General features: G+C 43.6%; 2 protein-coding genes and 2 non-coding genes across 6 annotated transcripts; all 4 read left to right on the plus strand.

Moving 5' to 3' along the window:
• Positions 1-8,049: 8,049 nt before the first annotated feature.
• On the plus strand, positions 8,050-8,161 carry LOC119937346. Its single transcript, XR_005454022.1, has one exon. It is a non-coding gene; the product is annotated as a U6 spliceosomal RNA (small nuclear RNA).
• An 8,225-nt stretch (positions 8,162-16,386) lies between these two features.
• XPOT (exportin for tRNA) lies at positions 16,387-62,052 on the plus strand. Of its 2 annotated transcripts, none has more exons than XM_038756385.1 (25): positions 16,387-16,452; positions 27,585-27,718; positions 31,276-31,358; positions 32,745-32,801; positions 34,755-34,824; positions 36,743-36,961; positions 39,618-39,802; positions 40,547-40,715; positions 41,667-41,903; positions 42,774-42,812; positions 42,980-43,042; positions 43,629-43,753; positions 45,178-45,322; positions 45,516-45,635; positions 46,744-46,838; positions 49,331-49,400; positions 50,870-51,108; positions 52,197-52,482; positions 54,735-54,924; positions 56,148-56,264; positions 56,335-56,471; positions 57,230-57,277; positions 58,920-58,991; positions 60,026-60,082; positions 61,408-62,052. In XM_038756385.1, exons 2-25 carry the CDS (start codon positions 27,659-27,661, stop codon positions 61,432-61,434), a joined length of 2,910 nt encoding a protein of 969 aa, XP_038612313.1. In that variant the 5' UTR covers positions 16,387-16,452; positions 27,585-27,658; the 3' UTR covers positions 61,435-62,052. The 2 variants fall into 2 exon arrangements, with proteins under 2 accessions (XP_038612313.1, XP_038612314.1); XM_038756386.1 differs by having other exon boundaries at positions 56,356-56,471.
• Positions 62,053-66,430: 4,378 nt separating this feature from the next.
• Positions 66,431-95,672, plus strand: TBK1 (TANK binding kinase 1). Of its 2 annotated transcripts, none has more exons than XM_038756581.1 (21): positions 66,431-66,506; positions 70,991-71,108; positions 73,894-74,034; positions 74,398-74,527; positions 75,459-75,640; positions 76,044-76,204; positions 77,503-77,613; positions 81,041-81,220; positions 81,959-82,155; positions 83,345-83,403; positions 84,138-84,229; positions 85,352-85,453; positions 86,405-86,483; positions 88,145-88,266; positions 88,381-88,457; positions 89,858-89,897; positions 91,812-91,913; positions 92,013-92,109; positions 92,839-92,945; positions 93,154-93,225; positions 94,112-95,672. In XM_038756581.1, exons 2-21 carry the CDS (start codon positions 71,022-71,024, stop codon positions 94,161-94,163), a joined length of 2,190 nt encoding a protein of 729 aa, XP_038612509.1. In that variant the 5' UTR covers positions 66,431-66,506; positions 70,991-71,021; the 3' UTR covers positions 94,164-95,672. The 2 variants fall into 2 exon arrangements, with proteins under 2 accessions (XP_038612509.1, XP_038612510.1); XM_038756582.1 differs by having other exon boundaries at positions 66,491-66,506; positions 70,970-71,108.
• Positions 95,673-102,069: 6,397 nt separating this feature from the next.
• On the plus strand, positions 102,070-102,207 carry LOC119937441. The gene has a single exon (XR_005454110.1). It is a non-coding gene; the product is annotated as a small nucleolar RNA SNORA7 (small nucleolar RNA).
• The last annotated feature ends 30,083 nt before the right edge of the window (positions 102,208-132,290 follow it).

The following is a 132,290-nucleotide window of genomic DNA, read 5'->3' on the forward strand; positions in this document are numbered from 1 at the left end:
TCCAGGCCTCTCCCCACATCTCTGTTCCAGGCCTCTACCCACATCTTCAGGCCTCTCCCCACATCTTTGTTCCAGGCCTCTACCCCAGGTATCTGTCCCAAGTCTCTCCTCCAGTCCTCTCCCCACATGTCTGCCCCAGACCTCTGCCCCAAGTCTCTGCTCCAGGCCTCTCCCCACATGTCTGCCCCAGACCTCTGCCCCAAGTCTCTGCTCCAGGCCTCTCCCCACATGTCTGCCCCAGACCTCTGCCCCAAGTCTCTGCTCCAGGCCTCTCCCCACATGTCTGCCCCAGACCACTGGCCCAAGTCTCTGCTCCAGGCCTCTCCCCACATGTCTGCCCCAGACCTCTGTCCCAAGTCTCTGCTCCAGGCCTCTCCCCACATGTCTGCCCCAGACCTCTGTCCCAAATCTCTGCTCCAGGCCTCTCCCCACATGTCTGCCCCAGACCACTGGCCCATGTCTCTGCTTCAGGCCTCTCCCCACATGTCTGCCCCAGACCACTGGCCCATGTCTCTGCTTCAGGCCTCTCCCCACATGTCTGCCCCAAACCACTGGCCCATGTCTCTGCTCCAGGCATCTCCCCACATGTCTGCCCCAGACCTCTGTCCCAAGTCTCTGCTCCAGGCCTCTCCCCACATGTCTGCTCCAGTCTATGCCCCAAGTCTGTGCTCCAGGCCTCTCCTAACATGTCTGCCCCAGGCCTCTGCCCCAAGTCTCTGCTCCAGGCCTCTGGCCCAAGTCTCTGCTCCAGGCCCACGTCATCCCCCGGGCCTGGAATGCCCCCAATCCCCCTGCCCATCCGCCAAGCTAGCTCTCTTCCTCCCTTCAAGGCCCTACTGAGAGCTCACCTCCTCCAGGAGGCCTTTCCAGACTGAGCCCCTTCCTCCCTCCCCCCCATCTTACCTCCTTCCCTTCCCCACAGCACCTGTATATATGTATCTCTGTTTGTACATATTTATTACTCTATTTATTTATTTATTTATTTTACTTGTACATATCTATCCTATTTATTTTATTTTATTAGTATGTTTGGTTTTGTTCTCCGTCTCCCCCTTTTAGACTGTGAGCCCACTGTTGGGTAGGGACTGTCTCTATACGTTGCCAACTTGTACTTCCCAAGCGCTTAGTCCAGTGTTCTGCACACAGGAAGCGCTCAATAAATACGATTGATTGATTGATTGATTGGCCCAGACCTCTGGCCCAAGTCTCTGCTTGGCCACACTCAAAGATGAGCAGGAAACACGACCGTCCCTGGACTGAGGTCGCCCCCTCGTGGCCACTTTCCATCATAACACCCGCGGGGCCACCATCCTCAGGCCTGGGCTAATCATCATCATCATCATAACAATAATAACAATAATACTATTTATTAAGCGCTTACTATGTGCCAAGCACTGTTCTAAGCGCTGGGGTAGTAGATACAGGGGTAGATAGAGAAGAAGCGTGGCTCAGTGGAAAGAGCCCAGGCTTTGGAGTCAGAGGTCATGGGTTCGAATCCCGGCTCCACCACGTCTGCTGTGTGATCTTGGGCAAGTCCCTTAACTTCTCTGAGCCTCAGTTACCTCATCTGTAAAACGGGGATTATGACTGTGAGCCCCCCGTGGGACAACCTGATCACCTTGTATCCCCCCCAGCGCTTAGAACAGTGCTTGGCACATAGTAAGCGCTTAACAAATGCCATTATTATTGTTGCCAACAGCGTGGCTCAGTGGAAAAGAGCCCGGGCTTTGGAGTCAGAGGTCGTGGGTTCAAATCCCGGCTCCGCCAATTGTCAGCTGTGTGACTTCGGGCAAGTCACTTCACTTCTCTGGGCCTCAGTTCCCTCATCTGTCAAATGGGGATTAAGACTGTGAGCCCCGCGTGGGACAACCTGATCACCTTGTAACCTCCCCAGCGTTTAGAACAGTGCTTTGCACATAGTAAGAGCTTAATAAATGCCATCATTATTATTCTTTTAGACTGTGAGCTCACCGTTGGGTAGGGACTGTCTCTGTATGTTACCAATTTGTACTTCCCAAGCGCTTAGTACAGTGCTCTGCACATAGCGCTCAATAAATACGATTGATGATGATGATGATGAAAGAGCCCGGGCTTTGGAGTCAGAGGTCACGGGTTCAAATCCCAGCTGCGCAGTTGTCAGCTGTGTGACTTTGGGCAAGTCACTTCATTCATTCATTCAATCGTATTTACTGAGCGCTTACTGTGTGCAGAGCACTGGACTAAGCGCTTGGGAAGTACAATCAATCAATCGTATTTATTGAGCGCTTACTGTGTGCACAGCACTGCACTAAGCACTTGGGAAGTACAAGTTGGCAACATATAGACATGGTCCCTACCCAACAGCAGGCTCACAGTCTAGAAGGGGGAGACAGACAACAAAACAAAACATGTGGACAGGTGTCAAGTCATCAGAACAAACAGAATGAAAGCTACAGGCACATCATTAACAAAATAAATAGAATAGTAAATATGTACCAGTAAAATAGAATAATCAATCCTCCCCCTCCCCATCCCCCCAGCCTCACCTCCTTCCCCTCCCCACAGCACCTGTATATATGCTTGTATGTATTTATTACTCTATTTATTTGACTTGTACATATTTATTCTAATATGCTTGTACGTATTTATTACTCTATTTATTTAACTTGTACATATTTATTCTAAAATGCTTGTACGTATTTATTACCCTATTTATTTGACTTCTACATATTTATTCTAATATGCTTGTACGTATTTATTACTCTATTTATTTGACTTGTACATATTTATTCTAAAATGCTTGCACGTATTTATTACTCTATTTATTTGACCTGTACATATTTATTCTAATATGCTTGTACGTAGTTATTACTCTATTTATTTGACTTGTACATATTTATTCTAATATGCTTGTACGTATTTATTACTCTATTTGACTTGTACATATTTATTCTAATATGCTTGTACGTATTTATTACTCTATTTATTTGACTTGTACATATTTCTTCTAATATGCTTGTACGTATTTATTACTCTATTTGACTTGTACATATTTCTTCTAATATGCTTGTACGTATTTATTACTCTATTTATTTGACTTGTACATATTTATTCTAATATGCTTGTACGTATTTATTACTCTATTTGACTTGTACATATTTATTCTAATATGCTTGTACGTATTTATTACTCTATTTATTTGACGTACATATTTATTCTAATATGCTTGTACATATTTATTACTCTATTTGACTTGTACATATTTCTTCTATTTATTTTGTTAATATGTTTGGTTTTGTTGTCTGTCTCCCCCTTCCAGACTGTGAGCCCACTGTTGGGTAGGGACCGTCTCTATGTGTTGCCGACTTGGACTTCCCAAGCGCTTAGTACAGTGCTCTGCACGCAGTAAGCGCTCAATAAATACGATTGAGTGAATGAATGAATAAATGCTATTATTATTATTATTATTATTATTATTATTATTATTATTATTATTATTATTAGGCGGTCATAGCAGCGCGGAGCCACACGGGGGCAGCACTACCCCGCGCCCAGGCTCCTCTACTGCCCTCTTGCGGCCACAGGCGGCAGCGGTTGAACAATTCAAACTGGGCCTCGCATCTTTTCTTTAAAAAAAACAAAGGTTTTAGTTAATTGCTTCTATAATAATAACGGTACTTATTAATCGCTTACTATGTGCCAAGCCCTGTTTTAAGCGCTGAACACTGTTCTAAGCCGCTGGGCCAGTCACTGTTTTAAGCGCTGGGATAGATACAAAGTAATCAGGTTTATTTTATTTTGTTAGTCTGGTTTTGTCTCCCCCTTTTAGACTGTGAGCCCACTGTTGGGTAGGGACCGTCTCTAGATGTTGCCAATTTGTACTTCCCAAGCGCTTAGTACGGTGCTCTGCACACAGTAAGCGCTCAATAAATACGATTGATGATGATGATGATGACCCTATCCCCCTTGGGGCTCACAGTCCTAATCCCCATTTTATTCATTCAATAATAATAATAATAATGGCATTTATTAAGCGCTCACTATGTGCAAAGCACTGTTCTAAGCGCTGGGGAGGTTACAAGGTGATAAGGTTGTCCCACGGGGGGCTCACAGTCTTCTTCCCCATTTTACAGATGAGGGAACTGAGGCACAGAGAGGTTAAGTGACTTGCCCAAAGTCACACAGCTGACAGTTGGCGGAGCCGGGATTTGAACCCATGACCTCTGACTCCAAAGCCCTGGCTCTTTCCACGGAGCCACGCTGCTTCTCTATCAATCGTATTTATTGAGAGCTTACTATTCATTCATTCATTCAATCGTATTTATTGAGAGCGCTTATTGTGTGCAGAGCACTATACTAAGCGCTTGGGAGTACAAGTCGGCAACATATAGAGACAATCCCTACACAACAGCAGGCTCACAGTCTAGAAGGGGGAGACAGACGACAAAACACATATTAACAAAATAAAATAAATAGAATAGTAAATATGTACAAGTAAAATAGAGTGATAAATCTGAAACATATTCATTCAATCGTATTTATTGAGCGCTTACTGTGTGCAGAGCACTGGACTAAGCGCTTGGGAAGTCCAAGTTGGCAACATCTAGAGACGGTCCCTACCCAACAACGGGCTCATAGTCTAAAAGGGGGAGACAGACAACAAAACAAAACATACTAACAAAATAAAATAAATAGAATAGTAAATATGTACAAGTAAAATAGAGTAATAAATCTGAAACATATTCATTCATTCATTTAATCATATTTATTGAGCACTTACAGTGTGCAGAGCACTGTACTAAGCGCTTGGAAAGTACAAGTTGGCAACATGTAGAGAGGGTCCCTACCCAACAGTGGGCTCACAGTCTAGAAGGGGGAGACAGAGAACAAAACCAAACATATTAACAAAATAAAATAAATAGAATAGATATGTACAAGTAAAATAAATAAATAAATAAATAGAGTAATAAATACGTACAAGTCGGCAACATATAGAGATGGTCCCTACCCAACAGTGGGCTCACAGTCTAGAAAGGGGAGACAGACAACAAAACCAAACATATTAACAAAATAAAATAAATAGAATAGATATGTAAAAGTAAAATAAATAAATAGAGTAATAAATATGTACAAGTCGGTAACATATAGAGATGGTCCCTACCCATCAGTGGGCTCAGAGTCTAGAAGGGGGAGACAGAGAACAAAACTAAACATATTAACAAAATAAAATAAACAGAATAGATATGTACAAGTAAAATAAATAAATAGAGTAGTAAATATGTACAGGTCGGAAACATATAGAGACGGTCCCTACCCATCAGTGGGCTCACAGTCTAGAATGGGGAGACAGACGACAAAACAACACATATTAACAAAATAAAATAAATAGAATAGTAATTATGTGCAAGTAAAATAGAGTGATAAATCTGAAACATATTCATTCTTTCATTCATTCAATCGTATTTATTGAGCGCTTACTGTGTGCAGAGCACTGGACTAAGCGCTTGGGAAGTACAAGTTGGCAACATATAGAGACAGTCCCTACCCAACAGTGGGCTCACAGTCTAAAAGGGGGAGACAGAGAACAAAACCAAACATACTAACTAAATAAAATAGAATAGTAGAATATGTACAAGTAAAATAGAGTGATAAATCTGAAACATATTCATTCATTCATTCAATCGTATTTATTGAGCGCTTACTGTGTGCAGAGCACTGTACTAAGCGCTTGGGAAGTGCAAGTTGGCAACATCTAGAGATGGTCCCTACCCAACAACGGGCTCACAGAAGGGGGAGACAGATAACAAAACAACACATATTAACAAAATAAAATTAATAGAATAGTAAATATGTACAAGTAAAATAGTGATGAATCTGAAACATATTCATTCATTCATTCAATCGTATTTATTGAGCGCTTACTGTGTGCAGAGCACTGGACTAAGCGCTTGGGAAGTACAAGTTGGCAACATATAGAGACGGTCCCTACCCAACAGTGGGCTCACAGTCTAGAAGGGGGAGACAGACAACAAATCAACTATGTGCAGAGCACTGGACTAGCCTGTGAGCCCGCTGTTGGGTAGGGACTGTCTCTATATGCTGCCAACTTGGACTTCCCAAGCGCTTAGTCCAGTGCTCTGCACACAGTAAGCGCTCAATAAATACGATTGAATGAATGGATGAGGCGACTGAGGCTCAGAGAAGTGAAATGATTGGCCCAAGGTCACATAGCTTAGGCCGTGACTCTTTTTCCACAATGTCCTGCTGCTTCCCTTATGAGGAGAAGCAGTGTGGCTCAGTGGAAAGAGCCCGGGCTTGGGAGTCAGAGGACGTGGGTTCTAATCCCGGCTCTGCCACTTGTCTGCTGTGTGACCTTCGGCAAGCCACTTCAGTTCTCTGTGCCTTAGTTTTAGACTGTGAGCCCACTGTTGGGTAGGGACTGTCTCTATATGTTGCCAACTTGTACTTCCCAAGCGCTTAGTACAGTGCTCTGCACACAATAAGCGCTCAATAAACACGATTGATTGATTGATTAGTTACCTCATCTGTAAAATGGGGATTAAGACTGTGAGCCCCACGTGGGACAACCTGATTACCTTGTAACTACCCCAATGCTTGGAACAGTGCTTGGCACATAGTAAGCGCTTAAAAATACCATTATTATTATTGTTAAGAAAAACTCAGGCAGGTACTAGGGTTCTACAATAGGTAGGTGAGGTGTGCGACATTTTGAGAATCAATCAATCAATCGTATTTATTGAGCGCTTACTGTGTGCAGAGCACTGTACTAAGCGCTTGGGAAGTACAAGTCGGCAACACATAGAGACAATCATCATCATCATCAATTATATTTATTGAGCGCTTACTATGTGCAGAGCACTGTACTAAGCGCTTGGGAAGTCCAAATTGGCAACATATAGAGACAGTCCCTACCCAACAGTGGGCTCACAGTCTAAAAGGGGGAGACAGAGAACAAAACCAAACATACTAACAAAATAAAATAAATAGAATAGATAGGTACAAGTAAAATTAGTAAATAGAGTAATAAATATGTACAAACATATATACATGTATACAGGTGCTGTGGGGAAGGAGGTAAGATGGGGGGATGGAGAGGGGGATGAGGGGGAGAGGAAGGAAGGGGCTGGTGGTCAGAGCGGTCCCTACCCAACAGCGGGCTCACAGTCTAGAAGGGGGAGACAGAGAACAAAACCAAACATACTGACAAAATAAAATAAATAGGATAGATATGTATAAGATAAATAAATAGAGTAATAAATATGTACAAACATATGTGACGTATGTGAGAATGTGCGACATGGCCTACCAGGCTGAAATCTTCACAAATAGCAAAATCCCTGCAATGTGTGAAGAAAGTGGACCCGAAATGTCTCTGCTTCTAAGCATATTATACACAGCGATGTCACTGTGGGAAGGTGAGAAAGTGAGCAGCAGTAGAAAGATCACAAACACGGGAGTCAGAGGACCTGGGTTCTAATCACGGTGCCACCATTAAGCTGCTGTGTGATTTAAGGCAGGTCTCTCAACTTCACTGGGCCTCAGTCTCCTTAACCGCAAAATGGGGATTCAAAACCTGTTCTCCCTCCTATTTAGACTGTGAGACCCGTGAGGGACTTGGCTATCTTGTATGTATTCCACCGCTTAGTACAGTGGCTCATAGTAAGCACTTTAAAAACGCTGCAATTATTATTATTGCCCCTGCGCAAATTCATGAAGCGTTCCATATTTTTCCCAGACTGAGCCCCTTCCTTCCTCTCCCCCTCGTCCCCCCTCCATCCCCCCATCTTACCTCCTTCCCTTCCCCACAGCACCTGTATATATGTATCTATGTTTGTACATATTTATTACTCTATTTATTTATTTATTTTACTTGTACGTATCTATTCTATTTATTTTATTTTGTTAGTATGTTTGGTTTTGTCTCCCCCTTTTAGACTGTGAGCCCACTGTTGGGTAGGGACTGTCTCTAGATGTTGCCAATTTGTACTTTCCAAGCGCTTAGTACAGTGGCCCATAGTAAGCACTTTAAAAACGCCGCAATTATTATTATTGCATCCCCTTCTCGGCAGCACATATACTAAAATTTGGAATGATACAGAGAAGATTAGCATAGCCCCTGCGCAAGGATGACACGCAAATTCATGAAGCGTTCCATATTTTTCCCAAACTGAGCCCCTTCCTTCCTCTCCCCCTCGTCCCCCTCTCCATCCCCCCATCTTACCTCCTTCCCTTCCCCACAGCACCTGTATATATGTATATATGTTTGTACATATTTATTACTCTATTTATTTTACTTGTACATATCTATTCTATTTATTTTCTTTTGTTAGTATGGTTTTGTCTCCCCCTTTTAGACTGTGAGCCCACTGTTGGGTAGGGACTGTCTCTATGTGTTGCCAATTTGTACTTCCCAAGCGCTTAGTACAGCGCTCTGCACACAGTAAGCGCTCAATAAATACGATTGATGACGATGATGACACTGCAACAAAAACACAGAGCAACAAAATACACTCAGCTCCTTGCGGTTAGGAGAGCTTAATACAGTGCTCTGCAAACAGTAAGCACTCGATAAATACCACTGATTGACTGATTACAGTAAGCGCTCAATAAAATACGATTGATGATGATGATGATTATCCCTGCATCTCCCTCTCTAGACAAGACGTAATTCTCCAAGTCTCGGCAATTCTGCAGTAAGGAGAAAAAAGTAATTTTCACTGTGGATCACTGTTTAGGGCATTCGCAGTATCGTGGCTCAGTGGTAACAGCACAGGCTTTGGAGTCAGAGGTCGTGGGTTCAAATCCCGGCACCGCCAATTGTCAGCTGTGTGACTCTGGGCAAGTCGCCTAACTTCTCTGTGCCTCAGTTACCTCACCTGTAAACTGGGGATTAAGACTGTGAGCCTCCCGTGGGACAACCTGATCACCTTGTAATTCCCCAGTGCTTAGAGCAGTGCTTTGCACATAGTAAGCGCTTAATAAATGCCATCATTATTATCAGTACCTTTGAAACGGAAATCTTTACAGATAGCCAAATGTGTTCCTCTCTTTGGGTGAAGAAAGTGCTCTGTGGGGACGAAACCGAAAGTCCTCGATTACAGGAGAAATGGTACAAAAATGTCACACATCAGTGCACCAGCAAAACCACAATATTGCATACTTTCTAAGCTATGATGCTAGACAAGCTGGAATGCTCAGAGTAATTTACATGTAATAGTATTTACATTTTTTAATGGTATTTGTTGAACGCTATGTAGACACAAGCTAACCAGGTTGGACACAATCCATGCCCCATCCGTGTCCCATATGGGGCTCCCAGTCTTCATCCCCATTTTACAGATGAGGTCGCTGAGGCACAGAGAAGTGACTTACCCAAGGTCAAACAGCAGATAAATGGCAGAGCCGGAATTAGAACCCAGGTCCTTCTGACTCCACCCGTGCTTTATTCACTAGGCCACACTGTTTGCCCAATTATTCATCAATCGTATTTATTGAGCGCTTACTATGTGCAGAGCACTGTACTAAGCGCTTAATTAAGCCAATTATTACTAAGCCAATTATTGAGCACTTATTGTGTGCAGAGCATTGTACTCAACACTAGGAAAGAATACACACCTGGGAATTAGACAATTAGCCCCTTGCAGGACTCCTTATAAGCGCTGGAAAGGGGATGAAGCACTTCTTCGTCCCCATTTTACAGATGAGGTCACTGAGGCACAGAGAAGTGACTTACCCAAGGTCAAACAGCAGATAAATGGCAGAGCCGGGATTAGAACCCAGGTCCTTCTGACTCCGCCCGTGCTTCATCCACTAGGCCACATTGCTTGCCCAATTATTGAGCACTTATTGTGTGCAGAGCATTGTACTGAACACTAGGAAAGAATACACACCTGGGAATTAGACAATTAGCCCCTTGCAGGACTCCTTATAAGCGCTGGAAAGGGGATGAAGCACTTCTTCATCCCCATTTTACAGATGAGGTCACTGAGGCACAGAGAAGTGACTTACCCAAGGTCAAACAGCAGATAAATGGCAGAGCCGGGATTAGAACCCAGGCCCTTCTGACTCCGCCCATGCTTTATCATCATCATCATCATCATCAATCGTATTTATTGAGCGCTTACTATATGTAGAGCACTGTACTAAGCGCTTGGGAAGTACAAATTTATCCACTAGGCCACACTGTTTGACCAATTATTGAGCACCTACCGTGTGCACAGCATTATACTCAACACTAGGAAAGAATACACACCTGGGAATTAGACAATTAGCCCCTTGCAGGACTCCTTTTAAGCGCTGGAAAACTACGGTAGACAAAGATTTTGTAGGTGAAACACTGAGTCAAGGTTTAGAGTATTTACAATATTGCTTAATCAATCAATCAATCGTATTTATTGAGCGCTTACTGTGTGCAGAGCACTGTACTAAGCGCTTGGGAAGTACAAGTTGGCAACATATAGAGACAGTCCCTACCCAACAGTGGGCTCACTGTCTAAAAGGGGGAGACAGAGAACAGAACCAAGCATACTAACAAAATAAAATAGAATAGATATGTACAAGTAAAATAAAGTAATCATCAATCGTATTTATTGAGCGCTTACTGTGTGCAGACCACTGTACTAAGTGCTTGGGAAGTACAAATTGGCAACATATAGAGACAGTCCCTACCCAACAGTGGGCTCACAGTCTAAAAGGGGGAGACAGAGGACAGAACCAAACATACTAACAAAATAAAATAAATAGAATAGATATGTACGAGTAAAATAAATAAATAAAGTAATCATCGATCGTATTTATTGAGCGCTTACTGTGTGCAGAGCACTGTACTAAGCGCTCGGGAAGTACAAGTTGGCAACATATAGAGACAGTCCCTACCCAACAGTGGGCTCACAGTCTCAAAGGGGGAGACAGAGAACAGAACCAAACATACTAACAAAATAAAATAAATAGAATAGATATGTACAAGTAAAATAAATAAATAAATAGAGTAATAAATATGTACAAACATATATACATATACACAAGTGCTGTGGGGAACGGAAGGAGGTAAAATAAGATTATTCCTCTTATCCCGCCCGGATTACTGCTTCAGCCTCCTTGCCGACCTCCCCGTCTTCCGTCTCTCCCCGCTCCAGTCCACACCTCACTCTGCTGCCCGGATCATTTTTCTACAAAAACGTTCATCATCCTCATCAATCGTATTTATGGAGCGCTTACTGGGTGCAGAGCACTGTACCAAGCGCTTGGGAAGTCCAAATTGGCAGCATCTAGAGACAGTCCCTGCCCGACAGTGGGCTCACAGTCTAAAAGGGGGAGAGAAAACCAAACATACTCACAAAATAAAATAAATAGAATAGATATGTACAAGTAAAATAAATAAATAAATTCAGGACTTGTTACCCCCCTCCTCAAGGACCCCCCAGTGACAGCCCAACCACCTCCACATCAAACAAAAACTCCTCACCATTGGCTTTAAAGTTGTCCATCACCTTGCCCCCTCCTTACTATTCTCCTTCTACTCAACCCGTATACTTCGCTCCTCTGATGCTAACCTCCTTACTGTTCCTCGATCTCATCTCTCTTGTCGTCGCCCCCCGGCCCACGTCCTCCCCCGGGCCTGGAATGCCCCCAATGCCTCTGCCCATCCGCCAAGCTAGCTCTCTTCCTCCCTTCAAAGCCCTAACTGAGAGCTCACCTCCTCCAGGAGGCCTTCCCAGACTGAGCCCCCTCCTTCCTCTCCCCGTCCTCCCCCTCACCTTACCTCCTTCCCCTCCCCACAGCACCTGTATATATGCATATATGTTTGTTCGTATTTATTACTCTATTCATTTATTTATTTTACTTGTACATATCAATTCTATTTATTTTATTTTGTTACTCTATTTATTTTATTTGTACATATTTATTCTATTTATTTTATTTTGTTATTTTATTTTATTTTATTTTCACATATTTATTCTATTTATTTTATTTTGTTAATATGTTCCCAAGCTTCCCAAGCGCTTAGTACAGTGCTCTGCACACAGTAAGTGCTCAATAAATATGATTGATTGATTACTCTATTAATTTATTTTATTTGTACATATTTATTCTATTTATTTTATTTTGTTAATATATTCGGTTTTGTTGTCTGTCTCCCCTTTCCAGACTGTGAGCCCACTGTTGGGTAGGGACTGTCTCTATATGTTGCCAACTTGTACTTCCCAAGCGCTTAGTATAGTGCTCTGCACACTGTAAGCGCTCCATAAATATGGTTGATTGATTGATTATTTATTTATTTATTTTATTTGTGCATATTTATTTTATTTTGTTAATATGCTTTCTTTTGTTCTCTGTCTCCCCCTTCTAGACCGGGAGCCCACTGTTGAGTAGGGACCGTCTCTATATGTTGCCAACTTGTACTTCCCAAGCACTTAGTATAGTGCTCTGCACACTGTAAGCGCTCCATAAATATGATTGATTGATGGATTATTTATTTATTTTATTTGTGCATATTTATTTTATTTTGTTAATATGTTTTCTTTTGTTCTCTGTCTCCCCCTTCTAGACCGTGAGGCCGCTGTTGGGTAGGGACCGTCTCTATATGTTGCCAACTTGTACTTCCCAAGCGCTTAGTACAGTGCTCTGCACACAGTAAGCGCTCAATAAATATGATTGATTGATTGATTACTCTATTAATTTATTTATTTTATTTGTACATATTTATTCTATTTATTTTATTTTGTTAATATGTTTGGTTTTGTTCTCTGTCTTCCCCCTTCGAGACTGTGAGCCCACTGTTGGGTAAGGACAGTCTCTATATGTTGCCAACTTGTACTTCCCAAGCGCTTAGTACAGTGCTCTGCAAACAGTAAGCGCTCAATAAATTGATTGATTGATTACTCTATTTATTTTATTTGTACATATTTATTCTATTTATTTTATTTTGTTAATATGTTTGGTTTTGTTCTCTGCCTTCCCCCTTCTAGACCGTGAGCCCGCTGTTGGGTAGGGACCCTCTCTAGATGTTGCCAACTTGTACTTCCCAAGCGCTTAGTACAATGCTCTGCACACAGTAAGCGCTCAATAAATATGATTGATTGATTACTCTATTTATTTATTTTATTTGTACGTATTTATTCTATTTATTTTATTTTGTTTAATATGTTTGGTTTGTGTTGTCTGTCTCCCCCTTCTAGACCGTGAGCCCACTGTTGGGTAGGGACCGTCTCTAGATGTTTCCAACTTGTACTTCCCAAGCGCTTAGTACAGTGCTCTGCACACTGTAAGTGCTCAATAAATATGATCGATTGATTGATTATTTATTTATTTATTTTATTTGTGCATATTTATTTTATTGTGTTAATATGTTTTCTTTTGTTCTCTGTCTCCCCCTTCTAGACTGTGAGCCCGCTGTTGGGTAGGGAACATCTCTATATGTTGCCAACTTGTACTTCCCAAGCACTTAGTACAGTGCTCTGCACACAGTAACCGCTCAATAAATATGATTGGTTGATTGATTGATTACTCTATTTATTTATTTTATTTGTACATATCTATTCTATTTATTTTATTTTGTTAATACGTTTGGTTTTGTTCTCTGCCTTCCCCCTTCTAGACTGTGAGCCCATTGTTGGGTAAGGACCATCTCTATATGTTGCCGACTTGTACTTCCCAAGCGCTTAGTACACTGCTCTGCACACAGTAAGCGCTCAATAAATATGATTGATTGATTGATTACTCTATTTATTTTATTTGTACATATTTATTCTATTTATTTTATTTCATTAATATGTTTGGTTTTGTTGTCTGTCTCCCCCTTCTAGACTGTGAGCCCACTGTTGGGTAAGGACAGTCTCTATATGTTGCCAACTTGTACTTCCCAAGCGCTTAGTACAGTGCTCTGCACACTGTAAGCGCTCAATAAATATGATTGATTGATTGATTGATTACTCTATTTATTTATTTTATTTGTACATATTTATTCTGTTTATTTTATTTTGTTAATATGTTTGGTTTTGTTCTCTGTCTCCCCCTTCTAGACCGTGAGCCCGCTGTTGGGTAGGGACCGTCTCTAGATGTTGCCAACTTGGACTTCCCAAGCGCTTAGTCCAGTGCTCTGCACACAGTGAGCGCTCAATAAATACAATTGATTGAATGAATGAATGAATGAATGAATGAATGAACTAGAGCTCTGCTGCCACCTCCTGGCTATTGTGGTATTGCACCACCGCTGGCCAAAAAAAAATCAGTCATAATAATAATAATAATGATGGCATTTATTAAGCGCTTACTATGTGCAAAGCACTGTTATAAGCGCTGGGGAGGTTACAAGGTGATCAGGTTGTCCCATGGGGGGCTCACAGTCTTCATTCCTATTTTACAGATGAGGTAACTGAGGCACAGAGAAGTTAAGTGACTTGCCAGAAGTCACACAGCTGACAAGTGATAATAATAATAATAATGGCATTTATTAAGCGCTTACTATGTGCAAAGCACTGTTCTAAGCGCTGGGAAGGTTACAAGGTGATCAGGTTGTCCCACGGGGGGACTCACAGTCTTCATCCCCATTTTACAGATCAGGGAACTGAGGCCCAGAGAATTGAAGTGACTTGCCCGAAGACACACAGCTGACAAATAATAATAATAATGATGGAATTTATTAAGCGCTTACTATATGCAAAGCACTGTTCTAAGCGCTGGGGAGGTTACAAGGTGATCAGGTTGTCCCACGGGGGGGCTCACGGTCTTCATCCCCATTTTCCAGATGAGGGAACTGAGGCCCAGAGAAGTGAAGTGACTTGCCCAAAGTCACACAGCTGACAAGTGGCAGAGCAGGGATTTGAACCCACGACCTCTGACTCCAAAGCCCAAGCTCTTTCCACTGAACCACGCACATGGCTTAATAAATGCCATTATTATTATTATTATTATTATTATAAGATAGTCCCAGCACTTAGAACAGTGCTTTACACATAGTAAGCGCTCCATAAATGCCATTATTATTATTATTATTATTATTATTAGTATAAGACAGTTCCAGCGCTTAGAACAGTGCTTTGCAGATAGTAAGCGCTTAATAAATGCCATTATCATTATTATTATTATTATAAGACAGTCCCAGCGCTTAGAACAGTGCTTTGCACATAGAAAGCGCTTAATAAATGCCATCATTATTATTATTAGTATAAAAGGCAGTCCCAGCGCTTAGAACAGTGCTTTGTACATAGTACGCGCTTAACAAATGCCATCATTATTATTACTATAAGACAGTCCCATTGCTTAGAACAGTGCTTTGCACATAGTAAGCGCTTAATAAATGCCATTATTATTATTATTATCAGTCCCAGAGCTTAGAACAGTGCTTTGCACATAGTAAGCGCTTAATAAATGCCATTATTGTTATTATAATTATTATTATTATTACAGTCCCGGCGCTTAGAACAGTGCTTTGCACATAGGAAGCGCTTAATAAATGCCCTCATTATTATTATAAGGCAGTCCCAGCGCTTAGAACAGTGCTTTGTACATAGTAAGCACTTAATAAATGCCCTCATTATTATTATTATAATAAGACAGTCCCAGTGCTTAGAACAGTGCTTTGCACACAGTAAGCGTTTAATAAATGCCATTATTATTATTATTATTATTATTATTATCAGTCCCAGCGCTTAGAACAGTGCTTTGCACATAGTAAGCGCTTAATAAATGCCATTATCATTATTATCATTATTAGGCAGTGTCAGCGCTTAGAACAGTGCTTTGCACATAGTAAGCGCTTAATAAATGCGTTCATTTTCATTATTATAGTTATAAGACAGTCCCAGCGCTTAGGACAGTGCTTTGCACATAGTAAGCGCTTAATGAATGTCATTATTATTACTACTATTATTATTATTATTACTATTATTATTATAAGACAGTCCATATAGACACCCAGCAAACCCATATGCCTACTGTATCTATCTACCCCGGCGCTTAGAACAGGGTTGGCACATATCAGGAGCTTAACAAATGCCATTATTATTATAATCATTAATAAGATCATTGTTATGATTACATACCCTAAAAATGAGGCGTCCTTGACTACAAATCCCAGAAGGCCACGCGGCGCGCACAGGGCCGGGCGTCCCGGCATGCACCTCGTGGGGGGGGGCGGTGCCTCGTCTCACGTGGAGGGAGGCGTGTGCGCGCGTGCGCACTGACGTTCTGAAGCGACGGCCGCCGGGAGTTGTAGGCGGCGGGCGGTGTCGCCGGGTTGCGAGCGCGTGCTCGAGCGGCGCTTCCGCTTCCGGGGTGGGAGGTGACCCCCTCCCCGGCAGCCACGCTGGACCCGCTGCGCGCGCATGCGCGCGCCCCCCTCCTTCGCCGCCCGCGCATGCGCGCGTCCCTCCTCCCCTCCCAACGCACGCTCACCGGCGCGCGCATGCGCGGGCGCCGCCACCGCCGCCGCCGGATGGACTGAACGGGAAGGTAAGCGCGGGTGGCTACTTATTGAGCGCCCACTGTGTGCGGAGCACTGTGCTGAGCGCCTCGGGGACACCAACCGTCCCCATCCGCCTTCCCCTCGACACACACACACACACACACACACACACACTGTGTCCCATCCCCCGCCCTCCGACCCCTGTTAGCAATTATTGATTGGTACTTATTGAGCGCCCACTAGGTACAGAGCAGTGTACTGAGCGCCTGGAGGAGCCCAGCAGTCCCCATCCGCCTCCCCCCCGACACACACACAGTCACAAACACACTGTGCCCCATCCCCCGCCCCCCGCCCACGTTTAACAATTATTGATTGGTACTTATTGAGCGCCCACTAGGTGCGGAGCAGTGTGCTGAGCGCCTGGGGGAGCCCAGCGGTCTCCATCCGCCTTCCCCTCGACACACACACACACACACACACACTGTGTCCCATCCCCCGCCCTCCGACCCCTGTTAGCAATTATTGATTGGTACTTATTGAGCGCCCACTAGGTACAGAGCAGTGTACTGAGCGCCTGGGGGAGCCCAGCAGTCCCCATCCGCCTCCCCCCCGACACACACACACACACACACACACTGTGCCCCATCCCCCGCCCCCCACCCACGTTTAGCAATTATTGAGTGGTACTTATTGAGCGCCCACTAGGTGCAGAGCACTGTGCTAAGCGCCTGGGGGAGCCCAACGGTTCCCATCCTCCTTCCCCTCGACACACACTCACACACACACACACACACACACACACACACACACACACACACACACACTGTGCCCCGCCCCCCGACCACATTTAGCAATTGAGTGGTACTTATTGAGCGCCCACTAGGTGCAGAGCAGTGTGCTGAGCGCCTCGGGGAGCCCAACGGTCCCCATCCGCCTTCCCCTCGACACACACACACACACACACACACACACACACTGTGCCCCATCCCCCGCCCCCCCACCCACGTTTAGCAGTTATTGAGTGGTACTTATTGAGCGCCCACTAGGTGCGGTGCACTGTGCTAAGCGCCCGGGGGAGCCCAACAGTCCCCATCCGCCTTCCCCTCGACACACACACACACACACACACACACTCACTCACACACACACTGTGCCCCGCCCCCCGACCACGATTAGCAATTATTGATTGGTACTTATTGAGCGCCCACTAGGTACAGAGCACTGTGCTAAGCGCCTGGGGGAGCCCAACAGTCCCCATCCGCCTTCCCCTCAACGCGCGCGCACACACACACACACACACACACACTCACACTCACTCACAAACACACTGTGGCCCCCCCACGACCGCGTTTAGCAACTATTGATTGGTACTTACTGAGCGCCCACTAGGTGCAGAGCACTGTGCTAAGCGCCTGGGGGAGCCCAACGGTCCCCATCCGCCTCCCCCCCCCCCCCCCCGACACATCCACACTCACAAACGCACTGTGCCCGCCCCCCCACCACGTTTAGCAATTATTGAGTGGTACTTACTGAGCGCCCACTAGGTGCGGTCGGTGCACTGTGTTAAGCGCCTGGGGGAGCCCAACGGTCCCCATACGCCTTCCCCTCGACACACACACACACACACACACACACACACACACACACACACACACACACTCTCTCACACACTCACAAACACACTGTGCCCCGCCCCCGACCTGGTTTAGCAATTATTGAGTGGTACTTATTGAGCGCCCACTAGGTGCGGAGCGGTGTGCTGAGCGCCTGGGGGAGCCCAACGGTCCCTATCCGCCTTCCCCTCGACACACACACACTCACAAACACACTGTGCCCCATCCCCCGACCACGTTTAGCAATTATTGAGTGGTACTTATTGAGCGCCCACTAGGTGCGGTGCACTGTGCTAAGCTCCTGGGGGAGCCCAACGGTCCCCATCCGTCTTCCCCTCGACACACACACACCCTCACAAACACACTGTGCCCTGCCCCCCGACCACGTTTAGCAATTATTGATTGGTATTTATTGAGCGCTCACTAGGTGCAGAGCACTGTGCTAAGCGCCCAACAGTCCTCATCTGCCGCCGGCCCCCCAGAAACACACACACACACACACACACTCTGCCCCATCCCCAGCCCCCCGTTATAAGTCATTGGTATTTACTGAGCGCTCACTATGTGCAGGGCACTGTGCTGAGCACTTTGGAGAGCCCAAAAGTCCCCTCCCTCCCCCCCCCCCCCGCAACACACACACTCCCACACACATTGTGCCCCATCCCCTGCCCTCCGACCCTGGTTATCATCAATCGTATTTATTGAGCGCTTACTATGTACAGAGCACTGTACTAAGCGCTTGGGAAGTACAAATTGGCAACATATAGAGACAGTCCCCTGGTTATCAATCATTGGTACTTACTGAGCGCTCACTATGTGCAGGGCACTGTGCTAAGCGCCTGGGAGAGCCCAACAGCCCTCATCCACCCCCCCAACACACACACACACACACACACACACACACACACACACACTCTCTTTTCCAACCCCAGTTATCAATCATTGGTAATTGTCGAGCGTTTACTATGTGCAGGGCACTGTGCTAAGCGCCTGGGAGAGCCCAACAGTTCCCATGCTCCCTCCCCTGACACACAAACACACACACACACACACACACACACACACACTTTTCCCCATCCCCAGCCCCCCAACCCCACTTAGCCAGCACTGACTGGTATGTATTGAGCGCTTACTATGTGCAGAGCACTGTGCTAAGCGCCTGGGAGAGTCCAATAGTCCCCATCCGCCCCCCCCACACACACAACACACTCACACTCCATCCCTCGAGCGCCGACCCCAGTTAGCAATTATTGGTAGTTATTGAGCGCTTACTATGTGCAGAGCACTGTACTAAGCGCTTGGGAGAGTCCATCCGCCCCAGGCAGGGACCCGGAGGCCTTGGGCAGTCACCACCGCGTGATGGGGAGGGTGAGGGCAGGCCCACATTCTTTAGATATATAAATATATGTGTGTGTGTGTGTGTGTATATAAATATATATATATATACATATTATTTATTTTACTTGTACACGTTTATTCTATTTATTTTATTTTGTTAGTATGTTTTGTTTTGCTGTCTGTCTCCCCCTTCTAGACTGTGAGCCCACTGTCGGGTAGGGACCATCTCTAGATGTTGCCAACTTGGACTTCCCAAGCGCTTAGTACAGTGCTCCGCACACAGTGAGCGCTCAATGAGTGCAACTGAAGGAATGAGTGAATGTTGCAAACTTGTACTTCGCAAGCGCTTACTACAGTGCTCTGCACACAGTAAGTGCTTAGTAAATAGGATTGAATGGATGAATGAATGAATAACTTTCTCCCCCTTCTAGGCTCTTCCCCCCCTTCTAGACTGTGAGCCCGTTGTTGGGTAGGGACCGTCTCTATTTGTTGCCAACTTGGACTTCCCAAGCGCTTAGTACAGTGCTCTGCACACAGTAAGCGCTCAATAAATACAATTGAGTGAATGAATGAATAATGATGGTATTTGTTAAGCATTTACTATGTGCCAAGCACTGTTCTAAGCTCTAAGGTAAGTACAGCACTGTCTCTATACGTTGCCAACTTGTACTTCCCAAGCGCTTAGTACAGTGCTGTGCACACAATAAGCGCTCAATAAATACGATTGAATGAATGTTGCTAACTTGTACTTCCCAAGCGCTTAGTACAGTGCTCTGCTCACGGTAAGTGCTCAATAAATACGATTGAATGAATGAACGAATGAAGAACTTTCTCCCCCTTCTAGACTGTGAGCCCATTGTTGGGTAGGGACTGTCTCTATTTGTTGCCAACTTGGACTTCCCAAGCGCTTAGTACAGTGCTCTGCACACAGTAAGCGCTCAATAAATACAATTGAGTGAATGAATGAATAATGATGGTATTTGTTAAGCATTTACTGTGTGCCAAGCACTGTTCTAAGCTCTAAGGTAAGTACAGCACTGTCTCTATATGTTGCCAACTTGTACTTCCCAAGCGCTTAGTACAGTGCTGTGCACACAATAAGCGCTCAATAAATACGATTGAATGAATGTTGCTAACTTGTACTTCCCAAGCGCTTAGTACAGTGCTCTGCTCACAGTAAGTGCTCAATAAATACGATTGAATGAATGAACGAATGAAGAACTTTCTCCCCCTTCTAGACTGTGAGCCCATTGTTGGGTAGGGACTGTCTCTATTTGTTGCCAACTTGGACTTCCCAAGCGCTTAGTACAGTGCTCTGCACACAGTAAGCGCTCAATAAATACAATTGAGTGAATGAATGAATAATAATGGTATTTGTTAAGCATTTACTGTGTGCCAAGCACTGTTCTAAGCTCTAAGGTAAGTACAGCACTGTCTCTATATGTTGCCAACTTGTACTTCCCAAGCGCTTAGTACAGTGCTGTGCACACAATAAGCGCTCAATAAATACGATTGAATGAATGTTGCTAACTTGTACTTCCCAAGCGCTTAGTACAGTGCTCTGCTCACAGTAAGTGCTCAATAAATACAATTGAATGAATGAACGAATGAAGAACTTTCTCCCCCTTCTAGACTGTGAGCCCGTTGTTGGGTAGGGACCGTCTCTAGATGTTGCCAACTTGGACTCCCCAAGCGCTTAGCACAGTGCTCTGCACACAGTAAGCGCTCAATAAATATGATTGGATGAATGAATGAAATACAGGGTAATCAGGTTGTCCCACGTGGGGCTCGCAGTCTTAATCCCCGTTTTCCAGATGAGGGAACTGAGGCCCCGAGAAGTTACGTGGCTTGCCCAAAGTCACCCAGCTGACAAGTGGCGGCGGCGGGATTAGAACCCACGACCTCTGACTCCCGAGCCCGGGCTCCTTCCGCCAAGCCACGCCGTTTCTCAGATCGGACACACTTTGCAGTCTAAGCAGGAGGGAGAACGGGTATTGAACCCCCATATTGCAGATGAGGAAACTGAGGCCCAGAGAAGTGATGTATCTCCCTCCCTTCAAAGAGACTTTTCGACTGTGAGCCCACTGTTGGGTAGGGACTGTCTCTATATGTTGCCAACTTGTACTTCCCAAGCGCTTAGTAAAGTGCACACAGTAAGCGCTCAATAAATACGATTGATTGATTGATTCAAAGCTCTACTGAGAGCTCACCTCCTCCAGGAGGCCTTCCCAGACTGAGCCCCCTCCTTCCTCTCCCCCTCCCCCCGCCTTACCTCCTTCCCCTCCCCACAGCACCTGTATATATGTTTGTACGTATTTATTACTCTATTTGTACATATTTAGTCTATTTATTTTATTTTGTTAGTATGTTTGGTTTTGTTCTCCATCTCCCCCTTTTAGACTGTGAGCCCACTGTTGGGTAGGGACCGTCTCTAGACGTTGCCAACTTGGACTTCCCAAGCGCTTAGTCCAGTGCTCTGCACACAGTAAGCGCTCCATAAATACGATTGATCGATTGATTGGACTTTCCAAGCGCTTAGTCCAGTGCTCTGCACACAGTAAGCGCTCCATAAATACGATTGATCGATTGATTGGACTTCCCAAGCGCTTAGTCCAGTGCTCTGCACACAGTAAGTGCTCCATAAATACGATTGATCGATTGATTGGACTTCCCAAGCGCTTAGTCCAGTGCTCTGCACACAGTAAGCGCTCAATAAATGCGATTGAATGAATGAATGATTCCCAGGCCTGTGCTTTTTCCATGAGGCCTTGCTGCTTTTCATCCCAGGATAGTTCACACTCCCTTCCAACATAACCTGCTTGCCCATTCCAGACGTGTTCATTCTTGGCAAACGCGGATGAAATCCATTTCTTCATTACTTCCCAAGCGCTTAGTCCAGTGCTCTGCACACAGTAAGCGCTCCATAAATACGATTGATCGATTGATTGGACTTCCCAAGCGCTTAGGACAGTGCTCTGCACACAGTAAGCGCTCCATAAATACGATTGATCGATTGATTGGACTTCCCAAGCGCTTAGGACAGTGCTCTGCACACAGTAAGCGCTCCATAAATGCGATTGATCGATTGATTGGACTTCCCAAGCGCTTAGGACAGTGCTCTGCACACAGTAAGCGCTCCATAAATGCGATTGATCGATTGATTGGACTTCCCAAGCGCTTAGTCCAGTGCTCTGCACACAGTAAGCGCTCAATAAATGCGATTGAATGAATGAATGATTCCCAGGCCTGTGCTTTTTCCATGAGGCCTTGCTGCTTTTCATCCCAGGATAGTTCACACTCCCTTCCAACATAACCTGCTTGCTCATTCCAGACGTGTTCATTCTTGGCAAACGCGGATGAAATCCATTTCTTCATTACTTCCCAAGCGCTTAGTCCAGTGCTCTGCACACAGTAAGCGCTCCATAAATACGATTGATCGATTGATTGGACTTCCCAAGCGCTTAGGACAGTGCTCTGCACACAGTAAGCGCTCCATAAATACGATTGATCGATTGATTGGACTTCCCAAGCGCTTAGTCCAGTGCTCTGCACACAGTAAGCGCTCCATAAATGCGATTGATCGATTGATTGGACTTCCCAAGCGCTTAGGACAGTGCTCTGCACACAGTAAGCGCTCAATAAATGCGATTGAATGAATGAATGATTCCCAGGCCCGTGCTTTTTCCATTAGGCCTTGCTGCTTTTCATCCCAGGATAGTTCACACTCCCTTCCAACATAACCTGCTTGCCCATTCCAGACGTGTTCATTCTTGGCAAACGCAGATGAAATCCATTTCTTCATTACTTCCCAAGCGCTTAGTCCAGTGCTCTGCACACAGTAAGCGCTCCATAAATACGATTGATCGATTGATTGGACTTCCCAAGCGCTTAGGACAGTGCTCTGCACACAGTAAGCGCTCCATAAATACGATTGATCGATTGATTGGACTTCCCAAGCGCTTAGTCCGGTGCTCTGCACACAGTAAGCGCTCCATAAATACGATTGATCGATTGATTGTACTTCCCAAGCGCTTAGTCCAGTGCTCTGCACACAGTAAGCGCTCACTAAATACGATTGAATGAATGAATGATTCCCAGGCCCGTGCTTTTTCCATGAGGCCTTGCTGCTTTTCATCCCAGGATAGTTCACACTCCCTTCCAACATAACCTGCTTGCCCATTCCAGACGCGTTCATTCTTGGCAAACGCAGATGAAATCCATTTCTTCATTACTTCCCAAGCGCTTAGTCCAGTGCTCTGCACACAGTAAGCGCTCAATAAATACGATTGATTGATTGATTTCTCTATTTCTTCCTCTCTTTGTCTGTTTCTCTGCCCCCTCTCTGTTTCTCTCTCCATTTCTCCCTCTCTTTCCCTGTCTCTCTGCCCCCTCTCTGTTTCTCTCTCTCCATTTCTATTTATTTTATTTTGTAATACGTTTGGTTTTGTTCTCTGTCTCCCCCTTCTAGACTGGGAGCCCACTGTTGGGTAGGGACCGTCTCTATACGTTTGCAACTTGTCCTTCCCAAGCGCTTAGTACAGTGCTCTGCACACAGTAAGCGCTCAATAAATACGATTGATTGGTGTCTAGTACCACCTTCTGCCCTTCTCCCGTTCTGGCGTGGTTGGCAACCCCTGAGACATATACCTATAACCAGAAAAACAAGAACAGTACTTGGGAAACCAGTAATTAGTTCTTAGTGAGAAACACGCATTTAATTAGACTGGCACCCAGAAATGAGAGCAGAAACACTTGCGACAGAATAACCACAGAGGGATCAAAAGAATTTTAATTCCTGTTACAGAGAGGGTGAGTTGGCTCTTCCTCTTTTAATTTTAATTTTTTTTGGAGGGGGTAATTGGGTTCCCAACCACAGAACTACCCTGTTCTTAATTGACCGACAAGAGTTGCCCTGAAATGAGCTTTCCTTGCGCAATTATGTCAAAATCATTTTACGCCTTTGAATTTAGTAATCATTCATTTATTCAATCGTATTTATCGAGCACTTACTGTGCGCAGAGCACTGTACTAAGCGCTTGGGAAGTCCAAGTTGGCAACATATAGGGACGGTCCCTACCCAAATGGGGGCTCGTACATCGATATCTTTATGTGCTGATGTTTTCCGTCTTTAACAGGCCGATTTGGGTCATTTGTACCCCGTGTTTTTATTCAAGCTCAAATAGAAGATGCAAGCATAGCGTAGTCCATTCAGAAATGACGGAAACAAAAGGTTGTACATATTTATTACTCTATTTATTTTATTTGTACATATTTATTCTATTTATTTTATTTTGTTAATATGTTTTGTTTTGTTGTCCGTCTTCCCCTTGTAGACTGTGAGCCCACTGTTGGGTAGGGACCGTCTCTAGATGTTGCCAACCTGTACTTCCCAAGCGCTTAGTACAGTGCTCTGCACACAGTAAGTGCTCAATAAATACAATTGAATGAATGAAAAGGAAATTAATTCAAAGTACACAGTAGTAGTAAGATAGTAGTATTCTATTTTATTTTGTTAATATGTTTGGTTTTGTTGTCCGTCTCCCCCTTCTAGACTGTGAGCCCGCTGTTGGGTAGGGACCATCTCTATATGTTGCCAACCTGTACTTCCCAAGCGCTTAGTACAGTGCTCTGCACACAGTAAGCGCTCAATAAATACAATTGAATGAATGAATGAATGAAAAGGAAATTAATCCAAAGTACGCAGTAGTAGTAAGATAGTAGTATTCTATTTATTTTATTTTGTTAATATGTTTGGTTTTGTTGTCCGTCTCCCCCTTCTAGACTGTGAGCCCGCTGTTGGGTAGGGACCGTCTCTAGATGTTGCCAACTTGTACTTCCCAAGCGCTTAGTACAGTGCTCTGCACACAGTAAGCGCTCAATAAATACAATTGATTGATTAGTAAGAGAAGCAGCGCGGCCTAGTGGAAAGAGTTCGGGCCTGGGAGATGGAGGACCTGGGTTCTAATCCTGACGCTGGTGTTTGCTTGCCGTGTGACCCGTGGCAAGTCACTTCACTTCTCTGTGCCTCAGCTTCCTCAACTGTAAAATGGGGGTTCAGTACCTGTTCTCCTTCCTACTTAAGACTGTGAGCCCCCACGTGGGACAAGGGACTGCGTCTGACCTAATTGAATTGTACCTACCCCAATCAATCAGTCGTATTTATTGAGCGCTTACTGAGTGCAGAGGACTGTACTAAGCGCTTGGGAAGTACAAGTTGGCAACATCTAGAGACAGTCCCTACCCAACAGTGGGCTCACAGTCTAGGAGGGGGAGACAGAGAACAAAACCAAACATATTAACAAAATAAAATAAATAGAATAGATATGTACAAGTAAAATAAATAAATAAATAGAGACAGAGAACAAAACCAAACATGTTAACAAAATAAAATAAATAGAATAGATATGTACAAGTAAAATAAATAAATAAATAGAGACAGAGAACAAAACCAAACATGTTAACAAAATAAAATAAATAGAATAGATATGTACAAGTAAAATAAATAAATAAATAGAGACAGAGAACAAAACCAAACATGTTAACAAAATAAAATAAGTAGAATAGATATGTACAAGTAAAATAAATAAAGAGACAGAGAACAAAACCAAACATGTTAACAAAATAAAATAAATAGAATAGATATGTACAAGCTAAATAAATAAATAGAGTAATAAATATGTACAAACATATGTACAGGTACTTATATATACCCCAGCACTTAGAACAGTGTTTGACACATTAAGTGCTTAGTACAGTGCTCTGCACACAGTAAGCGCTCAATAAATACGATTGAATGAATGAACATAGTAAGCGCTTAACAAGTACCATCAAACGAACATGGTTCTGGGAATCAGGAGACCTGGGTTCCAGCTGTAATAATAATAATAATAATAATAATAATAATAATAATAATAATGGTATTTGTTACCATCATTTGTTACCATCTTACTATGTGCAAAGTACTGTTCTAAGCGCTGGGGAGTTTACAAGGTGATCAGGTTGTCCCATGAGGGGCTCACAGTTTTAATCCCCGTTTTCCAGATGAGGTAACTGAGGCCCAGAGAAGTGAAGTGACTTGCCCAAGGTCACGCAGCTGACAGTCGGCGGAGCTGGGATTTGAACCCGTGACCTCTGACTCCAAAGCCCGGGCTCTTTCCCTTGAGCCACGCTGCTTCCCAACCACTCTCCTGTGGTGTGACCTCGGGCAAGTTCTCTGGGCCTCAGTTTCCTCCTCCGGAAACTGGGGATTAAAAACCTGTGTGGAAAAGGGACTGTGTCCGACCTGATTTTCTCTCACTTAGCCGAGCGCTTGGCACATAGGAAGCACTTAAATAGTAGGAGTAGGGTTTACTGAGCACTTACTCCGTGCAAAGTGTCGTCCGAAGCGCTGGGGAAGAATATAGCGCTGAGCGTCAGGGACGTTGGCCATCAATCTAAGGTGATTAGTATATGCCGAAGTGCTAGAATCAATCAATCAATCAATCGTATTTATTGGGCGCTTACTATGTGCAGAGCACTGTACTAAGCGCTTGGGAAGTACAAATTGGCAACACATAGAGACAGTCCCTACCCAACAGTGGGCTCACAGTGCTAGAATGGCTGACTGGAGGTGTGGGCGAATTGGGAGAGGTTTCCTGAAAAAAGTGGCTTTATATAATCAATCAATCGTATTTATTGAGCGCTTACTGTGTGCAGAGCACTGTACTAAGCGCTTTATATAGGTAAGAAGAGACAGCTGGAAGGGAGAGTCTTACACCCAATGGTTTGAGGTTTTGGAGGCGGGGAGTAGCGTAGCCCAGAGGAAGATAATAATAATAATAACGATGGTATTTGTTAAGCGCTTACTATGTGCAAAGCACTGTTCTAAGCGCTGGGGAGATTACAAGGTGATTGATCCAGAGTGTAGTGTGTAGGTGGGATGGACTCCAGCAGCCTGACTTGGCGGATAGAGCGTGGGCTTGGGACTTAAGACGACCTGGGTTCAAATTCAGGCAGGGCAGGATTTTGCGTGTCAAATCTCAGGGCCTTCCCACCCTCTGGGGAAAAAATGGAAAAATGTTTAGAAGACCATTTCTGGTCTCGTCGCTTGCCAAGAACTCTTTTTAAGGCTAATTGGGTAAAAATCGTTCACTGTGGCAATAAGCTCAACCCATTTTTATGTTTTGGAAAATAGTCGGTTGCAATCAGTACTGTTCTTCTTTTAATTCTGACTTTTTTTGTGTGTGCAGATGTTTGTGGCTTCTATTGGAGGAGTAGCGGGCAAGTTCATTAAAATTAAGGACCTCGGAGTATAGCAGCAGGCATGGATGAACAGGCCCTTTTAGGGTTAAATCCAAATGCCGATGCTGACTTCAGACAAAGGGTGAGTGAAATTTGCTTAACTACTCTGAACGATTATTTTCCAGGTTTCTGCATCATTTCAGATGCAGAAACCTGTATATATCATTTACATGTATATACGTTTGTTACTCTATTTATACTATCATTTACCTGTATATATGTATATATGTTTGTTACTCTATATATTTATTACTCTATTTATTTGTTTTATTTGTACATATTTATTCTATTTATTTTATTCGGTTAATATGTTTTGTTTTGTTGTCTGGCTCCCCCTTCTAGACTGTGAGCCCGCTGTTCATTCATTCATTCATTCAATCATATTTATTGAGCGCTTACTGTGTGCAGAGCACTCTACTAAGTGCTTGGAAAGTACAAGTTGGCAACATATTCATTCATTCATTCAATCACATTTATTGAGCGCTTACTGTGTGCAGAGCACTGTATTGAGCGCTTGGGAAGTACAAGTTGGCAACATACAGAGACGGTCCCTACCCAACAGTGGGCTCACAGTCTAGAAGGGGGAGACAGACAACAAAGCATATTAACAAAATAAAATAAATGGAATAAATATGTACAAATAAAATAAATAAATAAATGGAGTAATAAATATGTACAAACATATATACATATATACAGGTGCTGTGGGGAGGGGAAGGAGGTAAGGCCGGGGGGGATGGGGAGGGGATAGGGACCGTCTCTATATGTTGCCAACTTGTACTTCCCAAGTGCTTAGTACAGTGCTCTGCACACAGTAAGCACTCAATAAATACGGTTGAATGAATGAATTCCGCTTGCAGAGCCTCGTTTCAGTTTAATCTTCAGGTTAAGTTTAGACTGTGACTCTTAGACTGTGAGCCCACTGTTGGGTAGGGACAGTCTCTATTTGTTGCCGACTTGTACTTCCCAAGCGCTTAGTACAGTGCTCTGCACACAGTAAGCGCTCAATAAATACGATTGATTGATTAAGTTAAGAACAAAGCTCACATCCAGTTCAGCATCTAACGTACGCGTGGAAAATGACCCATTTCTGCTTTCAGGATCCCGACAGGGGTTGTCCGACTTATTTCGACTTAACTGAATAACTGTCACGAACTGGCGCACGCGGTTCTTCCGTAACGAGAGCGTCTTCACTGTGCGATTGGGGCAGAAGGTCTTGGGTAGGGGCGGCCATCCTATAGCTTGAGCTTCTCTATGCGGGGCTGAACCAGAAAAGAACTGTGTATGTATGTGTGTATGAGAAAGAGAGACATTTTTTTAATGGCATTTAGTAAGCGCTTACTATGTGCAAAGCACTGTTCTAACTGCTGGGGAAGTTACAAGGTGATCAGGTTGTCCCACGGGGGGCTCACAGTCCTAATCCCCGTTTTACAGATGAGGGAACTGAGGCACAGAGAAGTGACTTGCCCAAAGTCACAGCTGACAATTGGTGGAGCCAGGATTTGAACCTGTGACCTCTGACTCCAAAGCCCGGGCTCTTTCCACTGAGCCACGCTGCTTCTCTGCCAATCACTAGGCTTCTCGTTTCTGTAAAATGAAATGGAATGAGGTTCTGTTGTCTTCTCGATTAATTTAAGGTCACTGGTAAACCCGGTATGCTTTTTATGATGAGGTTGCTTTCAGATTAACCAAAATTAGCACCGTGGGCTGATGGAAGAGTCGTGACAGTTACAACGAGCAAGTGCAGGCTTCAGTTAATCAGTGGTCCTTATCATTCATTTCATTCATTCAACCGTATTTATTGAGCGCTTACTGTGTGCAGAGCACCATACTAAGCGCTTGAGAAGTCCAAGTTGGCAACATATAGAGACGGCCCCTACCCAACAGCGGGCTCACAGTCTAGAAGGGGGAGACGGACAACAAGACAAAACATATTAACAAAATAAAATAAATAGAATAAATATGTACAAATAAAATAAATAATTAGAGTAATAAATACATACAAACGTATATCATCATCATCATCATCAATCGTATTTATTGAGCGCTTACTGTGTGCAGAGCACTGTACTAAGCGCTTGGGAAGTACAAGTTGGCAACATATACAGTCCCTCCCCAACAGTGGGCTCACAGTCTAAAAGGGGGAGACAGAGAACAAAACCAAACGTACTAACAAAATAAAATAAATAGAATAGATATGTACAAGTAAAATAAATAAATAAGTAGAGTAATAAATATGTACAAGCATATATACAGGATATACAGGTAGTGTGCAGAGCACTACTAAGCGCTTGGGAGAATACGTTTTAACAGTCCGTAGACATATTCTCTACCCACGATGGTAATTAGAAGGCTTTCAAGAACTGTGAACTTTCTGAAGTGTGAGGTAGAAGGAGGTACTGTGCTGTGCACACAGAAAGCACAACTGATCGATTGATGGAGACGCTTAGTACAGTGGTCTGCACATAGTAAGCGCTCAATAAATACGATTGATGATGATGATGGAGACACGCTCAATATGCCATTGCACACGCTTCCACTGCCCATTTTGGAGGGAACGTGACAGAATTGGGGAACGGTCTTCTGGCAGGGACTGTGTCTGTTGTTGTATTGTCCTCTCCCAAGAGCTCAGTACTGTGTTCTGCACACAGTAAGCGCTCAATAAATACGAATGACAGAGGTACCGGCTGCTTGCCAAGCCGTGCACTGTGAGCATTAAAATGGGAGTTTTTAGTAAAGCAAGAACCCAGCTCCCACTTTATAGAAGAACGGAGGGGTGTCTTTCTCGCTTCCTCCTCTGTCTCCAAAACCCCCTCTCCCATTTCTCACCAGCTAGAGACGAGGCTACCGCACTCAATAAAGCGCTCAATAAATGCGATTGAATGAATGAATACGTTGCCAACTTGTACTTCCCATTCCTAGACCCTGGGCGTTGGGTAGTTAGCAGAAAAATTAAGGCAAACCTCACGCTAGAAATAACTCAAGGGTTCTTTCCTGCTGCTTGAGGTGTTTAGTCTATCTTTTACCAATCTATTATTTCAAAGAACCATAGTTTTGCTTTGGATGAGATTTCCTGCCTTCTGGCATGGGGTTGGTCAAGGTAGCTTTGACCAAAGTCACCATAACTTTCTGTGGTTTTGTGTACAAAGCAATACATATCAATTGTGCACATCGAGGGGTTGTTTTGACACTTAATTAAATGACCTCAGTCTTGTCCTCTCTAGGAACAACAATGCAGACTGCATATTAAAGGATAAAGTCACTCTCCTATATAACATCCCAAACCCTAACCCAGCAAGAAAATTAATCAGATAATGTTTTCAATATCCTATGCCCTGAATGTTTTTTATATTCCACTTTCACCTGTACTGCCACTTCGGGAAGCACTCAGAATATTTTTGGCATGGAAATAGGTAATTCTGAACTTCTTCATGACCTCATTGTTTGAATTTTTAATTTTGAAGAAGATGCTCTGAAGGGAGGGCAGATAGGGTTAGGGTGTAATGAAAACTGAATCGCGGTTGTCTGCCACTGGATAGCGTGATTTCAAATATTGCCTCTTAGGTTTTTGGCTTGGAAACAGTGAATGTTCACCTTTTTCTTTTTTCTTTCATTTTTCTCTTTTTCGGCGTGTTGCAGGCACTGGCCTATTTTGAACAGTTAAAGATTTCCCCGGATGCCTGGCAGTTGTGCGCAGAAGCTCTGGCCCAAAGGACATATAGGTAATTACAATACATTATTTTGCCTAACTCTCATAGACCTTTAATTTAATTTCACTTTAATTATTTTATGGTATTTGTTAAGTGCTTATTATGTGCCAGTTACTGTACTAAGTGCTAGGGCAGGTTTCGAGCTAATCAAGTTGGACACGGTCCCTGAATGAAAGCTTTCAATCTAGAGGGGGATGCATGTAAAGTAATTCATAAAGAGGAAGAAGTGCTTAAAGAGTAGAGTATGTAAAATGATATAAACAGAAGTGCAGTGGGAAGTAATTAGAACAAAAGTGCTGAGGTGATAATAGGGAGGATCTGAATCAGGGAGGAGAAAAGCCTATTGGGGAGAAGCCTCTTGGACTGGGTGAGATTTCAAAAGGGTTTGAAGAGAGGGGCGTCTGGTGGATTCCATGAAAAGGAATTCCAGACTAGAGGAAGGATGTTGAGCCAGTAATTGGAAAACAATCCACAGAGCCAGAGGGAAGTAGAGACTGGAGCCTAAGCTGAAGGCAGGGAAATGAATAAGGAGGGTGATAGAGTAGAGAGAAGGGATGGATCCAGGAAAAAACAATTATAGCGGGGGGAAAAACAACATGATTGAGCAACAGACTGGGTGGAATTGTTGCAAGAGAGCAAGGAATCAAGGAAAATACCTACGTTGCCAGTTTGGAAGATGTGGGAGACATTTGTATAGAGGTGCTGTTTCAACTTGTGAGTTCCTGAACTCTCTCACACAGTGAAGTGTAAAACAGGAAGGATTGAGGGTCCAGAATAAAGGATGTCCACAGGCTCATCCACGGTGGTATTTGTAGTATTTTTGATAACCAACTGTGCAGAAACATGGAAAGAGGAAAAGTGAGCCAACTGTGACCTAGGGGAAGGGGCCTGGGCGTCAGACAGGACCTGGCTTCTAACCCTGGCTCCACCATTTGTCTGCTCTGTGATCTTGGGCAAGTCACTTCACTTCTCTGTGCCACAGTTACCACATCTGTAGATAGAATGAAGACTGTGAGCCCTATGAGGGCCAGGGACTGTGTCCAACCTAATTAGCTTGTATCTACCCTAATGCTCAGTACCGTGCCTGGCACATAATTGCTTAACAAATATCTTTTTAAAAAAAAAGGCAAACCAAAATGGAGCCATCAGGGAAGGTGGAGAACCACAAGTGTTTCTTTAAATCCAAAGGCAAAGTTTCTCGAAGAGGATGGTAACCAAGCAGCAGAGGGGTCAAGGCGGAATTGAACAGAAGAATGAACATTAGATTTCATCTGAAAGAGATCACTGAAACATTTGTTTTACATGGAGTGGTAGTTTGCATTTATTAGCCCGGTGGATAACAAAAACTTGCTATATTGTTAGTCTGAATCTTCACTTTGTGTCCCTTGTCTTTTCCAGCGATGATCACATCAAGTTCTTCTGCTTTCAAGTCTTGGAACATCAAATTAAATTCAAGTGAGAAGTGGATTCTTTTCGTGACTGCCAAGGAGTTGAATGAGAATGCCAGCCTCATAAGCTGTTGCCACTTGGGTCAATCAGTCTAATCAGAGATGGACAAGTAGCTCATTTAGCAGAACTGAAAATTAGGGTGGAGAGCACTCTGATGCCTCATCTTGCTTCTGTCATTGGCTTGTTAAGTGTCCGATGACCCTTTGAGGGGCTTCCATAACTTTGTCATTAAGCAGTTATGTCATATCACACAGCGTGAATCTGGGGAATGACTTAAAGTGATGTTCAAACAGTCTGACAACTACTCTAGAAATAGATTGTCTCAATACTATTTTAAAAGGAAGCTTTGGCAGGGATTGTTTCTTTGTTGTATCCACCCCAGGGCTTTGTTAAGTGCTTAACAAATACCCTAATTGTCATTGTCGTCACTCATATTTACTAAGGGCTTACTGTGTGCAGAGCAGTGTACTAAGCGCTTGGGAAAGTACAATACATCTGGGACACTACAATGCTGAGCAATACCGCAGCAGTCTGCGTTTTAGTCCTTTCATCATGTCTTGAAGCCCTGACCCGTGACTGCACGTTTGGGTGGGCGCTGTTAGGGTTTTAGAGTGGTTAAATCCAAACATTTGGGGGCATTGAAGAGACTCCCCAGCTAGAAAGGGAAGTCTGACAAGGAAGCGAGTTTCCTAGAGTTCAAGTTGAACTGTGGTTGTAATAATGTTAATTACGGTATTCATTAAGCACTTACTGGGTGCCAGGCACTGTATTAAGCGCTGGGGTGGATACAAGCAAATCGGGTTGGACACGGTACCTGTCCCACATGGGGCTCACAGTCTCGAGCCCCATTTTACAGACGAGGTAACCGAGGCCCATAGAAGCGGAGTGACTTGCCCAAGGTCACAGAGCAGACAAGTGGCAGAGCTGGAATTAGAACCCTCGACCTTCTGACTCCCAAGCCCGGGCCCTGCTCATTACACCATGCTGCTTGTAGCATGTAGCGTGCCCACAGTGGAAAGGTCTAAGCCGAAGCATCAAAGTCGATTCACCTGTGCCGGGCGGCCGCGACACGGGAAAGAGTCAAAGGCGGATGATCAAGTGATCTAAATGGGGACTCAAGTTTTTACTGCGCGGAAGAAGACAATGGTAAACCAATTCCATATCTTTACCAAGAAAACTCTATGGATGCACATACCAAAATGACAAAAGTTAAATCTTTTTAAAAGATACTTTGAAACTAGAAATAAACACAAATGAGCTTCCAAACAAATTTGTTTGACCACTGCCAACTGAACATTTTTGTTGGCGTTGGAAAGGAGATTATGGTTTTTGGAACGGGAGACCCATAGCAATCGCAGATCCATAGAGTTAATGATGTAGAGCGAGGGGGAGTGAAGTTGGCAGGTGTAAGTTTGTGGAAAGGTGGTTTTAATCAATCAGTCGTATTTATTGAGTGCTTACTGTGTGCAGAGCACTGTACTAAGCACTTGACCTCAAAAAGGAAGCTTTTGAGGCAAGCAGCATGGCCTGGTGGAATGAGTTTGGGTCTGAGCGTCAGAAGACCTGGATTCTAATCCCCAGCTCTCCCACTTGTCTGCTTTGTGATCTTGGGCAAGTTATTTCATTTCCCTAGGCCTCAGTTTCCTAGGATTAAGTTTCCTGGGGATTAAGACTGAACCCCATGTGGGACATGGACTGCGTCCAACCTGATTAGCTTGTATCTACCCCAGCGCATAGTATAGTGCCTGGCACATGCTAAGTATGTAACCATTACCATTTAAGAAAAAACTCATTTCCAAAAGAGAGTGAAGTTGTTCAGTCAGTGGTGTTGAGCGCTTACCATGTGCAGAACACTATACTAAGCACATGGGAAAGCACAATAAAATAGTTTGTAGGCACGATCCGGGATGCCTTGATTGACTATAATGTTGTAATTCAATAATTTATTTACTTTTTCAGATATTCAGAACTTACAGCAGGACAGCAGCAGCTTATTAGAGAAACTCTCATAACGTGGCTTCAAGCTCAGGTAAAGTCCCACCGAAGAGCTTAATTTTCATTCATGGGTTTTGAAATTCGACATTCAGTAACATTAAAAGCATTAAATATTCGAGCTCCTATTTGGGTGTTAACCCCCGTTTTTTTTTCCTCACCAAAAGTCTCCTGGATATAAAAGAAAACGTTTAAACATAATCTAGTATTACAATATTTCAGTTTCTCACTTTGACTAGTGCAGTGTTAGAAAAAAATTGAGATTAAAATCAATTTGTCTTAGTGATTGATATGTGAGAGACAGTCAGCTTATTTGTTGGGAAAATTCCTGTTGATTAAAAGTTTCTGTTTCGATTGCTGTAGTATTTCAAACTGTCCATAGCTGTTCTTTCTGTCCTCACTAAAGGAGCTATTCCATTATCACTATCTCATTATCAAAGAGGAACACCTGCATCATCATCAGTGGCACTTGTTGAACTTTTTCTATGTGCAGAGCACTGTACTAAGCGCTTGGGAGAGTACAGTACAGCAGAGTTGGCAGACAAGTTCCCTGCCCAAAACCAGCTTACCTCCAAAGGTGTTTGTACGCTTGTGTGTTTTAAAGCTTTGGAGAGTGAAAAGACCAAAGGATTTTATAGTCCTCTCGAGGCTGTTTGCTTCTTGCAGTGTCTGGTGTTGTTTAAGTGCCTACTATGTGCAGAGTACTGTACTAAGCGCTGGTAGAAAATACACAGGTTGGAATTTGACACCGTCCTTGTCCCTAGAGTGTGCAGAGTACTGTACTTTGTCCACGTCCACCTAGGTTAAGCCTGTTGAATTTCAAGTTTTGAACTCCTTTTTTGATTTAATTTCCAATCTTTCACCTAGACATGTGTTCTAGTGTTCTTCAGGGAGCAGAATTCAATTTCAGCATTCGGCTTGCTTCAGCAGTGAAAATATTTTGTGTGAGGCGTTCGTAAATGAGAAATGAGGTTTTAAAACATTAGTCCCCCATAGTGTATAGGATGTAAAACTATAGATTTCTTTTTACCAGGAGGCTTCTGACTGAAACTGTAAAGAAATTTTGAAACTCAAACTAATTTAGTGAAAATACCTCACAAGAAACCTTGCATATGGGACTGAGGCAAAGGGTGAAAGCCGTAGCTTCCCCCAAAAGAAGTGCTGGCCGTCCATTTGAGGTTGGAGCTCAGATGTACATGATTTTTCTGCCCTTCCTCACGTTATCATTGTTAATATTAGTGTATTTAAGTGCTCATTGTGTTTCGAGCACCTTTCTAATCGCTGGGATAGATACAAGTTAATCAGGGTGGACACCGTCCCTGTCCCGCATAATAGTAATACTAGTAATAATATAATTGCAGTGTTTGTTAAGCACCTGCTATGTGCCAGGCCTTGTACTAAGCACTGGGGTAGATCCAAGCAATTTGGATTGGACACAGTCCCTGTCCCACATGGGGCTCACAGTCTGAATCCCCATTTTAAAGAGGAGGGAATTGAGGCACAGAGAAGTGACTTGCCCAAGATTACACAGCAAAGTGCAGAGCTGGGATTGGGACCAACGGCCTTCCGACTCCAAGGCCCGTGCTCTATCCTACTAAGCTAAGCTGCTTTGGCTCACAGTATAAGAGGAAGAGCAGGTATTTAAGCATTTTAAAGTTGGGGAAACTGAGGCACAGAGAAGTCGAGTGACTTCCCCAAGATCACACAGCTAGCAATCGGAAGAAGTGGGATTAGAACCCAGGACCTGTGACTGTCAGGCCCGTGCTCTTTCCACAAGGCCATCTGGAGCAGTGTTTTGGAAGGATGCTTTTGGTGTGTTTTCCATTTTATCTGCTTCCTTGATAACAGTGAAAAAGAAGCTAGACAAAGCACTTGTGATATTTCATTTTCGCCCCTTGATGGTGCAGTCGCGATTGTGTCCAGTTGGTATTTCATTTCTCTGTTCCCCCCCGCAGATGCTGAATGCCCAACCGGAGAAAACCTTCATCCGTAACAAAGCAGCCCAAGTGTTCTCTTTGCTGTTCGTTACCGAGTACCTCACTAAATGGCCCAAGTATTTTTTTGATATTCTGTCAGTAGTGGACCTAAACCCACGAGGAGTGGACCTTTATCTGCGCATTCTCATGGCCATTGATGCAGAGTTGGTGGCCCGGGATGTGGTTCATACCTCAGAGGCAAGTAACTTTTCTTGTAATCCTTAAAGCATTTGATGTTCTATTTATTTTATTTTGTTAGTATGTTTGGTTTTGTTCTTTGTCTCCCCCTTTTAGACTGTGAGCCCACTGTTGGGCAGGGACTGTCTCTGTATGTTGCCAATTTGTACTTCCCAAGCGCTTAGTACAGTGCTCTGCACACAGTAAGCGCTCAATAAATACGATTGATGATGATGACGATGATGACGATGTTGAACTGCAGTCCATCTGACATTGCTTTGCCACTTGTGTTGTAGACTACAATATGCTTTCCATAATACCGATTTAAAAGCAGCCAGGTTTTATTCAGTATTTTGCATCTCTTTTTTTTCCCTCCTGGGAAAACTTTGTGTGTATTTAATAATAATGATGGCGGTATTTGTTATGCGGTTACTGTGTGCCAGGCACTGTTCTAAGCGCTGGGGTAGATACACGGTAATCAGGTTGTCCCACGTGGGGCTCACAATTCTTAATCCCCATTTTAAAGATGAGGTAACTGAGGCCCAGGGAGGTAAAGTGACTTGCCTAAAGTCAGACAGCTGACAAGTGTCTGCCGTGACCTCTGACTCCCAAGCCCGGGCTCTTTCCACTGGGTCACACTGCTACTGCTTCTATTTACACACTCCCCCATGGCCCACCCCCAGAGGCTGTCAGAAATCAGAGGCAGGCTTGGGGAGTACAATATAATGCAGTTGTTAGATAGGATCTCTGCCCTCAAGGAACTTAGTCTAGAGGGAAGGCAAGGGGCCAGGAAACCGTTGGGAAAGGAAGAACGGGACAGCCACCATTTTATTTGAGCTCTCCTGCCCCCTCCTTCCTCCCTCCGTGACTCAGCCTGGCTTTCCGACTGCAGTGTGGGAAGGTATTTTAAGCGCGTTTACATGTTTCAATTTTTCACACAAGTACTTGAAAACGTTACCCAGCAGAAAAGGATATTTAAGTGGATAGATTGCCTACTTTGGATAGAGTGCCCATTTTCAATCGATCTGCCTGAACTCCTTGGGCTTGTGCAGAAAAACCAGGGGACCAGTGTTTAGATATTTCCGGTGACTATGATAAGCACCCCACTTTCCAGGAGCAGGAGAGTTGAAGAGGGCTTTGTCTCCTCGCTTTGCTTCATTCCATGTTCTGCTTTCTGAACTGTCGTTCCCTTTGCCCTGCAGCTTGTTCTCATCCTTTCTAGAACTCCTCAAATTGGGTCAGACCATCTGCCCCCAATTTAAGTATCCAGGAGTGGGTCTGTATATGTATATATGTTTGTACATATTTATTACTCTATTTATTCCACTTGTACATATCTATTCTATTTATTTTATTTTGTTAGTATGTTTGGTTTTGTTCTCTGTCTCCCCCTTTTAGACTGTGAGCCCACTGTTGGGTAGGGACTGTCTCTATATGTTGCCAATTTGTACTTCCCAAGCGTTTAGTACAGTGCTCTGCACATAGTAAACGCTCAGTAAATACGATTGATGATGATGATGTACATATTTATTACTCTATTTTATTTGTACATGTTTATTCTATTTATTTTATTTTGTTAATATGTTTTGTTTTGTTCTCAGTCTCCCCCTTCTAGACTGTGAGCCCACTGTTGGGTCTCTATATGTTGCCAACTTGTACTTCCCAAACGCTTAGTACAGTTATCTGCACACAGTAAGCGCTCAATAAATACGATTGAATGAATGAATGAATCACTGACTAATCTTTAACCTAAGGACATGAGGCTGTATGGTTTGTTCGTGTAGCTTTCTTGAAGTCTTTTATTACATAGAGAAAATGGCAATTACAACCCAGAAAGAGGGCTGAAAGTTATAACAATATGCAAGATAAGTCTTGAGGCACAAATTTATTAGCCATAAAAAGGCACCGACTTTTAAGGTGCCCTTAAATCAGTTCTTTCTTATTGCTTCCATTCCGAAATCTCTTTTGGAAAAATAATAGAGGGGCCTGTTTTAATAGGAAATTGAATTCCTTTCTGTGGAGAAAGGAAAGAGGAAATGCAAAGAATTGCAGGACATGGGGCTTGGGGCTGATAAGTAGGAAAGATAGCACTGTGAATTCTGTTAACTATTAGCCTTCAGTTACAGAAAGCATATTGTTAGGGATCCAGAGAAATCTGACAGTGAAGAGTGTATCATGGCCCAGTTGATAGAGGCCAGGCCTGGGATTCAGAAGGAGCCGGGTTTTAATCCCAGACCCCCCCACTCATCTGTTTTGTGACCATGGGCAAGTCACTTCTCTTCTCAGTGCCTCAGTAAAATAGGCATTAAGACCATGAATCCTAAGCAGGACATGGACTGTGTCCAATCCCATTACTTTGCATCTACCTCAGTGCTTAGTACAGTGCCTGGCATATAGTAAGCACCTAACAAATGCTGCTATTATTATTGTGACAATCTATAAATTCAGAGATTGTGAGTTCCTTGAGGGACAGATCCCTGGTTTAATTCCCACTAGTATACACTTTCCCTGCTTAGTACCTTGCTCTGCACGCAGTAAGAACTTAGTAAATGCTATTACTGTTACTAAACTCAAATGGCAATATGACAACATATCGGTAGATGACTACTGTTTTGGAGTTCGACCCTCTTCCCTTAAATGAGCTTTGGTGTTCGTTTCTCTTCGTTTTTTCTTCTAGGAGGCCCGTAGGAACACCTTAATAAAAGACACCATGCGGGAGCAGTGCATTCCAAATCTAGTGGAATCATGGTACCAAATCTTGCAAAATTATCAGTATACTAATTCGGAGGTGACGTGCCAGTGCCTTGAAGTAGTTGGGGCTTACGTCTCTTGGATAGACTTGACCCTGATAGCCAACGATAGGTAAGTTCGTCCCCTTTTTCCTGAGCCAACTTTTAGCTGGGGCCGCTAGCACATAAAGCCCCTCTGCGTCTCGTCATCACTGCCGGGAACTCAAACACAGGGTTGGGGGGTACTGTGGTCTCAACAGTGACCAGTGACGGTGACAGTTGTCCTGGCCTAGGAGTTGTCATCATCATCACCGTGGTATTTATTGAACGCTTACAAGGTGCAGAGCACTGGACTAAATGCTTGAGAGAATACGGTACCACAGAATTAGCAGACACGTCCCTGCCCACAGCACGCTGACAGGAATGGCATGTCATACGTTTTTATCAGTGAAAAGATGGGAAAAATAATTTGGAGAAACTACCATCAGTCAACCAGTGGCATTTATTGAGTGCTTATGGGGTTCAGAGCACTGTATTAAGCGCTTAGGAGAGTACAGTACAACAGCATTAGCAGACACGTCCCCTGCCCATAACGAGTTTACAGCCTAGAAAGGAGACAGACATTATTAGTATGAATAAATAATTGATAGTGTATAATTTAAAGATATGTACCTAAGTGTTAGGGGCGGGGTGATTATCGATTGTCTAAAGGTCACAGATCCACGTGCATAGATGATGCAGAAGGGAGAGCGAGCCAGGGAAAGGTGGGCTTAATCGGGGAAGGCCTCTCGGAGGAGATGTGACTTAATGCGGAGTCTTTTAGGCTTTGCCATTGAAAACCCGGGTAAGCTTCCTAATATCCCTTTTACCCCTGCAGGTTTATAAATATGCTGCTAGGTCACATGTCGATAGAAGTGCTCCGGGAGGAAGCATGTGACTGCCTGTTCGAAATTGTAAATAAGGGGATGGACCCGATCGATAAAACAAAACTAGTGGAATCACTATGTCGAGTTTTACAGTCTGCGGGGCTCTTCAGCATTGACCAGGTTAGTAAGGTCCTGCCTCTGCTTTTAAGTTGGATAGACATATCCAAATTCATCATGACGTTTTTCATTTGCGACATTTCAGGTCACAGTTGAGCTTATTTTCAAGAACCTCTTGACAGACTCTGCAACAGGGGAAATAACTTTTAGATAGTCTGTTCGTGAACGCGTACATCTAACGCCTTAAATAGTCAAAGTAAAAGCACCAGAGGGGTAATCCTTTGGCCTAATCAGAAAGTTTTGTTGTATTTGGCACTTGGCTCACTAATTTGCAGCGTGGTGAAAAGTGTGATCTGAGAACAGTCATAAATTCCTTGAAGGTTAATTTTTCCCACACTGGCCACTAAATAAGTGATAAGCCTCTTTTAATTATACTGGAACACCAGATGTGTGGAAATGAGTTTTTAGAGGAACATAGTGTGGTTCTAACAAGACTGTCCAGGTTGTTTTTGTTCAAAATCGGGACACTTTTCTAGGTTTTCCCTTCCTTCTCCACGACAGGGAGGAGAACTGGGGGTTGGAAGAAGAAGAGGCATGTCCCGGCATCCTACTTGGGACATTTTTACCCCAAGTAGCCGAATGCTGTGGGTGCTGAGCTGACTGCTCTGACCATGCTCCATTCTGAGTGGGGGCAGTTCAAGTATCCAAAATGAGCAGGGTGGGGTGAGTTTGGGGCCAAGGAAGCCTGCAAGGTTAGTAGGGACAGTTCCGATTCCTGAACATTGGTGTATTTCCCGAAACAGCCAACAAAAAGTTTGCTAATTATGCTGGAAAATAAGTGGACGTAAATGTGTCCACAATTTCCTGAAGAGTCCTCACACCTCTTTAGATTGGGCGGTGCCTCTCAGCCTCCAGGATCTTCTCCAAATTAAATTGATGATGATGGCCACCAGGATTTTCCACTTATATTTTTTTTCCCTCCTTTTCAATCAACGATCCTGTAAATTTCTATAGGAGGAGGACGTAGACTTTCTAGCCAGATTTTCTAAGCTGGTAAACGGAATGGGGCAGTCGCTGATAGTCAGCTGGACAAAATTAGTGAAGAATGGAGATATGAAAAATGCACAGGAGACTTTACAAGCCATTGAAGCAAAAGTGGCTCTGATGCTACAACTTCTGATCCATGAAGATGATGACATTTCTTCGAATATTATCGGATTTTGTTACGACTATCTTCACATCTTGAAACAGGTAGACTTCTTATTCGTTATGTAGTAATTTTGCGTGTGCCGTATTCACATTTGTCTGAAAAAACTAAACCATTCCGTGGTATTTGAGTCCTTACTTTTTGCAGAGGACCGTACTAAGGGTTCGGGAGAGTTCAGTACAACAGAGTTGGTAGTTTAGGTTTCCTGCCTACAGCGAGCTTACTAATCATCATCATCAATCGTATTTACTGAGTGCTTACTATGTGCGGAGCACTGTACTAAGCGCTTGGGAAGTACAAATTGGCAACATATAGAGACAGTCCCTACCCAACAGTGGGCTCACAGTCTACTAATGCACATTTTCTATTCCCAATTGAGATTGTTGGTTGTGCAATGGCTGATGGGGCAGCAACAACCTTTAGCGACACCCTCGATATTTCAGCAACCCTTTTTAGAGATATGCCACTCACCCCACGTGGGCCGGGACTAAAAAAAAAAGGGGGGTCGTCTTAAAATTTGACCTCCTCTCCAGACTGAAACCTTGCTCACTAAAAGATCCGGGCCTGGGACAACCTTTATTTTGCCTCCTATCTGTCTTTCCATAGCACAGATTCCAAGTTCCGTGTTTTGGCGTAAATACGATCGAATGAATGAATGAATTTAACTCTTTGACATTGCTTCCCTCGCAGTTTTTTTAAATAATTTAACAAAATTGGGGCATTAAGAAACGGGAACTTTTATAGTTAAATTCTGTAGAGCCGACAGCGTAGCATTCAGGCACTTATAATGTTGAACTGAATTTCCTGTTTCCTGTGAAATTTCTACTTTGTACAAACAGGGAGTGATGTTTTGATGGGCAAATTGTGATTTTAGAAAACCTACTGATTTACTAACAGTCCAATTCTCATTTCAGCTTGCTGTGCTCTCTGATCAACAAAAAGCTAATGTCGAGGTAAGAAATCATTGCTTTCGGGTCTGAAGTGTTGTCTCTCTTTTGTCTGTCATTTTTCTAAACCCGTGATGAAACTTTGGCTATGTAAATCTTTGACATAATTCAAGTTGATTTGATCCAAGTGGACACCGTGCTGAAAGAAATGTCATTCCTTAACTTTGTTACAGGCGATCATGTTGGCAGTGATGAAAAAACTGACCTATGATGAGGAATATAACTTTGACAATGAGGTACAGTGTTTTGGTTTCTATGGAAGTGGTGATCCCATTTTTAGAAATCTCTCCTGAAAACACTGTTCCAACTGAATGTTTGCTAGCAGGAAGATTGCTGAGTCCTGTTCAAGTTTGAATGCTACTTCATGTTTTTGAAACTCCACATGCTATATTAAACTGCAAGGTTAAAGTGAGTAAATATGGTAGCAATTTGACTTAGCTCATTGGTGATGCATTTTAATGCCTCCTAAATTACAGAAGTGGCTCAGGAGGCTTATCAGATAGAGGGGGTGAGGATTGACCTATGAAGAGCAGAATTTACACATTAACTGTCTAGAATTCTTCTCTCTTGAGAATAATGATAACAAACACCAATGTTAGCCTGTTTGAATTGTATTTACAGTAGAAAAGGAAACGACCTTTTCTGTTGGGAAAAACAGCAGCTCCCTTTGTAGGGGGAACCAGTGGAGAAAAGGAAGTCTAATGAGAAAAATCAGGAGACTCATTTAGTTTTTCTTTTAAATACAACAGTGCTTAAAGTGTTTGCAGTTGTTTTGGTGTTTTGGAAATACTTCTAAACGTAGGTTTGATCAATGTGTTGCAGGGTGAAGATGAAGCAATGTTTGTGGAATATAGAAAACAGTTGAAATTATTGTTGGACAGGCTTGCTCAAGTCTCCCCCGAGTTATTGTTGGCTTCTGTCCGCAGAGTTTTTAGCACTACATTACAGTAAGTCGTGGATTTTTGTTCTGCTCTGAGAAAGATTGCATCCTTCATGTTTCTGTCTGCTGAACCTAGGAGTGTTAAAGTGGTCTTGGTGTGGTGTGTTTTTCCTCTCAAAGGCCTTGTATAGTTATCATCAATGGTATTATTTGAGCACTTACTATGTGCAGAGCACTGTACTAAGCAGTTGGGAGAGTACAATGCAACAGAGTTGGCAAGACATGCACTAGGAAGAGTTATCTCCACCTAGCTGGAATAGTTTTAGAAATAGTGTTTTTAAGCAGTTGCCTCGCCAATACGCTAAACACAACACATCAGTGTAATTCTGTTATTGATGATTGACTAAGTGTGCAGTTGTGGGGAACTGTGGTTAAAAAAACCCCCAAAAAACAGGGATTCCAGAGCCATTCCCTCATTTAAACATTGTTCCTGTAAGAAAAATGACTCTGAATTTTGTGTTCTAACTTCACAGAGTTTTCAGGAACCAATTGTGGCATCAGTCTAAGGATTTCCTTGTACTGAGTTAAAAATTAAGCATGTTAAATTTTCACTCTGAGTATCTGAAAAATGCTCATGTACTTGGAAAGAATTGATGAAGCCTTATAAATAAGTTGAAAATTTTTGCCAGTCTATTTTCCATGGATATATCTTGGCATTAATGGAAGGAAGTTATGTCCCTTAATATTCTGTAGACTCCTCAAGAAAAGGGACTGTGTCTTCCACATAGTAGGCACTTAGTAAATACTGATCAATCAATCAGTCAATCGCACAGTATTGAGCGCTTACTGTGTGCAGAGCACTGTCCTAAGCACTTGGGAAGTACAAGTTGGCAACACATAGAGACGGTCCCTACCCAACAGTGGGCTCACAGTCTAGAATGATGATGATGATGGTGATGAAATCATCAAACATGTATCATCATCATCATCAATCATATTTATTGAGCTCTTACTATGTGCAGAGCACTGTACTAAGCACTTGGGAAGTACAAATTGGCAACATATAGAGACAGTCCCTACCCAACAGTGGGCTCACTTGGAGTATTTTCTATCAGCGTATTCAGCTTTCAGGATTGCTTTTAATAAAAAAAAAAACTATCAACCTTTCAACCCAGGTTATTTCATAGAAATACGCAGTATCAATATGCAGTTTTTTAATAGTATGTGTTAAGCATTATGTGTGAGGTGCTATACTGAGCTCTGGGGTAGGTACACGATAATCAGGTTGAACCCCTACACGTCCCAAGTGGGGCTCGCAGTCTTAATGCCCATTCTACAGATGAAGTAACTGAGGTACAGAGAAGTGAAGTGACTTGCCCAAGACCACAGAGCAGACAAGTGGCCCATGGTCTTTCCTTTCAGCCACACTGCTTCTCATTTGCGGTCAATGACTATATGAGACTCTGTTAACAGTGCTTATATTTTTGGCAGGAATTGGCAGGCTACAAGGTTTATGGAAGTAGAAGTAGCAATAAGATTGCTCTATATGTTGGCAGAAGCTCTTCCCGTTTCCCATGGTGCTCACTTCTCAGGTGATGTTTCAAAAGCTAGTGCTTTGCAGGATATGATGCGAACGGTAAGTATACTATAAATAACCTAAATTTTTTTTTTATTATTATCCTCTAGACTAATGGAGGCCTTTTGATTGTAAATGGCACGAAACGTATTTGTCGGTTTGGTTTTAGTTATGAAAATATCAGTGTCAATTATAACATCTTAAAACGGTAAATACGTGTTTGCCCTCTTAATTCTTTTCCTCTGTTCTGCAGTTGGTAACATCTGGCGTTAGTGCCTATCAGCACACATCGGTGACACTGGAGTTCTTTGAAACCGTGGTCCGATATGAAAAATTCTTTGCCGTTGAACCTCAGCACATTCCATGTGTTCTAGTAAGTATGATCACTCATATGTAATTTCCCAAAGCTTATCTATCCCAATTAAACTAATGGGTAAGGTGCCTGGAGAAATCGCTTCTAATCTGTGCTTTCAGAAGCAGCGTGGCTCAGTGGAAAGAGCAGAGGCTTGGGAGTCAGAGGTCATGGGTTCTAATCCCGGCTCCGTCACTTGTCAGCTGTGTGACTTTGGGCAGGTCACTTAACTTCTCTGTGCCTCAGTTCCCTCATCTGTAAAATGGGGATTGACTGTGAGCCCCACATGGGACAACCTTGATTACAGTGTATCCCTCCCAGTGCTTAGAATAGTGCTTGGCACATAGTAAGCACTTAACAAATACCAACATTATTATTATTATTATTACAAGGTCCAAATGACACACAGGTCTGTGAAGCATTCCACATTTTCATTTTTCATCTGCCCAAGTCACATACCCCCTTCTCTCATCTCAGGGCTTTTGCACCACTTCTCTACTGGTACTCACCTTTATATAGATGTTTTACTTACTAAACCATGTGAGCGCTTCTTCCACCTAAATGTAAATTGCTTGAGGCCTGTCTCCCCACCTAGATTATAAGCTCCCTGTGGACAGAAACCGTGTCTCCTTCATCTGTTATATGTCCCAAGAACTCAGTACATGTCCTGCATAGAGTAGGTCCTCAGTAAGTACTATGAACTGAACCGAGGGCAAGGTGCGGGTGACCCGCAATGGAAAGTACAATGCAGTTGTCCTGTGATAGCCGCCCCCTCTCCCGCTGAGCGATCTGGGCCCTCATCTCAGGCCCTGGAGGACCCCAGCCTCCTGGGACGAGCAGGGGATGGACAAAAGAGACCTCTTGGGGTGGGGGGAAAGGTACCCCAAGGTGATGGTGCAGGATTTTGGAGTGGGGGCACCCGGACCTGGTGCCAGAAACAGTTTAAAATCTGGCGCAGGTGGCCGGTGGGACCGACTGACAAACAGTTCTCGAGTGCCGGGGCCCAGCCCGGCTTGGTTTACCATCCCTGGCAGGACTGCCAGAGTTTCACTAGAACCGTTTTCTATCTATTTGATTGAAAATACGTTTGGGTTTTTTCCCAGTTGGTGAACTTTCATTTTTCTCCTAGATGGCATTCTTGGATCACAGGGGTCTGCGCCATTCTACTCCAAAAGTACGAAGCCGGACAGCTTACCTTTTTTCTAGATTTGTCAAGTCACTCAAGTAAGTCTGCCTTGTTTATAGCTCTGTTTCAGTGGCCCCTGGGGGAACTAGCTAAATTCAAGTCACTTAACTTCTCTGGGCCTCAGTTCCCTCATCTGTAAAATGGGGGTTGACTGTGAGCCCCCTGTGGGACAACCTGATCACCTTGTAACCACCCAGCGCTTAGAACGGTGCTTTGCACATAGTTAGCGCTTAATAAATGCCATTATTATTATTATCTATAATAATTATGGTACTTGTTAAGTGCTAATTATGTGCCAGACACTGGGATAGTTACAAATTAATCTGGTTGGACACAGTCCCTGTCCCGCATGGGGCTCACAGGCTAAGTGGGAGGATTTAGCCCTCACTTTACAGATGGGATAACTGAGGCAAGAGAATTTAGATGACTGCCCAAAGTTACACTGTAGATATGTGGCAGAGCCAGGATTAGAACCCAGGTTTTCTGACTCCCAAGCCTGTGCTCTTTCTTCTAGGCCACATTGCTTCTGGGTTTTCAGTTTGTTCTTCCTTCCCGTTAGATTGGGGAGCCTCCTGTGGGATGGGGTCCAACCTATCTTGGATCTATCCTAACAGTTAGTAAAAATGCTCAGCTTGTAAGTGCTTAATAAGTACCACAATTATTATTAACATTGAAAGTTAACCTTTGAGAAAGGACAGGTTGAATTCTCTTTTGAAAAAATCTTAGATTTGGTCCCATTTTCCAACAAAGATCCTTTGGGATTGACTTCATTTTTGTAAACTGCCTTTAAGTGCTTAATAAGTACCACAATTATTATGAACATTGAAAGTTAACCTTTGAGAAAGGACAGGTTGAATTCTCCTCTGAAAAATCTTAGATTTGGTCCCATTTTCCAACAAAGATCCTTTGGGGTTGACTTCATTTTTGTAAGCTGCCTTTTTCGTAATATAACAGCGATATTAAGAACTTTCTTTGTACTAAAGACCAAGGAAGATAGACAATTATCAACCCAGACTCACTGTTCCACACAGGGCTCACAATCTAAGAGGAAGGGAGGGCCCATACCTTATTCCCGTTTTACAGATAAGGAAACAGACCAAGAGAGGTTTCTTGCACCAAGGTCATCCGAAAGCCAGCAGCAGAGCTGGGACAGGAATCTAATTTCCAATCTGTTGCTCTCTTCACTAATAATAATAATAATTGTGGTGTTTGTTTAAGCGCTTACTATGTGCCAGGCACTGTACTAAGTGCTGGGGTAGGTAAAAGATCATTGGCTTGGACCAGATGTTTTTCTTTCTACGTCTGAACGGTTCTTCCCTGCCTGTCAACCAGTACTGCTTCATAGAACAGTCCAAATCCTTGAACTTTTCTCCTTGCCTTTCACGTCCATGCTCAGTAACCAAGTTATTAGCAGGACTCCTTTCATCCTAGAAAAAAATTTTCTCCCCACAGTGTCCCATATGGCAGGATAATAATAATACTTAGGGTATTTGCTAAGCACTTACTATAGGCTAAGCGCTGTTCTAAGTGTTGGGCTAAGTACAGGATAAGTGGGTTGGTTACAGTCCCTGTCCCTTATGGGGCTCACAGTCAAGGTGGGAAGGAGTACAATTTAATCCTCATTTGCAAAATGAAGCATAGAGATGTTAAGTGACTTGCCCAAGGTCACACAGCGGACGGGTGGCAGAGCCAGGATTAGAACCCGGGTCCTTTGACTCCTAGGCTCTTGCTGTTTCCACCAGGCTATGCTGCGCACCTTGACTCTGTGGGGCCATTATTCATTCAATAGTATTTATTGAGCACTTACTGTGTGCAGAGCACTGTACTAAGCTCTTGGAAAATACAGTTCAGATATCCCAGGTGTCCCTGCCAACCCACCATATTCCATTTAATTGAGTGAAGTGCCCCGCTATTGGTATGTAGCTTTAGTTACAGGCTGTATTACAACATGGAGTAATGCATTTTTTCCTGATGGACTCATAGAGCTGGGAAAATCCTGGAAAGATCACCTGGTCTAGGGCTTCCCAGCTGTACTCTTTAGGGATCGTTCCTTATGCTACTTCTGTTCATCCCCAATCAATCTGTGCTGAGCCGTGTGAGCTTAGACGGCGTTTGAAAAATCCTTTTGAGGAGAAGTTCAGTCAAGACTTGTGAACCACTGACTGCCTAAGATGACAATTTGATGTGACAAAAATGTGGGGTCACTGAATCTTATTAAAATTTAAAGCTTAAGTAAGAACAGGGTTTCCTGAATCCGGATTCATACATTAAACCTTTAACCTTCCAACCCTCTTTCCAAGCATTTGAGGAATTTTCTTCTTTTCCTTTTCACCCTACCCACCTATCAGCACTTATGGGCATATCTTTAGATTGCATGTTATAAATTATTTATTCATATTAATGTCTGTCTCCCCTTCTAGACTGAAAGCTCGTTATGGGCAGGGGTAGTGTTTACTAATTGTTGTACTCTCCCAGGCACTTAGTACAGTGCTCTAAGCGCTCAGTAAATATGATTGATTTTTTTCTGCAGTAAACAAATGAATGCATTCATTGAAGACATTCTGAACAGAATACAAGACCTTCTAGAGCTTTCTCCACCTGTGAGTATCCCAAATTGTAGCCACTAGAGTCAATCTAGGTTTTAATGACACTTTTAGGGTTCAAGGCTCAGACAATCAGCATGGCATCCTATAATTTTTATCTCCAGTAAACTCCCGGGAGCCGGGAGTGGGAAAAACACTTTGGTAACCCTCAAAATCCCCACCCGTATTTCTCAAGTTAAGATCCAGCTGTTCAGAATAATTCCTGCATAAAACCAAAGCTTTATGGGCATTGGTGAATGACTGTACCATTCATTTAAAGGTGGATTAGCATTTTGTTCTATTAAAGAGTAAATGTTGGCTTCCAGACTGTGTTTCCTCCTATCAGCATCCAGGGCTGAGGGAGACTGGGAGAGATTTCATTCTGGGGAGCTAAAATTATCCCTGTCCCCTTGCTTCTATTTCTCCCCAAATCCTTCAGTTCTGCTGATCCCCCCCACACACACACACTTTTTCTATGGTTAGCACATACTATGTGCCAGACACTGTACAAAGGGAAGCAGTATGGCCAAATACTTTTTTTTTTTTAAGTGCTGGAGTAGATAGAAGTAAGATAGGTTGGATACAGACCCTATCCCACATGGAGCTCACGGACTAGGTTGGAGAGAGGAGGATTTAATCCCCATTTTACAGATGAGGTAACTGAGGCCCAGAGAAGTTGCATCTTGACCAAGATCGCACGGCCAACGAAGCGGCAGAGCTGGGATTAGAACCCAGGGCCTTGCACTTTCCATTAGGCCACACTGCTTCCCATTCTTTCCTCTTTTTTACCCTTTCTTTCCTCCTCACTCCAGTGCTAACGTGCCCCTTCATGGTGGGTCTCTAGAAATGGCCAAAATGGAGAGAAGCAATATAAGAGAGCTTCCTTTGAAGCCGTTTTGTGTGGCTGTCAGATTCTTCTGATAGATCCCCAGATTACTTCAGGGATGGGGATGATGTAAATTCAAGCTTTTCACCAGAAGTGGGTTTGCTGGCAGATTCCTATTATCAATCAATGATATTGGAGCACGTATGCTGTGCAGAGCACTGTGTTAAGCACTTGGGAGAGTACAGCGTAGCAGACACATTCCTGCCCTCTTGGAAACATCAAAATGGTGCTGTTTCCCAACCAATTGTAGCACTTCAGGCCTAGACACAAAATCTCTTTGATTCTCTTCTGCCCCGAGGGGACCCTTGTTACACACACAGCTGAAATGCTCTGCCGTGTGGTTGACCAGTTTGCTCTCTCGGGGTAGAATCAGCTTCTTTTGAAAGTGTCACACCCGTTTTCATTAACTAAAAACTGTTCAGCCTCCAAAGGTTCTATTTATTTTTTTTCCCAAAGGAAGTATGAGTATCATAATCAAAGCACTCGGTTGGACAGTCACACGTAATTTAGGCAGGCCCAGTTTTTTAAAAAATCATCTAATTCCTTCCAGATTTAGTCCGCCTGGTTTTATTTTGGTTGACAAAAATAAATCTCATTCTAGGAGAACGGTTACCAGTCTTTGTTGAGCAGCGATGATCAACTGTTTATGTATGAGACGGCTGGAGTGCTAATCGTTAACAGTGAATACCCGGCAGAAAGGAAGCAAGCCTTGCTGAGGAATCTATTGACTCCGCTTATGGAGAAGTTTAAAATTCTGTTAGAAAAGCTGATGCTGTCACAAGATGAGGAAAGGCAGGCAGTTTTAGCAGACTGTCTCAACCACGCAGTTGGATTTGCCAGGTGAGTGAACCCCTGGCATTCTTTTTAGTATGAAAGCTTATTTTTGGATCTACCTAAAGATGATTTTCTAAGTTAACCAGAGGTTTTAGGGAATTGTGCTTGGTAAATAGCGTCTTTATTACTATTAACGTCTGTTTCCCCCTCTAGACCATAAGCTCGTTAAGGGCAGGGGACATGTCTGTTAATTCTGTTATACCCTCCCAAGCACTTAGTACGGTGCTTAGCACATAGTGAGCACTCAGTAAGCATCCTTGATTGGGTGATTGATTGACTGTTAATGGTTTCCTCTGGTGTAGCAAGTTTGACCAGATTACAAGAATAAAGTTGTGAATCATCTACTCTCTCTGTGCTTATAAAGATAATAGTAGTTTTGGTATTTATTGAGCACACACAGCGTGGTGAACTGAACTAAGCACATGGGAAAGTACAAGAGAAGCACAAGTTATGTTCCCCTCTCTGTCTTCCCCTCTAGACTGTAAGCTTTTATGGGCAGAGAACTTGTCCACTAATTCTGTTGTATTGTAGTCTCTCACATGCTTAGTACAGTGCTCTGCACATAAGTGTTCAATAAATACCATTGTTTGGTTTAATGTTAGTTTCTGGGAGTTCTTAGTTCAGTGCTGTGCCCAGAGTAAGCGCTCAAAAATACAAATGAAGTGGTATAACTAATTGAATGCACAGATAGATACAAATGCTGAGGACGTGTGTAAATTCGACGGGATTAGAAGTGATTGTTGGGGTGGTAAGGAGGAAATTTTCTGTAGAGCTCTGCGTTTTGATTAATAACCTAAAGGTATTTTATTGCATTGCCAGCAGGCCATCACTTATATTTTTTAACCTAGAAAAAGGATGGTCCCCGTCTTCCCTAGGGCCTATGAGCTCCCGAACCACTCCCCGAGGACTGCCAGTATTAGTAGTCACCAGGTGACCAAAATAGGACAGTGTATTCACATAAGACAGTGTATTCACGGAGCTTTAGGAGAAGGAGGAATGCTCTGTTGAGCAGCAGTCCCTGTAACCTGTTTATGGGACACCCCCGTCTGTGGACGAGCGGGTAGCTATTGATGGCGTGTATTTCCTCCACACAGCCGAACCAGCAAAGCTTTCAGCAATAAACAGACCGTGAAGCAGTGCGGCTGTTGCGAAGTCTACCTGGACTGCCTGCAGACATTCCTGCCGGCTCTCAGTTGCCCTCTGCAGAAGGAGGCTCTCAGAAGTGGCGTCCGCACTTTTCTCCACCGCATGATCATTTGCCTAGAGGAAGAGGTCCTCCCTTTCATCCCTTCTGCCTCAGAGCACATGCTCAAAGATTGTGAAGCAAAGGACCTGCAGGAATTCATTCCCCTCATTAATCAGATCACGGCCAAGTTCAAGGTACTCGATTTGTATAAGACGAAAGGGATGTTCTTCTAATGGTATTTGTTGAGCACCGTGCTAACTACCTCCTCCAGGAGGCCTTCCCAGACTGAGCCTCCTCCTTCCTCTCCCCCTCCTCCCCGTCTCCATCCCCCCTGCCTTACCTCCTTCCCCTCCCCACAGCACCTGCATATATGTATATGTTTGTATGTATTTATTACTCTTATTTATTTTATTTGTACATATTCTATTTATTTTATTTTGTTAATATGTTTTGTTCTCTGCTCCCCCTTCTAGACTGTGAGCCCACTGTTGGGTAGGGACCATCTCTATATGTTGTCAACTTGTACTTACCAAGCGCTTAGTACAGTGCTCTGCACAGAGTAAGCGCTCAGTAAATACGACTGAATGAATGAATGAATTGCCAGCTGGGTTTAGTACGATCAGGTTGGGCAATCACTGCGCTCCCTGCGGCTCACAGTCAAGGTAGCGGGAGGAGAAGTGTAGCATCCCCATTTTACAGTTGAAGAAACCGAGGCACAGAGAAGCCAAGTGGTTTGCTCAAGGTCACACCACAAGCAAGTAGCGGAGCCGGGATTAGAACTCAGGCCTCTGAATTCCCAGAACTGCCCAACACCCATTAGGCCACGTACATCACTCCGTCGGTGGTATTCGAGTGCCTTCTGTGTGCAGAGCACTGAACTAAATGCTCAGGAGAGTGCAATGCAACAGAGTTAGCAGACACGTTCCCTGCCCACAATGAGTTCACTGTCGAGAGGACTTCTTAGGCTTTGTTTTTTGTCCTTGTTTCCACCGCCGTTGGTGGAGTGAACAGCCTCAAACTGAAAATATACCTGGGAGATCCCGTCTCAGGAAAGATGGCTTTCAGTCGCCAACCACCCCCTTCACACTTCCTGCTGTTTCCCCACACGGGGAAGGAGGAGTTGAGGCCCGACTGGTCGTTCAAGAGATGAACCTCTAAGTCCAGTGCTAGCCAGGTCCCAGCTGGCTGGATCCAGAGGTGGAAATGGGGACATTTTGGGGCCCGAGTTACCCTAATAAGGTTACTTCATCCACCAACTAATGGCTGATAAGAAAAGTACTGACAGTGGGCATGAAATAGTCGTGGTCACAAAGACAAACATCGAGCTGGATTTATCCTGAAAGGCTGAATGGTGGGTGTTTTTTGCCAAGCAAGTAAGCTCGATTTTTTAAATGGTATTTAATTGCTTACTACTTGTCAAACACTGTTCTTAAGTGCTGTGATAGGTACAAGTTAAATTGAACCCAGTCCCCAGCCCCATGCTGGGTTGCGTTCTAATCCCGGCTCCACTACTCGCCTGCGGTGTGACCTTGAGCAAGCCACTTGGCTTCTCTGTGCCTCTCTTTCTTCAACAGTAAAATGGGGACCCACTGTCTAAGTAGGAGGAAGAACAGGAGAACTGACGCCCAGAGAATTGAAGTGACTTGCCCAAGGTCAGACAGCAAGCATCTGGCAGAGCCGGGATTATATCCCAGGTCCCCTTACTCCAAGGTCCTTGCTCTTTCCACTAGGCCCCTGTGCTTCTATTCTTCAATTTTACAGTGTTGGTGTTTACTCCTCTTTTGGAAGCTAGGCATTTTAGGAGGGACCTTAACTCTTTCCAACAATTAGCATTTCCAAGGCAAGCATGCATCACTTAACAGCTCTAATTTACTCTCAGGTTTTGGGCATAGGCTCCATGTCACCATGGAAATAAGAAGTCCCTTTTGAGAATCTAAGCCTGGGAACCCAGCATCAAACAAAACCTACACAAGTCCGAGAAACACCTGAATACCAAGCAGGGCCGATAACAAAAATGTGATCACCTTTTGGGCCCGAATGATTGAGGTTTAACTTGAATTGAAATCCTATTGCGGGAGCTGCTGAAATGAGCAAGCTGTCTGACTTCCAGCGACCCTCAGTAGACGAGCCGAAAAGGGGTAGTGAAAAAGACGGGACTCGAAGGTGACAATCCATGTCCTGCGTATAAACTGCGTTAAAGCCACTGGCCACGAGTCGAATTCCAATGAATTATGGGGTCCCTAAAAAAAGGGCAATCAAGAAGTTCTCAGGAAATGATTGCTTATTGAACATTGAGCTGTTTAAGCTTGAACCCTAAAACTCTTTTCAGCTGGACAGGAAAAATGGCTAACAGCCTTGGGAGTTGAAAAATCACTGCTTTTTTTTTCCTCCTAGAATTAATGTTGTCTTTGGCTGGCAAGTAGTAATGTCTGTGTCTCTTTCCCAGACCCAGGTGTCCCCGTTTTTGCAACAAATGTTCATGCCCTTGCTCTGTGCTATTTTTGAAGTATTACTCCGTCCAGCAGAAGACAACGACCAGTCCGCTGCTTTAGAAAAGCAAATGCTGCGGAGGAGTTACTTTGCTTTCCTGCAGACTGTCACTGGCAGTGGGATGAGCGAAGTCATAGCTAATCAAGGTGAGGAAGCTAATTGGAAAAACGTTTGGGATAAGACAGTGACTAACTCTAGTTAAACTCTTCCGTTAGAGTCATTTGCCCAGGGTTCCCGATTTGAGGAAGCGGACAGTCGCGAAGAGCTTTGTTTAATTTTATCTGAGAGAATCTTAGACGTGCAGCTCCCATGGGTGGAAGGAGTGGTGGTTTTGTGGAGACGCAAATTAACATTGGGCTGTGGGTTCAGAAAACAAATGCAGAAGTTGTTTTCAGTGGCACTCATTTCAGCCAACATCTCTAAAGCCTACCCTTTCGTCTCCATCCAAACTCCTACCATGCTGATCTTATCACACTTTGACTACAGAATCAGCCTCCTTGCTGACCTGTCTCTCCCTACTCTTGTCTGTATTTCACTCTGCTGCCCGGATAATTTTTCTAAAAAGACCGTCATTCAGACCATGTCTCTCCCCACTCCTCAAAAACCTCCAGTGGTTGCCCATCCACCTCTACCTCAAACTGAAACTCCTCACAGTTGGCTGTAAGGCCCTCATCTGCTTTCCCCTTCCTATCTCACCTTCCTGGTTCCTTATTACAATCCAGCAAGCACACTTCACTCCCCTCACACCGACCTACTCAATGTTCCTCGATCTCGTCTTGGCTGCCGAACCCTTGCCTACTCTCTTTCTCTCTCTGGCCTGGAACTTCTCGCCTACCCCCCTCTCTATCTGACAAACCACCACTCTCCCCACTTTCAAAGCCGTACCAAAATCACATATCCAAGAGGCCATTCCCAGTCAAGTCTTCATTTCCCCTATTCCCTCTTGTGTCGCCTATGCATTTGGTTCTGTACCCTTTAAGCACTTGATATTCACCCCACCCTCAGCCTCACTGCACTTATGAACATATCCATAAGGTATGTTAATGTCTGACTCCCCCTCTAGACTGTAAGCTCCTTGTTGGCAAGGAACATGTCAGACTGTGCACACAGTAAGCACTCAAGAATGTACAACAATTAAATGCTTGCTTTTCCAGATTATTATGGGTTTGGATATTTTAGATATCCACGTAAATGCAACTTGATAATACTTTTGAAAGTTCACTTCAATCTGAGGGTCTTTTACCTTTTGAACAGCCGATGTACTGTTTTCCGCCCTATCGCTCAGAAACCAGGAATGACGTAAACTAAAAATCTGACTCCTTGCGTTTTGGGAAACCTGACCAAAACTAATTCGTTGGCATCTTTGCAGGTGCAGAGAATGTGGAGCGTGTATTGGTTACAATCATCCAAGGAGCTGTCGACTATCCAGATCCCATTGCACAGAAAACATGCTTTATCATTCTCTCAAAGCTGGTGGAACTATGGGGTAAGGTGGTTTATTAGCATTTATGACAGGTGTCCAATTAACCCATCTGGAAAAGTATTTTTTTTTTAAGATCTGAATTATTTCTTGGCAGGGGGCAAAGATGGACCGGTGGGATTTGCCGATTTTGTTTACAAGCACATTGTCTCCGCATGTTTCCTAGCACCTTTGAAACAAACCTTTGATCTGACAGATGCCCAGACTGTTTTGGTAAGCAACGAGGTATCCCGTGCTTTTAGGGGCAGGGGTAAATCGGGCCAAGAACTTGTACCAGAGCTTTTCTGCAGGGCACTAGAGTGATTCAGTAAGTCACCAGGCCCTGTCTCTGACCCACTCTCTCAGCTTTAGGACCAACAACTCTAAGGTGAAGGTCCTTTCAAACGAGTTTTTCTTAGTCTCCCGAGGCCCCTTGGACCTCTGTTGCTCTGATCCCAATGGCCTCCACAGAGAAAATGAGAATCTCTCTTCTTTGGCTCAATCTTGCCAGCCTCCTCTGGAGAACATCCTTGGGGTCTATTGATACCAACTCTGTTGTAGTATACTCTCCCAAGCGCTTTCATCTGTAAAATGGGGATTAAGATTGTGAGCCTCACATGGGACAACCTGATCACCTTGTATCCTCCCTAGCGCTTAGAACAGTGCTTTGCACATAGTAAGTGCTTAACAAATACCAAAATCATTATTCTAATTATTACAGTGTTGTGCACCCATTAATAAATATGATCGACTGGTGGAATAAATTAGAAAGCCTTCAGATCACATGGGTGCTTATGGGGGTGACCAACATCTTGGGAAAATTGGTGTTTTCAGTTGTACAGTCTCTCTCTTACTCCATATACCAACAGACTTCGTTACCGATTAGCAGAATATCGGTGGGTAGTACGACATGGGCAGTGTGATCCTGGGTAATTAAGGGTTGATTCCTAGCGTTCGAGCCACCTGGTTCATTATGAATTTCTTCTCCACAGGCTTTATCAGAATGTGCAGTGACACTGAAAACAATTCATCTCAAAAGGGTAAGGCATTAGAAATACATTCCAATCCCAGTACATTCAGCAGCTTGCCTTTGGGTCAAAAATCAAGGTTTTAGTCATGGTTGGATATTCAATCCCAAATCTCTTTCAAGCCCAGAGAGAACAGCTTCCAGCCAAACTTCCAAATGGCCGTGAAGGCAGAAGTGCTTTTCTTACTATATAACAAGGTCAGTGGAAATGACTGCTTCTGGAAAGATTTGAAACCTCAACCCATCGACAATCCCTTCTGCGTTCTGGAGGTTTCCTTAAGACGAGATTCTAAACTTCTTCCCCGGAGGCTGTTGGCGAGCACGGCCACTGTCCAACTTCCCCCTCCCCAACCTCGTCCTTTTATTTCTGACGATCTGTATAATTTGGTGCTTCGTGTTAATTTTGGATGCATCTGGATTTGAGACAAAACTTTACCTATCAAATTCTCTCTCCTCTGTTTGGTTTTTACTACTTTTTTTTTTTCTTTCTTTTTTCTCCGTTGTTCCCCAACTTCCCTCTCTGTAAATTGGTAGTTTGGAGCAGCAGGTTGAGAATTCCTGCTTTCCAGTTTTAAGCCTGGCTCCAAAGTGGGATTATTTGTTGTCAAATTCTTTTACCGAAGGGAATCCTCAAACTAACACATGGAAAAGGAAACTTGGGGGTTTTCTTTCAGTCTTCTGCAGAATGGAAGTGGTGGTATCTTTAGACTTAAATCTCTTTAAGAACCTCCTCCCTTCTTCAGTTAACTCGGCAAATCCCATGGCACCTATCCAGTGATGCCTAGGTCATGGTAATAAGCCATCTTTGGTTTTGGTGGTCTATCTAGGAGCCCATTTTTTTAGGGGGTAAAGTCCTTGGTCTCTCCTCCCAGTTGGAAATTCTGAATCAGTGATAAACTCTGGATAATGTAGCTGTGGAGTATCCACATTTTGGATTTTCTGGGCCCGCCTCGCTGCGGAGCAGTGGCTAATTGGGCAGGCGGCACCAGTCTTACCTAGGAGAGCCACGTCCTCGAGCTGAGCTCGTGTACGGAGCAGGCCTGAGGAGGCCAGTCTGGCTCAACCCTGCCAGGATTAAATGGGAAAAACTGGAGGTTATGGAGTTTCCAAAATCAGAAACATTTCTGGTCGCCAGCCACACTGTCGGAATCTACTTGGGGCTAAATGAGCAAGGTGGGAAACCCATCACAGCCCAATTCCCCACTGTGAAATTCATTAGTGGGATACCAGGGGTCATCTTTTCTCCAAGCCCTACGGCCCAGTGTCCTCTTTGTTTGGAGTCCGGGAAGATAACTTGCTGTTGCTCCCGATTGAGTTGTTGAGTTTCCATCAGTGGGGGAAGAGCCTTCTCCCCTACCATTGCTATTCTTAAGGGTTTTCCCGTTGCCACCATCTTAGGTACACCCTACTTTCCACACCACCGATGGTGACAGAAGCATGAGAGGAAAGAGAGCGGTTTGAAGGCAGCTGCAGAATCTTGCTCCAGGGAGCGGCTCCCTTGAAGGATACTGGGATACCCTAGGATTTGCTTGAACCATTCATGGATTCATTAATACAAAACTCGATTATCTGTGTAGTGTATACTGACGGGCTTGGTTTTAGAAAGCATTTCTATCTTGAGCACATAGTCCATTTACAGTTTATTCCATTTTCAGGGCCCAGAATGTATTCAGTATCTTCAACAGGAATACCTACCATCCCTGCAGGTAGCTCCTGAAATAATCCAGGTAAGAACATTTTCAGCAAATTCAATGTGAATATCTTTCAAATCGGCACTGGGTATTATTTGATTTTTTAAAAAGCCAAGGCATCTCACTGTTACATTAGCAGTCAGATCGGTTAAAACACCCCAAATAAAATTATAAAAACGAATATGACTAGTCAGTTGGTGAGCTTGAAACATCGGTGTAGAGTCCACTTAATGCCTAATGTTCTTGTGCTGAGCACTTAATATTCTTTGAAGATAAGCTCAGTTTATAGCGGAACGAGGCGTTGTCATGCCATCTGTCCAAAAATGTTCTTGTTCAGAATTTTAATGTATCGTTTTTATTATAAATGGATTTCAAAACTTTTTTAAAGGCTGGCTTAATGGGAGCTTAGGTAAGTCCTGGGCAGCACCCTGACTGGGTATTTCAGCATAGCTTACCCAGAATGTAGTTTGCACCTCCAGGTTCCTGAAGTTTGAAATATGCCTGTTTTCTCAATAAACTATGGATCTGCTTATGTAAGGACTAGAAAGTAATGGTATAATAGCACTAATTATTAATAATTAGCGATTATAATTAATAATTATAATAATTAATAGCGATACCTCTCAATCAGAGGTATTTATTGAGCACTTAATCTGTGCAGAGTACTGTACTAAGTGCTTGGGAAAATAACATAGATTCAGTAGATAAATCCCTGCCCTCAAGGAGCTTGTCCAGTCAATCAATCAGTGGGATCTATTGAGTGCTTACTATGTGCAGAGCACTATACTGAGCACTTGAGAAGAATACAATACAACAAAATTAGCAGACACCTTCCCTGCCCCTAATGAGTTTACAGTCTAGAGGGGGAGACAGACATTAATATGAATAAATAAGTACCCAGGCCCCTCTTCTCAGTCATGAGGGGTGATGATTTGGGGCCACAGTCAAAGGAGATTGCAGCCCCTCTGCCTCGTTTTTAATATCCCAGCCCCAAATCCAGCAGTTTGTTGCCTAGAGTCGCATGGCACAGTTAACACAAAGACTCTGATTTTTTAACCCTTTTTCCTCAGGAGTTTTGCCAAGCTCTTCAGCAACCCGATGCTAAAGTCTTTAAAAATTACTTAAAGGTAAGACACTCCTACTGTCGCCCAGTAAATCATTTTTCAGAGACTTTGTAGTTTTCAGGATCCAGCGACCACCTTTTCCACATTTTGTCTACTGCAACAGTAGTGGAACCGAACACTGCTTTACCTACTAGGAAGCGCTTAGGACAGTGCTCTGCACACAGTAAGCACTCAATAAATACGATTGAATGAATGAATACTTTAAATGTCCCTGAACTTGGGACCTTTCTCTCCTTTCCGGTGTGTTTGGCAAAAGTGTGCAAAACCCTTTGGCTTTGCATTTTGCTCGACCCAGAGCTGGGAGAGAGGAAGAGGTGAAATCTGAGTTACTAATTTTGGGTTCATCTGGGAGGCTCTTGAATACATATGTTTGTGCATTAGTTTTTTTGTTTTTTAAGTGGGTAAAGGGGACAGGTAGGTGTGGCGAGAATTTAGAGACAGAACATCTAAATTACTGGGAAGAGAAACTTGGAAGAGGACTGCTATTTTTCCCCATTTTGTGTGTGCATCCCAGGACTGAAATTTTTCTTTCCGTCTTAGGACGTAGCAAATACCCCAATTATTGTTGTTATTATTATGTGCTTGCTATGTGCCAAGCGCTGTATTAAGCCCTGGGACAGATTCAAGGTAATCAGGTCCCACAGGGGGCTCACAATCTAAAGTAGCAGGAAGAACGGGACTTGGAAAATAGCGTATACTTTTGGGAAAAGACATATCTTGCCTAGCAACTGGTACTAGTGGATTTGTTTATATCCAGAAAACCTGAGAATCCGGGAAAAAGTCAAACACTAGTTTCTCTTCAGTGCTGTTTTTTATCTCCTATGTAGGAGGAATGAAGACTTTAAATCCAACTTTAATGAATGAGCGATTTTTAGGTGTATTGCAAGAGAGATCTTGCTGTTGTTGAATTTCAGTTGGCAGATTTCTGTGGGATACACATCCATTTACGCATTGCCATTATCATAGTGTGTGAAGCTCCTCCTTAATGGATCTGAGAGATTTTGTCTTTGATATCCGGAATTATTCCGAACACTGGGAATCAGCATTCTGACTAATTACCGTTTCAGGTTATCTAGTTTCGATCATTGGCATCAGTGGACAGAAATGTCTTTGCCTTAAGTTTACATAGGGGTTATGTTTTGGGGGGATTTGAGCCGCTGCCATATTGCCGCCCCAGGGAAATGACAACGTTCTGGGCTGTAGTGATCCTGGGCTTGTAGAGGGTGAAAAATCGGTTGTCCTTAATTAAGAGTGAGGTTCTGAAATCTGCATTGGGATCAATTTCGTGACTTTATATACTAATTCACGTGTACACCTTTAATTAACAGGTATTCTTCCAGAGAGCAAAGCCCTGAGGAACAGCCTGGAAATCCCAATACCCAGTTGCCCCATCAGGAACTCTAATTTATACCGATGCTCTTCTTTGTGCCATTCACGTTGGTGATCCTTTTAAGTTTTTGTGCTTACAATAGTACATAGTTTAGCCTCTTTTTCTGTACAATGGATAAAACTGGCTTTCAGTGTTGATCTAGGTATAGGTGTGGGACAACGTGAGAAGTTGCCTGCCTGCCTATTGAGACTTTATTTTGTAATTTTTTTAGTGCTGTAAAAACTACAAGAATGCTGTCAAAATAGCTTCAGTTTTTTGGGTTTTTTGTTTTTTTTTGAAATGTTAGTGAACATGTCCCTCCCAAGATCATAGCGAAGGCTAAACTGTGTACATTTTTTTAAAATTGAGCAAAAATATTAGAGATCTGAATGTCATTTTTCCTCACAGATGCACATATAAAATACAGGTAAATAAAGCAATCAGAACTAGTTTTTGTTTGTAGATAGCTATGAGCTTTCTTGAAAAGCAATCTTAATGCTAAAGTGTTTATCCTATAAAAGATTGGTTTCATAAAGGAATTGATTTAAAAGGAGCTGGTTATACATTTTTATAAAAAAAAAAGAATAAATTTTATGTAGTGAAATCTGCGATGCCTGTTTGTATGTCTTTCACTGCCTCAGATCAGAGGTCCTCAAACCTATTAATCTGAGTAGCATTTCAGTATAGGAGGAGATCAGACCACCTCTGGGATGAAAAATAATTGGTCGCCTCAATTCAATGTCATATTTATTGAGTGCTTTCTGCGTGCAGAGCACTGTACTAAGTACTTGGAAGAGTGCAATATGTAACAGTTGGTAGATCCATTCCCTGCCCACATTCCTTGAGGGCCTTTATTTCTTGTTAAGGATCCCATTTCTTCTCCAGTCCAGCTCCACATCCTACCACTATAGAGCATGTAATTTCCAGAAACAGGCTCAAAGCACAGAATTTGTGCACTAGGGAAAGTAGCTAAAAGAGAAGGACTATGGATGGGTAAAGGGAACTAGATTTTTTTGTCAGCAGCATGGTGGTGGGTGGCAAATATTTAGCATATTTATCTTTTATCATGGTAGTGTGATGATTCCTATCAGTTGCTCTCAGCCAAAGTAGAGATGGAATAATTGTTTTTGCTATTCTTTTGAGAGAGGTAGCAGGAGAGAGGTGTTGAGAGTTTGCCACCCCAAAATGCCCCTCTCTGCTGTGCTGGAACTGCTATCTTTCGGTTTCAGACACAAGTTAGAGAAGCAACGTGGCTTAGTGGGTAAAGCACGGGCCTCGAAATCAGAAGGACCTGCATTTTGGGCCTCAGTTCCCATTTTCCAGATGAGGTGACTAAGTCTGGGAGTCCCATGAGTCTCATCTGGGACAGGGTCTGTATCCAACTCAATTATCTTGTATCTGCCCCAGTGCCTGGCATATAGTAAATGCATAAATACCATATTTATCTGCTAGACTACATCTTGCCCTCTTAACACTCACCTCTTCCAGGAGTCCTTTCCCTGACCCTTGTCATTGCAATAGCTATCTTTCTCACGTATGTATCCCATAGATTGATTCAGACTCCATTTATTCATTTTCCCAAACTCCTACTGTCCCCAAACTATTTTTCTTCCTGCTCTCGCTGTGTATTTACAATTCGTCTACCTAAATTAGGAGCATTAGGGGAAGCAACGTGGTCTAGTAGAAAGAGCATGGGCTTGTGAGTCAAAGAACCTGAGTTCTAATCCTGATCTGTCACTTGTCTGCTGTGTGGCCTTGGGTAAATCACTCAATGTATCTGTGCCTGTTACCTTATCTGTAAAAGCGGGATTAAGACTGTGTGCCCCTTGTGGGACATTTGTATCTACCTCAACGCTTAGTACAGTGCCTGGCACAGTACATACAGTGTGCTAACCATGGTATTAACCAACTGCAGTAGATACGAGATAATCAGATTAGGCAGAGTTCCTGCCCCATAGGTGGGGCACAGGGACTTGGTCCAATTTGTATCTACCCCAGCGCTTAGTACAGTGCTTGCCACATAGTAAGCGCTTAACGAAATGGGGGTGGGGAGGAAAAGTCAGCAGACACAGCAGGACTGAATGACCCGGATGGTGGCTGCATTGATAATAATTGTAATGTTTGTTAAGTGCTTACTATGTGCCAGGCACCGTACTAAGTGCCGGGGTGGATACGGGAAAATCTGATTGGACACAGTCCCTGTCCTGCATGGAGCTCCCAGTCTTCATCCCCATTTTACATTTGAGGTAACTGAGGCCCAGAGAAGCAGAGTGGTTTAGTGGAAAGAGCCCGGGCTTGGAAGTCAGAGGTCATGGGTTCTAATCCCAGCTCTGCCACTTGTCAGCTGTGTGACTTTGGGCAAGTCACTTAACTTCTCCGTGCCTCAGTCACTTCATCTGTAAAATGGGGATTAAGATTGTGAGCCCCATGTGGGACAACCTAATTACCCAGTGCTTAGAGCAGTTCTTGGCACATAGTAAGTGCTTAACAAATACCAGCATTATTATTATTGCCCAAGACATGGGGCTCCCAGTCCTCAAAATGGGGATTTTACAGCTGAGGTAACTGAGGCCCAGGGAAGTGAAGTGACTTGACCAAGGCCACAGGGCAGGTAAATGGCAGAGTACATTTCTATCCTACTTATTTTATTTTGTTGGTATGTTTGGTTCTGTTCTCTGTCTCCCCCTTTTAGACTGTGAGCCCACTATCGGGTAGGGACTGTCTCTATGTGATGCCAATTTGTACTTCCCAAGCGCTTAGTACAGTGCTCTGCACATAGTAAGCGCTCAATAAATACGATTGATTGATTGATTGATTGATTGATTGATTAGCACCCATGACCTGACTCCAAGGCCTGGGCTCTGTCCCCTAATAATAATAATGATGGCATTTATTCAGTGCTTACTATGAGCAGAGCACCGTTCTAAGCCCTGGGGAGGTTACAAGGTGATCAGGTTGTCCCACAGGGGGCTCACAGTCTTAATCCCCATTTTATAGATGAGGGAACTGAGGCCCAGAGAAGTGAAGTGACTTGCCCAAAGTCACCCAACTGACAAGTGGCGGAGTGGAATTCGAACCCGTGACCTCTGACTCCAAAGCCCGGGCTCTTTTCCACTGAGCCACGCTGATTCCCTAAACCATGCAGATCTACGGGGGGAAGAGCATGGCGGCCTGAGGGGATGAGGGAGAGTCACCCCCCGCCTTCTAGCCTGTGAGCCCGTTGTTGGGTAGGGACTGTCTCTGTTGCAGAATTGGATTGTCCAGGCGCTTAGTACAGTGCTCTGCCCTTAGTAAGCGCTCAGTAAGGAGGATTATTGATTCTCCTTCCCCTCTCCACAGCACCTGCATATATGTTTGTACAGATTTATTACTCTATTTTACTTGTACGTATTTACTATTCTATTTATTTTGTTAATGATGTGCATCTAGCTTTACTTCTACTTATTCTGACAACTTGACACCTGTCCACATGTTTTATTTTGTTGTCTGTCTCCCCTTTCCAGACTGTGAGCCCGCTGTTGGGTAGGGACCGTCTCTAGATGTTGCCAACTTGGACTTCCCAAGCGCTTAGTACAGTGCTCTGCGCAAAGTAAGCGCCCAATAAATACGATTGAATGACTGAATGACTGACTGAATGAATGAATGAATGAAAGAGCGCGCGCGCGCGCGATGAGGGAGGACGAAGCGGCCGCGCACGCGATGAGGCAGGGCGAGGCGGCCGCGCGCGCGGAGGGCGGGAGAGACGAGCGCGCATGCGCAGGAGCGGGGGGGTTAGAAGAGAAGCGCTGACGCGCGTGCGCAGTGGCGGGGGTATGAGGAGAGGAGCGCTGATGCGCGTGCGCAAGGGCCGTGGGGGGGGGGGGAATAATAATAATAATAATGGCATTTATTAAGCGCTTACTATGCAAAGCACTGTTCTAAGCGCTGGAGAGGTTACAAGGTGATCAGGTTGTCCCACGGGGGGCTCACAGTCTTCATCCCCATTTTCCAGATGAGGTAACTGAGGCCCAGTGAAGTGACTTGCCCAAAGTCACACAGCTGACAATTGGTGGAGCAGGGATTTGAACCCATTACCTATATATGTTTGTACATATTTATTACTCCATTTATTTATTTATTTTACTTGTACATATCTATCCTATTTATTTTATTTTGTTAGTATGTTTGGTTTCGTTCTCTGTCTCCCCCTTTTAGACTGTGAGCCCACTGTTGGGCAGGGACTGTCTCTAGATGTTGCCAATTTGTACTTCCCAAGCGCTTAGTACAGTGCTCTGCACATAGTAAGCGCTCAATAAATACGATTGATGATGATGAGGAGAGAAGAGCTGACGCGCGTGCGCAGAGGCGGGGGGGGGGATGAAGAGAGGAGCGCTGACGCGCGTGCGCAAGGGCCGGCGGTGGGGGGGGGATAATAATAATAATGGCATTTATTAAGCGCTTACTATGTGCAAATCACTGTTCTAAGCGCTGGAGAGGTGATCAGGTTGTCCCACGGGGGGCTCACAGTCTTCATCCCCATTTTCCAGATGACGTAACAGAGGCCCAGAGAAGTGAAGCGACTTGCCCAAAGTCACACAGCTGACAATTGGCGGAGCAGGAATTTGAACCCATGACCTCTGACTCCAAAGCCCGGGCTCTACGCACTGAGCCACGCTGCGCTGACGCGTGCGCATGCGCAGGGGCCGTGAGTGGGGGGATGAGGAGAGGAGTGCTAACGCGCGTGCGCAGGGGCCGGAACGGGGTGGGGGGGTGAGGAGAGGAGCCCTGACGCGCGTGCGCAGGAGCCGGGTGGGTGAGGCGAGGAGCGCCGACGCGCGTGCGCAGGGGCCGGTGAGGCGAGGAGCGCCGACGCGCGTGCGCAGGGGCCGGTGAGGAGAGGAGCGCCGACGCGCTTGCGCGTGCGCAGGGGCCGGGAGGGACGAGGAGGGGGAGCGCTGACGCACGCGCAGGGGCGGGGCGGTCACGTGACGCCTGGGCGGCCGCTCGCTGAACCGGAAGTGGGTCGGCGCGCGGGGAGGCCCAGCCAAGCCTGCGGGCCTCAGGGAGGAGGCGGCCACGGTGAGCGGGGCCCCCGGCCGGGGTCAAAGGTCAGGGGGCAAAGGGCAGGGCCTCAGGCCTGCGTCTGAGGTGGGGGCGGCCCGGGGTCAACAGGTCGCCTTTGCTTGGCCCTCCTCATTCATTCACTCATGATTTCATTCATTCATTATGTATATATGTTTGCACATATTTATTACTCTATTTATTTATTTATTTTACTTGTACATATCTATTCTATTTATTTTATTTTGTTAGTATGTTTGGTTTCGTTCTCTGGCTCCCCCTTTTAGACTGTGAGCCCACTGTTGGGTAGGGACCGTCTCTAGACGTTGCCAATTTGTACTTCCCAAGCGCTTAGTACAGTGCTCTGCACGTAGTAAGCGCTCAATAAATGCGATTGATGATGATGATGATTCATTCAGTCGCCTTTATTGAGCGCTTACTGCGTGCAGGGCACTGTACTAAGCGCTTGTCTAGCACAAGTTGCAAACATCTAGAGACGGTCCCTACCCCACAATGGGCTCCCAGTCTGGAAGGGGGAGACAGACAACAAAACAAAACGCATAGGTGTCAAAACAGTCAGAATAAAAGGAATTATAGCTATATGCTCTATATAGCTATATTAGTAGCTATTAGCTATAATATTATATATTTATTATATAATATATATTATATAATATTATATTAGCTATTAATATAGCTATATTAGTAAGCGCTCAATAAATACGATTGATATGCACCTCATTAAGAAATAGAGTAGTAAGTATGTACAGGTAAAATAGAGTAATCTGTACAAATATATGCAGGTGCTGTGGAGAGGGGAAGGAGGTAGGGCGGGGGGGGATGGGGAGAGGAAAAAGGGGGCTCAGTCTGGGAAGGCCTTAATAATAATAATAATAATAATGTTGGTATTTGTTAAGCGCTTACTATGTGCAAAGCACTGTTCTAAACGCTGGGGGGGATACAAGGTGATCAGGTTGTCCCACGTGGGGCTCCCAGTCTTAATCCCCATTTTACAGATGAGGTTGATGGTATTTGTTAAGCGCTTACTAAGTGCAAAGCACTGTTCTAAGCGCTGGGGGGGGGAATACAAGGTGATCAGGTTGTCCCACGGGGGGCTCCCAGTCTTAATCCCCATTTTACAGATGAGGTTAAGCGCTTACTATGTGCAAAGCACTGTTCTAAGCACTGGGGAGGGATACAAGGTGATCAAGTTGTCCCCCATGGGGCTTACAGATGAGGTCACTGAGGCCCAGAGAAGTGAAGTGACTCGCCCAAAGTCATACAGCTGACAAGCAGCGGAACCCATGACCTCTGACTCGCAAGCCCGGGCTCTTTCCACTGAGTCATGGTACTACTATTAATGGTGCTTGTTAAGCCCTTACTGTGTGCCGGGCACTGTCAAGATAATAATAATAACGATGGGATTTGTTAATGATAATAATAGTGAACGAATTTGTTAAGCCTAGTATCTCCCCAGGCGCTTAGAACAGTGCTTGGCACATAGTAAGCACTTAATCTTCTAGACTGTGAGCCCGTTGTTGGGTAGTGATTATCTCTATTGGTTGATGAATTGTACTTTCCATGCGCTTAGTACAGTGCTTTGCACACAGCACTCAATAAATACAGTTAAATTAATGCATGCCATTATTATTATTATTATTATTATTATGTGGCAGCCACTGTTCTAAGTTCTGGGGGGGATACAAGGATATCAGGTTGTCCCAGGTGGGGCTCAAAATCTGAATCACCATTTTACAGATGAGGTAACTGAGGACCAGAGAAGTGAAATAACTTGCCCAAAGGCACACAGCAGACAAGTGGCGGAGGTGGGATTAGAGCCCATGTCCTCTGACTCCCAAACCCATGCTCTTTTTCATTCATTCAATCGTATTTATTGAGCGCTTACTGTGTGCAGAGCACTGGACTAAGTGCTTGGGAGGTACAAGTTGGCAACATATAGAGACGGTCCCTACCCAACAGTGGGCTCACAGTCTAGAAGGGGGAGACAGAGAACAAAACCAAACATATTGACAAAATAAATAGAATAAATATGTACAAATAAAATAGAGTAATAAATACATACAAACATACATACATATATACAGGTGCTGTGGGGAGGGGAAGGAGGTAAGGTGGGGGGGATGGAGATGGGGAGGAGGGGGAGAGGAAGGAGGGGGCTCAGTTTTGCTACTGAGCCTTGCTACTTCTCAATGCTGTACTAAACGCTGGGGTATTCGATCAACCGTATTTATTGAGCGCCTACTGTGTGCAGAGCACTGTACTAAGCGCTTGGGAAGTACAAGTCGGCAACATATAGACACGGCCCCTACCCAACAGCGGGCTCACAGTCTAGAAGGGGGAGGCAGACAACAAAACATATTTACAAAATAAAATAAATAGAATATGTACAAGTAAAATAGAGTAATAAATATGTACAAAATTTCAGTCATTTATTCATTCATTCATTCGATCAACCGTATTTATTGAGCGCTTACTTTGTGCAGAGCACTGTACTAAGTGCTTGGGAAGTACAAGTCGGCAACATATAGACACGGATTCACAAGCTAATTAGATTGGACACCGTCCCTGTCCCACATGAGACAGTCTAAGAATGAAGGAGAGTAGGAATCCTATCCCCATTTTGCACATGGGGAAACTGAGGCATGGGGCGATTAAATGACAAGGGCACACAGCAGGCCAGGGTCCCCATTCTCTTGCCACTAGGCCACACTGAAATTTGCCCTTCAATTTATATATTTCTAAGGGTTTGGGAGTGTACTGCTGCCTCTCAGGTTAGCGGTGATATATGATTTTTAAGAATTTGGCCTAGTCACAAAGAAAACTGAAGTGCGTTGAAGTACATGTCAGATTAAAGAGGAACCCGAGGAAAGCCTAAGTAATGTCAATCATGGCATTTCTTGCACTTTTCAGAGGAGCTTGTCAGGCTCAAAGAGTGTCATGATATTGTAGAATCTGCAAGTGTGATTTAAATGTTATTATTTAATGTTATTTAAATCCCACGAGTATCGTTTGGGTCTCAGAGGGGCAATCATAACACAGTTCCTCCAAGTTATTCAGCGCTTCATGTGTGCAGAGCACTTTAAAAATTTGGAGAGTACAGTAGTTAGAAGACACAGTCCTTCAAGGAGTTTACAATCTAGTGAGGAAGGCAGAAACAAAATAAATTACCGGGAAGAGGAGAACGGAAAAACGGTTGCCACTCTCCAAAATGCCAAGTTGGATCATTGGTCTGACTCAATATGATATTTATGTTCTTATTTTTGAGCAGCCTTCTTGGATGGTAACTATATATAACTCAAATCTTCCTCAGTAGTTTTTTCTGTGTGTACAAATACCGCTGGTTAGCACAAACTCTTGGAGAATACATGTGGACCCTTATTAAATGGTGTATTTACCTCATTTTATGAGAGAGAAACCAAAGAGGAAGTAATTATTGTACTTAGATGTCAAATGGTCACCCAGCAGGGTTTTCAGTGCTTTGGTTAGGGCACCGAAATTGAAACTATGGGAAGCATAGTGGGAAGAACCACAGGCCTGTGAGTCGAAACATGGGTTCTAATTTTGGCTCTGCCACTTGTCTGCAGTGTGACCTTGGGTAAGTCACTTCTCTTCTCTGGGCCTAAACTCCTTCATCTGTAAAACAGGGATTAAAACTATTGTGTGGGATTTGAACTGGGTCCAACCTGATTAGCTCGTATCTTAGTGCTTAGTACAGTGCCTGGCACAGAGTAAGTGCTTAACAAATACTTTAAAAAAAAATCCACGGTTTGCTATCAAAGAGAACATTCTGAGCTATGGGTATAGAGGCATTTTAGTTGTAAAGTCTGCCGTTGGGGATTTTGAATTTATATTTTTATATGGTCGGTATGCATATTGATTTTTAAAGATGATCCTCTCTTCTGAGGCCTTCCCAGACTGAGCCCCTTCTTTCCTCTCCCCCTCGTCCCCCTCTCCATCCCCCCGTCTTACCTCCTTCCCTTCCCCACAGCACCTGTATATATGTATATATGGTTGTACATATTTATTACTCTATTTATTTATTTATTTATTTATTTATTTTACTTGTACATTTCTATCCTACTTATTTTATTTTGTTGGTATGTTTGGTTCTGTTCTCTGTCTCCCCCTTTTAGACTGTGAGCCCACTGTTGGGTAGGGACTGTCTCTATGTGATGCCAATTTGTACTTCCCAAGCGCTTAGTACAGTGCTCTGCACATAGTAAGCGCTCAATAAATACAATTGATTGATTGATTGATTGATTCTGATGCCTGTCCATTTGGACTGGAATAGGAAGAAAGCTGACAAATATTTTGGAAACTTTTTGAGGTGAGGGGAAAGCTCCCCCCCCACCCACTTTGTTAGCATCTACAAAATTCTTAAATTGTGAAGGCTTTTTATGTTTGCTTGTATACACATATTCTTCCCCTAAAATAGAGGCCCTTTTTTTTTTGTACCAAAGGTAACGTTTTATTTTTCTTAGTATTTCAAGTGGATCACCCAACCAAGCAAAGATGCAGAGCACGTCAAATCATCTCTGGCTCCTGTCTGATATTCTAGGGCAAGGGGCTACTGCAAATGTCTTTCGTGGGCGACATAAGGTTAGTTCAAATGGAAATTTAAAATCCGGAGGCTTTCAATAAGCCTTCTCAAAGTCATAGGTGTCGTTATTGTGTAGCAACTCATGCCTGGATGTAGCAGTTGTTGTTTTGTCTGGGTTAACTGTATTAGAATGGTGTATGCAGAACTCTGCTTCCTGTGTTTAGTTGCATTCATTGTAGTGTGCTGTTTAGTTATCATACAGAACCAATAAAACACCAACTTTACGTATCCTCTGATATAATAACAGCTTCAGATGGCTTGTGGTTACTGCTATACACACCTCTACTCTCTCTTCACTCTCTACTGCTTGTCAGGGCCTGAGCAAGAGGCGTCCAAGACAGAGTAAGGCACAGCGTGCGGGCCAGAATTAATCAGTCGTATTTATTAATGGCCATTGGGGTAAAGAGGAAAGGGTGAACCAAGGAATCACTGGGGAGAACTGGCAAAATTTAGCAATGGTCCGAATGTGAGGGGTGAAAGTCAGCAAGAGTCAAGGACGGCAAAGTTGTGGGTTTTTCAGGGAGGTGGTGGTATTGTCGAGTGTGAGCCTTTTAGACTGTGAACCCACTGTTGGGTAGGGACTGTCTCTATGTGTTGCCAATTTGTACTTCCCAAGCGCTTAGTACAGTGCTCTGCACATAGCGCTCAATAAATGCGATTGATTGATTGATTGATTGAGTGTGAGGGGAAAGCTAAGAGGATGAGTGCATTTGCGAGGGAAGACGGGGAGTCCAGTTTGAGACGTAATCTCACTTAATCAAGATGGCACCGAAAATCCAGAGTCTTCTAGACTGTGAGCCCACTGTTGGGTAGGGACCGTCTCTATATGTTGCCAACTTGTACTTCCCAAGCGCTTAGTACAGTGCTCTGCACACAGTAAGCGCTCAGTAAATACGATTGATTGATTGGTGAGGGGTCGAAGCTGGTGAGGTAGATTTGGAAGTCGTTCAGTAGAGGTGGTAGCTGAAACCATTGGAGTGGCCAGACTCTCTGAGTGGAGGAGTGGAAAGTGAGAAAAGAAGGCGATTCAGAACAGTCCCGTAGACACCAACAGTTAGGAATAATAATAGTAGTTATTATTATTATCGTAGTATTTGTTAAGCACTTATTGTGTGCGAGGTACTGTACTAAGCGCTGGGGTAGATACAAGATTAGTTAGGCACAGTCTCTTTCCCACATGGGGCTCACAGTCCTAAGAGAAGCAGCGTGGCGCAGTGGAAAGAGCTCGGGCTTTGGAGTCAGCGGTCATGGGTTCAAATACTGGCTCCACCAATTGTCAGCTGTGTGACTTTGGGCAAGTCACTTCACTTCTCTGGGCCTCAGTTACCACATCTGTAAAATGGGGATTAAGGCAGTGAGCCCCCCCATGGGACAACCTGATCACCTTGTAACCTCCCCAGCGCTTAGTACAGTGCTTTGCACATAGTAAGCGCTTAATAAATGCCATTATTATTATTATTATTATTATGAATCCCCATTTTACAGATGAGGTAGCTGAGGCACAGAGAAGTGAAGTGACTTGCCCATAGTCACACAACAGACAAGTGGCAGAGCTAGGTTTAGAACCCAGGTCCTTCCAACTCCCAGGCCCATGCTTTATCCAAGTTTATTCCAGACTGAGTTTTCCATATTGTTAAACTCCCATTTTTCTCCTCTTTATGCCTGTTTAATTTCTGCAGTTTTCACTTGACCTGCTGATAGAGACCAATTAGTTTCACTTTCTATTTCTTCATCTTGTAGTAAGCGTGATTTAGTTTCTGTAACTTGTAAGGGTTGGGCCATGACCCACTGCTCTTAAAATATGCTAGTGTTTGAAATCCAGGCTAATGATGATTATTTTCAAATGAAAGTTTTCTCCTCCTCTAGCCTGTAAGCTTGATGGCAGGAAAGATGTTTAATAACTCAGTTATATTGTACTCTCCTAAGTGCTTAGTACAATACTCTGTACACAGTAAGCACTCAAAAAATACAATTGATTTCTTCCTGCTCTTGTTTTTCCTAGATTTTAGGGCCTGTTCATCCCCTGGAAATATTCACACATTTTCCAAGAAACGTGCAAAATGCCGTCCTTGAATTTTGAAAGAAAATGGGGAGAATCTCACTGCCTTTAATTTAGAAATTTAAAGTTAGCATTTGACCGGGAAGGAAACAGAACCTGTGTAATATACTCTTTGCTTCTGAGAATCCATGGGTATTATTGTAGTTAAAGTTAAGTCACTGAAAAATGAGCTGTTGCTTTCTGCTAGAGACAGATCTATGCATTAATTATTGCTCTGGATTTATATAGTGTCCTTTCTTCCAGAGGACTCAAAGTTCCTATTGTTGGGCTTTGATTTTTGTGGTATAGTTTTGCTCTCAGTATTTTCAATATTTCAAAGAACATGCCCACTCTCCGGAAGGTTGGGTACATGTTTAAACTCCTCATGAGCCTTAAAAAGAAAACTGTTGCAAAATCTCAGCATGCACTTCCCAGCCAGATGGACTCTGTTTAACTGCCTTATTTTAAAAATAGGTTTTGTTCCATTTTCCTGAGGTCGCTTGTGAGGTTGTGTTCCCGAAGCAAGGATAATCCATAGAAAATATATTTGGAATGTGGGGTTCTGGGGAGCATAATTTCTCCTCAATTAAATAGCTTCAGCGTTAGATGATAGAGGATCTCTTTCTTTAACAGTTTAGTGCCTTTTGGGAAAATAAAAAGAACAAATCTAAAAATATTTAGAAATATTTTTGCCAATTTTTTTATACTGTAATGGGTGACCAAAATATTTCTCTCCCTCCTTATAGAAAACAGGTGACTTATTTGCCGTCAAAGTATTCAATAGCATAAGTTTTCTTCGTCCCATGGACGTTCAGATGAGAGAGTTTGAAGTGCTAAAGAAACTGAATCACAAAAACATCGTCAAATTATTTGCTATCGAAGAAGAGGTGAGTAGTTGTTACCGTTTTTCCTGGAAAATGTTCCCAGCCCTCATACACAATACCCATTTTCCCATATGATTAACTATGTTTCAAAATGCTTTTGTCTTTAAAATCTTGCCAGGCATATTTGGATCAAGTACTGTGCAGAGTATGATCTAAAATGCCAAACTTTCAGGAACTATCTCACAACGCTATCAAGAGATTATTGTGTGCCTTTTATACTCAGCTTTTTAAGACACAGCTTCTTTTCAGAAGAATCATCCAATACAATAATACACAAGTTAAAGAACCCGTTTTATTAAAGTCGCGTCTTGCAGTCTTTTTGCGTGTTTAGCTCATCGCAAACACTCGTGTGTTTCTTTTTTTCAGACCACCACAAGACACAAAGTGCTTGTTATGGAATTTTGTCCATACGGAAGTTTATACACCGTTTTAGAAGAACCATTGAATGCCTATGGACTGCCAGAGTCTGAGTTTTTAATCGTGTTGAGAGATGTGGGTATGTGGAATGTTCTGCTTTTAATTTTAATGTCTTCCCTGTCATTGGTGTCAGGGCCCTCCCTGATGTCCTAACTTATCTGCCCCCTTGGAGAAGCATCTTGGACTACTGGAAAGAGCATCGGCCCGAGAGTCAGAGGACCTGGGTTCTAATCCCAGCTCTACCAGTTGTCTGCTAGGTCACCTTGGACAATTCAGTTAACTTCTCTGACCCTCCAATTTATACCTAGCGCTTTTCTCCAACCAGTTTTTCTTTATCATCCTTTTTTTTTTTTTTTTGGCCTCACGTGTCCTCCCTCCATGCTCTTGTCCCTACTGAATTTCACCTTGTGGTGGGAGGTTTTTTCCCATTTATTTTGGTTGTTTTTCTTCCCCCATGACTTGATCTGATACCGTCCTCAAAACGTATGGACATTTAAAACTATCCAAGACTGAAGAGAGAAATGAAAATGGTCAATCAATCAATCAGTCGTATTTATTGAGCGCTTACTGTGTGCAGAGCACACAGTAAGCGCTCAATAAATACGATTTATGATGATGATGATGCAGAGCACTGTACTAAGCACTTGGGAAGTACAAGTTGGCAACATATAGAGACAGTCCCTACCCAACAGTGGGCTCACAGTCTAGAAGGGGGAGACAGAGAACGAAACCAAACATATTAACAAAATAAAATAAATAGAATAGATATGTACAAGTAAAATAAATGAGTAAATAGAGTAATAAATACGTACAAATATATATACATATATACAGGTGCTGTGGGGAAGGGAAGGAGGTAAGAAGGCGATGAGGGGGAACAAGACTATTATTGCCCATCTTGGTTTTGAATAAATTGCCAGTATTTGTTTTTTCTTGGTGGCCATATGGGGAGAGGTGGGCACATTCTGTGTAATTATCTGCATGAAGCCTTCTTTGACTTATATTTGAAGTTGGAGGAATGAACCATCTCCGAGAGAATGGGATAGTACACCGAGATATCAAGCCAGGCAATATCATGCGTGTTATAGGAGAAGACGGACAGTCAGTGTACAAACTGACCGATTTTGGTGCCGCTAGAGAATTAGAAGACGACGAGCAGTTTGTTTCCCTCTATGGCACCGAAGAATATCTGGTAAGCCACGGATCATTACTGTCGTTGCTTTCATCTCTCGGTCAAACCTCAGTCATTTCCTTAAAATGTTCAGTGCCCCAGTTGTGATACTTCTTTAGCTAAATTCAGTTGTGAAAGCGTCCATTTTGGCTTTCAGTGGCACAACGCTGTTGGCATTGTTCTTTTAGCACTTAGGACAGTGTTTGATACAGTACAGTGCTCTGCACACAGTAAGCGCTCAATAAATACGATTGAATGAATGAATGAATCACACACAACAAATACCGTAAAACAGAGGGCTACCCATAATTAAATTTTGGAAGCATTCGACATCTTGTTAAGCACATAAGAAATGGTGATAAGGGCTGGAATGTGCCGCAGCATTTCTCAAGTTTGTGCGTCTCTTATTCCATTCCTTGGTGAGCACCCTGACATGTATGAGCGGGCAGTACTGAGGAAAGATCACCAGAAGAAGTACGGAGCAACAGTGGACCTTTGGAGCATTGGGGTGACATTTTACCACGCTGCCACGGGAGCCTTACCCTTCCGGCCTTTTGAAGGACCTCGGAGGAACAAGGAAGTAATGTGAGTAGGTTATTGATTTTTTTTTTCTCTAAAACTCTTAATCAGTCCATCAGGTGTATTTATTGAGCACTTAGTGTGCGCAGGGCATCCTACGAAGCACTTCAGAGAGTACAGCACAACAGAATGAACAGTTAAGAACCTGTTCATGAACCATTGTGTTTGCTTCAGCTCATTGGTTTCTAACAAGGATGCAGTAATGCGAGAAGAGCTATTGAAAAATGAACATTCAGGCCACAAGTATTGCACCAGTGGCCCATTCCAGAGCTTTTAACATGCTGAGCATGTATTTGTTATTGTTGTAAATTATATTAAGGTCTAGCTTCCCCTCTAACTGTAAGCTTGTTGTGGGCAGGGCATGTATCTACCAACTCTTTTGTATTGTGCCCTCCCAAGCGCTTAGTACAGTACCCTGCACACAGAAAGCACTCAGTAAATGGCGATGGTGTTGATACTATTAATAATACTAATAATAATGGCATTTGTTAAGCACTTACTATGTGCGAAGCACTGTTCTAAGCGCCGGGGAGGATACAGGGTGATCAGGTTGTCCCATGTGGGGCTCACAGCCTTAATCCCCATTTTACAGATGTGGTAACTGAGGCCCAAAGAAGTTAAGTGACTTGCCCAAGATCACACAGCTGACAAGCACCAGAGCCGAGATTAGAACCCATTCATTTTGTAAATGATATAAACACTTCAGTGACAGTGAATCCTTGTCTTTCCGGGCTGCCGCTTACAGCTTTAATTTTCACAGATTTGATTTTAATTTAGCATCTGGCTTCCTCCCTGCAGACTCAGTTTTCTGCCTTAGGCCTAGGAAAATATTGCCGCTGTCATGTGGTGCCCGAATCTATTGCCAAATCATTTTGCCCAAAACATTAATTTCCCCTTGCGTGTTGGAGGGGACATTTTCACAGAGCTCTAGCATTCACCTACTTGGAGTACTAGTATTTTTCAGGCAATGGTATTTATTGGGTGCTTACTTGATGCAGAGCATTGTATTAAGTGCTTGGGAGAGTACAGTGCGGCAGAGTTGGTAGACACGTTCCTGGCCCACATATTTATTAAACGCTTACTTTGATTAGGGCAGTTACTAAGCACTGGGAAAGAATACGTAGGTGGGAATTGGATCTGGTTCCTCTCCTTTCAGGGGGGCTCACATATCAATAAAGGACTGATTTGTTAGTACGCATTTTCTCCTTCCTACAGTGCCCTTCAGAAAAGCACCTCCCACATTATAGAACAGACCGTAAACCATGTGAACGGCTTTATTTTGATTTGCTTTTAATATCTCATAGGTATAAAATAATTACCGGGAAACCTTCTGGTGCAATATCTGGAGTCCAAAAGGCAGAGAACGGGCCAATTGACTGGAGTGGGGATATGCCTATTTCTTGTAACCTCTCTAGGTAAGTGTGTTGGAGGGTTTTTCTTTTTCATGTTCTCTCTAACAGTTTGTCTCCTGTAGGGATTTTAATTGATTGAGCCTACTCCTGAATTTCTCAACTGGAAATCTGTAAAATAAATTCTGCAGTACTGAACATCGTGTTCCTCCTGCCTCCTGCTAGAGAAGAGCTCCAAATTGAGCAAGCTGCTCTCTCCCGCTCCGATGCAGAGTTAGCGATAACTCTCAAAGTGTCAGAAAGCAGGGGCTGTGTCCACAGCCTCCCTGTGACCCTTAGCTGAGTCGTCATTGTCAGTGCTCTGCACACAGTAAGTGCTCAATAAATACGACTGAATGAATGAATCCATGGTATTTATTCAGAACTCGCTTTGTGCAGAGCACTGGCCTAAGCGCTTGGGAGAGTGCATCCCGACACAGTTGGCAGACACATTCCCTGCTCACAACGAGCTTACAGTCTCGGGAGCTGAACAGTGATGGGAAGCGGTAACCAACACCTTCAGCCCCTCTCTTTTCCCTTTTCCACCCTACCCTCTTCTGTCCGTTCTTCCCCATAGGCTGTTAAACCATAGGCCCTTTTCTTCCTCCACCACTGGCTGATGGCCCCTGTCTTGTTTTACACATGTGCTTCTTCATACATGTTTACTCTCCTTCCATGACAACTTCATACGGCACGAGCAGCAGTAACAACTTTGCCTTCTGTGGCCTCAGTCTGACCGTGATTCCTCCCCACCCTTCCCCAGGGTTGACAGGCGAGATGACTTCTAGACTGTGAGCCCGTTGTCAGGTAGGGATTGTCTCTATCTGTTGCCAAATTGTAGTTTCCAAGCGCTTAGTACAGTGCTCTGCACACAGTAAGCACTCGATAAATACGATTGAATGAATGAAATTTCTCTCCCCGGCGATTTTATCACCGTCCCGGCTAGGAGCCCCAGCTGGAAAAATGAGAATCCTGATCTACCTAAGGAATTGGGCTGAGGGAAATAAATAATAGGAATTGGTGGGAGCTGATTTACCCCACTTTCATCAGGGTTGGAGCCAAAATACTGTTTTTTTGTTTGTTTTTGTGCTTATATTGTGTCATCTGCCTCGGGGATATTTCTTTCAGCCTTCCCTGTGTGTTCCAGGAATCTGCAGTAATTGCAGTAGGGATACTTTGTTCTTCTTATTCTCCCTACCCTTGTATCCAAAGAAATCATAAACTCATTGTGGGCAAGGAACGTGTCTTCCAGCTCTGTACTGTACTCAGAGCTTAGTACGGTTATCTTTACATAGTAAGTGCTCAATAGATGCCCCTGATTTGAAAGAGCATATTGGCCCTCTGTTCCAGAGGTTAAAATATAATCAATATTTGGGTCATTTTGGGATCAGGCCAACAGTCCCATCCAGCCTAAGTTTTCCATCTGTGACAGTGGCAGTGGGATGTTTGGAGGAAGATGTGATGATGGCCCTCCCCAGTAGACAAACAACGTGACCTAGTGGAAAGAGCATGTGCCGGGCATGTGCCCCCCTCCATCCCCCCCCGCCTTACCTCCTTCCCTTCCCCACAGCACCTGTATATATGTATATATGTTTGTACGTATTTATTACTCTATTTATTTTACTTGTACATATTCTATTTATTTTATTTTGTTAATATGTTTTGTTCTCTGTCTCCCCCTTCTAGACTGTGAGCCCACTGTTGGGTAGGGACCGTCTCTATATGTTGCCAACCTCTACTTCCCAAGCACTTAGTACAGTGCTCTGCACACAGTAAGTGCTAAATAAATACGATTGATTGAAGGAATGAATGAATGGGAGTCAGGGGGCCTGGATTCTAATCCTGACTCGGCCAATTGCTCGGCCATTTGCTTGCTTTGTGACCTTGGGCAAGTCACTTAACTTTTCTGGGCCTCAGTTTCCTCAGCTGTAAAAAGGGATTCAATATCTGTTCTCCCTCTTACTTAAGATTGTGAACCCCCCATGGGACAGGGACTGTGCCTGACCTAATTGACAAGTATGTACCCCAAGTGCTTAGAACAGTGTTTGACACAAGTACAATAAAACAAGCAATAGCCATCGTAATAAATACCTAATTTCCATAAATTCCTTTTTAGAACTCCTTTATGGACCACTTGCCCATAAATATTCAGAACCCTCATGAACCTACTTATGCTTTCAATCTACATAATTCTCAGAGGTAGTAAATTTCATATATTTACCACAAGATCCTTGAAGTGCTTGCCTTTTGTGTGTTTTCAGCACATTTTTACTTTCTACACATCATACTTTCTCTCCCCTTCCCCATTTTTCCCCTACCTTTCCTGTCACTTCTCACCCATACTTCGAATTGAAAACAAGGACCACCCACCCTCTGCCAGAGCAACTCTCAGATTCTCTTCAGATTTGGATTTTCAAAATGCATAGTTTCGTAATTACGAGTAAAGCCAAGTCGTATCAAGTATTTAGTATTCCCCAAGGAATCAAGTGGTAGAACTTCCTGGTCAGCCATTTTACTTAGGCATGGTTTAATAAAAAAATTCAGGCTGAAAATCTAAATTTTCTATTTCAAGTAGTCTAACATTATGGGGGTGAGTAAGACCTGTCGTCTTGTGACATCTTGTCATCAGAGAAGCAGCGTGGCTCAGTGGAAAGAGCATGGGCTTGGGAGTCAGAGGTCATGGGTTCAGATCCCGGCTCCGCCGCTTGTCAGCTGTGTGACTTCGGGCAAGTCAGTTAACTTCTCTGTGCCTCAGTGACCTCATGTGGAAAATGGGGATTAAGACTGTGAGCCCCACGTGGGACAACCTGATTACCTTGTATCCTCCACAGTGCTTAGAACAGTGCTTTGCACGTAGTAAGCGCTTAACAAATGCCATCATTATTATGTGGAAGAAGTGGCATGGCAGAGTGGAAAGAGCATGGGCTGGAGAGGTAGGAGACTTGGGTCCATGCTCTAAGCGCTAAGGTAGATATGACAAAATCAGGTTGCACACAGTCTGTGTCCCACACAGGGCTCACAATCTAAGTAAGAGGGAGAACGGGTAGTTTTCATAGTCCAAGCTGGAAAACTGAGAATCTCGGCATGCTGAGGAATTGGACTGAGGGAAATAAATAATAGGAATTGGTGGGAGATGATCTACCCCACTCTCATCAGAGTTGGAGACAAAATACTGTTTTTTTTGTTGTTGTTTTTGTGCTTATACTGTGTCATCTGAGTAGGGGATATTGCTTTTACCCTTCCTCATGTTCTAAGAGGAGGAAATTGAGGCATGGAGAAGGTGAGTGACTTGCCCAAGGCCACAGAGCAGACTAGTGATGGAAGCAGGATTAGAACCCGGGTTCTCTGACTTCCCAGCCCCATTCTCTTTTCACTAAGCCATGCTGCTTCTCTGTATTAAAATCTGAACATCCATCTTGGAGTTGACTTTTTTCTTTGCTTTTTTTTCCTTTAGAGGTTTACAGGCTCTCCTTACACCTGTACTGGCAAACATTCTTGAGGCAGATCAGGAAAAATGCTGGGGGTTTGACCAGTTTTTCGCTGAAACAAGCGACATTCTCCACCGGATTATAATTCATGTGTTTTCACTTCAACAAATGACGGCACACAAGATATATATTCATAGTTATAACACGTAAGTCATAACTCTGGCATTCTCTCTTCATATGTATATCTCCCCCTTATATATATATCTCCCCCTTTTAGACTGTGAGCCCACTGTTGGGTAGGGACTGTCTCTGTGTGTTGCCAATTTGTACTTCCCAAGCGCTTAGTACAGTGCTCTGCACATAGTAAGCGCTCAATAAATACGATTGATAATGATGATGATGATGATGTATTATTTTACAACCTCTGTACCCACTAAAGGAGCGTTGGGTTTTTTTGTCTAAATAAAAATGATTTCTTCCTCTTTCCTAAATCTTCATGTTGTTGTGAAGAGAGGACTCTCCAGTGTTAATTTTCTTCAAAAGTTGGCTCATTCTGTTTGGAATTTTAGTTAAAAAAAAACACACTTTATGGGTAAAGTACTTCATGGGTAAAAAGCAGAAATGTTAACATTCCAGTGAAAGTTGCTGGTACGTGTACTGGATAGCCAACAATCATCCTCTCTGTCTTCATCCTTCATTGGGATGAGAAGCAGCAGAAGTGCCTTGTGGAAGGCACAGAGAAGTGACTTGCTCAGAGTCACACACATGACAAGTGGTGAAGCCAGGATTAGAACCCAGGTCCTTCTGTCTCCCGGGCCCATGCTTTATCCACTAAGCCACGCTCCTTTCTCAAGTGCATCTCAAAACTTGATCCCAAATGCGTCTTACTCAATATTGAGATGATTTGTTTTCAGGTCAAATGTCCTTGTGGTTTCCCCTGACAGTGCTGCCGTTTTCCACGAATTGGTCTACAAACAGACCAAGATTCTTTCCCCAAATCAAGAACTGATCTACGAAGGCCGGCGGTTAGTGCTCGAACCTGGGAGACTGGCACAGCATTTCCCTAAAACCTCAGAGGAAAATCCCATCATTATCGTGAGCCGGGAACCCATGAGCACCGTAGGACTAATCTACGAAAAAAGTACGTACAGGGGTGGTTCGTTAGAAAAAACTCTGTAGTTGGAAACAAAATTTGTTCATTCATTCATTCATTGTCGTATTTATTGAGCGCTTACTGTGTGCAGAGCACTGTAGTAAGTGCTTGGGAAGTACAAGTCAGCAACATATAGAGACGGTCCCTACCCAACAACGGGCTCACAGCCTAGGAGGGGAAGACAGACAACAAAACAAAGCATGCATCATCATCAATCGTGTTTATTGAGCGCTTACTGTGTGCAGAGCACTGTACTAAGCGCTTGGGAAGTACAAGTTGGCAACATATAGAGACAGTCCCTACCCAACAGTGGGCTCACAGTCTAAAAGGGGGAGACAGAGGTGTAGACAGGTGCTCAAAAGTAAAGGTGACTGTTCTTTGAACGTGTGCCTCAGCTATTTAGAATTAGTTTTAGTCCTTCATCCTTTTTTATAAGTTAATGAAGGTGGAAAAAATACCACCTACAGAACTACTTTAAAATGAGGAGCAGGATAAATGTTGCACTGGGAAAAGTTGAGACTGCGGATTGGAAAAATCGTTGAGTTTAAGCTGTCTAGTGACTAGGGGACATATTCACTTTTTAGAGGGATTAACATCTTCAGGCCACTTGCTCGTTTTGTAAATTACCTTTTCCAGATCATGTACGTCCTAGGCCTCAAAGAAATTGATTTATATTTTTAAAAAAGAGGTGTTTACCTGAATTAACAAGGCCATGCAGTGATATAAATGGAACCTAAACTTCTTTAGAGATCTCTTTTCCCTCCTACTTGACTGAGCTCCACATGGGCCAGCCTGTGTCCAATCTAATTAAGTGGGGTCGACCCCAGTACTGAGACACATTATATGCACTTAACAAATACCGTTTTAAAAGTTGTTCATTTTCAGATATATTGGAAGTACGTGGAAAAATATCCCATGAGTGGGCATGCTTGATCTTTATTTGCTGAACTACTGGGCTAGACAGCATACAATTTAAAACAAGTCACTTTTCCCAGTGAAAGCATTTCTCCTAGAAGTGGGTCAATCCGTCATATTTATTGAGCACCTACTGTGTGCAGAGCACTGTACGAAGCACTTGAGAGTACAATAGAACAGAGTTATGCTGTCGGTATAAGTGGGTACGTAGGATTTAGGTTCTGGTGCCAAATGGCTAAGTAATATTTATTTCATATTTCAGTTTCACTCCCTAAAGTACATCCTCGATATGACTTGGATGGTGATGCCAGTGTCGCTAAGGTTAGTATTTGAATATTAAGTAGATACTGGTTAATACCGTATGAAATCAGAACCAAAATTGGCAGCATTTTTCTAAAGAATGTCCTTTTCTGTATGCATCCAAATAGCAGGGCAAAATGAAAGCCTAGACAACTTTACAAAAATCTAATTTGATTATTTTCAGAGTTGTGCGTTTCTCATTACCCCTGTACCAAAACACTGGTGTTCCGTTTTCTGAGCTATTTTATTGGGAATGTAATTATTACTCTGTTTTCCCTGTTAGTGGTTATGTAAAGATTCAGTGATTGTTAAAATATGAGGGAAGTGGTCTTAATTTTGATTTGTTTCTCCCCTTCAATCATAATAATAATTTATATTATAAATATAATCCTGACTTATAGGTGTCCATGTCCAGACTTATAGGTGTCCATGTTTCATCTGCTTTTTAAATTCCTTCTATTGATACGTAAGCTTGAAAACTTTGTGTTGAAAAGCCGTATTTCATGGCCACACCGCTATCATCTGCTGTGTGACCTTGGGCAAGTCATTTACGTTCTGTGCCTCAGTTATCTCACCTGTAAAATGGGGATTACGACTGTGAGCCTCTTGTGGGACATGGACATGATTTGCTTTTATCTACCGCAGCACTTAGTACTGTGTTTGGCACATAGTGAGCATTTAACGAATATCATAAATAAAAGAACGGGGGCAAAACAGCAGCAAATTAGCACTGACATTGTTTGTTTCTCCGTCAGGCAGTAACAGGTGTTGTATGTTATGCCTGTAGAGTCGCCAGTACCTTGCTGCTTTACCAGGAATTGATGAGAAAGGGAGTTCGATGGTTAATGTAAGTAATTGATTGAAATTTGGGTATGTTTTTCATCTTGGGAACCTCAAGGTACTAGCTAGCCAACATAGGAAGTAAGTGAACTTAAGGCAGAGCAGGTAATTTGAAAAAGCAATCTGTATGACTGGTAGCCCCTCTGGGTGGGACATGATATTATATTTAAGGCAATTGTGATCTGATTTTTTTTTTAAAGTTGCAAGCAAAACCCTTCTTTTCTGTGTCTATAGTTCTCTGTTTGGCCTCAGAAAACGAGGTGGGAATAACGAGAATTACCAATAAGTATATGCAAGAGCAGGATTGAAGGGAGGTTGCTTTTTAAAAATCTAGTCTCAAGGATTGCTTTCAAAAGGCCCAGAAGGTTCTCGAACTGGTTGCAAGCCATTGTCAAAATATTTTGGTGTTTCGTCACTGAGAAAAACCTTCCTAAGAAGTCTGCTTACAAAACTTTTATGTAGGATTCTTCCACATCCATTTCTCTTCTAAGAAGTAATCCTATTGACTTTTGGGAAGTTAGGTTTAGTTAGGTTCTGAGAACACTAGTTTTCCTTTTATTTATTTCTTTTAACTTGTTCTGTGAAACCTTTTGTTTCCTTTTCCTCTATCCAAATAAAAAGAAATAAGTAGCTTTCATAGTCTATTGTAAGGCATTGGGCAGGAAAAAAAAATGTGATTAGGTTCACTTTCTTTAGTCTGTTACCTAATGTGTGATTTCTTAGAAACCCTCTTAATTTTCCTAAGTATCAGAAGACTGAATGAAAAAACTTAAATAGGGAATTCAAATTATGGAAGTGTATGATTGAAGCTTAAATAAATATATGTGGAATATGTATTCTTTCATGTTTTACGCATACTCCAAGTTAATAAGCAATTAAATTTTAAAATATTAGATGAATTACAAGAGTTAAGTGTACTGGGAATACTAAGTACCACTGATTTTCAGTAATTTCCTTCTGAAAGTCAGAATCAGATTTCACGTATCCCAGGGATGATGTTAGAAAACTTACAAACTGTATGTAAATTGATCTGCAAGATCAGCACTTCTACTGGCAGCTGGTGTTTCTATAAATGGAAAGAAACAGTGAATAGTTTCTTTGAGGCTAATATGACTGATATTATTTCCAGTGAGCTAATCAGAGAGGATTACAATGAGACAGTGCACAAAAAAACAGAGGTCGTCATCACACTGGATTTCTGTATCAGGAACATCGAGAAAACTCTGAAAGTGTAAGTAGACTCACTTCTTTGCTGTCGGTGGTTTTCACTGTGACGTTTGACTTAGCTATCTTTGACGGACTCCAATACAGACATGTTTATGCATCTTTCTTTGAGAGAGGGCTCCAAACCTGGTGTTATCTGTGAATTGAAATCAGTCAATCAATCCATGGTATTAAGAGCTTGCTGTGTGCAGAATACTATATCTAAGCGCTTGACAGAGTCCGGTATAACAGAGTTGGTCACCGTGATCCCTGTCCACATGGCGCTTGACCACTTACAGAAGAGACAGACGTTATAATAGATTTTACATGTAGGGGAAATAGTAGAGTTTAAGGACATTTACAAAGTGCCGGGGGCTTTCAAAGTTTTTAAGGCATACACAACCGAGTGCGTAGTCAATGTAGAAGGGAGGACAGGTAGGGGGAATATTAGGGGACTCTGGAGGACTGATCAGGGGTCTCTCTTCAGAGGTCTTGTTTGAGAACGAGTGTAGAGTGTAAAAGGAAAACACATCCCATTTCCACCCTAATGGTTTGATGACAATTAAAACTCTGAAACTGAAGAATGAAGAGTCGCCTGATAAGTTGGCATCTAAAGTATTTCTAGAACCTTGATGTCAAGGGAATGATTGAGATTGTTTCTGCTCCGGGATTTTATGGGCCACTCTCATTTCGAGCTGCTTTTCACTGCTACTCCTGGCACCAATAAATTAGTTTAGGCCCCAGGTGCTGACTCAAGGATGAGCCTGATAAATTGTCCATTTTATTTCTTTGTTGAGCTATGTGAAGTTACCTTCTTCCTGTATGTAGCAAAGGGACAAAGCTTTCTTTAAAAGGGCTGTAGAATTTTGTAGCTCTGTGTTATCGGTGTAAAAATATAATCTTTTTAATAGAAGTATTGAGTAAAATTTGATTTTGATTTCTATTTTTTCTTTGGAACATACTTGTTTTCTTTGTACAGATATGAAAAACTGATGCAGATCAACTTGGAAAGTGCAGAGCTTGGTGAAATTTCTGACATCCAAACTAAATTATTGAGAGTAAGTGATGATTCCTACTGCTGTGTAACCACGAAAGTTACTGAAGAGGTCACCTAGTCCATTCATCTTCCATCCTAGGCAAAATGATTCCTAAATCACTTTGGATACGTTGCTACCTTCCCGTTTTTAAAGTTTACCAGAAGTGAAGTTTCTGTAACCTTTTCCAGTCTATAACAGCCCTCAATTTCAGAGTCATTTTATCTTAGCTAAAGACCTCGTCTTCAAATGCCGTTGAGTCATTTCCGAGCCAGGGGGACTCTGTGGTCATACCCTTTTCAGAACATTGCATCTTTTGTCATAAAGTCATTCTGGTATATGTAACCGTGGAGTTTTCTTGGTAAAGATTTGGAAGTGGTTTACCTTTGCCTTCTTCCACGGAGTAAAAACTTGAGTCTCTACTGTCGCCCTTGACCAGTGTGGCCTACTGGATAGAGCACAGGCCTGGTGGAAGTCAAAAGGACTTGGGTTCTAATCCCGGCTCTGCCACTAGTCTGCTCTGTGACCTTGGGTAAGTCACTTCACTTCTCTGTGCCTCAGTTACCTCCTCTGTAAAACGGGGATTGAGACTGTGAGCCCTATGAGGAACAGGGACTGTGTCCAATCTGATTAAGCTTGTATCTACCTCAGTGCTTAGCAGAGTGCCTGGCACATGGTAAGCACCTAACAAATACTGCAATTATTTGTTATCATTGCTAATAGTATTATTATTCAAAAAGGTGGACTTTAGTAGGAGTGAAATCAAATGTACAATTAATTGTGCAATCAGTGTACAATTGTACAAATGTACAGTTCCCCCTTCTAGACTGTGAACCCGCTGTTGGTTAGGGACCGTCTCTATATGTTGCCAACTTGTACTTCCCAAGCGCTTAGTACAGTGCTCTGCACACAGTAAGCGCTCAATAAATACGATTGAAGGAATGAATGAATGAAGGATATTCAGCATAATAATTGTTGTGGTATTTGTTAAACACTTTGTGGTAAGGCCCTTAGCACTGGAGTGGTTAGGAGATCATCAGGTTAGACACAGTCCTATTCCCACATGGGGCTCACAGTCTGAGGGGGAAGGAGAACAGGAATTGCATCCCCTTTTTACAGATGAGGGGACTGAGGCACAAAGAAATGAAGTGACTTGCCCATGGTCACATAGCAAGCAAAGGGGAGAGCTGAGATTAGAACCCAGGTCTTCTGACTCCCCTTTCATCCAGTAGGCCATTGCTCTGAAGTAAACATATAATGAATTTGAAAGTTTTTCTAATCTTGAAATTATCTGGAAAAATATCAGGTCATTAACTGCTTCAATTTCCTCTTCTGTGAAATTTCAGAAACCTCACTTTTTTTTCCTTTTAAATAATAATATTTGTTAAGTTCTTACTGTGTGTTCTGTTCTAAGCGCTGGGGTAGATAGAAGTTTATAAGGTGGATACAATCCTGTCCACATGGGAATCTAAGTTTGAAGTAGGAGGCAGAACAGGGATTGAATAAACATAAATCTGAATAGTGGAATGATTAAATTGGCCCACCATCATTATGTTTACAGATAGAAATCTCTCCCCTGACCTTGGAGTTACCTTGACAAGAGAGAGACAATATAGGCTACAGTCTTCTGTAATTGTCGTTTGTGAGTTTTGGCAATCCAGTGCTGACCTGTTCTTCTGTTGCAGCTTTCTAGTTCTCGGGGAACAATAGAGACCAGTCTTCAGGATATCAAAAGCAAATTGTCCCCCGGTGGCTTGCTGGCAGACACCTGGGCAAATCAGGAAGGGAGTCATCCCAAAGACCGAAAGTAAGTAAGGAACCGGGCACACTCTTTCAGAATCTGAACTCTTCATTGTGTGGTCACACTGGCAAGAGTGATTTTTTTGGGGGGGGTTTTGTTGTCTTTTTTCCCTCTGATTAGTATAGAAAGGCTCCAAGTCCTGCTAAATTGCATCACGGAGATCTACCATCAGTTCAAAAAAGACAAAGCGGAACGTAGTAAGTACATATTAGTAATTTTAATTGTTCGTTGAATTGTTGTTTGGAGAAGCAGTGGGGCTCAGTGGAAAGAGCACGGGCTTTGGAGTCAGAGATCATGGGTTCAAATCCTGGCTCTGCCAGTTGTCAGCTGTGTGACTTTGGGCGAGTCACTTAACTTCTCTGGGCCTCAGTTACCTCATCTGTAAAATGGGGATAAAGACTTTGAGCCCCCCATGGGACAACCTGATCATCTTGTAATCCCCCCGCGATGCTTAGAACAGTGCTTTGCACATAGTAAGCACTTAATACATGCCATTATTGTTATTGTTTGTTCTAGCAACTTGGGTGTCAGAATGTGATTTCAGGGCACCTTTCTTTCTACCTGGGACTTGCTCCCCCTTCAAATCTTCCAGGCCTCATTCAGGGCCCTCCTAAGAAGCCTCTCCTTTCAGGTGGCATTCCCCAAGGGATTTTCTCCTTGGGACATGACATCCCAACAGCCATCCTGGAACTTAAGTATCTCTCGATATGCGTGTGCCATTTATTTAATCAGTTCCCCATTTTCTCCATATTTTTGCTGTTATCAGTTACGTCTATATTTTCCTCTTCCCGCTGTATGTAGTCTGCTTGCTTGCCTCCCCCCTTAGACGGAAGCTCTTCTCAAATGCTCAGTTCAGGGCTCTGCACACAGTAGATGCTCAATAAACCCCTTGAAGGCAAAGGAAGGCGTGAACAGTGGACAGTCAAAGAGTGAAGCTCAGTCATGGTACCTGGGTGGGAACAGAGAGTATGATCTGGGGATGAGTGGGTGAAGACAGTGGATGTGAAGAAAAGAGAGACCCATGAAGAGACCTAAAGCTATGACTTTAGGCCCAATTCCCATCCCACCTGAGGTGAGGAGAATTTTCACTACCAGGCAGCCTGGCAGGGGCTCCTCTTGCCCCCTACCAAATCCCTTCAATCTGGGACCAACTAGGGGCTTCCCTCTCTCTCTGTCCTCCACCTCTCACCTGGCCCCAAAATTGTGGGGGTTCGGCCATCTGTTGGGGTCACGAAGTGGTTCTTGGGGCCCCACTGGACTTCAGCATAATGAGGAACTTTTTGAGTCTCCACTGGAGGCTCAGGAAGGATGGAAACTGTGCCCTTGAAGAGAGAGACAGTCTGTCTCTCCCTCCTCACAAAGAAAAGCAGGCGCCCCTCACAATGATTAGTAGTGAATTTTCTTTAGCTGCTTTCTATTGGTGTAATCCAATGGGGACAAAGGGCTTCAGTGACTTAAAAGCGATATATTATTCTTGTGACCGATCTTGTGAAAGGGGTAACCTTACCTATTGGTATTCATAGGCAAAGGAATTCTACAATATGATTTCATAGCTAATTTACAGAATTAATCATTTTGTGACAACGTCTCATCCTAGGGTTGGCTTATAACGAAGAGCAGATCCACAAATTTGACAAGTAAGTGTACAAATCCTTTGCACTTTGGGTTATTTAATTTTTTTGATGTATCTAATAGGAGTTGTGAGAAAATGAAATTAAATTTGATGAGCTGAACAGAATTCTTTTGGGAATAAAACAGTGCTGAATAAAACAGAATAAAAACAGCTGCTTAGAACGATTACCTTAAAGCGCCTAATGGAAGAGGCACAAGTCTGGGAGTTAGAGGATCTGGATTGTAGTCTCAGCTCTTGATCCACTGTAGGACTTTGGGCTGATCAATCTCTGTACACCTCAGTTTTCTCCTCTGTAAATCGATCAGTGTTATTTTTTGAGCACTTACTATAAGAAGAACACTCTATTAAGCACTTGGGAGAGTACGATACTACAGAATTAGCAGATATATTCCCTGCCCATGATAAGCTTACGGTCTAGAGGAATGGGGAGAGCAACACCTGTCTCTCTCCCTACCACACAGCCGTGTCCTTAGAACAATTGGAGATAAATATCGTAACCTTGCTTTGGGAAAATAAGTGCTCTACAAATTGGAGGTCATTATTTTTCTCACAGCCCACTGGCAGAATTTCCATTTGCCCAGTGCTGAGTCTCGCTCGTTAGTTGGGTGAGTGGGGAAACCCACGAACAAGCTCAAGTGAGGGCTGTGAGTGAACTCAGCACCCCACTCCTTAATGGAGACTAAAGGAGAAGAAAAAACGGTGGAGACAGAGGAAGTGGAAATGAATTCCTGCTTGCCTCCTTCTCTTCTCTTCTTAGGGGTGTGAGAGTCGGGCAGCTCTTGTCAAGCAAGCAGTCAATCAGTGGTGTTTATTAAGCATTTACTGTGTGCGCAGAGCACTGTACTAAGCATTTGGGAAAGTAATATGCAACAGAGTTGGCAGACACGTTCCCGACCCACATGGAGCTTACAGTCTAGTCCACTTGGAATCTGTTTGGCCACTGGCAGGCAGCAGGGCTAACACAGGGCTTCTCGGTGAATAGGGAAGATGCCGTAAAATTGCCTCACAAAGGGCAATCATACGGACTTATGCTTTCAGTCAGAGGAGCGAAAGCAAACAATGTATCTGAAAGCCAAAACCTGTGTTTGACTTGATGACTGTGAGTGATGGTAGCTGAGAGCCTTCAAGGTGGAGTTGATAACCTTAGTATCATAGCATGTACCAAATCTGTTGTACTGGACTCTCTCCCAAGCACTTAGTGTACATTAGGTACTCAGTAAATGCCATTGATGATGTTGATGCTGATATATTTATGGAGCCTCTAATCCACCATACTCCGTCTTCTCAGAAGTAAGACTCCTCTGAAGTATTCTTCCCCTCTAGATTGTAAGCTTGGTATGGGCAGGGAATGTCTGTTTACATTGTTCTGTCCGTAACACTTAATGCAGTGCTGTGCACGCAGTAAGCTCTCAGTAAATGCGATTGAATGAAAGTAGGTGAGGCACTATCACTCTTCCTTCTCAACAGTTGACAAAACTGGTCTAAAGAGACTTGCCTAAAGTCACCTGATGAGTCCAAATGAAGATAAGAATAGAGCTCAGCTCATTCCTACTTCTGCCTGCCAAATTCCTTAGGAAACTTGCTGAAGGAAACAAGTATTGTTTCAGATTTACAGGTTGAGTTCCTGTGTACTTTTGAGGGAGTAGTTTCTTCCTTATCTTGATTTTTCCAGGTTTGAGGCCCCTGGCCTCCTGACTTCCCATGAGAAAAATAAAAAATGCTGAAAGCTTTAGATATGTTAATTGGTTGAGGTAGGTAGTCTTGCTTGAAAGGTGTCCTGGGTATTTGTGGTTGTGTTTTCCTACAATTTTGGTGTTATTTCTTTTGTGTAATTCAGAAGTTTCAGTTGTGAAGTTTGGTGTAGAAAAGTTTGTGGAAGCTACAACATAAATGTTCACTGATTATTTGCAAATTACAGGCAGAAGCTGTACTATCATGCAACCAAAGCCATGTCCCAATTTACAGATGAATGCATTGAAAAATATGAAGCATTTTTGGACAAGGCAGAGGAATGGATGAGGTAATAAACTTGCTTTTGTTGCTTGCACAATTTTACATGTACATTAAGGCATCTCATTTTGATATCTTTACTTACAAAGGCACTTATTTTGGCTTTCAGAAAGATGCTTCATCTAAGGAAACAGTTATTGACCCTGACTAACCAGTGTTTTGATATCGAAGAAGAGGTATCAAAATACCAGGACTACACTAATGAGGTACAAACCTCATGTCTTTTCCCAGGAAACAGCTGTTTTTTCCAAAGATACTGGATTAAAGTTAGCATCTCAGAGTGTTTACATTGGCATTGAATACAGAAGAAACAACACAGTAAATGTCAGCTGTATTTTTCATAAGATGTTCGAGAACACAAGCTATCCTCAGGTTCCGAAAGGCAACGTTTAGGAAAATAAGTCAGTCAATCAGATGTATTTATTGAGGACCAGAAAAGCTAGGACTTTGATTCATTCTTTCAGTCATATTTATTGAGCGCTTACTGTGTGCAGAGCACTGTACTCAGGGTTTGGGAGAGTACAGTATGATAGCCAACAGACACAGTCCCTGCCCACAAGGAGCTTTCCCTGCCCAAAGCAAGTTTACAGCGTAGAGGAGGATGCGTCTTTTCGATCAATACATTCAGTGCTGATAGTGGTCAGAGTTCCTGCTTTGACTCACCATTTTTAAGTACCTAAAGGTACTGTAATCAGCATTACATATTTTAGAATCAAAGTGAACATTGCATACACTGAGTTTTGAGGACTAGGTGTCAGTAAGCTCTGGTGTGTCACTTTTTAACGACAGTAATTCTAACCCTAACCCTTAGCAAGAGGGAATCTGTAAAATGTGAAGCGTATTAATAACTTCAGACCTAAAAACCGTAGGAAGCCATACGGTAGTTTTGGTCGGCCTATTGGGCCTCTCAGTCTTGTAACATTTCAACATTGCAGTTACAGGAAACTCTGCCTCAGAAAATGTTTGCAGCTTCCAGTGGCATCAAACATACCATGAACCCAATTTATCCAAGTTCTAACACCCTGGTGGAAATGACTCTTGGGTAAGAAGTTCATAATGAAATAGTACATTTTCGTTTGCTGAGAAATTTGTGTTTACCGTAATCCTCGCTGCACGATTTAAAACTCCAGTATGTCTCAGAAGTCAAGGAAATTATATTGGCTGATTTCAGTTTTTAAAATGGGGGGAAAGCAAGTTAATCTGTTCTGAATTTAGTGAAGAACTGTTTTGGTTTTTTTTTTGTTTCCCAGTATGAAGAAACTGAAGGAAGAGATGGAGGGTGTTGTTAAGGAGCTTGCTGAAAATAATCATATCTTAGAGAGGTAGGTATTTCTTTAGCCCAATTTGTGTATATGATATTGTTTGTAGAGGCCTCATGGTTCATTGGAGGGAGGAACAGCACGGGCCTAAGAGTCAGGAGGACCTGAGTTCTAATTCCAGCTCCACCACTTGTCTGCTGTGTAACCCTGGGCAAGTCACTTAATTTCTCTGTGCCTCAGTTACCTCATCTGTAAAATGGGGGTTAAAACTGTGAACCCTCTGTGAAACAAGGACTGTTTCTAGCCCATTACCTTGTATCTACCCCAGTGCTTAGTACAGCACCTGGCCCATAAGTAATCGCTTAACAAATACCACAAGTATTATTACTGTTATTATGTTTGAATTCAGTTTGCCACCACCATACGGGATCGTATCGTGAGTGATTCCTTTAATTTCTTTAAGCTCCGGTTTCCTCGTCTGTAAAACGGAGATTGCCATATCAAGCAATCTTTGAAGGTTTGTTGAAAACATTTTAAAATGGCAGTCCTTTTTTTTAACTTGCAAAATGTTTGCTCGACAATTTACAGGCCAAAAAAGGCAACCTATGATCAGTCAGTCAGTCAGTGGTATTAATTGAGCGCTTGCTATGTGCAGAGCATTGTATGGAGCACTTGGGAGAGTACAGTTCAACTGAATTAGTAGACACATTCCCTGCCCTTAACGAGCTTGCAGTCTAGAGGGGACATTTAGACTCTTACGTGTTTTCCATGAGTTCACAGAAATCTAAGTCGAGGGAATAAATAAGCCACAATTGTTTTATGTTCAATTGTGAAATAAACAGTATTCCTCAGAGTTATATGGACACTTCTTTTTCCCACGAAGGCATTTATAATCAACTCTTTAAATCTCTTCTATCTGGGGGTGTGTTTTGTTTTTCCGTACTTTTAGATTTGGTGCCCTGACTATGGATGGTGGCCTGAGGAATGTCGATTGTCTGTAGCTTTCTGAAGAACTAAAGAAAAATGATTCACTTTGCACAAAAATATAATTCTGTGTCATTAGCTGCGAGAATGACTCTGCTGGGAGGTGCATGTCTCAGTCATTCGGGGTTGACACAAGGATGTAAATGTGTACATTGCTGTAAATACATAAAAATATACGTTTTGGGCTGCTATCGAAAGGTAATTTAACTTTTGACATTTATAATCAAAGTGACGGTATTTACCTCAGTGAACGCGGGCAAAGCATCTCAAAAAACATGCTGATATTCTGATTTCTCAGCTGCCGTTATTTGCTGACCTGGGTAAGTCACATCTGTCTTTAGTTTCTTGCAAGAGAATTTGTAGGCGGCCTGAATCTGCACTGAAGGTATTTTGGCTTGGTGTCTTTTCAAAACCAGAGAAGTATTTTTGAGAGTATTTGGGGCTATTGAGATCTTCAGCTGCAACTTCGGGGGTCAAGGAAATGGATTTGTTAGACTGTTTCTAAGTGCCCCCGAGAGCAGAAATTGAGCGTATGTATAAGTATAATACATATAATAAGTATGTATTACTTATTTCAGTAGCATACAAGCTCACAGACTTTAAAAGGAGAGTGGGAGTCAGTGAGTTTCTGTCTGGTAGCTTTATTTTCAATATCCTGTGGTCCCAAGTCCCTGTCCACACTGAAAAAAGTATCAGTTAACTTTAGGATGAAATCCTCCGCAGAATCACAACAGTGCTTTCTGTGAAAAGAAAAAAAGAAATCATCCCCTCTTTTGGCCACAGAAATACAGAACTCGGTTTTCTTCAGAATATTTAAAACATTCATTTGAAAAAAACAGAGTGCCAAAATTGTAAAAATTTCTTTACGTTCTTTAACTTCCCTCTGAATTTATTTAAAGCCCCCCAGTAATTGTGCTCATTTTAAGTGAAGTTATAGATATGAGAATTGTTTACATGAGAGAAATCTTATTTACCTTGGAAGAAATCATTTGGCTGTTTCATCTGTCTTGTAAACACCAGGGTACAAGCTCGATACAGTTATTTTGAAAAACAAATAATTTATAAATTACTCCTTAAAAGTAACTATTTTGGTTTCAGAACTTGTCTCATGCTCCTGCCCGATGGAGTGTTTTTTTTTTTTACTCATTATTTCTATCAAGAAGTTTTCTCTCTCACTCTCTCTCTCTCTATATATATATAGCTAGCTAGATAGATTAGCTTTGGTTTCTGGAGAGTAAATAACCTGACTGCCAAGAATAATATTAGAAAGCAAAGCAAGTTTTTTTAAATTTGAAATTGAATTAGAATTATATTTTGAATAAAAGAATGTATTGTATTGGGAAATTGTAACATTCAGTGTATTCATTGTAGAAATAAAGGCACGAGTGAATGGCTTTATTTACACAACCACAGCATCAAAACACTTCCCATAATCTGAGTATATTGATTGTTCTTACATGGGCATTAATTTGTATATACAGGTGCGTCCACTGTAAATTGTACTGCTATTAAATATGCGAACAGTTCATTTTTTTTCCATGAAGTGGTTTCCAAAATGAGTAACCAGAGACAGGAAGCATTAAAGGACTGTTTACTCCATGGCTGCATTTTAGACCAACTGCACCCCTGCGTTTTGCTTGGATTTGACACACGTTGCTAGAGGCGGGCAGGTAGGAGAGAAAGTTGGGTAGCGTTGGGTTACCCAGAGGAAGAGATCTGGCGACTCGACTGTTCGACTTGGCCCTCTGTGCCTCTCTCACCAACGATCGTTCAGCTGATCGTTCGATCTTGCTTACTGATAACTATCATTTTTCTTGAAAAAAAATTGTCAGCACCTCTCCTTTTTTATGGCATTTGTTAAGCGCTTACTGTATACCAGGTACTGTTCTAAGTGCTGGGGTAGATACAAGGTAGTAAGGTTGGACACAGTCCCTGTGTCCCACATGGGGCTCACGGTCTTAATCCCATTTTACAGATAACTGAGGCACAGAGGAGTGAAGTGACTTGCCCAATGTCTCACATTTCAGAGAAGTGGCAGAGCGGAGGTTAAAACTCACGACCTCCTGATTCCCAGGCCCACGCTCTACTCCGCAGTGGTTCTTCGTTTTGATATCCCCTCTGAACCTTATGTATTTCCATTTCCATTGAACTGTGGGAGTGGTAAGGTTTTCTATTTATTTTATTTTGTTGGTATGTTTGGTTTTGTTCTCTGTCTCCCCCTTTTAGACTGTGAGCCCACTGTTGGGTAGGGACTGTCTCTATATGTTGCCAATTTGTGCTTCCCAAGCGCTTAGTACAGTGCTCTGCACACAGTAAGCGCTCAATAAATATGATTGATTGATTGATTGGAGCCTGTCATTTCATGTCAGCTGTTTTCCTACTCCCTGCCCCAGCTGAGGAATAGCATAGCATACTGAGCACTCAGAATGGAGAGCCAGGCCTGCTCTACCTTAAACTAAATTTGCTACATGGTAAGCTCCTTGAGGGCAGGGATCATGACTTCAAACTGTCCTACTCTCCCAAGCTCTGCCCAGTGAAGGTGCTTAATAATACTACTGCTGGATTAAACAGGCCCTGCAACTGATTTTTTTGGTGATTTTTAAAAAATAGTATTTAAGTGCTTACTATGTGTCAAACACTGTTCTAAGCGCTGGGATAGAGACAAGTTAGGTTGGACACAGTCCCTGTCCCACATGGGGCTCTCAGTCTGACTTGAATAGCATCCTAATGCCAATGGTATTTATTAAGCGCTTAAGGTGTGCAGAGTAGTGTACTAAACATTGGGGAGAGTACAGTACAATAGAGCTGGCAGACACGCTCCCTTAATCCCAGCTGTGCCGCTTGTCTGCTGTGTGACCTTGGGCAAGTCACTTCATCTCTCCGAACCTCAGTTACCTCGTCTGTAAAATGGGGATTGAGGCTGTGAGCCCCACATGGGACAGAGACAGCGTCCAACCTGATTTGCTTGTATCTACCCCATTGCTTAAAACAGTGCCTGGCACAAAGTAAGTGCTTAACAAATACTGTGGTTATTATTATTAAGGAGCTTACACACTGGAGGGGCAGACAGACATTAAAACGAATTGCAGGTGGAAATGGAGCCGAGGTGAATATCAATTCACCTTGATATTCCTTCACAATATACCCTTCACAATGTACACCTTCACAATGTACCTGCTTATGGGGTACAGACCCCTACATAGGTGGCATAAAGGGGGGCAAACAGGAGAGTGAGGCTTAGAGAAGACCTCTTGGTGGAGTTAGGATTTTAGTAGGGCTTTGAAGAGGGAGAGAGTGGTGGTCCGTGGGATATCGAGGGGAAAGGAGTTCCAGGAAAGAAGGAAGACATAAGCCAGGCGTCAGTGGCGAGGTAGAAGACCGCAGGTTGGAGTGTAGTGAGAGATTATCGAGGTTAGATAGGAAGAGGAGAAGCTGCCCTGGGAGCAAAACAAACAGATCAGGCGCCTCGGTGAAAAGAATGTCTTTGCTTTGGAAATTGTCAAGTGTTCCCTCAGGTTAGAGTTACGGAGGCAGACAGATATTTCTTTAAAAAGCGCGTCTATTAATACAGTTCCAAGGACAGAACGGAGGAACGGCAGTGGAAGGATTTAGGGCTAACAGGTGGCTAGGAGCCACTGGGGCTGAGGTTGCTCTCCCAGCCGGCGGGCCGTGTGTGGGTGCCCCCGGACTCCCTCCTCCATCCTCGCTGCTTCCTGATGTCGCCACGGAGGACTCTCGGCTACAAGCATGGCCGCAAGGCATGCCCTTGCCCAAACTGTCAGGAAGATAGCCCGACGCCGTGACTGCCTCCCCCACAGCCCCCCGAAGCCAACCTCCAACCCGCGCAAGAAAAGGAGAACCAGACTGGTGGTAAGTCAGGCTGAAAGATGCCTCAGAGACTCTTTTCTTACTACAGTAACAGAAGGGTTTTTGTGTTTTGTTTTCAGTCAATCAGTGGAATTCACTGAGTGCTTACTGTGTGCAGAGCACTGGAATCAGCGCTGGGGAGAGTTCGATAATAATAATGATGGTATTAAGCGCTTACTATGTGCAAAGCTCTGTTCTAAGCACTGCGGGGGGGATACAAGGTGATCAGGTGGTCCCACATGGGGCTCACAGTCAATCCCCATTTTACAGATGAGAGGCACAGAGAAGTGACTTGCCCTGTGGCAGAGCCGGGATTAGAACCCATGACCTCTAACTCCCAAGCCCAGGCTCTTGCCACTGGGCCACACTGCTTCAATACAGTTGGTAAATTCAGTACAGTTGGTAAACACAATCCCTTTCATTTGTAGAGCCCTCGAGCGAACCTTTCGAAAGCTGCCATTCTTTGACTTGATTATCCAGAGTGGAAGAAAACCTGGGAAGGCAGCAAACCTGTTTGGAATCAGAAAATGACCTTTTCTAAGGAAATTGGACTGCTGTAAAAACAAAAACAAGCCAGCAGGTTTTGGGTTTTTTTTTTCTGCTTTCACTTCCAAAATTCCTGAGGGTAAACTGGAAAGAAAAGGAGAGTTAAGGCCTTTGCAAACAACTAAATCAGGTGAATACTCATGAAGATCTTACAGTGCTTTGCACATAGTAAGCGCTTAACAAATGCCAACATTATTATTATTATTATCCTCCTTTCCAAATGCTGAATTGTATTTATGGCTGAGTCTGTGTGGAGCATTTTAAGCTAAAGTCAGGTCTCCACCAGCTCATTAACTCAGCAAATTCAGGCCGGGGAGAGAGAAAAAAATGCGGAAAATGTACTTGGGTCACAGTTGTCCATATTCGTAATCCAAAGTGCTTCCTAGCATCAAGTTATCGGCCGTGGTGCTCAGGAAGATTGATCCGGATAAATATTTATTGATCCAGAACAAACGGAAACAATGTGTTGGGGCTTAGCATTTATTGGAAAGTCTATTCCTGCGGGAAAGCAGGGAAGTGGGTGTTGTGACCTCTCGGTCTCTCCCAGCTCAGAGATGCTAATCCTGGCTGACGCCTTCCTGAAAGAATCCCTTCTACACAGTTTGACCTTTTGCTACCCACATGGCTATAATTGGTGGGGGAGGAGGGTAGACAAGTGCAGGCAAACGGCACTTGTGCTCTCTGAAATGGCTCTCAGACACCACGTGGCATTTTATAAGCAATCTGGTACTTTCTAAACACTTACTGTGTGCAGAGTGCTGTACTGACTCAGAAGCGTATAATGCTGTTGGTAGGTACCATCATCAAGGAGTTTAAAATCAAATGGGAAGAGAAGCAAATTCCCCCCAGGTCCTTACTCGGCAGGCGAGGGAAGAATTGGATGAAAAGATTTCCGTGGCTCAGTGGAAAGAGCGCGGGCTTTGGAGTCAGAGGTTGTGGGTGCATATCCCAGCTCTGCCAATTGTCAGCTGTGTGACTTTGGACATGTCACTTAATTTCTCTGTGCCTCAGTTACCTCATCTGTAAAATAGGGATTAAGACTAAGACTATGAGTCCCCCATGGGACAACCTGATCACCTTGTAACCTCCCCAGTGCTTAGAACAGTGCTTTGCACTGTTAATAATAAATGCCGTTATTATTATTATTTAAATGACTAAGGCAAAGGCCACAATTAATAAATCCATTCCTGACTCCTCTCTCAGAAAACACTGGCCAGGAGGGATGAACACTGAGGGAAAGGCAGAGGGAGGCAGAGACGGCCAGGAAGGACCTCCCTCGTGGCTTCGGGCCCAGAGAGGGTCATGCTCACTTGGAAGCACCCAGCTTGGAGGAGGCTGAAGCAGCCTGGGGAGGAGACAAGTGGAAGAACCGCAGCCGGCACTCAGCCGCCCTTGTCCCTGGCCGGCCGGAACGCTAACCCGGATCCCAAGGGTGATCCCAGAAAATGAGCCATCCACAGAGGAGAGCATCACAATTTTAGTCATCGTTTTCTATTGCTGCTGCTGTTCTTTCTGGGCCAGTTCCTCCAGGGTCCTTGGGGCGTTTCCACCAGTCATCTCCTGCTGGCACAGAGCTAGCGGGTGGAGATGGGGTTGGTTACAGTCCTAGAGTGGACGGCACAACGATGGCACTGACAGAAGTGTTTTGGTTGCCGGTGCCTGCTCTGTTCATCCTGCTTAAAGGGTAGAGGTCCGCTTGTAATGACTAAGCACTGTATAAGCGCTGGAGATGAGGGAACCAAGGCACAGAGAAGCGAAGTGGCTTGCCCAAGACCACCCTACATACAAGTGGCGGAGCCAGGATTAGAACCCAGGTCCTTCTGACTCCTAGGCCCGAGCTTTAGCCACTAGGTCAGGCTGCTTTTCGAATTTGACACATCCCCCACATCCTGGGGGTAGGATCCCCTTTTTCAAAAATTTTTCTAATGGTATTTGGTGAACGCTTACTCTGTACAAGGCAGTGCACTAAACACTGGGGTAATAATAATAATAACGGCATAAGTGCTTACTATGTGCAAAGCACACTGTTTTAAGCGCTGGGGAGGTTACAAGGTGATCAGGTTGTCCCACGTGGGGCTCACAGTCTTAATCACCATTTTACAGATGAGGTAACTGAGGCACAGAGAAGTTAAGTGACTTGCCCAAAGTCACGCGGCTGATAAGTGGCAGAGCCAGGATTTGAACCCGTGACCTCTGACTCATTCATTCAGTCGTATTTATTGAGCGCTTACTGTGTGCAGAGCACTGTACTAAGCACTTGGGAAGTACAAGTTGGCAACATATAGAGGTGGTCCCTACCCAACAACGGGCTCACAGTCTAGAAGGGGAACTCCAAAGCCCGAGCTCTTTCCACTGAGCCACGCTGCTTCCAAACTAATCAGACACAAACTAATCAGGTTGGACACAGTCTCTCTCACATGGGGCTCAGAGTCTTAATCCCCACATTACAGATCATAATTTTGGTATTTGTTAAGCGCTTACTACGTGCCAGGCACCATACTAAGAGCTGGGCACTGTATTAAGCGCTGGAGATGAGGGAACCAAGGCACAGAGAAGCGAAGTGGCTTGCCCAAGCTCACCCTACATACAAGTGGCGGAGCCAGGATTAGAACCCAGGTCTTTCCGACACCTAGGCCCGAGCTTTAGCCGCTAAGTCAGGCTGCCTTTTGAATTTGACACATCCCCCACATCCTGGGGGTAGGATCCCCTCGGGGCAGGGGGAGGGAGCCAGTCCGGTGGGGAGGGAGGTCTGGTTCTCCGAGGTCTCCGTCGGATTGGGCCGGGCGAGGGGCTCGGCAACGATATCAATCAATCAATCGTATTTATTGAGCGCTTACTATGTGCAGAGCACTGTACTAAGCGCTTGGGAAGTACAAATTGGCATCACATAGAGACAGTCCCTACCCAACAGTGGGCTCGCAGTCTAAAAGGGGGAGACAGAGAACAGAACCAAACATACCAACAAAATAAAATAAGTAGGATAGAAATGTACAAGTAAAATAAATAAATAAATAAATAAATAAATAGAGTAATAAATATGTACAACCATATGTACATATATACAGGTGCTGTGGGGAAGGGAAGGAGGTAAGACGGGGGGATGAAGAGGGGGACGAGGGGGAGAGGAAAGAAGGGGCTCAGTCTGGGAAGGCTTCCTGGAGGAGGTGAGCTCTCAGCAGGGCCTTGAAGGGAGGAAGAGATCTAGCTTGGCGGATGGGCAGAGGGAGGGCATTCCAGGCCCGGGGGATGACGTGGGCCGGGGTCGATGGCGGGACAGGCGAGAGCGAGGTACAGTGAGGAGATTAGTGGTGGAGGAGCGGAGGGTGCGGGCTGGGCTGGAGAAGGAGAGAAGGGAGGTGAGGTAGGAGGGGGCGAGGTGATGGACAGCCTTGAAGCCCAGGGTGAGGAGTTTCTGCCTGATGTGCAGATTGATCGGTAGCCATTGGAGGTTTTTGAGGATATCAGGGTCTGGAAGCAGGCTTGGCTTTTTACATGCCGCTAGTGTGGCTCACCCTCTCAGGATGGCACCCGGAGAGTTTCCAATACTCTACCAGTCTCGGCTACGGGAGGGAGAGTCAAGCAGAGGCCTGTCCGTTCCATTCCTAGCTTGGCCAGTGGCTAGCGAGTGGAAGGCCATCTGCTACAAGTCAAAAGTCACTTTCCCATGTCGCTGCTGCCTAGCACAGGTGGGTTTTAAGATCCTTTTAACTAGAGTGAAGATGGTCCTTTTCCCTGAGAACCCGATTTGTTCTGCATGAGAAGCAGCAGGGCCTAGTGGAAACAGAACAGGCCTGGGAGACAGAAGGCCTGGGTTCTCCATCGTTTGTCTCCTGTGTGATTTTGGGCAAGTCACTTCATTTCTCTATATCTCAGTTGCCTCATCAGTAAAGTGGGGATTAAGACTGTGAGCCCCATGTGGGACGTGGACTGTGTCCAATCTAACTAGCTTATATTTATCCAGCTCTTAGAAAAGTACTTGACACATAATAAGCACTTAAAATACCATAAAAAAAATCAATGTCTTCCTTTCCCAGAGAACTGAGTCCAATCTATGCTTGTTCCCAGCATTTTACACTCACTCTTTCCACATTTGGCTGGTCAGTCAATTGTATTTATTGAGTGCTTACTGTGTGCAGAGCACTGTACTAAGGGCTTGGGAGAGTACAATACAACACCAGGGCGTCCCTTCCTCACCACCAAGTTCTCATCCCATCTACACCCCAGAAGATTCGCCGTGTTGTGGTAGGTGGCTGATTAGCTCAGTCCCTATGCCCTCCTGATGAAGTTTCTGGGCTATGGGAACCTATTTAATAATAATAATAATAATAATAATAATAATAATAGCATTTATTAAGCACTTACTATGTGTGAAGCACTGTTCTAAGCACTGGGGAGGTTACAAGGTGATCAGGTTGTCCCACAAGGGGCTCACAATCTTCATCCTCACTTTCCAGGTGAGGGAACTGAGGCACAGAGAAGTTAAGTGACTTGCCCAAAGTCACACAGCTGACAATTGGCGAGCTGGGATTTGAACCCATGACCTCTGACTCCAAAGCCCGGGCTCTTTCTACTGAGCCACGCTGCTTCTATTTGAGAGGCAAATTTGACCCAGTCATCCCTAAAGGTGGTTCCCGGGAAACAGAAGGCATTTAAGCCCAAGGAGGGCAGTCAGGGCTGGGCTATTCGCGGAGTCTGCTCGTTCTGCTTTAGGGAAGTTGCTTACTAAAGTTTTGCATTTTGCAGCTTTCTATAAACTTGTAGGATTTATCCGCCTCGGGTGGCAGGCACGGTGTGATGGGATTGGCCATGATCAAACTCTCAGGCAAAATCAAGAAGCAAGTGAGGAAAACGCAAGTCTCAGGTAAATAATAAATAATAATAATAATAATAATGATGATGACATTTGTTAAGTGCTTACTATGTGCTTACTTCCTCCCTTCAAGGCCCTACTGAGAGCTCACCTCCTCCAGGAGGCCTTCCCAGACTGAGCCCCTTCCTTCCTCTCCTCGTCCCCCTCTCCATCCTCCCCATCTTACCTCCTTCCCTTCCCCACAGCACCTATATGTTTGTACATATTTATTACTCTATTTATTTGTGCATATCTATTCTATTTATTTTATTTTGTTAGTATGTTTGGTTTTGTTCTCTGTCTCCCCCTTTTAGACTGTGAGCCCACTGTTGGGTAGGGACTGTCTCTATATGTTGCCAACTTGTACTTCCCAAGCGCTTAGTACAGTGCTCTGCACACAGTAAGCGCTCAATAAATATGATTGATTGATTGCCAAGCACTGTTCTAAGCACTGGAGGAGAAACAAGGTATTCAGGTTGTCACACGTGGGGCTCGCAGTCCTCATCCCCATTTTACAGATGAGGTAACTGAAGCACAGAGAAGTTAAGTCACCTGCCCAAAGTCACACAGCTGACAAATGCCGGAGGCGGGATTAGAACCCATGACCTCTGATTCCCGAACCCGTGCTCTTTCCACACTGAGCCACGCTGCAAGATTCTCTGCTCTTGGTGGAAGTTACTAATTGGATGGGAGACTGAGATTTGTTTGTTGCTGCAATGTTTTGATTCACGTTGGACTATAGAACTGTCATGTTTAAAGTCAGAGTTGAGGTGTGCTTTTCACCAGGAGGGCAATGATATTAACTGTCAAATAAGTACTATTATTAATCAATTGTATTTATTGAGAGTTTACTGTGTGCGGAACAAGGTACCAAGTGATATTATTATGTCGTGACAATTTGCTGTCCAACATATCCTGGTGCTTATAAAAAAAAATAAAGCACCATCTCCCCACTACTTGTCTAACATCAAGCACGTTGTGGTCAGAGACTAGGTTGGTTATACTGTTGTGTTGTAATCTCCCAAGAGCTGCGCACAGTAAATGCTCAATAAATTTGTTTGAGTGATTGTTTGATTGATTGTACGTTTCTCTCAGAGGGTAGATATGTGAGCCGCCCTCACCGTCGAAACTTGGTACCTCCTGATCGTCAGAAAAGAAGGAAACCACAAGATTGCATCCGTCTGTTAGAAGGGGCAGATTCGAGCAACAGGAACCGTCAGGTAGGAACGTTCGGTGGTTGTGAGGCCTTGGCTTTGAGTAGCTCGGTCTCTCACCCAGATGGAGGGAATTGAGTGTTCTTTATCATCAATCGTATTTATTGAGCGCTTACTGTGTGCAGAGCACTGTACTAAGCGCTATCTGTGTCTCGGGGTGAACCAAACTCCTGGTTTCCAGCTTCAGAGAATCCTCACCGTTATTTATACCGTCGGCGCTCTGAATTCAACACCTAGGTAGAAGCTGTGATTCCAAATATCACAGAATGTACCTTACCCTGATCCTCTCAGTGCTGAGCTAACAGGATGCAGTGTTTCAACTCCAAAATCGGAACATACCCTATTTCTTTTTTCTTTTCAAAAAGTATTTGTTCAGTGCTTACAACGTGACAGGCACTGTGCTAAGCGCTGGGGTGGATACAGGCAAATCAGATTGGACACAGTCCCTGTCCCACATAGGGCTCACAGTCTTAATCCCTATTTTACAGGTGAGGGAACTGAGGCCCCGAAAAGGTGTTATTTGTCCAAGGTCACACAGCAGACAAGTGGCAGAGTGGGATTGGAACCCAGGTCCTTTGACTCCCAGGCGCAAGCTCTTTCCACTGGGCCATGCTCTGGTGTTTTATTTAAATCCATCAATCAATCAATCGTATTTATTGAGCGCTTACTGTGTGCAGAGCACTGTACTAAGCGCTTGGGAAGTCCAAGTCGGCAACACATAGAGACGGTCCCTACCCAACAGCGGGCTCACAGTCTAGAAGGGGGAGACAGAGAACAAAACCGAGCATACTGACAAAATAAAATAAATAGAATAGATATGTAAAAGTAAGATAAATGAATAAATAGAGTAATAAATATGTACAAACATATATACATATATACAGTAAAATTCCTTCCTTAGGGGAGCCAACCCCATAGCTGGTGCCTATGGAACTGCCTATTCCAAACAGCAGCAAGACATTCTCTCCAAAGGGTTATTTTCAACTCCCTTGAGATTTTAATACAGGAGACTGTATTATCTGACTGAATTTTCGGCTGCAACAAAACCAGCAGATGGGGCTCAGACATTAGCTTTTGGTTTGCTAAACTCCCCAAAGCAAAGATCTCTCCGGGATAGTACAGTGCTCCGCACACAGTAAGCGCTCAATAAATACGATTGAATGAATGACTCGTATTCCTACACAACAATGGGCTCACAGTCTAGAAGGGGGAGACAGAAAACAAAACAAGTAGACAAACATCAATTGCATCAAAATCCACATACAAATGTAGAAAGGGGGAATGTATAATAAACGGCTCTAACTTGAGAACCCCCTTACGGGCAGGGAATGTGTCTGCCCCAAGCACTTTGTACAGTGCTTTGCACTTAGGAAGTGTTCAGTAAATATGACTGACTGAAAGAATGAATGCTGCTTCTGTTGTAGTCTCCCAATCACTTATTTCAATGCTCTGCACATAGTAAACACTTAATAAACACCACTGATTGATTGAAACATTTTCCCCTAGACTCACATTATAATTTCCCTTTTTTTTAATGATATTTGTTAAGCACTTGCTATGTGGCAAGCACTGTTCTAAGCGCTGGGGGAGATACAAGATAATCAAGTTGGACACCGTCCTTGTCCCACAAGGGGCTCGCAGTCCAAGAACCGAGTCCCCATTGTACAGTTGAAGAAACTGAGGCACAGAGAAGTTAAGTGACTTACTCAAGGTCACACTGCAGGCAAGTGGCAGAGCCATGATTAGATCCCGAGTGCTCTGATTCCCAGGCCTGGGCTCTTTCCGACTAACCCAAGCTGCTCCTATTTCAAAATCCGGAAAAATAAGATGAAATTGCTTTATATCGTATATATCATTACATTAAGCCACACTGAACTATTGTTTGATCTTGGTTAAGCCTCAAAATTTTAGCTAAATGAGTTGCAGTGTGATATGGATCTGCTGTCTGTGGTTATGGTTTTTCAATTTTAGGGAAGAATATGTCCAATTTAGATGGTATCGCAGCCTTCTTCTTGTCTTCAAAAAGTGCCTTGTAGCAGGCCAACTCCTTTGAACTCTTCTCTTCACTAGGGTGGTCTTCAATCATTTTTATAAATTCATCTGCTTTTTAAAAAATGGATCCAGTGCTTCTTACTTTAATCTTAATTTTGGCTGGTGTTGGAAAAAACATATTTTGGTATTTTGCAGTGGTGCAGTGGATCTCCAGGGTTTCAGACAATACTGATTTTCTCCCTGGGTTGTACATATCATGGTATGTCTGGAACCTGGGGAAAGGTATCAGATCATACTGGCTGTGTCTCCCTGTTGTGTGTAACATGGGATTTTAGAGAAGCGGAACAGAGAAGCAGCATGACTTAGTGGAAAGTGTATATATGTTTGTACATATTGATTACTCTATTTTACTTGTACATATCTATTCTATTTATTTTATTTTGTTAGTATGTTTGGTTTTGTTCTCTGTCTCCCCCTTTTAGACTGTGAGCCCACTGTTGGGTAGGGACTGTCTCTATATGTTGCCAATTTGTACTTCCCAAGCGCTTAGTACAGTGCTCTGCACATAGTAAGCGCTCAATAAATACGATTGATGATGATGATGATGAAAGAGCCCAGGCCTGGGAATCAGAGGTCGTGGGTTCTAATCCTGGCTCCGCCACTTGTTAGCAGTGTGACTTTAGGCGAGTCACTTCACTTCTCTGTGTCTCAGTTACCCCATCTGTAAAATGGGGATTAAGATTGTGAGTCCCACAAGGGACCACCTGATTACCTTGTATCTACTCCAGCGCTTAAAATAGTGCTTGGCACATAGTAAGCGCTTAATGAACACCATTATTACTGTTATTGTTTCTATAACCTCGGATAACATATCATATTATAATGGCTGGGTCTCTCTGTCATAAGAAACATAGGACGCCTCTAACTTGGGGCAAAGGTATCAAACCATAAGCAGCTGTGTCTTGCAGAGATATTAGATGAATTTCCTTTTTTTTTTATTGTATCAAACACTTACCATGTGCCAGGCACCGTACTAAGCAGTGGGGTAGATACAAGCTAATCAGGTTGGACGCAGTCCATGTCCCACATGGGGCTCACGCTGTTTATTCCCATTTTACAGACGAAGTAGCTGAGGCCCGGAGACGTTAAGCGACTTGCCCAAATGGCAGCAGACAAGTGACAGAGCCGGGATTAGAAACCTGGCTTTTCTGACTCTGAGGCCCGTGCTGTATCCACTAGGCCGTGCTCAGTTTCTGAAGACAGTCCTACTAAAAAAAACAAATGAAAAAGCTTAGATTATCCTGTTTCTCAAGTTAGTTCTTTAAAAGCTTGTGGCTTAAAATGATGCTGTTTTTCCCTTTCCTGGGTGTGGCTGCAAGTTGGACATAATGTAAATAAAACTGCTGCGACTCTCTACCGTCTTTGCTTTCCGCCTTTAATTTCTTTCAGTGGAATTTTTTGAGTTTACTCCCTTACCTTTTTTGTTCAGCTTCCCCTGTGCTGTTATCTGCAAGATCTTCCAGCTGTAGTTTGCTCTTGCTATCTCACAATCTTGGCCCACACTCCAGACTGCTTTTGAGTGCAAATACTCCCGTTCTTTTAAGTTGTTCCTGGGTTACGACCAAGCACCTTGAAGATTAAGAGCCCACCCAGTTTAATAATTAGGTTTCATCCTCAACTAAGAGGAAGGAGTGAAGTGTAGTTATGGATTAAAATTAGATCGAGAGCCGGGAAACAAAAGGTCTGTGGAGTAAATGTCTGCTCCTCGGGGAATAAAATGTTAATCAGTGTGTCTGTATCCTAACACGGCGATTGTTAAATGCCCAAGCCATGGGACATCCACCACACTTGGCATCTTTCTGAGAGGGTGCCAACCAAACAGGATCTAATATCCCTATTTTGTGGGAACAACATGGGTGCAGAGGAGGGTGGCCTAATGGATATAGCTCAAGCCTGGGAGCCAGAGAACCTGGATTCTAATCCCGGCTCCAGTTCTTACCTGTTGTGTGACCTTGGGCAAGTCACTGGATTTCATTGGGCCGCAATTTCGTCAACTGCAAAAAGGGGATTCAATACCTGTCCTCCCTTCTACTTATATTCTGATCCCTGTGTGGTACAGGGACTGTGTGTGACCTGATTAACTTGTATCTACCCCAGCTCTTAGGACAGTGCTTGATGCATACTAAGTGTCTAACAAATACCATTAAGAAAGAGAATAGGGCGTAATTTTTGGCAGTTACACAAAAATGGGAACCAAAATGCTCTTGTGGATTAATTACTTGGTGAGGTGGGGGCCAGCTAGTGAATTAAATCAATCCTAAGGGTTGGACCATGGAGCCCCCATCATTCTTATTGACTTTAAGGGGGAGAGTAGTGGTGGTGGGGTGTGTGTCTGTTCTCACACCCACTCATTGTACTAGATGAAAGAAGCTTTTTGAAGAACTTGTGTTCTCTGACTTTCAATGTTTGGCACTCACGCAGAGGATCTGAGGAACCTAATCCAGAGAATCCAGCCTCAGAAAAGAATCCAGCCGCCTGTAAACCCGGCCTCCTGCGGCGGGAGGAGCCTCGTGGTAGGAAGGAGGCAGACCCATTCTCCCCCAAGGCCCACCAGCCTGCTAATCACGAGGTTGAAATCCCAAAATAACACAGAAGGCAGAGTTCCTGTGATGGAGTTCGCACTGTGAGACCAAAGGAACGCGATGAGCTTGATCCCACCCACCCAAACAGGCCAGAGAACTACTGATAGATGCTGCCGCAGATAACTGTTACCAGCAAAAATGGCTTCTATTAAATTCTAACAATGTGTTAAGCACTGGGGTGGATACAAGCTAATCCGATTAGACATGGCCCTTGTCGCACTTGAGCCTTACAGCCCGAGAGAGAAAGAGCAGCAGAACCTGGGTTCTAATCCCAGCTCTGCCACTTGCTGCTTTGTGACCTTGGGTAAGTCATTTAACGTCTCTGGGTCTCCTGTGTAAAATGGGGATTAAGTCCTACTCCCTCCAAGTTAGACTGTGAGCCTCCTGTGGGACAAGGACTGTGTCCAACCTGCTTATTTTGGTTCTAGCCCAGAACTTAGTTTAGCACTTGACACTCAGTGAGAGCTTAATAAATGTCACGATTAAGAGCTGGTATTTTAACCCTGTTTTACAGATGAAGAAACTAAAGCATGGAGAAGTTAAGTGACTTGCACAGCAAGTCATAGCATACAAGTGGGGCGAGCCAGGATTGGAATCCATGTCCTTCTAGATTCCAGTGGAAAGAGCACGGACTTTGGAGTCAGAGGTCATGGGTTCAAATCCCGGCTGTGTGACCTTGGGCAAGTCACTTCTCTGTGCCTCAGTTACCTCATCTGTAAAATGGGGATGAAGACCGTGAGCCCCCCCGTGGGACAACCTGATCACCTCGTAACCTCCCCAGCGCTCAGAACAGTGCTTTGCACATAGTAAGCGCTTAATAAATGCCATCATTGTTATTACTCCAAGCTGCTTCTCTAACAGCAATAATAATAATTGTGGTACCACAGTTATTGCCACTATGAGACAAGCACTCTACTAAGCATCAACATCATCATCATCAATCGTATTTGTTGAGCGCTTACTGTGTGCAGAGCACTGTACTAAGCGCTTGGGAAGTCCAAATTGGCAGCATATAGAGACAGTCCCTACCCAACAGTGGGCTCACGGTCTAAAAGGGGGAGACAAAACCAAACGTACTAACAAAATAAAATAGCACTGACACAGGTACAAGATAATCAGGTCAGACCCCTAAGAGAGGGGCTCACTGTCTTAAATGGGAGAGAGGTCAGGTATTTAATTCCCATTATTGATGAGAAAGCTGAGGGACAGAGAAGTGAAATGACTTACCCAAGGTCGCAAGTGTGGAGTGGGAATTAGAGCCCAGATCTCCTGATTCCCCGACCTGTGGCCTTTCCACCAGGCCAAGCCAGGGTGAGTAAAACTGAAGAGTTAGGGTTGAGGTGAACTGGCAAGACTGGAAAATCAAGTTCTCCTGATGTTTAACATATAATTAAACTGCCCTCATTTCAGCGGAGCTGCCTAACTGACTTCTTAAGCCACTTGGGAAATTGCTCCTCGGAGATCTTCATTATGCGGGAAAATCTGATGCCCTGGATTGACTTGGGGCAGTGGCTAAACTCCGAAGGGGTTCCTGGGATAAGAAGGACAGTCTTCTTCCAGAGGACACCACAATCGCAAAAGAGAAGCAGCGTGGCCTGGTGTGTGGCTTAATGGCAACAGCGTGGGCTTGGAAATAAGAGGACGTGGGTTCTAATCCCACCTGTCTGCTGTGTGACCTCGGGCAAGTCACTTAACTTCTCTGTGCCTCAGTTACCTCATTTGTAAAATGGGGATTAAAACTACGAGCCCCACGTTGTAGCTACCCCAGTGCTTGACACATAGTAAGTGCTTAATATATACCATTAATTATGCCTGTCTCGCCTGTCCCGCCATCGACCCCCGGCCCACATCATCCCCCGGGCCTGGAATGCCCCCAATCCCTCTGCCCATCCGCCAAGCTCGCTCTCTTCCTCCCTTCAAGGCCCTGCTGAGAGCTCACCTCCTCCAGGAGGCCTTCCCAGACTGAGCCCCTTTCTTCCTCTCCCCCTCGTCCCCCTCTCCATCTCCCACATCTTACCTCCTTCCCTTCCCCACAGCACCTGTATATATGTATATATGTTTGTACAAATTTATTACTCTATTTATTTATTTATTTATTTTGCTTGTACATATCTATTCTATTTATTTTATTTTGTTAGTATGGTTTTGTGCTCTGTCTCCCCCTTTTAGACTGTGAGCCCTCTGTTGGGTAGGGACTGTCTCTATATGTTGCCAATTTGTACTTCCCAAGTGCTTAGTACAGTGCTTTGCACACAGTAAGCGCTCAATAAATAAGATTGATGATGATGATGATATTTACCGAGTGCTTTACTTTGTGCAGAGTACTATACTGAGCACTTGTGAGAGTACACTCTGAGTTGACAGGCATGTTACCTGCCCACAGTGAGCTTACAGTTTAGAGGGGGAGACATATTAATATACATAAATTATGGGATGTATATTAATACATGGAAAATAGAAAGGGACCCAAGGTTCTAATCCCGGCTCCGCCACTTGTCTGCTGTGTGACCTCGGGCAAGTCACTTAACTTCTCTGTGCCTCAGTTACCTTGTTTGTAAAATGGGGATTAAAGCCACGAGCCCCATGTTGTAGCTACCCCAGTGCTTGACACATAGTAAGTGCTTAACATATACCATTAATTATTGAAAATCATATTTACCGAGTGCTTTACTTTGTGCAGAGTACTATACTGAGCACTTGTGAGAGTACACTCTGAGTTGACAGACATGTTACCTGCCCACAGTGAGCTTACAGTTTAGAGGGGGAGACATATTAGTATACATAAATTATGGAGATGTATATTAATACATGGAAAATAGACAGGGACCTAAGGTTCTAATCCCGGCTCCGCCACTTGTCTGCTGTGTGACCTCGGGCAAGTCACTTAACTTCTCTGTGCCTCAGTTACCTCGTTTGTAAAATGGGGATTAAAGCCACGAGCCCCACGTTGTAGCTACCCCAGTGCTTGACACATAGTAAGTGCTTAATACATACCATTAATTATTGAAAATCATATTTACCGAGTGCTTTACTTTGTGCCGAGTAATAATGATAATAATGACGGCATTTGTTAAGCGCTTACTATGTGCCAAGCACTGTTCTGGAGTACTATACTGAGCACTTGTGAGAGTACACTCTGAGTTGACAGACATGTTACCTGCCCACAGCGAGCTTACAGTTTAGAGGGGGAGACGTATTAATGTACATTAATTATGGAGATGTATATTAATACATGGAAAATAGAAAGGGACCCAAGGTTCTAATCCCGGCTCCGCCACTTGTCTGCTGTGTGACTTCGGGCAAGTCACTTAAATTCTCTGTGCCTCAGTTACCTCATTTGTAAAATGGGGATTAAAGCCACGAGCCCCACGTTGTAGCTATCCCAGTGCTTGACACATAGTAAGTGCTTAATATATACTATCAATTATTGAAAATCATATTTACCGAGTGCTTTACTTTGTGCCGAGTAATAATAATAATAATGACGGCATTTGTTAAGCGCTTACTATGGGCCAAGCACTGTTCTAGAGTACTATACTGAGCACTTGTGAGAGTACACTCTGAGTTGACAGACATGTTACCTGCCCACAGCGAGCTTACAGTTTAGAGGGGGAGACATATTAATGTGCATTAATTATGGAGATGTGTATTAATACATGGAAAATATAGAAAGGGACCTAAAACTGAGCCTTGAGGAAGACCCTCAGTTAGGGAGTGGGAGGCAGAGGAGGAGCCCGGGGAAAAGACTGAAAATGAGCGGCCAGAGAGGTAGTAGGAGAACCAGGAGACAGGACAGTGTCAGGGAAGCTGAGGTTGGATAATGTTTCCAAGAGAAGGGGAAGAGCAGGAATTTAGGAGTCAGATTAACTCGGCGCTTTTTGTTTTTCACGGCCCCCGTGTCTTCTGGCGGTACGAGGAAACACTCAGTACCCTTAGCTGTAGTTTCTCTTTTGCATTAAACAGCTTTGTTTAGGCAGGGAATTGTTTCTACAGTCTCTATATGTTGCCAACTTGTACTTCCCAAGCGCTTAGTACAGTGCTCTGCACACAGTAAGCGCTCAATAAATACGATTGAATGAATGAATGAATGGACTCTGTTATATTGTTATTTTTTAAAATGGCATTTGTTCAGCGCTTACTACGTGTCAGGCACTGTACTAAGTGCTAGGCTAGATATAAGCTAATCATTAGGGACACAGTCCATCCACGGCCCACCTGGGGGCTCACAATTTTAATCCCCATTTTTTCCTGGAGGTAAATGAGGTGCAGAGAAGTGAAGTGACTTGCCCACGGTCATACAACAGGCAGGCGGCAGGACTGGGATTAGAACCCAGGTCCTTCCGACTCCCAGGCACGTGTTCCATCTACTAGGCCATGCTGCTTATATCGTATTCTCGCAGGCACTTAGTACAGTAAGCGCTCAATAGCTAAAATGGATGGATTGATTGTTTCAGCTGTTTCCATAACTGAGCAGCGTGGCTCAGTGGAAAGAGCCCGGGCTTTGGAGTCAGAGGCCATGGGTTCAAATCCTGGCACCACCAACTGTCAGCTGTGTGACTTTGGGCAAGTCGCTTCACTTCTCTGTGCCTCAGTTATCTCATCTGTAAAATGGGGATGAAGACTGAGTCCCCTCTGGGACAACCTGATCACCTTGTAACCTCCCCAGCGCTCAGAACAGTGCTTTGCACACAGTAAGAGCTTAACAAATACAATCATTATCATTAATGTTAATACTAATAATATAATAATAATTATATTAATAATGATGATGATGATGATGGCATTTATTATGAATGACCGCCCTATCAGAGACACCTGGGGGAGAGATTCATGGAAATCTTGATTTGGAAGGACTCTCCCAAGTACTTTTAGTAAAGTGCTTTGCACACAGTAAGAGCTTAACAAATACAACCATTATCATTAATGTTAATATTAATAATGTAATAATAATTATATTAATGATGATGGCATTTATTATGAATGACCGCCCTATCAGAGACACCTGGGGGAGAGATTCATGGAAATCTTGATTTGGAAGGACTCTCCCAAGTACTTTTAATAAAGTGCTCTGCATAAAGTAAGCACTCAATAAATACCCTTGATTGGTTTTTTTAATGGTATTGTTAAGCGCTTACCATGCGTCAAGCTGGGGTAGATACAAGTTAATCAGGCCGGATACAGTCCTTTTCCCACAAAGTGTTCACAATACAAGTAGGAAGGAGAACTGGTATTGAATTCCCATTTTGCAGCTGAGGAAACCAAGTCACCCAGAAATCGGGTGACTCAACCAAGATCTCCCAGCAGTGGTGGAGAGGAATTCAAACCCAGGTCTATATCCACTAGGCCACACCGTTTCTCACTTCAGCACAATGAGTGCCTCAAATGCCGATTTAAATTGGGAAATGGATCATTTTCTATTGATCTCCCTGCTTATTTCTCTTACTCTTGCTTTGTCCGTGTGTATTTCATTCATGCATTCATTCAGTCATATTTATTGAGCGCTTACTGTGTGCAGAGCACTGTACTAAGCGCTTGGGAAGCACAAGTTGGCAACAAATGGTGACGGTCCCTACCCAACAGCGGGCTCACAGTCTAGAAGGGGGAGACAAACGGCAAAACAAGTAGACAGGTGTCAATACCATCAGAATAAATAGAATTATAGCTATATATACATTATTAATAAAATAAATAGAATAGTAAAAGTAAAATAGAGTAATAAATCTGTACAAACATATATACAGGTGCCGTGGGGAGGGGAAGGAGGTAGGGCAGGGGTGATGGGGAGGAGGAGAGCACACAGTAAGCACTCAATAAATACGATTGATGATGAGAGGAAAAAGGGGGCTCAGTCTGGGAAGGCCTCCTGGAGGAGGTGAGCTCTCAGTAGGGCTTTGAAGGGAGGAAGAGAGCGAGCTTGGCGGATGGGCAGAGGGAGGGCATTCCAGGCCAGGGGGAGGACATGGGCCGGGGGTCGACGGCAGGACAGGCGAGAACGAGGTACGGTGAGGAGGTGAGCGGCGGAGGAGCGGAGGGTGCGGGCTGGGCTTGCTATATGAAAGGATAGAGATCCCTGGCTCCAAAAAAAAAAAAGAACGCGGACAGGTCAATGGGCAGAAATTTACTGGTTATCAGATCATCTGTTCTGTTTCATGGTCTAGACGGTTCTGATAACTGGCGGCAGAGGCTTTCCTAGTCTCGTTTGCTAATAACAGGGCAGAAATTGAACCTGCATTACTCCTTTTGGCTGGAAAAGTCAAGCGTAATTACAACGTGCCCAGCAGGGAAACACTGATGGAGGAGGAGGACAAGGGAACCCGGGCCCTTTCCCCCTATTAAAACCGTCTGGGTCGGGGAACATAAGCTCAAAAAAGATCTGTTGGAGCCAAATTACAACTCTGCACCTTCTTAAAAAGCTTCCCTCCCTGGCAAAGAGCAACTTACCTGCAGCCCATGATTTATAATTATGTTATTTGTTAAGCACTACTAAATGCTAAGTGTGGGGATTGATATGAGGGTTCCAATCCCTGCTCTGCCAGGTGTTTGCTGTGTGACCTTGGGCAAGTCACTTCACTTCTCTGTGCCTCAATTACCTCATCTGTAAAAGGGGGGTGAAGACTGTGAGCCCCCAGTAGGACAACCTGATTACCTTGTACCCCCCCCAGCGCATAGAACAGTGCTTTGCACATGGTACGTGCTTAATAAATGCCGTTATTATTACATGTGATAATCAGGCCAGGCACAGTCCCTGTCCCAAATGGAGTTCACAGTCTAAGGAGCGGAAGGAGTAATAATAATAAGACTAATCAATCAATCGTATTTATTGAGCACTTACTGTGTGCAGAGCACTGTACTAAGCGCTTGGGAAGTACAAGCTGGCAACATCTAGAGACATAATTATGGTACTTGTTAAGTAGTTACTATGTGCCAAGCACTGGGGTAGATGCAAGTTAATGTCCCACACTCTTAATCCCCGTTTTTTACAGGTGAGGTAACTGAGGCGAAGTGAAGTGACTTGTCCAAGGTCACATTGCACAGAAGTGATGGAGCCGGAATTAGAACCCATGACCTTATGACTCCCAGGGCTGCCTGTATCAATCAACCAATCAATCGTATTTATTGAGCGCTTACTGTGTGCAGAGCACTGTACTAAGCGCTTGGGAAGTACAAGTTGGCAACATATAGAGACATAATTATGGTACTTGTTAAGTAGTTACTATGTGCCAAGCACCGGGGTAGATGCAAGTTAATGTCCCACACTCTTAATCCCCGTTTTTTACAGATGAGGTAACTGAGGCCCGGAGAAGTGAAGTGACTTGTGAGGCCCAGAGAAGTGAAGTGACTTGTCCAAGGTCACATTGCACAGAAGTGATGGAGCCGGGATTAGAACCCATGACCTTACGACTCCCAGGGCTGCCTGTATCAATCAATCGTATTGAGCGCTTACTGTGTGCAGAGCACTGTACTAAGCGCTTGGGAAGTACAAGTTGGCAACATATAGAGGCATAATTATGGTACTTGTTAAGTAGTTACTATGTGCCAAGCACCGGGGTAGATACAAGTTAATGTCCCACACTCTTAATCCCCGTTTTTTTACAGATGAGGTAACTGAGGCCCAGAGAAGTGAAGCGACTTGTCCAAGGTCACATTGCACAGAAGTGATGGAGCCGGAATTAGAACCCATGACCTTATGACTCCCAGGGCTGCCTGTATCAATCAACCAATCAATCGTATTTATTGAGTGCTTACTGTGTGCAGAGCACTGTACTAAGCGCTTGGGAAGTACAAGTTGGCAACATATAGAGACATAATTATGGTACTTGTTAAGTAGTTACTATGTGCCAAGCACCGGGGTAGATGCAAGTTAATGTCCCACACTCTTAATCCCCGTTTTTTACAGATGAGGTAACTGAGGCCCAGAGAAGCAAAGTGACTTGTCCAAGGTCACATTGCACAGAAGTGATGGAGCCAGGATTAGAACCCATGACCTTATGACTCCCAGGGCTGCCTGTATCAATCAATCAATCGTATTTAGTGAGCGCTTACTGTGTGCAGAGCACTGTACTAAGCGCTTGGGAAGTACAAGCTGGCAACACATAGAGACATAATTATGGTAGTTGTTAAGTAGTTACTATGTGCCAAGCACTGAGGTAGATACAAGTTAATGTCCCACACTCTTAATCCCCGTTTTTTACAGATGAGGTAACTGAGGCCCAGAGAAGTGAAGTGACTTGTGAGTCCCAGAGAAGTGAAGTGACTTGTCCAAGGTCACATTGCACAGAAGTGATGGAGCTGGGATTAGAACCCATGACCTTATGACTCCCAGGGCTGCCTGTATCAATCAATCAATCAATCGTATTTATTGAGCGCTTACTGTGTGCAGAGCACTGTACAAAGCGCTTGGGAAGTACAAGTTGGCAACATCTAGAGACATAATTATGGTACTTGTTAAGTAGTTACTATGGCGAAGCACCGGGGTAGATACAAGTTAATGTCCCACACTCTTAATCCCCGTTTTTTACAGATGAGGTAACTGAGGCCCGGAGAATTGAAGTGACTTGTGAGGCCCAGAGAAGTGAAGTGACTTGTCCAAGGTTACATTGCACAGAAGTGATGAAGCCGGGATTAGAACCCATGACCTTATGACTCCCAGGGCTGCCTGTATCAATCAATCAATCATATTGAGCGCTTACTGTGTGCAGAGCACTGTACTAAGCGCTTGGGAAGTACAAGCTGGCAACACATAGAGACATAATTATGGTAGTTGTTAAGTAGTTACTATGTGCCAAGCACCGGGGTAGATACAAGTTAATGTCCCACACTCTTAATCCCCGTTTTTTACAGATGAGGTAACTGAGGCCCGGAGAAGTGAAGTGACTTGTGAGGCCCAGAGAAGTGAAGTGACTTGTCCAAGGTCACATCGCACAGAAGTGATGGAGCTGGGATTAGAACCCATGACCTTATGACTCCCAGGGCTGCCTGTATCAATCAATCAATCAATCGTACTGAGCACTTACTGTGTGCAGAGCACTGTACTAAGCACTTGGGAAGTACAAGCTGGCAACATATAGAGACATAATTATGGTAGTTGTTAAGTAGTTACTATGTGCCAAGCACCGGGGTAGATACAAGTTAATGTCCCACACTCTTAATCCCCGTTTTTTACAGATGAGGTAACTGAGGCCCGGAGAAGTGAAGTGACTTGTGAGGCCCAGAGAACTGAAGTGACTTGTCCAAGGTCACATCGCACAGAAGTGATGGAGCCGGGATTAGAACCCATGACCTTATGGCTCCCAGGGCTGCCTGTATCCATTATACCACGCTGCTTCTCTTACACCACGCTGCTTCTCGCCCCCACTTGCCTGCTCTGGGACCTCCGACAAATCATTTCACTTCTCTGGGCCTCAGTTTCTTCATCTGTACAGTGGGGGTAAGATACCTGTTCTCTCCCTTAGGCTCTGAGCCCTGTGTAGGAAAGGAACTTGTTCGACCTGATTCCTAATCAGATTTATTGATCGCTTACTGTGTGCAGAGTGCCGTAGTAAGCACTTGGGAGAGTACATTATAACATAGTAGTTAGGCACGTTTCCTGCCCACAAGGAGTTTACAGTCTAGAGGGATTGTGAGCCCACTGTTGGGCAGGGACCGTCTCTATATGTTGCCAACTCGTACTTCCCAAGCGCTTAGTACAGTGCTCTGCACACAGTAAGCGCTCAATAAATACTATTGATTGATCAACATTCTTATTATCATCATCAACCATATTTATTTAGGGCTTACTATGAGCAGAGCACTGTATCGGGTGTTTGGTAGAGTACAACACAACAAAATTAGCAGACACGTTTCCTGCCCATAATGAGCTTACAGTCTAGAGAGGGAGAAAAACAATAATAAGAATAAGTAGAGCACAGGCTTTGGAGTCAGAGGTCGTGGGTTCAAGTCCCGCTCCGCCACTTGTCAGCGTGGCTCAGTGGAAAGAGCCCGGGCTTTGGAGTCAGAGGTCATGGGTTCAAATCCCGGCTCTGCCAATAGCCAGCTGTGTGACTTTGGGCACGTCACTTCACTTCTCTGGGCCTCAGTTGCCTCATCTGGAAAATGGGGGTTAAGACTGTGAGCCCCCCCGTGGGACAACCTGATCACCTTGTAACCTCCCCAGTGCTTAGAACAGTGCTTTGCACATAGTAAGCGCTTAATAAATGCTATCGTTATTACTATTATTATTATTATTGTCAACTGTGTGACTTTGAGCAAGTCACTTCACTTCCCTGGGCCTCAGTTCCCTCATCTGGAAAATGGGGGTTAAGACTGTGAGCCCCCCCGTGGGACAACCTGATCACCTTGTAACCTCCCCAGCGCTTAGAACAGTGCTTTGCACATAGTAAGCGCTTAATAAATGCTATCGTTATTATTATTATTATTATTATTGTCAGCTGTGTGACTTTGGGCAAGTCACTTCACTTCTCTGCGCCTCAGTTCCCTCATCTGGAAAATGGGGATTAAGACTGTGAGCCCCCCGGGGGACAACCTGATCACCTTGTAACCTCTCCAGCGCTTAGAACAGTGCTTTGCACATAGTAAGCGCTTAATAAATGCCATTATTATTATTATTATTAAGTAATTTATAATAAGTAATGTAAAGAATTGCACAAAAATGCTGTGAGCCCGTTGTTGGGTAGGGATTGTCTCTATTTCTTGCCGAATTGTACTTTCCAAGCTCTTAGTACAGTGCTCTGCACGCTGTAAGCGCTCAATAAATATGACTGAATGAAATCATCATCATCATCAATCGTATTTATTGAGCACTTACTATGTGCAGAGCACTGTACTAAGCGCTTGGGAAGTACAAATTGGAAATGAATAAGGAGGCCCCCACTGAACCCTGAGGGCGGGAGCTTCAGATAAACGAAGGAAGCAGCTTGGCCTAGCGGAAAGAGCACAGGCTTGGGAGTCAGAGGCCCCGGGTTCTAATCCCAGTTCCTCCATGTACCTGTTGTGTGACCTTGGGTAAGTCACTTAACTGCTCTGTGCCTCAGTTCCCTCATCTACAAAATGGGGATTCAATATCTGTTCTCGCTCCTGCTTATTCTGTGAGCCCCATGAGGGACCTGATTATCCTGCCTCTGCCCCAGGACTTGGCGTATAATAAGAGGTTTTATTCCCGGCTTAACCACTTGTCTGCTGTGTGACCATGGACAAAAAGCCCTGGCGTCCACGGGAGGAAGAATCAATCAATCAATCAATCGTATTTATTGAGCGCTTACTATGTGCAGAGCACTGTACTAAGCGCTTGGGAAGTACAAATTGGCAACACATAGAGACAGTCCCTACCCAACAGTGGGCTCACAGTCTAAAAGAAGTGTTCAAGCTGCCTGTGACTGCACTTGTATATATTTGTCCAGATTTATTACTCTATTTATTTTACTTGTACATATTTACTATTCTATTTATTTTGTTAATGATGTGCATAGAGCTATAATTCTATTTGTTCTGATGATTTTGACACCCGTCTACATGTTTTGTTTGGTTGCCTGTCTCCCCCTTCTAGACTGTAAGCCCGTTGTTGGGTAGGGGCCGTCTCTATATGTTGCTGACTTGTACTTCCCAAGTGCTTAGTGCTCTGCACACAGTAAGCGCTCAATAAATACGATTGAATGAATGAATGAATGAAGAGCTTGACAAATACCCCCATTTATGATAATAATTATTATTATTGGAATCCAATCACTCTGTGGGTTGGAAGCATTTGGAATATGTTACCACAGCAAGTTGGGCATGTTGACAAGATCAGTAGAGTCAAGAAAGGTTTGGAGGAATTCAAGTCTGAGTGTTTCATAATGGGTGACCCAAGGTGGATATTTGATCTGTCCCAGGAATTATATTGCTTAGGCCTTTAGGTTAAATCTGTAACTCTTTTCTGTCCAGTCCTGTGAGCGACCTACCTTGTAAAGTTACCTCGATGTTTGGCTAATTATTTTAAAGCATCTCATGCCCAAGGACGGCTGTATTTAGAAGCAGACGGAGCTTTGGATCTTTGTCACCTCTGGCCTGCAGAGCGGGTTTCCTGTTGCCGTTTGGGTATTTTTTTTTACACAACAAAAGCGAGCATTGTACAGCCGGTAGGAATTGTGAAAAACTGAAGTGCTTCCCCAACCCCACAGAAGAAACCGGTTTAGAGGACTCAGCAAGAGCCCGGACTTTGGAGTCAGAGGTCATGGGTTCAAATGCCGGCTCTGCCAGTTGTCAGCTGTGTGACTTTGGGTAAGTCACTTAACTTCTCTGGGCCTCAGTTACCTTATCTGTAAATTGGGGATTAAGATTACTTTATCTGTAGATTGGGGATTAAGACTGTGAGCCCCCTGAGGGACATCCTGATTGACTTGTAACCTCCCCAGCGCTTAGAACAGGGCTTTGCGCGTAGTAAGTGCTTAAAAAATGCCATTCAAACAGTGCTTTGCATGTAGTAAGTGCTTAATAAATGCCATTCAAATAAAAAAAGTGCCCCTGTAGTTCAGCAATCCATCGAGCATATTTATTGAGTGCTTACTGTGTGCAGAGCGCTGCCCTAAGCCCTGGGGAGACCACAACAGAATTAGTAGATGTGAGCCCTGCCCTCGAGGAGTTTTCAATCAAGTGGAGGAGACAGACACTAAAATCAGTTATAGGTGTGTGGGACGGGGAGCAACGGAGTTAAAGACTATCAATCCAACAGTCGTATTTATTGAGCGCTTATTGTGTGCTGAGCAGTGTACTAGAAGCTTGGGAGAGTACAAGGCCTTCAAGGCCCTGCTGAGGGCTCACCTCCTCCAGGAGGCCTTCCCAGACTGAGCCCCTTCCCTCCTCTCCCCCTCGTCCCCCTCTCCATCCCCCCCATCTTACCTCCTTCCCTTCCCCACAGCACCTGTATATATGTTTATGTTTGTACATATTTATTACTCTATTTATTCATTTATTTATTTTACTTGTACATATCTATTCTATTTATTTTATTTTGTTAGTATTTTTGGTTTTGTTCTCTGTCTCCCCCTTTTAGACTGTGAGCCCACTGTTGGGCAGGGACTGTCTCTATATGTTGCCAATTTGTACTTCCCAAGCGCTTAGTACAGTGCTGTGCACACAGTAAGCGCTCAATAAATACGATTGATGATGATGATGATACAGTGTAACCGAGTCGGAAGACCCAGTCCCTACCCGCAATGAGATTACAGTCTAGAGGGGGAATATGTACATAAACGCTATGGTGTAGCAGCGGGGAGGGAGAGTGAATACCTGAGTAGTTGGGGGATACACAAGTGCTTAGGTGACTATAAAATGGGGAATAGAGTGGGGAGATGAGAGATTAAACAGGGAAGGTCTTTTGGAAGAGATGTTTATTATTTAATATAATATTTATTGAGCACCTAAGGTATGCAGGGTACTAGAGAAGCAGCATGCGTAGTAGACTATGAACTTGGGAGTCAGAAGGTCGTGGGTTCTAACCCTGGCTCTGCCACTTGTTGGCTGTGTGACCTCGGGCAAGTCACTTCACTTCCCTGGGCCTCAGTTCCCTCATCTGTAAAATGGGGATTGCGATTGTGAGCCCCACAGGGGATAGGGACCGTCTCTCTATGTTGCCAACTTGTACTTCCCAAGCGCTTAGTACAGTGCTCTGCACACAGTAAGCGCTGAATAAATATGATTTAATGAATGAATAGGGTCTGTATCCAATCCGATTTGCTTATATCCACCGCAGCGATTAGTACAGGGCCTGGCACGCAGTAAGCATTTAACAAGTACCATTATTATTATTTGCCAAGAGCTCATCTTCACACATGAAGACTACTGGCACATAGTAAGCATTTAATCAATCAATCAATCAATCAATTGTATTTATTGAGCACTTACTGTGTGTAGAGCACTGTACTAAGCACTTGGGAAGTACAAGTTGGCAACATATAGAGACAGTCCCTACCCAACAGTGGGCTCACAGTCTAAAAGACTAATACTATTTATCATTATTATTATTATTATTATTATTATTATTATTATTATTATTATTATTATTTGCCAAGAGCTTGTCTTCAAACATGAAGACTAATAGGAACAAGAGGGAAAAATGTTGAAAATAAAATTAAGTAAAAATAAAAAGGCAACCCAAACTAAATGAATAAGTAAGAGTAATAAACAAAGAATGCTTGCTATGGGCCTTGAGCAAGTCGCTTAACTTTCCTGTGCCTCAGTCACCTCATCTGTCAAATGGGGATTAAGACTGTGAGCCCCATGTGGGACAGGGACTCTGTCCAACCCAATTATCTTGTGTCTTGTGTGGTGGTCAGTACAGTGCCTGGTACATAGTAAGCATTTTAACAAAAGCCATTTAAAAAAAACACCCTCAAAAACCACAGGTGTTATGAATGACTAATTTCTCTCCCGGGGAAGAGACCTTTATTGTTATATTGGACTCTCCCTTTGTCACTGCAGAATGCAAAATGTCCAGATGGACAGTAGACTATTTGATCTAAACCCAAGTCCCAAAATAAATGTGATGCATCATTTCTAGCGAATTAACATACCAGTGGTCTGGAAGGGATATCCTTTCACCAGCTCAGTTCAACCTGATTTCTTCATCTAGACTCCCTTCCTCCCTTTCACTGCTGCCCTGGGACAGATGTGGGGAATTAAATTGCGCTACACAGGCGTGGCATTTTGTTGGTATTCACAAGCATGCTGAGCTTTCCACAGTTGCGGCTTCTGTACTTAAAACGTCAAAGTCAGTGCACCAAGCTCGTCGAACATCTGCATGAAGAAAATAGACTCCGTACCGTTTCTATTTTAGTCTGGGTTAAAAAGGCCCGCGCTCAGACAAATGGTATTTTGTCACCGTGGTGTGAGCTGTACTGTGCATAGAAATTCCCCAGGCTGCATCACGTGAGTTCCACAATTACAGAAATTCCTTTAGCAAACCAGTACGGCAATTTTGAGAAGCGTGGCCCAGTAGAAAGAGCACGGGCTTAGCAGTCAGGCGACCTGATTTTTAGACCTGGCTCCATCACTTGCCTGCTCTGAGCAAGTCACGTCACTTCTCTGGGCCTCAGTTTCCTCCTCTGTAAAGCAGGGATGAAATACCTGTTCTTCCTCCCACCTTAGACTGTGAACCCCATATGGGACGGGGACCTGCGTATATTGAGTCTTTCCCGGTGCTTGGTAAGTTCCTTAGTACAAAGAAAGCATTTAATGAACACCACAATTGTTATTATTATTTTGATCCCGGGAAGAAAGGGGATAGTCTTCCGATACATGCCCATATTAAAGGAAAAGAGGGAACAATGAAAGAAAAAACAGAACAGAGATAAAATTTGGGGTAGTGCTATCAAGAACTATGGGATAAGAGGGCTATGTAGTCTAGTAGATACAGTAACAGGGGGCTTAGAGCAGCTTCCCCTCTAAGCGCTTAATACAGCGTTTTGCACCCAGTTAACGCTCAATAAATACAGTTGCGTGAATGACTTGTTAAGTGCTGGAAAATGGGCCCAAGGTATTGTTTTTGATTTGGGGAATATTGTGATTGAATAATGAAATGATTGCACAATACTTTAAAAGCAAATCTGTAAGAGTGCAGCTAAACCATAATGAATAATGATGGTACTTGTTAAGCACTTACTCTGTACCAAGCACTGTTCTAAACCCTGGGGTAGATACAAGCTCATCAAGGTGGACACAGTCCCTGTCCCACATGGGGCTCACACTCTTAATCCCCAGTTTACAGATGAGGTAACTGAGGCACAGAGAAATTAAGTGGTCACATACAGGTAAGTGGCAGAGCTCTTTCCATCAGGCCACACTACTTCTCTTGATTTCCAGTAGCCACAGGCCCCAAGGTTCCATAATATTCAATATTGGTACAATTAGAATCAAAGATCACCGTCACATCTTTCCCTCTCCTTGAAGTATAAAACTGAGACCAATAATTCTGAATTTTAATTCCAGCGCTGTGCTAAATGTCTCTTCAATCTTGTGAAAATCAGCAGGGTGTATATCAGAAGACAAGGGTCTGGCCAACTCCACCCATTGACTCACACTGTGACCTTTTAATGTCTCCGTGCCTCAGTTTCCCACTGTAAAAAGGAGAAAATAACACCCGTCTCCCCCTGCTTCAGAGAGCTATAGCGTGAACAAATAGCATGTGCAAGTGTTCTGTATACTTGGGAAGACAGTACTAAGTGCAAATGATTATCATTATGCTCAGGCCCCACATTTATCTATCAACAAATTGGGCTAATGACCGCCTTAGACTCCGTCATAAGATTTGCATAGTGCTTTGAAGATGGAAAGGTAATCTTTGGTACCTGCCTCTGATATCCTTGTTGGGTCTTAAAGCTCTGATCACACAAGGCCTGTCCTGACAGCCGAGCAAGTATTTTATGGCTCTGATCCACTTAAGAGGTTCTTAACATCTAACAAAACTTCCATTCAGCCTTTACCTACAGGGCAGGGTGGAGGGATGATGTGTTGCTAACCCTAGTGTGTACTTAGTGGGAGAGAGATTCAGGGTGTGGTTTAAAATTAGATGGAATACCCTTCTTTATTTGGAAATTGAGTGGCCTAGTGGGAACAGCCCAGCCTGGGAGTCAGAAGAACCTGGGCTCTATTCCTGGCTCCGCCACTTGTCTGCTGTGTGACCCTGGGCAAGTCACGTCACTTCTCAGCGCCTCAGTCTCCTCATCTGTAAAATGGGGCTGTGAGCCCCATGTGGGACATGGACTGTGCCCAGCCTGATTATCTTGTACTTTAGTGCGTAGTACAGTGCCTGAGACATAATGAGTGCTTAACAAATACCACCAAAAAAAACAACCCAACAATACAAGTCCTAGGAACCCTACCTCGCAAGCCAACTGAATTTCTAGGACTACGTATCATCATCATTATTTTTTTTAATTGATTTATTGGTATTTGTTAAGCACTTACTATGTGACAATCATGTTATAAGCGCTGGGCACTGGTAGATACAAATTAATCAAGTTGGATACAGTCCTTGTCTCACATGGGGCTCGCAATCTAAGTAGTGAATCCCCATTTTACAGTTGCGAAAACTGAGGTACAGAGAAGTGACTTGGCTAGGGTCACAACATCCCTCCACTCTTCCCTGTAGGTGAAAGGCTGAATGGAAGTTTCGATTGATGTTAAAAACCTCTTAAGTGGATCAGAGCCGTAAAATACAGTATTACAACCCAGATCCTCTAATTCCTTCCAATAGTACTTGTGATCAATCAATCAATCAATCAATGCTATTGATTGAGTACTTACTGTGTGCAGAGCACTGTACTAAGCACTTGAGAGAATACAACAGAATTAGCAGACCCGTTCCCGGCCTATATTGGCCTTACAGCCCAGAGGCTCCTAAGTGCAGACTATGTCCAGAGCACCGCATTAGGGGTTGAGGAATAGGCCACGATTAATCAATCAACATCACATAATCAATCAATCAATCAGTCATATTTATTGAGCGCTTACTGTGTGCAGAGCACTGTACTAAGCGCTTGGGAAGTCCAAGTTGGCAACATATAGAGACAGTCCCTACCCAACAGTGGGCTCACAGTCTAAAAGGGGGAGACAGGGAACAAAGCCAAACATACTAACAAAATAAAATAAATAGAATAGATATGTACAAGTAAAATAAATAGAGTAATAAATATGTACAAACATATATACATATATATATATATACATATTGAGCACTTACTGTGTGCAGAGCACTGTACTAAGCACCACAAAAATAGAAGATGTGGTCCCTGTCCTCGAGGAGCGTACAATCTAACGGGAGAGGTAGGAAGACACAGATTTTACACATACAATGGAAATGAAAAGGAAACTGTAGGTACAATGAGAAATGAGAAATAAAAGAAATAAAGTCGCATTTATGCAGATACTGGGGTGGTTATGGGATATGACCAGGAAGGGGAGGAATGCAGGAGGTGGATTTTCAGGAGACTTTCCAAGGTGATCTGGTTCCCTTCAGGGGAAAGACTGTGAGCGCACTGTTGGGTAGGGACTGTCTCTATATGTTGCCAATTTGTACTTCCCAAGCGCTTAGTACAGTGCTCTGCACACAGTAAGCGCTCAATAAGTACGATTGATGATGAAAGGCTATGAGCCTAGCATCTAAAGCCTAGGTATAGCTTAAAAGAGACAAGCCCACTGTTGGGTAGGGACTGTCTCTATATGTTGCCAATTTGTACTTCCCAAGCGCTTAGTACAGTGCTCTGCACATAGTAAGCGTTCAATAAATACGATTGATGATGATGATGATGAAGTGCAGGCTGGGGCCTAGCTAAAGAAGATAGTGGACTCAGAAGTTTCTAGACTGTAAGCCTGTTGTTGGGTAGGGATTGCCTCTATTTTGTCGCTGAATTGTACTTTCCAAGCTCTTAGTACAGTGCTCTGCACACAGTAAGTGCTCGATAAATAGAGAAGCAGCATGGCTCAATGGAAAGAGCACGGGCTTGGGAGTTAGAGGTCATAGGTTCAAATCCTTGGCTCCACCAATTGTCAGCTGGGTGACCTTGGGCAAGTCACTTAACTTCCCCGTGCCTCAGTTACCTCATTGTAAAATGGGGATTAAGACTGTGAGCCCCATGTGGGAGAACCTGATCACCTTGTATCCCCCTCCAGCACTTAGAACAGTGCTTTGCACATAGTAAGCACTTAACAAATGCCATCATTATTATTATTAGTAGTAATAAATATGATTGAATGAATGTGTGATGTAGAAAGGAAGAGGTAGTCACTGGAGGTTCATGAGGAATGGAGAGACGTGCCATTGAATGGCATTTTAGGAAGATAATCTGGACAGCAGAGTGTGGGCTAGAAGGAAGCGAGGAGTGGCTGGAAGTAGTAAGGAAGCTGGCATCCCGGAAATACTTGGGGATGGATTGGAAGGAGCTGATGGCGGACCACTAGACTGTAAGCTCATTGTGGGCAGGGAACATTCCAATTCTATTTTACTCTTGCAAGTACATAGTGCAGCATTCTGCGCACGCAGTAAGCGCTCAGTAAATATGATTGATCGATGACAACTGTTGATAGCACTGCTCAACCATGGGGGAAAATTGGGTCTCGTGCAGATTCACCAAACTGTTGACCCCTATCGTGGTTTGAGCGGAAAAGAACTCATGTCAGGTTACGTACGTTCTGTAGCCTTCTTTCATTCATTCAATCATATTTATTGAGCGCTTACTGTGTGCAGAGCACTGGACTAAGCGCTTGGGAAGTCCAAGTTGGCAACATCTAGAGGCGGTCCCTACCCAACAGCGGGCTCACAGTCTAGAAGGGGGAGACAGAGAACAAAACAAACCATACTAACAAAATAAAATAAATAGAATAAATATGTACAAATAAAATAAATAGAGTAATAAATACGTACAAATATATATACATATATACAGGTGCTGTGGGGAGGGGAAGGAGGTAAGGTGGGAGGGATGGGGGGCTCAGTCTGGGAAGGCCTCAGTAACTCCTCAGTACTGGAAAAAGCATTGGCAAGGTGGACTTCCTTTGAAGGGCAAAAAGATCACGGTTGAGAGATACGACAAGTTGAAAACATTTTTCTTTTTAGTGGTGTTTGTTAAGTGCTTACTATGTGCCAGACACTGTATAGAGCACAGGGGTAGGTACAAGCTAATCGGGTTGGACACAGTCCAGGTCTTACCTGGGGGTCACGATCTTAGTCCCCACTTTACAGATGAGGTAACTGAGGAACAGAGAAGTGAGGTGACTTGCCCAAGGTCACCCAGCAGACAAGCGGCGGAGCTGGGATTAGAACCCAGGTCTTCTGACTCCCGAGCCCGTGCTCTTTTCACTAGGTCATGCTGCCTCTCAGGTACATAGTATATTTTCCTTCAAACTGAATTTGAGGGAAAATAACCAACAACAGCTGTAACCAAATCCTTGGAATGCTTAGAAAGGAAATTTTCTGTATTTTCTAGCAAGCAGCTGCAAGTATAATCATGCTGGCAAACCTAATGATGGAAAAGATCATCTGTTTACAGGGATATCTTTTTCTCTTTCTCCTTCTCTGCACTTTTATGTGGTTTAACAATGAGAGATCGTTCCCTCAGACCAAATTTGAACCACCTTAAGGAGACCTAAGAAGATTCCTTTCAGCACGTCTGCTCCTAAACAATCTCTATTCTTCTCCATTACTTGGTAGCACATTTATTCAATCAATCAATCAATCAATCATATTTATTGAGTGCTTACTGTGTGCAGAGCACTGTACTAAGCGCTTGGGAAGTACAAGTTGGCAACATATAGAGACAGCCCCTACCCAACAGCGGGCTCACAGTCTAGAAGGGGGAGACAGAGAACAAAACCAAACATATTAACAAAATAAAATAAATAGAATAGATATGTATAAGTAAAATAAATAAATAAATAGAGTAATAAAATTCGGTATTATTTTGAAGTGAGATGGAAAACCAAATAAAGGCCAAACACACAACTATCATAAAAGTTCGTTTGGACTTTAAAGATGGAGAAATCCCAGCCAGTTTAGACAATTCCCCCAGGGCCCTATTTTTAAATATCCACAGTGACCACACTTCCTTCCACCACTTCCCTCAGATCATTTGATTAGGTGGATTTTTTCCCTGATTTTTTTTTTTTTTCCATATAATGGCGAGCATTTCCTAAATGTCATCCCCTTGTTCCCGGTTGCAGTTAGGGTTGGAGGAGGAGGATTTTTTAAACTGTGAGCCCACTGTTGGGTAGGGACTGTCTCTATATGTTGCCAACTTGTACTTCCCAAGCGCTTAGTACAGTGCTGTGCACACAGTAAGCGCTCAATAAATACGATTGATGATGATGATGAGGATAGGAGAGGGACGGAACCAGGTTGGATTAGCGCTGGGGTTCAAAGGGCTGAAGCTCAGGGCCCCCCACACCCCCCAAAACCTGACAAAATAATTAGCTGCCAGTGCTGCAGCCCCCAATCCCCACCAAAAGCTGCCCTGGAGCCCGACCAAATGGAACGGGCTTTCTCCCCAGTCACCCCGACTCAATCAATCAATCAATCAATTAATCGTATTTATTGAGCGCTTACTGTGTGCACAGCACTGGACTAAGCGCTTGGGAAGTACAAGTTGGCAACATATAGAGACAGTCCCTACCCAACAGTGGGCTCACAGTCTAGAAGGGGGAGACAGAGAACAAAACCAACCATATTAATAAAATAAATACAATAAATACAGTCCCACTTGCCCTAAACTTGGCAATAACCTCTTTTAAAAGCGAAGCTGATTTGCATTAATTTGCTTACTTTGCTTACTTATTTTCCCTACCCCCACTTCCCTTTAACGCTAAGACGGACTTTCTGGTTAACACAATCTACGGCAGCACTTTTTTCCATAGAAATTACCACTGTAAAACTTCTCTGAGAACACCATACCCTCCAAACCAGGTTTTAAGACGGGAATTTAAAGAACCACCTTTGTGAGACTTGCTCTGAATTATTTTCACTTCAGAATTCAATTGAAAAATTCAGCCAGCTCTGAGGGGGTTATCCTACCCTTAGGGAATGAGATCCGTCCTGGTCTTCCTATTGTTTTTGTTTTTCCTCTTCCTTTTTCAAGAAAGACAACATTAATCCACACACAAGGCTGCCTCTTATTCCAAGATCCGGCTAAAAACATGATGATAGAATGGCAGGTTGGGGGACTTCATCTTCATTCACCAATAAATCCGTATTTCCCTCACTTATACATTCGTGTTGTTTGGTCAGGAAGCTTTTAGATCTTTTAGCTCCGCTTGCTCATCCTTTGACTGATTTTCTAAAGAGCTGGTGTTTCTCTAAAGGATTATTTTTAGTATTCGTCCTTTGTGAAGGCAACTTTTTATCCCTTTTCATCAGCAACCTAGATACAAGAAAGTCTGTTTCTACCTGGACTCTTAAAGAAAGGAATTTGCAGAAGATTAAATAACTGGTAAGAAAAATGAAATGAACAAGGACCAGGGCCGTCCCAACTCACAAACTCCAGCCCGTAGAGAATGGTCTTGATGACCTGCATCTTATTCCTGGCTCTGCCACTTGCCTGCTGTGAGTCCTTGGGCAAGTCACGTAACGTCTCTGTGCCTCAGTTTCCTCACCTGCAATATAGGGATTAGTCACCTGTTCTCCCTCTCCTTATGTCCCCCTGGGTAATAATATTAATAATGATAATGATGGCATTTATTAAGCGCTTACTATGTGCAAAGCACTGTTCTAAGCGCTGGATCTGATCTGTTTATATTGCTTATATCCACTCTAGTGCTTGGTACAATGTGAGTCCCGCATAGGACGGGGATAGTGACCAACCTGCTTACCTTGTATCTCTCCCAGCGCTTAGAACAGGGCTGGTCACGTAGTAAGCGCTTAACAAATACCATCATTATTATTATTATTAAGCATTATTATTGCTTATATCCACCCTAGCACTGGTGCTCTGTGCACAGTAAGCGCTCAATAAATACGATTGAATGAATGAATGAATAAATACGATTGATTGATTAAATGAATAAGGCAGAAGCAGTGTGGCTCAGTGGAAAGAGCCCGGGCTTTGGAGTCAGAGGTCATGGGTTCAAATCCTGGCTCCGCCACTTGTCAGCTGTGTGACTTTGGGCAAGTCACTTCACTTCTCTGTGCCTCAGTTACCTCATCTGGAAAATGGGGATTAAGTCTGTGAGCCCCACGTGGGACAACTTGATTACCTTGTATCTACCCCAGCGCTGAGGGCAGTGCTTTGCATGTAGTAAGAGAAGCAGCGTGGCTCAGTGGAAAGAGCAAGGGATTTGGAGTCAGAGGTCATGGGTTCAAACCCCGGCTCCATCGTCAGCTGTGTGACTTTGGGCAAGCCACCTCACTTCTCTGTGCCTCGGTTACCTTATCTGGAAAATGGGGATTAAAGACTTTGAGCCCCCCGTGGGACAACCCGATCACCTTGTAACCTCCCCAGCGCTTAGAACAGTGCTTTGCACATAGTAAGCGCTTAATAAATGCCATTCTTCTTCTTCTTCTTCTTCTTCTTCTTA

This window comes from Tachyglossus aculeatus, chromosome 14 (assembly GCF_015852505.1).
Source record: "Tachyglossus aculeatus isolate mTacAcu1 chromosome 14, mTacAcu1.pri, whole genome shotgun sequence".
In the NCBI taxonomy this organism is placed as follows: domain Eukaryota; kingdom Metazoa; phylum Chordata; class Mammalia; order Monotremata; family Tachyglossidae; genus Tachyglossus; species Tachyglossus aculeatus.

Coding starts and splice junctions, on each gene's coding strand:
- XPOT (XM_038756385.1), top strand. CDS start 27,659: ATGGATGAACAGGCCCTTTTAGGGTTAAATCCAAATGCCGATGCTGAC. Junction 34,825..36,742: donor TAACGTGGCTTCAAGCTCAG/GTAAAGTCCCAC, acceptor TCCCCCCCGCAG/ATGCTGAATGCCCAACCGGA. Junction 52,483..54,734: donor AGATCACGGCCAAGTTCAAG/GTACTCGATTTG, acceptor TCTCTTTCCCAG/ACCCAGGTGTCCCCGTTTTT.
- TBK1 (XM_038756581.1), top strand. CDS start 71,022: ATGCAGAGCACGTCAAATCATCTCTGGCTCCTGTCTGATATTCTAGGG. Junction 74,528..75,458: donor AATCGTGTTGAGAGATGTGG/GTATGTGGAATG, acceptor TTATATTTGAAG/TTGGAGGAATGAACCATCTC. Junction 76,205..77,502: donor CGGAGGAACAAGGAAGTAAT/GTGAGTAGGTTA, acceptor AATATCTCATAG/GTATAAAATAATTACCGGGA.